This window comes from Rhinichthys klamathensis, unplaced genomic scaffold, assembly GCF_029890125.1.
Source record: "Rhinichthys klamathensis goyatoka isolate OS25496 unplaced genomic scaffold, OSU_Roscu_1.1 h1tg000232l_1, whole genome shotgun sequence".
In the NCBI taxonomy this organism is placed as follows: Eukaryota; Metazoa; Chordata; class Actinopteri; order Cypriniformes; family Leuciscidae; genus Rhinichthys; species Rhinichthys klamathensis.
In genome coordinates this window covers 2,275,148-2,419,326 of record NW_026606756.1, presented here as the reverse complement: position 1 = coordinate 2,419,326, position 144,179 = coordinate 2,275,148, and the positions used below count along the sequence as shown (strand labels likewise).

The 144,179-nt window shown below is 40.7% G+C and overlaps 4 protein-coding genes and 1 long non-coding RNA gene across 8 annotated transcripts; 3 read left to right on the top strand and 2 right to left on the bottom strand.

Annotated features, from left to right (window-relative positions):
• Positions 1-24,178: 24,178 nt before the first annotated feature.
• mmp2 (matrix metallopeptidase 2) lies at positions 24,179-51,086 on the top strand. Its single transcript, XM_056265364.1, has 13 exons — positions 24,179-24,582; positions 24,930-25,156; positions 27,362-27,510; positions 28,203-28,331; positions 28,420-28,593; positions 28,782-28,955; positions 30,349-30,522; positions 30,749-30,904; positions 31,086-31,212; positions 40,954-41,090; positions 47,898-48,057; positions 48,935-49,044; positions 50,692-51,086. Exons 1-13 carry the CDS (start codon positions 24,430-24,432, stop codon positions 50,793-50,795), a joined length of 1,974 nt encoding a protein of 657 aa, XP_056121339.1. The 5' UTR covers positions 24,179-24,429; the 3' UTR covers positions 50,796-51,086.
• Positions 51,087-52,781: 1,695 nt separating this feature from the next.
• Positions 52,782-64,819, top strand: lpcat2 (lysophosphatidylcholine acyltransferase 2). The gene is made up of 14 exons (XM_056265376.1): positions 52,782-52,995; positions 54,057-54,199; positions 54,890-55,107; positions 56,736-56,848; positions 57,255-57,315; positions 59,667-59,725; positions 60,109-60,143; positions 60,565-60,619; positions 60,811-60,893; positions 61,024-61,149; positions 61,602-61,755; positions 61,987-62,085; positions 62,417-62,558; positions 63,799-64,819. The coding sequence occupies exons 1-14, from the start codon at positions 52,885-52,887 to the stop codon at positions 63,984-63,986; spliced, it is 1,587 nt and encodes a 528-aa protein (XP_056121351.1). The 5' UTR covers positions 52,782-52,884; the 3' UTR covers positions 63,987-64,819.
• Positions 64,820-72,933: 8,114 nt separating this feature from the next.
• LOC130099667 (uncharacterized) lies at positions 72,934-82,941 on the bottom strand. 3 transcript variants are annotated; one of them, XR_008808431.1, is made up of 8 exons: positions 80,568-82,941; positions 80,152-80,341; positions 79,969-80,080; positions 78,865-79,121; positions 78,550-78,749; positions 77,944-78,103; positions 74,428-74,568; positions 72,934-73,020 (listed from the first exon to the last, which is right to left on the bottom strand). XR_008808431.1 is itself a non-coding variant. In XM_056265458.1 (8 exons), exons 2-8 carry the CDS (start codon positions 80,336-80,338, stop codon positions 72,962-72,964), a joined length of 1,116 nt encoding a protein of 371 aa, XP_056121433.1. In that variant the 5' UTR covers positions 80,339-80,341; positions 80,568-82,936; the 3' UTR covers positions 72,934-72,961. The 3 variants fall into 3 exon arrangements, 2 of the variants coding, with proteins under 2 accessions (XP_056121433.1, XP_056121434.1); XM_056265458.1 differs by having other exon boundaries at positions 80,568-82,936; XM_056265459.1 differs by lacking the exon at positions 80,568-82,941 and having other exon boundaries at positions 80,152-80,413.
• Positions 82,942-89,938: 6,997 nt separating this feature from the next.
• On the top strand, positions 89,939-107,763 carry slc6a2 (solute carrier family 6 member 2). Of its 2 annotated transcripts, none has more exons than XM_056265340.1 (15): positions 89,939-90,172; positions 90,446-90,925; positions 92,675-92,806; positions 93,164-93,401; positions 101,219-101,357; positions 101,546-101,680; positions 101,812-101,915; positions 103,229-103,353; positions 103,564-103,676; positions 103,941-104,069; positions 104,528-104,627; positions 105,881-105,981; positions 106,428-106,595; positions 107,281-107,352; positions 107,488-107,763. In XM_056265340.1, exons 2-15 carry the CDS (start codon positions 90,628-90,630, stop codon positions 107,509-107,511), a joined length of 1,878 nt encoding a protein of 625 aa, XP_056121315.1. In that variant the 5' UTR covers positions 89,939-90,172; positions 90,446-90,627; the 3' UTR covers positions 107,512-107,763. The 2 variants fall into 2 exon arrangements, with proteins under 2 accessions (XP_056121315.1, XP_056121316.1); XM_056265341.1 differs by having other exon boundaries at positions 89,939-90,251.
• Positions 107,764-129,777: 22,014 nt separating this feature from the next.
• On the bottom strand, positions 129,778-130,202 carry LOC130099609 (uncharacterized). Its single transcript, XR_008808420.1, has 2 exons — positions 130,156-130,202; positions 129,778-129,877 (listed from the first exon to the last, which is right to left on the bottom strand). It is a non-coding gene; the product is annotated as an uncharacterized LOC130099609 (long non-coding RNA).
• Positions 130,203-144,179: the final 13,977 nt, after the last annotated feature.

Genomic DNA, 144,179 nt, shown 5'->3' with positions numbered 1-144,179 from the left:
CCAGAAACACAGGAATGAGAAGTTGCAGAATGTGGAAGCTCACAAAGAGCTGTGCAAAGAAGAGAGAATCAACAGAGATGAGTACAAGCTCAACAACAGTCAACATCAACCAAATTTCCTAAAATCCCTTGAATAGATTTAGTAGCAACTTAATAATAACCCCGCCAGAACAAAAAAATGATTGAAGAGAAAAATATATGATAATGACAAATTAAGAAAAGAAACTAAAATAATGATAACGATTAATTTAAGAAATTGATATAGCATAGTGAGAATTAAGACAAGTCATGAAGGAAAATTAAATTAGAACTAAAAAGAACTTTTAATATAAATCTTAATGGGTACTCAGATGCAATTGGGCAATACAAGGGTATACAAAATTAATTTAAGGCTACAGTTGAAATTGAAGCAAGTATTAACATTGGGTATTAACAAATATAAGATTTTAATTAATAAGATTATGAACTGATTCAATATGCTATTGACTAATTATAAAAGTTATATCAAGTAGTGTTTATAGAAAGTTTATAGACTTACAGGAAGTTATTGAAACAATAACAAACAAGCCCTTCTGAACAATCTATATGGTACCAGAGGGGGGTCAAAAATAGATATTTGGCATTCACATGAAGCATAGATTGTTGAACCAACAATACTTTTGATTATTCACAATCCAGATGCACATGGTATTAAAAAAAACCATGCGCAAGGGGGGAATAAGGGAAGGCTTAAGAATAAACAAAATTATAAAAAATAATAAGTTAAAATTAAAGGCATTTTTAATTAAAAGGAAATTTTTGCAAAGTTTTGTGAAATTTGTGGCAAATATAGGCCATATGTCAGTATCAGAATGACTATTAAAACATTTGGTAAGGAGTATGTGGACATGATATAGATGGGTAAAAGCAATGAAATCAACAGAGGAGGGGCAGGAACAGAAATTAAGTCTCTAACAGAGAAGTAATCCTTAGATTAGAAGTCTATCAGAAATAAGGTCAGATAATGGGTCAGCCAAACAGAAGTATTGAAGATTAAAAATAAGTTGCATACGAACACAAGGAAGTTTAATAAGGAAGTTATGATGCTAATGGTTTAAATGGTTGATATAAAAACTTTTAGATTGTTAGATATACAGAAAAAGAAATGTACATATAAGGAATATGTAAGAGGGCAAAAAGTTGTTCTCTAGAGTTATTTTTCTAATTGTCTAAAGAGCTTATTGAATGACTGTTTTCGGCTAAATGTAACATTTCTTAAATAGAGTGATTACATGAGACATTATTAGTTTATTCATAATGGTTTATTTAGAAATTAGTAGAAAAGAAGAAAAGGTATTCAGTTAAGGTAGTCTTGAACTGAGAAGCTACAATACGGGAGATTAAAAAAGTCAAAGAGTATTTATTGTTTAAATTTGGAAATAAAATTGACAGAATGTGAAATGTAAAACTTTATAACAACTATTAAAGCGTATTGCGATTAATTAAATAGAAGATTCACTAAAGTGTTCTGTTCGTTCATCAGCTAAAAATGACTGACTAAAAAGATTGATTCTTCGAATTTAAGAATTGATATTCCTTCATAAAAATAAGAAGCGATTAAAAAAAAAAATAGGAAAGAGGTATTTTTACCCAGCCATATTTTGATCTCATATTAATATAGATCATGAGAAACAAAAATGCAGAATTAATCAATTAGACAACTATAATAAGCAGAGATTTAGTATAATGCTTTGTCTGCATTAGGAGAAAAACAATTACATGAAAAAAGTAGAATGACTTATGTTAGGAGATCAGTGTTGCACTTTTACTAAATAATACTGCGCAGGGAAAATTTAGCGAATACATCAAGTAAAAAATAAATAAATAAAAACTTAAGAGCAGAAGTTAAGGAAAACGTGATTTAAACTTTGGAGAATTATGAGCATGTTTTGCTAAATCAGGAATATTTTTGGATTTGCAATATTGAGAGTGGGTTATTATTCTGTTGTGTACTTTGCATATTAAGATCACTAGTTGGAAAACCACGGTTAAACGAATGGAAACTAACGAATGGAAACTAAATGAAAACTAATTTGTGAGGGCAACCAAATTGATATTTACAACCCCTGGATGTTGATTCAAGTACCTCAAACGAGGACGACGAAGATGATTGATGAGCCAGAGGAGACCTTCTACAATGCACAAAGTGTCTGGGTCGAAGAAAAAGTCTACACCGCAGAAAAAGTCTACACCGCAAGAAAACTTTTAATAGTATAATGTATTTTTATGTTTGACATATTTTACATAACTGTGACAATAACAGACAATGCTGAACCAATTTCATCCTCACACTTGTAACAATGTTTAATTTTTGTTTGATTAGGGAGCAGAGAATCTTTTACTTTCTCCATTGAAAGAAAATCAAAACAACTAAAAGAAAGAATAAAATATGGAGAAAGATGTTTGGTTCTTGCGCTCCACCGGAGTATGGTGTCATAATTCAGTCATTGTAAAGGATGGGTGACGTGATTGAGTCACTAGGTAGCATAACTGAGGGGGCTGGATTTTGAAACTACACTCTGGAAAAGGATAGTGAATGTGGGGCTTAGATAAGCCCCAGAGGAGGGAATGTTGAAGATTTTATTATTCAGAAAACAAGTAATTTAGCCATATAAGAATACACAATTATTTCTCTGTCTAGGCAACTTTGAAAGCTGCAAGACCTTCTGTAAAAAGACCCTGAATGTCAATTCTATTCTGAGAAGTCACATGGTACAAGACCTTCACCCAAAAATATCTATAAGTGTATGACCATCTTTGGAAAAGGATGTATGGATATATGTGAGAAGCTGGGCACTGAGAGGGGGTGATCGCCTGCAGGAGGAAGGGATCTCCTGCTGGAGGGAGTGATCGCCTGCAGGAGATGCTCGGCTTTGTTTGTTAATAAAGTCTAATATTTCTGGCATCAAAGATCTATGCGAAGTTATTTTACAGAACAATTGAAACCACTTCATGGCCCGTCTCAATATCAGTTGGCCACATGTCCATGCTATTTCTTTGGCCTACCAGGTGCGCAATTTGCCTTCACCTTTGGCCGTGAGGGCTCATTCAACCAGAGGCATGGCGTCCTCTAGAGGCCTCCTCTCGGGGCCCCAGCAGGCTGGGCCACCCCCCTAGCCACCCCCCTAGCCACCGCCCCCCCCCCCCCCCCACACACCTTGTGCTCTCGTCCTAAGTGTGCCTGCAAGCAGCTTCACACTAGGAGAGGCAGGGCGCGTTGTGGCATAGTGGGTACTCGTTCCCCCAAAGTGTCATTCGACGCAGTTCGAGTTCCCTCAAAAGGGAACGTCTCGGGTTACGTCTGTAGCCTTTCCTGAGAAAGGGAACGAGAACTGCGTCCCTTCGCCACGCCTTACCCTGCCTGCGAGCGCTTGCTTAATCACAGAAGCTAAAACTGTTGTGTGCCGGCGTCTCTTTGTAGCTTCCGCTTATGCCGTCACACATTACGGCATGACCCAACACCAATCAGGATTGGTCTAGTTTCATTCATGCTTCAGAGGTGCTACGCTGAGGGGCGTTCCCCCAAAGTGTCATTCGACGCAGTTCGAGTTCCCTCAAAAGGGAACGTCTCGGGTTACGTCTGTAGCCTTTCCTGAGAAAGGGAACGAGAACTGCGTCCCTTCGCCACGCCTTACCCTGCCTGCGAGCGCTTGCTTAATCACAGAAGCTAAAACTGTTGTGTGCCGGCGTCTCTTTGTAGCTTCCGCTTATGCCGTCACACATTACGGCATGACCCAACACCAATCAGGATTGGTCTAGTTTCATTCATGCTTCAGAGGTGCTACGCTGAGGGGCGTTCCCCCAAAGTGTCATTCGACGCAGTTCTCGTTCCCTTTCTCAGGGAACAAGGATTACAGACGTAACCCGAGACGTTTTTTTTAGTTAGCTTACATAGTAGCATAGCATACAGCTATCCGAAATGATTACAGATAACGTTTTTTTTTTTTTACAATCTACAATATTTTTGCACACTGTTTGTCAATCTAAAGGGCAATTTCTACAGCATCTGCACGATTTAATATTTTTAGATTGAGATTTAAATCACAAGTTCACAAGCAGTGCATTTGCAATTTCGTTCTCCAATCATGATCATAACAAATATGATACTAGCATAGTTATGTTTAAGAACTAATTATGACATATGACATGCTTGTAATAAAACAAGCAATATGCCTTATTGCTTAATAACAATTAACAATGTCGCGGACGCGCTCGTCATATATCACAACTATTCAGTGTTTTTAACCACATAATGTTTATTTTAGGTTTCAGACATTTAAATACATATAATTTATAGCAAAACAATACATGTATAGTTTGTAAAATACACAATGGTGTCTATGGAAGCAGCAATAACAATCCATTAAAATATATTTGCCGACGTTTTATTCATATCAGATAAACATTGTGATGTCATTGTCAGCCATCGCGATGGACAATGGCATCATCTATCAGCCCAACCCTAGCACGGACACACCGGCATTGATTTGATATTGTTTCTATGTTGATTCAATGTTAAATAAGTGATTTAATTAAGGTTGAAATAATATTGATTTTATGTCCATCTTGATTGATTTTTCATCGTTGAAATAACATTATTTCAGGGTGCAAACCTGATGAAAAATCAATGTTAAATTTCAACATTGATTCAATGATCTTTTGTTTAATGCATTAACATTGATTCAATGTTGATTCAGTGTTGGCCTGCTATCTGGGTAATTATATAATAAAAAGAAGACTGATTGAACTAGGCTAAATACAGTCTGCGCTTGCAAAGATATGGCTGTATAAGTTTATTTTTTGTTTAATCATAGATATGTCATATCATATATCATATCTTTTATTATAGTAATACTATAGCATAGAAAACGTCCTGTTGCAAAAAAAAAAAAAACGTATGAATAAGATCAACAATGTGTGAGATTAGAATTATATAGCTGTATATTATAATAAAATTAACATTACATTGTTTTAATAGCGCTTTATATATTGATATAACTATAATATTTTGCGCAATCTGTCAAGCCCACTGGAGCCATATCAATAGGGCACGCATGCGCTGTACACCTCTTGAGTAAACTAACCCTGGACCAGGGCTGGACTGGGACAAAAAATCGGCCCGGGCATTTTGGCCCAGACCGGCCCACTACATATGATCATAAACACAACCGAACTTTGCACGCCCTTGAATATGTATACCAACTCCTATTAAAACCAGTAATGCCATGTAATAACTGAATCAGGATTTAGTGAAATCTGTGGTGAGTGCACCTCTGTCCCTCTAGGGGGGTTCGGGGGCATGCTCCCCCGTAAGAAAGTTTGTGCTTTTTAATGTTAAATTCATCAATCTGGTACACTTTGAGAGTTCAAAATAAAGAGCTCCATCCCATATTCAGTGTGCAAATTGAACAAAGAAAACTCAAAACTCTTTTAGTTGTGATATAGTGTCTGTATACATTACACTACTATATAGTTATAATAGTAGTGTAATGTATACATTACACTACTATATAGTTATAATATTAATCCTATGGCAGTAATAGCCATATGTTGTGAAACAAATGCACTGAAAAATAAAAGCAACTTTCATAATTAGTTTCGTACTAATTTCTATACTTGAAAGAGATAAACACATGATCTTTTATTTTGACGGAAACGGCATCAAGCTTTTATTTTGGCGAAAAACATGGTTTACAAACTCGTCTCATTACAATTCTAATAAAATGCGTAATCATCAAATATGCAGATGTGGAAATAATGCGTAACTGGGTAGTGGGTTCCAACAATAGTAGCCTAGTTCTGCTTACCACAGTTCTGCTTACCACAGTTCCACACTCACTTATTTCTCTCCTTATCCTCCTTACTATCCTCATCAGCCACTTGAAGGGCCTTTGAAGTGTCTTTTTTTTTCACGCTATTTCACTGCACATTCCTTGCGTTTCTTCTCCATCGCTCTGACTATTTTGACAGATACACACTGACACTGCTCGCTCACTCGCTCACTCAAAGCTATTTAAAGATGTGATTGGACCAGCCCAGTGTCAATCAAGAAAATAACCAATGGGCCGCTGATCTACGCGTTTCATCATGCGAGGGTCATGGTCTGTTCATCATGGTCTGTGAGAAAAAAAAAAATACCTACGCTGACTTTTTTTGTCCAATGCATTACACCGGCACAAAGATCCCAGAACTGCCAATTAAACAAAACTAAATGCAATAGGCCGCCGATGTACAAGTTTTATGGGCCGTTCAGACAAAAAAATAAAAAAAATAAGTACGAGATGTATCGGCCCACAAAGCACGTCGGCCCACCGGGAAAATGCCCGGTATGCCCGATGGCCAGTCCAGCCTTGCCCTGGACAGAACCTGCTCCGGAGCAGGTTACGTTCAGAGAGTAGGTTGCTATGGCTACTTACCCTGAAAGTTACCTCCGTTTTTGGAACCAAAACTTAAGGTCATACGCTTACTTACTCTTAAACATACCCGGGTATGTCACATAACCTGCTTTCTGGAATACCCCTCAAATGTTGTTTTATATACCACATGACAATGTGTAGCCGCCACGTTGGACAACTGTGTCTTCTGAGGTAGCTGCTGAAACGGAGGAGGCTGGTACGTGCGGCTTTATTCCGTGCTGTCATCTCTCAAAACATGTCTCTGTTATATTGTCATTTGCTGCTCGTCCAGCACTTTACAACAACACAACCTTGTTTCAGCAGTGACTTTCAGCAGGTTTCCTATAACAAAGTCTGACGTTTACGTTTTACGTATCTCAATCTTCCCGTTTCTGAGCCCTGCAGAACAGCGAGTGTGGAAACAGGCCATGGCAACATGTCAATGAATTGTGGCTTGTACTCAATATGACAGGTTCTTAGGCTATGTGTGGCCAGTCACCACAAGATATGGATTCCCCCCCAGAGCGAGGTCATTGTGTGGGGGCGTGTCAGAATGGGCCTACAGAATCGCAATTACTGTGTATTGGTGGAAACCCTGTTGGAGTCAGATGGTGTGGCTGCTGCCCGGACTGTGGCTATAGTTATGGATGGTAAGATCCCTGTCAGATTGTGTAATTTGCATCCTTACAGAGTGTCTAGGCCTGTACCAGAAGCTTGGACAGATGTACGAGATGCCCGACGTGGATATCTATGGCCAAAGAGATCTCGATCTGACTCTGATCAGGGATGGGGTTGTCGATATTTGTGTGGTGGAAGCTGAGAGCTCTGAAAAGGAGGTAACTGCTTTTGGGGTGAGTCCATTAATGCTTGGATCTGATTTAACTGACAACAACGTCAAGCTTTTAATGCACTTTTGAGGAAGTCGGGTGGGGTGTTTGCTAAGAATGAGGATGATTTTGGCTTTACTGAAACTGTCATGGACAGGATTCATACTGGTGATGCCCCCCTGTCCGTGAACGGATTCACCCCCTACCCCCAATAATGTATAAAGAGATGAAACTTCTTTTGGCAGATATGTTGGAAAGAGGAGTAATTTCTGATAGTAATAGCCCATGGGCAGCCCCAGTAGTTATGGTCAAGAAAAAATAGTTTTTTCTGTAGATTTTGCCACCCATCTTCGTCATTTGGAGCAGGTGTTCCAGCGGCTGTCACAGTATGGACTGAAGTTGAGCGGACAAGTGTCAGTTTCTTCAACAACAAGTGAAAATATAGCTGCAAGCAGCCATTACGGGGCCAAGCGCAAAAGCAGACGACAAGACATGCCAACATGGCTGGGAGTTTCAGACCAACAGCAGCAAGGAGCAACTAAAGACATTTAAAGATGAATTTAGGCAAGATGGCTTAAAAATTATATATACAGTAACTTATAAAATGATTGAATGGTTAATCTCTTTCGACCAATAGTTGGCGCAGTTATGAAATCGATGCATTGTGACCAGAGTGAGGTGGCACTGACACATACAAAGTTTGGTGTGAAAATGTGAAGGCATTGCAGAGATAAAGCCTAAATAGTCATTTTGACAACATGCCTCAACTTTGATGCTGTGGTATACGAAAACTGTTTTGTCTATCGTCACAAAATCCATAACTTTTAGTCGGCACGGTCTGGAGATGACACGATTCGATATTGGTCAAAATCGGACCAACGGTCTTGGAGAAGTTCGAAAAAGAAGGTTTTAAAAATAAATAAAGATGGCGGACAGGAAGTCCAAATACGTCAAACTTGGTATCTATGTTCTCGGCATGACCCAAGGAATCTAATAAGACCAGTGTCATTACAATAGGCATATTTATTCAAAAGTTATTAGCCTTTTTGGAAATTTAATTTAACTTTTGACCAACAGGTGGCGCTAACTCGAAATCTTTTGAGTACCTTCAGGGGATGGTGCTGGTGGCAAATTCTGAGTTTCATAATGTTACAGCAATGCATTTGTTAAGTATAGCATTTTACATCAAAAAACTGTATTGAAGTCAATGGGAATTTCACGTTTTGTTCTATTATAGCGCCACCAAGAGGCAAAATCCCACAATTTTTTTCATGTGTCCTCAGAATGAGCCCATACACGTGACTTTGATTGAATTTTACTACCCCTTACTATCAATATTTTGGCATTTGGGCATTAGCATATAGCCAGCGACCTATGTTTCCGATTTTCTGACTGTGGTTTAGTCTCGATCGGACTTGCGGTTTCGAAGATATCAGCAAAAAATTTTTAAGCGCTAAATTACAACGCTGCACAAACCATATGCCGAAACCTGGGAAGTCTGGTATTGTTGGACTCGGCAAGGATTCAGGAGTCTAATGGTATGACTCCCGTAAAAAAAATAGGTCAACCACAGCCCGAGTTATAAGCATTTGAAAAATAAATTTTACCACTAGGTGGCGCTGTTTCGAAACGCAGCATGTAGCCTCAAGTCATGCTTGTGAAGACGTGTACCAAGTTTGGTCTGAATACGATTAAGCGTTGCGGAGATACAGCCTTACGTCTGTTTTCGCAAGCACTACGTAAAATTAGTTTGTGCGTTTATCAAAAACGGTTTGACGAATCAACTTGAATTCCATAACTTTTTGTCGGCACTGCCTGGAGATGATCTGGTGCAATTTTGGTGAGAATCGGACAAACCGTCTAGGACGAGTTCGCAAAAGTAGGTTTTTTAGACAATTCAAAATGGCGGACATATTTTTATGACGGAAAATGACGTCATAGGATGCAATCGAATCTTGTTGATAGGCCTTACGGTTTGAAAGTTATTAGCATAATACAAGTGAAATTTTGGACAGGTGGTGGCGCTAGAGGGAATGAGTTAGAGACACCAAAATTGGTGCAATTACTGTTGGGACTGTCCTCTATCAGAATGTTAAACCGGAACAACTTTCCCAGAAACGGTTCTATGGGCTGCCATAGACCAATGCATTAATAATAAGAATAATAATAAGAACGGGAACAGTTACAATAGGTGCCTCCGCACCTTCGGTGCTTGGCCCCTAATAAGAATCTGAACAGATACAATAGGTGCCTCCGCACCTTCGGTGCTTGGCCCCTAATAAGAACCAGAACAGATACAATAGGTGCCTCCGCACCTTCGGTGCTTGGCCCCTAATTCCAGGGGCATGTAGTGGACAAGACTGGCTTAAGCCCAGATCCAGGTAAAACAGTGGCTGTAAAAGAGTGTCCTGTTCCTACCACTGTTCGAGAGGTGAGGGTATTCCTGGGCCTGGCTGGCTATTATAGACAGTTTATTGCCAATTTTGCCTGAAGCACAGCCATTAAATGTCCTTTTACTAGGAGTTTCAGCCAACAAGAAGTCGGGTAATCGTAGGATTGAGTGGACTGCTGAGTGCCAAGCTGCGTTTGAAAAATGAAAGGCATGCCTCACACAGACTTCTATTTTGGCGTAATTATGCTGATTTTTCCCTGCCTTTTTTCCTTTATACTGATGCTAGCTACCAGGGGTGGGGGCGGTATTATCACAGACCAATGATGGGCAAGAGCGGATGATCGCCTATGCAAGCCGCAGTCTCCATCCTGCAGAACGGAATGACGTCAATTATAGCTCTTTTAAGTTGGAGTTATTGTCCTTAAAATTGGCCATTACAGAGACATTTAAATATAATCTGACTGGAGCTTAATGTACTGTCGTTACAGATAGTAATCTGGTGGCCCACCTCCAAGCAAGACTTGGAACACTGGGTAGCCCAGCTGGCAAATGTCGACTTCACAGTGAAATATTGAGCTGGGCGTGATAATACTAATGCTGATAGTCTGTCTAGGTTCCCAGTAGACCGAATGGCTCCTTTCGAGGTATGACAAGTTGAGGCAACAGAAGATGCATGCCAGACAGCAGGCGACTCCGAGCCGGATCCGTCTCTAAACCGGCAAATCCGCGTTTACAGTCACGTCCGTTTCACTGCTCTAATACGGATCCAGCCCGGGTACGGGTTTTAGTGCGCGGGAACAACAGTCGCAAAGCAGATTCGGGCCGTATCCGTGATACGAGCGCGCGATTTTTCTTTCTGCAGAACGAAGAGGAGGCAGCCACAGTCGGTACTCGGGTATCCTACCTCAAAAACTTCACCAAGGTAAGCCACATAATGTGCTCAAACTGCTATTAATGAATGAATTTCTTGATTATGTTGTGTAGCCTACGATCGTTAACTTAAAAGTTTTTTTTGCTCCTTTGATCGGTTTTGAATAGTATTAGCTGACTCTAATGTTATCAGAGGAGATCATGCTAACATAAAGACGGTCCAGAAGACTGTAATTATATATTGACGAATTTAACTGCTTTTATTTATGAACTACTATACTTTTTTTTTTTTTTTTATGTGCTGCGTTGTGGTAATGTCAGTGATAGGCTTGCGTTACGTTAACATTATGTCAACCCAGCTAGCTAAGGTCTCCCGCAGACCCTCGTTTTAAAAGTGATTTTATAAGTACCTGCCAAACGTTTACATTTTTTAACGTTTTTGAAAGAATGGCAGTTTTTAAGTCTGCTCTCCAAGACTGCATTTGATTACAACAGCAGTCCGTAACTTTTTTTTCCGTAAGAATTTTTTTGTGTTCAAAATGTACAAAATTTAATGAGCGAGTACATCATGAATCCATTTTCCAAACCGTGTTTTTGTCTTATCCTGAATCTCTACGTCTAATAAGTGTTTATATTGGGACTATTTTAGAATAGTTCGTGTCGCAGGACCTGCGTGGTCTCATCATAGTCAGAGAGAAGTAGCTCCGGATACAATGTTCTTCCGCAAGATGCATGCAGTTCTTTATATTAACCACTAGAGGACTGCAGCTTTAATCAAAAATACATATTTTCGGCACCTTAGTTGTATGTGCTAGCCTGACTTCGTCATACTCATATTCTAGTCAGAATGTGAGTCTGATACTGCTTCATAGGGCTTTGATTATGAGGCGTGTCTTAACCGAACCAGAAAAAAAAAAAACTCTGCACTCAATTGGATAGACCTACAACCAATGAGAGCAACGCAGTAAGTCAACTACTTTGCATAGCACAGTTGTCAACTACAGAACTCAACTACACGCAAGCTGGAAGAAGTAAAATAACGAGTGTTGCTTCTTTTACTTGGTCCTCTATGAGTGCTACCAAAGGAGAAACCACAACGACCACAGGGTTTTCATTGCGTCCCATCTTCTTAGTTACCATCGGAGACAGCTGATAAATTAAACTTTTGCCGAATCCCGTAGGAAGGACGGCAAACACATCTTTCCGATCGACAAATGCCTTGATTGCAGTTCTCTGTTCGTCTTTTAAAATGAATGCGCTGTCGATTTCTTTTACAACAGACGCGATAGCGGAATCTCTACATCTCAGTTCTCCAGCGGCAGTCATCTCTGAGGGAAACCAGTTCAAACCAAGCGCTCTTTGATAACGTGATGATTACGTCCCTGCAGATCATCTGTCCATCATCGTATAAAGCCCGCCCTAGCAATTTGATTGGCCCGACGATTTCTGAACCGATCATAATTACTCCTCAATGGAGCGAGTCCAGACCGAACTTCCCGACCAAAAAATGTTGTGGGCGGGGTTCGGGCTGGCATCCAGGCTATGTATGTGCAACTCTGCCTAAGCTTTTTACGGGGGCAGGGTTTTTTGTCTCCACATTATACTACACGTTTTATTTTATTATTATTTTTATTAAGCAAACAATACAATACAGATAAATTGATAAAGAAAGCAACAGCAGAAAACAAATATAGACAAATATAGATGTGGAAAAAACAAGTATCAGACCAATAAACTTGTTGATGACAAACAAAAGAGTGCATAATACAAAAGAAAACAAATGAGAAAACAAATATACAAACAACATAAGACAGAAGGCAATATGGATGAACCTATCTCTACTACATATACTTTACATAATCTCTGATTGTCTACAATGATCAACGTTTTAAAAACATGTCGTCTTCATCGAGCGCTTACACAGCGTTTGAAAGCAGGCGTCTATCAGCGGATCCATCTATCAGTAGTAAGCGCTCGGTGAAGACAACATGTTTTTGAAACGTTGATCATTGTAGCCAATCAGAGACATAATGTTGAGCCTCATAGCAGTCATTTTCATTTAATGGTAATTACATGACATGAGTATCTACTGTTTTCGTCTTAAAGACTAGTTTACAAATAAAAAACAGCAGTGTCATAATATTATATTATTAGCCCAAATACAGACAATACAACTCATATAGGTCCATTTATAGTCAATCAATAGTCTGTCTCTGAACGGTGCTTCAATAGATCTCAACAAAACTAACAGCTTTTTTCTTTGTCTTTTGTTTGGAGATGCCTCATGGGAATTAAACTGCATATGTGAAGGGGTTTGTAGTTCCGTGGCTTTCCTACCCGTTCTGTTTGGTTGATGTATTTGCAGTTCATGATATGAACATTTTTGGGATGCTGTTTTTTGCTGCCTCTTTGCTACTCAAGAAGACCTTGTTTTTTGGGACAAATAAATTCACAAGGCTTATGTTACTACACTGTTTCTGCATTTTGTGTATTCAAATAAATTGAAGATGGATCAAAAGAAAGCCCTTGAATATGTCATTTACTGTGCAATTTTTTTTAATGCATGATTATTGTGAAGTAGTGGCTGTGAATTAGTGCTAACAAAGGTGCATGGTGTTTTAGTGTAAAGTGTACATTTTAGTGTAAACTTCTAAAGCAGTACTTTCAACTTTTTATTGCCTAAGCATTTCATGTTAAAACCTAACAGATAAAATATCAGTGGCATAAGACTATAAGATATTAGATCATGTGAGAAGATTCTTGAAATTCTAGATATGTATACTTCTTAGAGAGAGAGCGAGTGTGTGTACGGTCTACAAAATGCGCTGGCTCTGATCCGGCATGATTCTGGACCAGATCCAAAACAGAGCTGGACCAGATCTGGCCCACATTTGGGCCAAATCGCCATAAAGGAATCCGGAGCTGGCCAAGTTCTGGTCCAGATGAGGAAAAAACGGAACCGTGCCGGTATTAGCCCGTTGTGCCAAAAGACACCGGCCCAGTCCGTTGTGCGGATCTGGCCCAGAACTTACGACGTGTCTGGGCCAGATCTGGGCCAAATGAGTTTTGCTATCTGGGTGTTAGCCAGTGATTTGCACCATAGACATTGATGAGCACCTAGACAACACCACAAGAGGAGAAGGGGTATCTTGGCAGTGACAACAGAAGACTTAACGTGCCGTGCAGAGACAAGTGGCAAAGAGTGCGAATGGGTCGAGGTGCAGTAAACACGACGGCGACCTAGAGTAATCACGTTCACAATGCTGGAATTCAACTAGACTGTGTAGCGGAAACTGCTACCTGGTCATATTTGCTGTGATACTGCACTTTGGTGTATATTGTGTTTTGCATGGGCATTTCTGTGCATGAGTTTGAGTAGCAGTAGGCTTGCTTTTACGCTTGAATTGGACTGGAGATACTGGCGGTTTGTTGCTTATATTTCTCCAGTGAACTACAGTGACAAGATATGTGAAGACCCCAGTTACTGTGGGACTAAACCAAGACTGTTCACTTTTGGCCAGAAAGACATCATAACCATCATAACATCAAACTGTATTTGTGCCTTTGTCACACAGATATTCCGGAAAACGAAAGAGCGGCATGGACACACAAACCGGATCTGAACAATTGCGATACACAGTGTGGACGTCAATAATTTTTGATCAGATTCGAATCGGATACACAAATAATCGGATTTGGTCTGACAGTGTGAACGTAGCCTGAGCATAGCCTTTTACACACTGTTTAGTTTTAGCACCTGACAGAAAAAATACACTATTCAACAGTGATGGCAAACGCATTAACTGAAACTAGTAGACTAAGCCATTTTGGTTTTGCTTTGTATGAATGGATTTACAGCAATTAAATCACTGGAGGTCGTTGTACTGTTTGTTCCTAGCTGCTGCGGTTTCCTACTGTTTCCAATAGTGAGTAGGGGGAGGCTGCAGACTTGGAGCCAGTAGATATATGGCCCAGGCAGTTTTTGTCACGGTTCGTAAATTCATTGGTTCCTTCTTGTCTCGTGTAGTTGTTGTTATGTGTGTGGGCGTGTGTGATTGTGGGCGTGACGGCTCGTTCCACTTGATCAGCGATCAGCTGATCAATCTCCTCTCCAGCTGCATCCAATCTGCTCTCCCATAAATACTCACCGCATTCTTCTCTCCTTGTCAGATCGTTGTTTGATGTCTCGTTCGTGTTTGGTCCTGTTCCAGTCGTCCTTGCTGTGTTGCGGTTTGTTCGTGTCTTGGTCTCGTTTCCTGTTCGTGTTTGGATTACTCACTCTTCATCACTTCAACACTCAGCACTTGGACTCTGACCATCTTGTCCCTGCGTCACCAAACGAACTTGAGACTGTTAATTTATTCTACCACAATAAACGAGTTACTTGCACTTTTGCTTCCGCTTCATTAATCATGACAGAACGATCTGACCATCAGATGGAAACAGCGAGTAGTTCGTCGGCGTTGGAGGACTTTGTCAACACCAGCATTAGACGCATGGACAACCAGGAAAGAGGTCTTAACGACACTACTCGGGCCGTGCAAGCTTTGGTGACGCAGGTGTCCGAGCTCACCCAGCAACTACAACTTCTGCGAGCTCCCACTGCGCCACCCACACCGGCCGTTCCCCCCACACCTCCGGAGAGCGTCCCACAGTCGGAGCCCCGTCTATCTATACCACAGTCATATGCTGGTGAGCCGAATTTTTGCAGAGCATTCTTGAATCGGTGTTCTATGCATTTCTCATTGCAGCCCAGGACCATTGTCAACGAACAGGCTAAGGTAGCCTTTGTGCTCACGATGCTCACGGGGAAGGCAGCGTTATGGGGGACGGCGGTGTGGGAGAATCAAGATCCCTGCTGCACCTCGTTCCAGACACTCGCCGCCGAGATGAAGAGGGTGTTTGACAGAGCCATCGCCGGGAAGGAGGCAGCTTGCATGCTCACCGAACTCAAGCAGGGCGAGAAATCGGTATCGGAGTATTCAATCGAATTTAGAACCCTGGCGGCTGAGTGTCGGTGGAACGAGGAGGCGCAGTGGGACATATTCCTGCATGGGTTGGCTGACCGCGTCCAGAAGGAGATTTATGCCCTGGACCTCCCCACTTCATTGAATGCCCTGGTTGACCTGGCCCTCCGAGTTGATGCACGCCTGACCAGAGTGGAACGGTGGAGACTGCCCAGCCGATCTCTAGAGGGTGCCGAGAGTCAGCGGTCCAGCGGCGGGGACGCGGTCAGCCCCGTCTACGATCACGAGCCCATGCAGGTCGGGCGAGCTCGGCTTTCTCGGGAGGAGAAGGAAAGGCGGAGATCCCAAGGGCTATGCTTATACTGCGGGGCCTCGGGCCATTTCGCCTATAACTGCCCAGTAAAAGGCACAGCCCGGCAGTAAGTATGAGGCTACTGTCGGGTGGGATCTCTGCTGCGAAGACCTCATTCACATCTACGCTCCTCCCGGGAAGACTAAGATGGTCAACTCACGATCACAATTGTCAAGCACTGGTGGACTCGGGAGCCGAAGGTAATTTTATGGACCGTTCGTTTGCACAAAGATTTCAAGTTCCTGTTTTACCACTCACACACAAGATAGCAGTCCACGCACTCAACGGCCAAGATCTACCCACCATTTCTCTCATCACCGGACCCATCACGCTTGTTACATCTGGCAATAATTCGGAAACTATTTCATTTTATGTATTGGACTCCCCTCTGGCACCCATTGTACTCGGACACCCATGGCTAATCAAACACAACCCGAAAATAGACTGGCAGCAGAGAGCAGTATTGGAGTGGAGCAGTAAATGTCATGAGTCCTGTCTTGTGTCTGCTTGTTCGTCTGTTTCTGTCTCTGTCTTTCAGGAGGAGGCAATGGATTTATCTAACGTGCCCACGGAGTATCTAGACCTGAAGGAAGTGTTCAGTAAGTCTCGTGCTGCTTCTCTTCCTCCGCATCGTCCCTATGACTGTGCCATAGATTTACTGTCAGGCAAGTCTCCGCCTAAAGGCAAACTTTATTCGCTCTCTGTCCCAGAGAGGGAGGCTATGGAGAAATATATTTCTGATTCTCTAGCAACAGGGTTCATCCGTCCTTCCTCGTCTCCAGCGGGGGCGGGGTTCTTTTTTGTGAAGAAGAAGCATGGATCCCTGCGACCTTGTATTGATTACCGGGGGCTGAACAACATCACGGTAAAGAATACTTATCCTTTGCCGTTGATGTCTTCAGCCTTCGAGAGGTTGCAGGGAGCATCTGTCTTTACTAAATTGGACTTACGTAACGCTTATCATTTGGTCCGCATCAGGGAGGGGGATGAATGGAAGACTGCTTTTAACACCCGCAGGGGTCATTTTGAATATTTGGTTATGCCGTTCGGGCTGTCCAACTCCCCAGCAGTCTTCCAGGCACTCGTCAACGACGTGCTGCGAGATATGGTTGATCAGTTCATATATGTTTACCTGGATGACATATTGATTTTTTCATCTTCTCTCTAGGAACACGTGCAGCACGTTCGGCGAGTGCTTCAGAGGTTGCTAGAGAATGGGCTTTTTGTCAAGGCGGAGAAATGCGATTTTCATGAACAGTCTGTTCCTTTCCTAGGATACATTGTGTCGACTGAGGGAATACGTATGGATCCTGAGAAGGTTAAGGCTGTGGTGGATTGGCCAAGTCCAGATTCCCGTAAGGCCCTACTGAGGTTTCTGGGGTTTGCCAATTTTTACCGGCGGTTTATTCGCAACTTCAGCCAACTAGCCTCGCCTCTGACCGCTTTGACCTCCCCCAGAACGACGTTCAGGTGGTCAGACGCAGCGGAAGCTGCGTTTGCCAAACTCAAAGGCCGGTTTATTTCAGCCCCCATTCTCGTTTCCCCTGATACTTCACGTCAGTTTGTGGTGGAGGTCGACGCGTCAGAGGTGGGGGTAGGTGCAGTGATTTCCCAGCGTTCTCCCACGGACGACAGAATGCATCCATGCGCGTTTTTGTCCCATCGTTTATCGCCTGCCGAACGCAACTATGACATTGGTAATAGAGAGTTGTTGGCAGTCAAGCTAGCGTTGGAGGAATGGCGTCACTGGTTAGAAGGGTCGGGGGTACCTTTTATCGTTTGGACTAGGGATGTCACGGTACCAAAATTTCAGTAGTCGGTTCCGATACCATTAAAAATTTTACGGTTCTCGGTACCAATTTCGGTACCACAGCAAAATTCAGTTTGAACTATTTTTCCAATTTATTTAATTATTTAAAAAAAAAAATCAATTCAATTAAATGACTTTATTATTTATGACGGTAAATTTATGAAAGCATTGAAGGCTACATGCTGTTTAAACGAAAATATCGATGATATTGATTGAGAAATATTGCTTATAAAAAAATCAAGTGAAAAATAAGCAACCTTCTATGCACACATTATTATTAGTAGTAGTAGTAGTATTTTTAATTGATGGAGACGTAGTTAAATCTATTGTAGAGTAGCCTAATATAATTATTTCTGTCAATTTCTTTAAGTTAAACCAAACTTTTATTTTGACGGGTTGCCGTGAAGACCTTTGAGTTTCTGTGCGTGTATGATATGACAATAGTTTTTCTCAAATGAAAGGTAAAATGCTCATGAAGTGACTCTCGGAGATGAATTGAATCATTAATCATGTCATCATATCGTGAGGCAGCAGAGACTGAAAACAGCGCGAGCGTCACTCGTGCTTCAGTGTGTGTGTGTGTGTGAGGTAACGTTAAATGAAACCGCGCGTCTGGGCCGTTCATTCACACAGAGACAAGCAGAACATGCAGGGTTAATATTTAATTGCAGTTTAATATACACAGACACCACATTAGCAGCACCGCCGGTCGCCATGTCTCAGCGCTTTCATGAAGTGGACGCAACTTCACGCCCTTCGTGCATGCATGCGCATCCAGAACCGGGTTTGACCGGGTACTCGGTACCACCGGTACTTGGTACCGTGACGTTTAAATTTTTTTAGTACCGACTTGGTACCGAAGTACCGAATATTTTGACAACACTAGTTTGGACCGATCACAAGAATCTGGAATACATTAAGACTGCCAAAAGATTGAACTCCAGGCAGGCTCGGTGGGCACTTTTTTTTGGACGTTTTGATTTTACTCTCTCGTACCGCCCAGGTTCCAAAAACGTTAAACCTGATTCTTTGTCACGCATTTTTGAGCATTCCGAACGCCCGTCTACTCCCGAGTGTATTTTACCCGAGACTCTGTTTGTCTCCACTCTTGTTTGGGAGGTCGAATCGAAGGCCAGGAAGGCCTTAGAAGGGGTAACGCCTCCGCCCGGTTGCCCACCGAACCGTTTGTTTGTACCGGAGGGATTACGGTCTGACGTCATTCAGTGGGGGCATTGTTCCAACGTGGCTTGTCATCCAGGAGTCAGTCGAACTAAGTTTTTGGTCAAGCAACGATTCTGGTGGCCCCTTATGGCTCAGGATGTTCATGATTTTGTTTTGGCTTGCTCAGGTTGTGCCATTGGTAAGACTTCCAATCGTCCTCCTGATGGGTTACTTCAACCGCTGCCAGTCCCTTCGAGACCCTGGTCCCACATTGCGCTAGATTTTGTAACCGCCCTCCCACCCTCTCGAGGGAACACGGTAGTTTTGACCGTGGTGGACCGGTTCTCGAAGGCGGCCCATTTCATTCCGTTGCCCAAATTACCCTCAGCCAAGGAGACAGCGTTGACCGTCGTGGATCACGTCTTTCGCTTACATGGCCTCCCGACAGACGTGGTTTCCGACAGGGGACCCCAGTTTGTGTCAAGATTTTGGCGGGAATTTTGTAAGTTATTGGGGGCGACTGTCAGTCTGTCCTCAGGGTTCCATCCCCAGAGCAATGGTCAAACTGAGAGAGCCAACCAAGATTTAGAGAGAACATTACGATGTTTGGTCTCTAAGAATCCTTCCTCGTGGAGCCAACAACTGTCTATGGTGGAGTACGCCCACAATACATTACCAGTGTCATCTACGGGCCTGTCTCCGTTTGAGTGTAGTGTAGGTTACCAGCCACCTATTTTTCCTAGCCTGGAATCCGAAGTCGCGGTCCCCTCCGCCCACGCCTTCGTCCAGAGGTGTCATCACACTTGGACTAGAGCCCGTGAGACTCTACTCCAAGTGGGAGCACGCACCAAGGCCAAAGCCGATCGCCACTGGTCTAGGCCTCCTCGCATACGTCGTTGGTCAAAAAGTGTGGCTTTCTACCAAGAACATTCCTCTCCGATCCGTCTCTAATAAACTTGCTCCCAAATTTATCGGCCCGTTCACTGTCACCAAGATCATTAGTCCGGTGGCAGTCCGCCTCAACCTCCCTCCAGTGTACAGGAGGATACATCCCGTCTTTCATGTGTCCAAAATAAAACTCGTGTTTCGTTCTCATATTAATCCGCCAGTCCCGGTTCCCCCACCGCCGCGACTCGTAGAAGGGGAACCCACATATTCGGTTAATCGTATTCTGGACTCGAGACGGAGGGGACGCGGATTCCAGTATTTGGTGGACTGGGAAGGTTACGGTCCGGAGGAGAGAAGTTGGGTTCCTGCTAGAGACATTTTGGATCACTCTCTTATCGATGATTACAATCGACAGGTAAGGGAGTCTGGGAATCTAGGAGAGGGGGTACTGTCACGGTTCGTAAATTCATTGGTTCCGTCTTGTCTCGTGTAGTTGTTGTTATGTGTGTGGGCGTGTGTGATTGTGGGCGTGATGGCTCGTTCCACTTGATCAGCGATCAGCTGATCAATCTCCTCTCCAGCTGCATCCAATCTGCTCTCCCATAAATACTCACCGCATTCTTCTCTCCTTGTCAGATCGTTGTTTGATGTCTCGTTCGTGTTTGGTCCTGTTCCAGTCGTCCTTGCTGTGTTGCGGTTTGTTCGTGTCTTGGTCTCGTTTCCTGTTCGTGTTTGGATTACTCACTCTTCATCACTTCAACACTCAGCACTTGGACTCTGACCATCTTGTCCCTGCATCACCAAACGAACTTGAGACTGTTCATTTATTCTACCACAATAAACGAGTTACTTGCACTTTTGCTTCCGCTTCATTAATCATGACAGTTTTACGCCCCTGTTGTTCCTAATGTGTCTAGTACGGGGAGTATGTACAGTTAGCGACAAGAATTGAGGTATGTTAAATAATATGCTAAAGTTATTGTTGTTTAGCAATGATGCAACATTTCTTATTTATAAACGATTAACTAAGGGTAGATATCCATTAATTTCTATATGTCGATGGATAGGTCTATAATTTATTTCGAGAGACAAGAAAAAGTACTTGACGGTCAGGACAGGTTGATGTTCTGTCTGGCTCAAACTTAGCTAACCACGTGTAGGTTTACTGTACGTACACACCACCATTGACTTGAGCTGCAAAGAAGCTCTGGCCGCCCTGTCAAAGACGCTTGTCAAAAAGTAAGGGGAAGCTTGTTGACGCTTTGGCCGCTCTGACGTAGCAGCATTCTATGTTCGATCATGGGAGAAGAGATGTGCCACAACATGAAATTTAAACGGAAAAAACAAGCAATATATTGACACTAGAAACCTTTTAATGACAGCATTTTTATAACCGTTTTGGTCACATTTGGTCAGAAAAAAAAAGAATAATTAGCTATTATTATTATTATTTATTTGCATCTAGTGCAATTGGTCAAATCGGTGTTACCGTGAGCAAATTAATTGCATTCCAGCTTAAAATGAGCATTCGTAAATATTTCCAATAAAAGTTGCGCTCATCCTCAAATGTGTTTCACTGGATCATTATGGATCATCGCGAATTTGTTGTGTTTGGTGCTACTGTATTGTATTTGCGGAGAAGACGAATGTTCTCGGAACTAATGTTTTGGTAGTAACGAAAGTTTACATCGTATGTTTCTCTGGAATCAGCCAGCACGAAGGACGTCTATATTCTGATTGGTTGCTGGCGTTTTGCCGCTGCTTTCAAGGGGGTAATCCAGGGTTCACCAATCCCGGTCCTGGAGGGCCGCTGTCCTGCAGAGTTTTGCTCCAACCCCAATTAAACACACCTGAACCAGCTAATCAAGGTCTCATTAGGCATACTAGAAACTTTCAAACAGGTGTGTTGGAGCTGGTTGGAGCTAAACTCTGCAGGACAGCGGCCCTCCAGGACCGAGATTGGTGAACCCTGGGGTAATCCATCAGCCAGAAACTGAAGCTTCCCTTGGGGGCCGCCATTGTAGCAGACCATCACCTGCTGTTAGCATTCCATTGACTCCCATTCATTTGGGCGTCACTTTGACAGCGAATAACTTTACATCTGAGGCGTCCAAAGACTCCATTTATCCATTATTTATTTCTAAAGAAACCTGACAATGTATAAAAGGCTCCATTACTTTGTATCTTACGTTATGGCCCTGTAGAAGCCATTTTTGTAAAAATAGGCTAAGGATTGTGTCATAACCACGCGACTCTCTCGCACAGTAGAGAAATTACCGTATAGACAGGAGGAGAAGCTCGCGGGTAATCGGGGGGACGTGGAGGCATAAAGTCAAGGGAGAAGCCCATAGAGAGTCATAAAGTTGATCCTGCTGCTAGCTCATGAACAGCTCACTCACGCTCTCAGTCTCTGCAAGATTCGGAAGGGAATGATTCAGATTCGTCTAGGCACAGCTACTAGAAGACGCACAACTGTCAGACTGGTTGCTCACGTCACATCTACGTCGTCAAGCTCAGTTTGAGCCTGCGCAGTACGCTCAGCCATCAGGAAGTGAGTGCTTTTAATTGCCTTCACTTTTCTCCGTTGAAGTCTATGGGGTCTCTGTGTCCATTTCTTTTACTGTCTATGGGCGTACCTGAGACCTGCGTCTCTCTGTAGGCGTGGTGAGCTGGTGCCTGCTTACATCACAGGGCACCACAACTTCCAATAGGAAAATTCAACTGCAGTAGCCACCGTTCAACCTGAAGAGGGCAGCACTCAGACGTTTTTACACCATATATTGTCGAATTAAAACACTTTATACCCAAATGTCAAAAAATGTACTCAAATCAATAAACAGCATTAATAAAGCCCCAGTCTTACAGATCATTAACTAAAAAAAGTTGTTTTAGGGTTTAGTTACCCTTTAATGTGGATGTTTAGAGCGTCGATTTAATTATATTATTTCGCCGTATATTCTTCTCCCCTTACTGGACGCATCGGGAACAACAGGGGCGTAAAACTGCCTGTGCCGTAAAACTGCCTGGGCCGTATATCTACTGGCTCCAGGTCTGCATATCTATATCTACTGCCTCCCATAGCTAGCGGTAAATCACTTTCTGTATTCTCATTGTTAGTTCCTCCTGTGTCTTCACCACTCAATTTTGTCACATGCACGATGAGGTCGTGTCTGTTATCGTAAATCGCTAACTCTTGCTACAGACTGTGCGATTTCACCAAACCGATAAGAAGAGGAGGAGAGGAGAATATGGAAGAGGAGAATATGGACGCCGCCATGGCTACTGAAAAGATGCCAACTTGGCAGGGACGTATAGCCATGAATTTAGAAGTGAGGGGGACAGAAAAGTCAGGTGTTTACCCGGTTTTATTTTATCTCATCTTGGTTTTAATTTTGTAAAAAAAAATAATAATAAAAAAAAACCATCAAATACACTGCTGAACAATAACCATTATTATCTATAAAATGTTTTACTATATTTTGACAATTTTATGATTGGTTTGTACTACAAACTCTTGTGCATGAAGTCCTCATAGATTTTATACAATGTAAAAAAAAAAATATCATAGAATAAGGAAGAAAATATACAGAACCTATCAAAAGTTTGGAAACATTACTGTTTTTGAAAGAAGTCTCTTCTGCTCACCAAGACTGCATTTACTTAATCAAAAATACATTAAAAACGTAATATTGTGAAATAGTATTACAATTTAACATAGCTGTTTTCTATATGAATTTATTGTAAAAGGTAATTTATTCTTGTGATGAATTTTCCGCTTCATTAGGCTACTCCAGACTTCAGTTCAGAAATCATTCTAATATATGCTGATTTGCTGCTCGAGAAACATTTGCAGTGTAGTCGTAAGTCGCTTTCGGTATGTGGACGCCCCTTCAGGACAGAGGGTAAATAACATTAAATAGTGTATTATTATTATTATTATTATTATTATTATTATTAAATAAACTATAACTCTTTGTCATTAAGTTTGACCATTTGATTTTAAACACTTCAAATTAGGTTCTTAACCCTGAAATACACCGTTTACATTTAACCTGGGTTAACAATTACCCTTGTTATTCTCAAGAGACACTGTAAGTTTACCGTTCTTATTTACATATTTAAGAGGTCATGTTGGACGTAGTCGCGATGGGCACGCGACCTGTTTTAACCCCTTGAGCCGCAGGGATCACTGGTGATCCCAAATTTTACATTGTTTACATTGATCGCGTGTTTACAATATCATTTTGTCAAGTAATAAGGTTAACCAATACATTGTTTGAAAGATACGACACTGTATATTCGTCTCGTTATAAGCATTATACAATCAAGATAACTTTGCAACCGGTTTTTGTTATTCTTTATCAACATAAACAATGTGATACAACTATGTTAAACCTAAATCTTCAACTTTCAAGCCTCTCTGAGTGTTTCCAGGCTGCGCGCACACACATCTCTGCTCGCTCGCTCCTTCTCGCTGACGTCTCCTATTTCACTGCTCTCCCAAATTCTTGGTTCTGGAGGCTGCGCAGTCCCAGCTCAAGCTCCAGCATCAGAAAAGTGCGTGTGCAAGCAGAACCTATTCCACAGACCACGAAAGCAGGATGTGTCGCTGAGGAAAAGAAAGAAAATTTGCAGTGCAGTCGGAGAAACTTGGAGCTTGGAGAACACGTCGTAAAGTCCTGTTCGCCACCTTATTTTCAACAAAAGGACACAAAGGAACCGGACCAAAATGACGTGCTTTAAGTTTTTTAGCTGTAGGCATGTTGTCCTTAAAGTTTTCCTCGTGCAGTTTCTTGCTTCCCTGCAAACTTTTGCTGCGCCCTCACCCATCATAAAGTTCCCAGGCGATGATACTTCTCACACAGACAAAGAAGTGGCCCTGGTGAGTGTACTTTTGATTTACAATTGAAATATGATATTAATATTTTTTGTTTGTAATTTTCCCTTAGAACTTTACTAATATTAACACAATTTTATTATTTTAAGTATTTGTGCAGCATTTAACTCTTAGCATTTTTTACTGTTGGAATACGTGGAAAATTTAAAACACAAGAAGGTTGACATGGTAGTTGGAAAATGTGGAATGTGGTTAAGTTGACTCTCTCTCTCTCTCTCTCTCTCTCTCTCTCTCTCTCTCTCTCTCTCTCTCTCTCTCTCTCTCTCTCTCTCTCTCTCTCTCTCTCTCTCTCTCTCTCTCTCTCATTGTATCCTCCTTCAACCTTTTCACAGCACTACTTAAATAAGTTCTATGGCTGCCCAAAAGACAGGTGTAATCTGATGGTGTTGAAGGACACACTGAAGAAGATGCAGAAGTTTTTTGCTTTACCAGAGACAGGGGATATTGATCAGAAGACAGTAGAGATCATGAAGAAACCACGATGTGGAGTTCCTGATGTGGCCAATTACAATTTCTTTCACAGGAAGCCCAAGTGGGGACAGAAAAACGTTACTTACAGGTGTGTTTACTTCAGACAGTGCTGAGCGAATGCTCCCCACTGTTTGTCAGTCACTCTAACCCTTTTTAAAAAAATTCACAATTCTTTCAAGACCAGTTATTCAATTTGTATTAGCGTAAGAGTCTAATACAAGAGTGCTTACTAAAAATATTTTAAAAAGAAACCATTTTTGTACAGTAAGGAATATTTTTCAGGAAGGAGTCAGGAAGCCAGTCAAAAATACAGAGATCAAAATTAACAAATCTTTCAAGAATGTTCCCAGTGGGACCTTTGTGGCTATGTTGGTGGTGGAACAACAAATCGAAATTTATTTGGTTATAAAGTTGTGCTGACTACAGGAAATGCGAGAAAAGTTTGGCCTTTGCTTGAATATTTGGATCTTGAGGATATTTACTGGCCTACATGTCCTAACAGTGTTTCTGTTGAATGAGTCATGACCACAACTATGTTGTTTTACCTGCAAAAAAAAGATTGCTGGCCCCGTATGCAGATTTATGGAAGAAAGGGTTCAGATTTAGATTTTCTGCCAGCATCAGCTTTGCTAATTTAACAGATATTTAGATTTAGTATTTTGAGCCTTGTCACCATCTTTAGAGAAATGTATTTAGAGGCTACATTTACTATAAGCAATAATTAATATTAAGCAACACAATTTATGTCAATAATAATTAATAAAAATTGCATCACAGACATTACAATATTGCTTTAATGGTTTGCCGTTCTATACACTATGTGAACCGTTACAACTTACTTACAACCTACTTGTAAACACCGTAATAAACTCTGACTCTGTTACAGTTGGTTTTCAGTTTCCAAACTCTGGATGTTCCCTTCAGTATGTCAGTGTTCAACATGTTATGCTGTATTAAGGTCATGTCTAAATTTCATATCTCATGGTTTCCAGAGTTTTTTTTTTAGTCCACTGAAATTTTTTGGAAGAACATATTTTCAGTGTTTCATCAGCTGAACAGACTGTACTTCTATCCCTTACAGCTTCCTTTTCATTCATGTAAAATTAAACAAGGCCTACTCTGACTAAGGTCCATAACTGCACTATTTTGCCAGTTGCTGTAGTGTCCTTGTAGATTGTGCCGTGGTTTGGCACTAGAAAATAGCATAATTTCAGTACTGAATATGTTTGAGATAATCGCCACGAACACAGTTAGCATTTGCTAGTTGCTTTGATAAGTGTGCACATCCAAAGAACATTAATTGTTTCATGAAGTTTATTTAAATATTCAACCTAGGGTGCCAAACAATGGCAAGAGTTCTGCCTTGATTTTTTTTATATTTTTTTTTTATTTTTATTTTATGAAGGCTGCGTGGAAGATTCCTTGTTGTCATTGTACAATTTAAATGGCTTTCTGTCAGTGCCAGTGTCTTCTAGGGTGGTCAGCATAACTGTTTCGCCCCATGCTGTTCTGGGATTATCGGAGAGCTTTGAAGATTCTCCTACTGATGTTTAGTATAGCCTTTTTAGGTTTTTTTTTTTTGCACTTGCCAGATTTGTTTGATGTTGCTACATTTTTCTGTAGGGACCATTTCAAACTGCCCTGTAATGCCAAAACAGGTTTGGATTTGACAGTCCTGGTTTTGGTTTGAAGCAGAGCTTCCTCCTTAAGAGAGAAACCAGATCATGCTGCAAACCAGCGGGTGATCAGTGTAACCAGCTGTCCCCTGATCGCTGTGTGTGAGTGATCCGTAATAGCTTGATGATTATTGGATTGAGGTGGCTCTAATGGTTGGATCCTCAGCATCCTCATGTTTCTTTGTGATGAAGAAAGAGTTGGTGGCAGACCAATTTTGTCTATTTTATAATGGGGGAAAAAATAAGCGTAGGAAACATTTCTCTCCGTGCATCCAAAGGTTTACCACATATAATACTTACTTGAGTTTGATAATGCCATTGTGGAACACGACATAACTTCTGAGAGTTTTTGTCTGGTCTTGATACATACCTGATACTTGATACTAACCTGATACATTCTTGAGCCACTCTGAGGACAAAAGGCAAATGCAGTACCTGCAGACCTACAATAATAATATGATAATTAGTTCTGTAAATTAATAACTTAGAGATGTTAAAATATTACATAAATGGGCAATGATAAATACATATAGATTATTAAATATAAATGTATTTCTATAAAATATGGAATAATCAATTGGGAGGATAGTTAAAAATATTGTTTTCTTCTTCTACAGGATCTTAGGGCACACCCCTGATCTGGATGAGGAAACAATTGATGATGCTTTCTATCGTGCATTTAAAGTCTGGAGTGATGTCACACCTCTGAACTTCACCAGGATCATGGATGGAGAAGCTGACATCATGATTAACTTTGGCCGAAATGGTATTCCAGAAAGCTTCTGTATAAAAGTTTCTAAAGTACTGTGGTGGGAATTTTCTCCTTAATCACACAGGATTGAAAGCTCTTACATTTTTTAAATACTAAGTCACATACTAACCACAGTCACTCTGGAAAATCTTTAGTATAAAGCTTCTTAGAACGGAGATTGATTTACATTGTGGTCTTTGGAAATGCTGTCATGACTGCACAAGGTAATTACTAAAAAAGACCAGCAGTATGAAAATTGTCACAATGTAAATGTTTTCTGAGCAGGCTGTAAATGACAAATTGTGGACAAAATCTCAAGAAAATTAAACAAGTTTAGAGACCCTTATTACTAACCCTGGTGTATTGGGTTTAAATCGATATTTGAGTTAAAGGGTTAGTTTACCCAAAATGGAAATTCTGTCATCATTTACTCACCCTCATGTTGTTGCAAACCCTAATAATTTCTTTCATCTTCGAAAACAAGATTTCTGTCCCTCCACTGACAGTCTACGCAACTACCACTTTGACACTTCAAAAAGTTCATAAATAGATTGTAAAACTAATCCATATGAATGAATTGAGCAGTGCAGTCCAAATTGTCTGAAGAGACACGATCGCTGTATATGATGAACATATTCAATTTAGGGGTTTTTTTGTGGTGTGTGGGGAGGTGAACTAACCTTTTAAATGTGTTGCATTATCTGTAGAACATGGTGATGGTTACCCATTTGATGGGAAGGATGGTCTGCTGGCTCATGCCTTCGCCCCTGGGCCTGGTATTGGAGGAGATTCTCACTTTGATGATGATGAGCTGTGGACATTAGGAGAAGGACAAGGTATCTCAATTGAAAGTAAATTACTGAATATGTTCCTCAAATGTCATAAGAATAATGAGCTCTTTCCTCTCTCTCCCTCTTCGTGTAGTGGTAAAGGTGAAGTACGGTAATGCTGAGGGGGAGTTTTGTAAGTTTCCATTCTTGTTCATGGATAAAGAGTACACCAGCTGCACATCTCAGGGTCGAGATGATGGGTTCCTTTGGTGCTCTACCACATACAACTTTGATGAAGATGGAAAGTATGGCTTCTGTCCTCATGAGCGTGAGTACGTTTTGTGCTAAGTTTTACGTTACAGTAAAATTTGAGACTGTTCCCATCGAAAGTGGTGCAAAGTTCAGGCAGTTACTGCTCAGATATAATTTGGGGAAGAAATTACACATTTCATTACTGTAATACTGTATGTCACAATCACTGACTCCTTGAGGATTGTGTTCCTTCCTGTGTTGCAGTCTTGTTCACATTGGGTGGAAATGCAGATGGAGCACCTTGTAAGTTCCCATTCACTTTCCAGGGAGATAAATATGATAGTTGCACCACCTCAGGCAGGGATGATGGGTACCGTTGGTGTGCCACCACTGAAGATTATGACCGTGACAAGTCTTATGGATTCTGTCCTGAGACAGGTCAGTCTATAAGTTTCTAAATCCTGAGCGATATTAATTTTCATTTCTTTGAAAAACAAAAATAAATCTAACTTACTCTACCGTTCAAAAGTTTGGGGGTCTGTATGTAAATCCTTTTTTTTTTTTTAAAGAAATTAATACTTTTTCATCACAGAAATAAATAACATTTTATTGCATTAAAAAAATGGTTATTTTAAATTGCGATAATATTTCACAATGTTACTGTTTTTACTGTATGGATGGTCAAATAAATGCAAACTTGGTTCAAAAACATTTTTAAAATCTTACTGAACGGTAGTGTATGTTATGTCAGTAAAGTATGTGACACTATACGTGTGAAGATTTATAGTTGCCCATGTCATATGTTCTAGTCAGGTTGTTTGTTTCTGTTCAATTAAATGTGTAAAGTACAATTCAATTTCGTAATGGATACTCTTCCAAACAGCTTTACAAATAATAGTGCCTTACAAACCTCACAGTAAGCAAGCCAAATGGGACAGTGGCAAGGAAAAACACTGATGTAAAACAACAGATGTTTAGATGTTGCTCAGGATGTTTCACCATTCATCCAAGTTGACACACAATGATATTGCAGAGACTTCAGATCAGTGATGTATCAGTTTATGTATTTGGTTTTTAAGGTTAGTCTCTTTAGTTTCCAGAAGACTAAAAGTTTCTCTTCTTATTACGGGATATTTTCCATTGTGTTACTGATCTGGCATAAGCATGCCAGAAGCACAGAAATCCTCATCTGGTTGTAATTCCCTGGGAATGCAGCCCTCTCTTCCTATTTGTATATGAGTGTGTGCGCTGCATAAAAGAGTCAGAAAAACAAGTCCAGTCTGATGCAAGCCATCACTTTAAATTGGAGCTTTGGACCACAGTCCCATACTTTAGCTGAACTTTAACAAAACACAGCTCTGTTTATGCCATGAAACTGGTGGGACCTTCATTTTGAGTCTGTTAAGTCAGTGTGATTCAGACTGTTGAGTCTGTGTAATTGAGACTGACTCCTCCCTAATGCTTCTCTAAGCTCCAGTCCTGTAATTTTTCTTTAGGTTCAAAAGCCATGATCTAATATGTGAGTTTATTAACACTAGTTGCAGCTTGTGTTATAGCTTGTGACATCATTTTTGAAAAACAGATACATACTTAATGGAAACAGTTATCTGCTTATTTTGCCTCTCTTATTATCTCAGTTATTGTTGTTCAGCACTGTAGTTATTTTATTTATTTATTTAGTTTGTTAGTTAGTTAGTTAGTTAGTTAGTTAGTTAGTTAGTTAGTTAGTTAGTTCTAATCAAGAGCTGTCACAAACTCTGGCCCTTGCTTTAAATCAATTGTTAATCAAACTTTTTAAACCCTCCATTTTGTATTTATTTTAATGACACAGCAATGTCAACAGTCGGAGGAAATTCAGAAGGTGCACCCTGTGTCTTCCCCTTTAAATTTCTGGGCAACACCTACGACTCCTGCACCACGTCAGGACGCAGTGATGGGAAGATGTGGTGCGCCGTGACCAAAAGCTTTGATGACGACCGCAAGTGGGGTTTCTGTCCTGACCAAGGTGGCATTGAGATATTTTTGATCCTTGTGTGTCATTGTTTATATAATGTCTAGCTCGCCAAAAATATTCTGTTCTTGTGATGGCACAAAGAAAAACTTAATTTTTTGCTCTCACACCCAGTCACTTCCTGCCTCTGTCTCTTTCTTTTCGATGTCTTACTTACATCATGTTGTGATGCTATACTTTTTATGGCCAGATTAATAAATCTCTCTTTTTTTTTTCTCAGGCTACAGTCTATTCCTGGTGGCGGCCCATGAGTTTGGTCATGCCCTGGGTTTGGAGCACTCTGAGGACCCTGGAGCTCTCATGGCTCCTATCTACACATTCACCAAAACCTTAAGTTTGTCTGATGATGACGTTAAAGGCATCCAGGAGCTCTATGGTGAGTGGCAAGTGTCAAAGATGATAATCATATGATCAGCTGCAACTAATCATTTGTTTAATGTATTTTATTACTGGCATAATGTTCATAATAATTTTCTTCTGATTTTGTGATAGTTCTAATTGAATTTGAAAGATTATCTTTGTCTTCTTTATTCATCTTAACACTTCTCTCTGTACAGGTGAGCCAACAGACAAACCATTGCCCCCTCACATCCCACCGGTCACGCCAATGGATGTATGTAATGAAAACATCATATTTGATGCTGTAGCCCAGATCAGAGGAGAGATCTTCTTCTTTAAGGACAGGTAATTAATTAAGGACACCCAATTCAAAAAGACTCTTGAATAGAATTTTCACATTAATCTAATAACAGAAAAATAACAAGGAAAGCACATTTTGGAATATTCAGGAAGGATCACAATACTGCTTGTTTTTGGCTTTTTGTCCACAAAACATCCATGCAATAATTTGACCGGTCAAAGAGAACATCATGATTCACAGCAGCAAATACCAGGCACACAACTGTGGGTAGCAGTTATTTCATTTGAGCGTTTCATTTGGCAAGGAATGCTCAATTCATCTGTTTTCAGTGGTTTCAAAATCTTTCTACTTGCATGCACAGGAAATGGCCCCATGGCCATCTGGAGAAAACTTCATGACCCAGTTTATCTGCCTATTAAAAAAACTTCAGCATATCTTTTTATAATCATTATGGATAGGAGTAATTTCTTTATAGTGGTTGGAATAACAGGATGACGATTTAAACAGGAGAATAATCATGCTGATGCTTTAGCCACATTGTTAGTTCAGAATTCAAACAAAGTAAGTGCGGTGGTGGTGAGACTGGATAGAAAAGGGAAAGTCCACAGATCTGATCCCACATCCCAAAATCAAAATACCTCAGCACAAACATTACCATATCGTGGGTCCTACCATATCATCATATCCTAAAATTGCTGACTGCTTTAATGTATTACATGATCATGACAGTTTCCATATTGGTGACTACAGACATATGTACAGACTTTACTTTAATCGTTTTTCTTTAGGAGACTTAAAACTTGACAAGTATTTAACTGTATTTAAACAGCATTTAAACAGCATTTAAGTTTCTTGGGTTAACCCTTTTATTGTGTGGGTGCCTAAGAAACAACCAAAATAAATTCACACACATGTATTACATGCATTTAAGTATAATTTACTGTTTGATTTGCTTTAAAGCTAATTTATAACTTTTCGATTCATTCTTTACACTTACTACTCAGATAATCAGAGGTAAGCATCATAAATTATAACATTTTGGAGGGGTGTCCAAAGCAAATATATGGAGAATATAAAGAGTGCTGTCATAGATTTTCACTAACATGCTCATGGATCAGGACCTCTGGAACGAAAAAGAGCCACCCACTATCCTACACACACCTCCGGTTTTAAAGCTGCCTGCTATGCATTCACAGAGATCACAGGACCACACAAACATAGTATGGGTATAAGTGTATGTCTGTATAGAACTCAGTGGGCTCTTATTGCCTCTAAGTAAGATCCTGAAAAACTAATCCAAAGGATCCAGATCATGTTCATTCCATAAATCTAAATAAATCAGTTTCGTTTGATTAATGATGTTTTATTAACAAAGTTCGGGAGGAGCACGTTCACATAATTAACACGGGTGGAGAGCACTCAGCAATCAATGATAAGAGGTGTATATAGATTCAGCAGTCTCACCTCTCAGCCTCACCCTCCCCCCGGGCAGCAAGCCAAATACGCATTAAACTTTACTCCCTCTAATTGTATGTAAGTGTGAACTCGTGAATTGTAATTCATTAAAGAACCCTTTATGTATCTTCTATGCATAAAACAACATGTATAATATACAGTAATACACTATATACAAATGAGTTTCCGTTATCTTTGCAGTCCTATTTCTTTCTAAGGCAGTAATTGGAGATGCGGAAAAATTTAATGTTCTCAATATTTGTTCCTCATTTCACAATGTTTACATTTATTAATTTTACCAAAGGATTTTATCCAAAAGTATTTTGTTTATTTGTTTGTGTATTTATTTTAAATAAATAGTATCTAAATGTTAGAGTTTGTTGTAATATAAATTATTATTTTAATTTTAAGTCTTCTGGATTTATATAAAAAAAAAATGCTAAATGCTATTAAAAAATGGGAGTTCGACCTAAAAATCAATCTTCCCCAAATTTCTGAACCTCTCTCCATATTTTCGCTGATGAATATGTCTGTACAAGCTAGGAGTCAAACAGTTCAGCAGTGGAAATGTCATTATCATAGAGTTATGATCAAATTAGAGGGTAATTCTGTGAATCTGAGGATCCCTAGCTGGAGCTGAAAGTCTCACTTTACTATGTTGGCAAGATGACTTGAGATCTCAGATATTCACCCAGCTGGATAAATGTGACAGCTGTTTAAGCCATTCAACAGAGAAAGAGGGAGGAAAAGAGAGAAGAGAGTAAGGCCAGAGAGCACACCCCCAAAAGGTTCACTAATGTTTTGTTTATTCAGCTGCACCAGAAAGCCTTTATTTTATCTAATCTTTGGCTTAGATTTATGAGCCACATCTGAGGCATTTGGTAAAATGAATTCTTCGTCTTGTATTGTTTCGTTCATAGGACAGCTTTAAACAAGAGCAGAACTCAACTAGTGTTTTAACTACAAGAGCGTTCTGTTATTACATGTTTAATTGCATAGACAGCGAAGGGAGGGATGTTCAGAAGTTTTCGCAGCTGAAGAAGTGAAGCTTTGGAGAAAAATGTTTGATTACAGTTTAACTCTAACCTAGTGCTGTGATCTTAAAGTTGCACAATGGGCCCTATTTTAACTAAGCGCATGGTAAAGTACAAGGCGCAAGTTCACTTAGGGTGTGTCCGAATACACTTTTGCTAGTTTAACAACTGGAAAAATGGAAAAACATGCGCAGCGCATGGGGTTGTCTCTATTCTCTTAATGAGTGATGGGTCTCTTTCCATCTGTGCGTGTCTCGTCATATCCGTAAATAGAGAAAAGTTGCTCACGGCTACTCTGACGCATATGAGAAAGGTTGACAGGGAACTGCTGAATCTGGAACCCCCTGGAATCACCTGTCTTAAAGTAACAACAGGTAACTTTTCAACCTTCATAATATATTTCCAAGTCTCTTGTGATGGTACATCGACTTACAATAGGTTGAATGACACGTCTGCCATAGCCTGACGGGGTCTGTAGCGTTTTTAATCGTACTTTTAAACTTCGGGTTTCGGGTAGTAACCGGCGAACAAAGAGAACTACAAAATTCGACTGCTTTACGGCATATACGTCACTTCCACCACCACCCCCACTTCCTTAAAATCGGACTTGCGAGCCAAATGTTATAGTCATGGCCGAAGCAGCACAGAAAAACAAGAAAGCAAAGGTTTTATCGGAGCAAAGCAAAAAGAGAAAAAGAGAAAGTGATCGCGTTAAAGGCAGAACGAGGATCAACATTGCAGAGCTGCCAACTCTCACGCATTGGCCGTGAGACACCCGCATTTGATTGGTTTCACACGCTCACACGTACGCCACACCCCCGGTTTCTCACGCTAAATTGTCAACCCAGTCGGTCAAATCCCTGAAAGATGAGTTTATCTATAGATCTACCTGTTGAGCCACTCGTGATCGACAAGTTATACCGCAAATTAGTTCAAATCTCCCGGAATCTAGAGCGAGCGCGCACGCGAGACAGAGACTGTGCTCCAACGCGCGCGGACGGCAGAGAGAGAAAGCGAGCGAGAGACCTTACGTGTGCAGGGAGCATCGAACCCTCCATCGAAAAAAGAATGCCTCTCTCTAACCTCTCTAATTCGCTAGAGTAGTAGCGAATTATCAATCTGGTAGCTAGTAGACGATATTCTAGTTTTTGATGGTTAGCTATCGCTAGTATTCTCGTTCTGATTTGAACTTTGCAATCGATGAAATGCAAATAGCAAATGTTTGACCTAAAAAGTGTAGTCTACTCAACATGTACAAAGAAAGGAGGAAGATTATTAATAAAATCATATTTTAGGAGGATACCTAACATGTCTGTGATATTTGTTTATTTGTCTTGCCTCAAGCTATAATGCAAATCGATTTGTAAAATTTGCAGATTCATTTATGGTAGCTTGATATTATAATATTGACGATATATGGTTATTATCAACCACTCAAACATTGCATTGAAGTATCATATAGATCCAGTAAAACGGTAACCAATAGACTAGGCTACTATAATGACGCTGGCTTGTAAACGTGAGCATCGCGATCATTTGTCGTTAGAAAAAAAATAAAACCCATGAAATTATATTCATATGACATGCTGAAATATATGCCACTGTACCTGGGATGAAGACATTTCACACGCGACGCAAGCAGAACACCTGCATGTGACCTCCTCCTACAGTGTTCAGGGCTATCCTGGTTGTCAACAATTGCACGTGCATGTAGGATGACAGAGTTTACGACAGTAGTAGAGGACAATACTGTTTCCCAACTGTAGGGGGAGCCCGAGAGCAAAAAACTACCTGTTGTTACTTTAAAAAAGGCGAACAGAGGAGAGTCTGTTGGCAAAAGAGAATGCGACAGAGCTCGTAATAAAATGAGAATCAACATTGCATTGGCTTTTCGGAGATGGCGAGACTGGAGGTATTTGTTATGTAAAAGCGACGCACAAGTGAGGAAGGTATTTTATCGAACAGATAAATTGCCATATGTAGGTCTCTAACAGAATTCATTGTAAAGCATTATCTGGGTGATTCTCACGAAAGCTTGGTTTTAAAAATTTCAAACATGAAAATTAAAAAATGCTTGAATTAACAAAAAAACAATTCAGACATTAAAAACAAAGTCTGGAGAATTTGTGAACATTAATTTAAAAATATTTACTTACAATTTAAGACCTTTTTGAGCATAATTTCCAAAACAAGTCCCAAAAAATCTAATTACCGCAACAGTCTGAAAACATCAACACTGTTAGAAAATAAAATAAATTTTCACATTTTTAAAAATGGATTATTAACAGTCATGCACAGTTACTTAAAAATCTGAAATAATATTTATTTTTAAATTAGCATTATTTAAATTTTTTGTTTAATTTCTCTCATTACCGCAACACCTTCCACAATTTACAACCTTTTTTTATATATATTTTAATGAAACCTGACACATTTTCAAAATGATGTGACAAACCTGAAAGAACATAATGTGTAGATACTGTACACACATTTAAAAGCAAACTACAAATTTTATATTAATTAAATTAACATTTAATGATCATCTGTTGCGGTAATGAAACATAGGTTTTGGAAATGAGGTTGATTATTTCGGTAATGATAATAAGTTTACTATGTCTAGATTTAATGTAGAAAAATGTATAATATATGCAAAATCATGGATTCAATTTCAAATCTGTTTTATTTTGTAGTGCTTCAATACATAACATTAGCAACAACAACAACAAAAAATACAAAAATAAATAACTTTAATATTCGTAAAACAATAACTTATAACTTTAATATTTGTCAAAGTGTTTCAGAGAGGGAAAAACCTCTTCATTCTTCAACCTCTTCATAACTAGGTAAATGCCTACTGTTGGAAACATTTGTCAATGTATACACCTGGCTGCACAGAATAGATGATTAGGAGATGAATGAAAGGAAAATATTGCCAAAAAAGAAGATGAGAAAGTATTTACAACATAAAAAGTTAGTTTTTACTGAATCTTTCTTTTTAACGAATGTAGAGGGAATAGTATAGCTGTTCTTAAATACAAATACAAGCATCCACTACATTACATGAGCTTGGCATTTACAATAACTCATTTTGATTTGGTAGGCTAATTGGATAAATAGTCTAATTCTTAGGATAAGGAGAAAAAGAAATGCAAAATCATTGCACAAATGTAATTGTGCCATGTGCACTGTAAAACCTAACAGTAATATGTACTAAATAGAATTGAGTTCACTGCACTCAAATATTACTGAAACTTGAATGACTAAAACAGAACTCAAACTGAATGAGTTATAGAACATTTCTAGATACCAGAATGATAATTGAATAATAATTGTATAATTAAGTGATGATTGAGCATTAGTGATGAACACCTGCTGTTAACAAGCAGAATCACCGAAGAAAAGAGAAAAACAAGAACTACAACTGACTTTCAGCCACAGCCTTAGATGAAATCAACTGAAGATAAAAGATGTTAAACCTCTGAAGATCTCAAAAGAGGAGGATTAAACAACTCCACAAACAGCATTACCAGCTTCACTTATTATTAACCAGTTTGACTTCATTACTGCCATTCGTCTACAGAAGTTCTTATTAGAAATAACAGAGGTTTAGAAGTTGAGGATTTGAGTTTCGTTTAAGGTCACCATGATGGAGATCGGCGTTTGCTTTAGTTGTGCTCTTGTCCCTTGACTTTTGCATACAAGTTTGTCTTTGGCTTCTGTAACAGTGTTTATAAAACAAATATGGCACAAAATTCAAGGGAAAGTATGAATGGGTGTTGATTGTTAAAGATTCATGATGACAATCATCATTTAGTGACGTGATTCACTGATCTCATTCAGAGACTAATCTCTGATTAAAAGGGCAACATTACATTTGTTTTATTCAAAACTGTGATTCTACAAGTAAGTGAGACTGTTGTGACCATCAGATATTATGCAAGACTTTACAAACAGTTTGTGCAGAAAAAGTTTCACAGAAAATGTATTGAATTACCAAGACTCACACAGACATCAAGAATCCGCATATGAATCTCAACAATGGTGACCATTAAAAAAATGACTCATGCTGCAATGCATGCTGGGTACTAGCATTATACAAAACTTATCCATGGCTCCCAGCATGAATTATTCTTCTAATGGTCACCATTGTTGAGAATCATATGATGATTCTTGATGTATGTGTAAGTCAGCATGATACCATGATTATTGAAATCTGATTGTCACAACAATGGACCTTACAGTAGAATCACAGTTCTATTATAATGTATAATACAAGTAATACATCACCTGTTTATTCAGATATTAGGCTATAAAAAAGATCAGGGAATCAAGTCACTAATTGATGATTTTCATCATCAAAACACAACCATCAACACATGATCATATTTCCTTTTGGCTTTTGTGCTATAACAAATGTGTTTTATAAACACTCAGTTTCAGCAGCCAGAGAAAATCTGGTGTTATAAAGTCAAGGGTCAAGAGCCCAACTAAAGCAAACACTGACCACTATCATGGAGTCTTTAAATGAAACAATACATCATCATCATCATCATCATCATCTAAGCCTCTGTTCATTCTCAATTGCAACTTATGTAGATGTCTGACAGAAATAAAGTCAATCTGGTCAGTAATAAGTGAAGCAGGTGATGCTGTTTGTGGAGTTGTTTAATCCTCCTCTGCTGAGATCTTCACAGATGTAATGTCGTCTTTTATCTTCATTTGATTTCCTCTAAGACTGTGTCTGAAGACAGTTGTAGTTCTTGTGTTTCTCTTTCCTTCTGTGATTCTGCTTGTTAACAGCAGGTGTTCATCACTAATGCTCAATAATCACTAAATTAATCACTTAATTCTTGACTGCAATGTATATCTACTTTTAGTGAACTCAACTGAAATAATTTCAGAGTACTCATAACTATTGTTTTCATCAACTTTGAATTGAGGCAATCGGTTTCCTCAAATGAAATGAGTTAGCTTAACTTATTGTATTTTACTTTATGTGTAATATTGTGAGCTACCAGTAACTGCAAGTGCTCTGAGTTCATTTAAAGTTTGTCATTTCACTGTTTTTACTCAATATAGTGAAGTTTCAGCTATATAAAGTATTTAAATGCAGTGTAAAGTTTAATTGTGTATTAAGAAATATAATTGTTTTAGTGGACTCGATTAAAATAAGTTCAGAGTACTCATAACTATTGTTTTTATAAACTTAATTGAATTGAGGCAATCGGTTTCCTCAAATGAAATTAGTTAGCTTAACTTGTTGGGTTTTACAGTGAACAGAAGCACAAATAAATACAATAGAATAAAGATACAACTGAAATAAAGAGTGCTTCAAGTTTTTCAGGTAGATCTAACAGAAGTTTTCAGGAACAGGAATACTATCAACTATAATTATTACAACATTATTACACAATTATTAATTAAAACTATTGAAGTTTTTTAAGTGTTTTATTAATATGAATGACGTACTGCTGCAGATTTATTTATTTATATAGCCCTGTTATAGTAGTGGATAAAAGGCTGTGTGTGTGTGGGTGTACGCTCATGTACATTTCCTAGCCCTGTAGAGTGTTTATTGCTGATTACACCTGCAACATCTCCAAACCTAACCTCTCTCTCTCCTTCCTTCTGTACTCCTCGAGCAGTGGTTGCTGTATAATTTTTCCCTGAACTTTGTCAACATGGCTCAAACTTTTTTTTTCTCACTTGCTGACTGCCAACAATGAAACAAATCATGAAGCAAAATATCAACAGTTAGAAAAAATATTTGAATTCATATTAAATCCATAAGGTATATTTAAAAGTAGTACACAATGATTAAATTCTCATTTCCGAAACAGAAGTTCTCTCTACCGCAACTGGCCTTAAATGGTTGCAGTGTATGAGAATGGTGTTTCGGAGGATGAGGTGCCTTGGTATGTTTCTCTAACAATAGAGAATCTATGATGACTTTGCTAATCTTTTACTCAGTGCATATAATTAGACATTAATGAAGTACAATTTTATAAAAAATTGTAAATCTAACAATTTTCTAAACATAGAAAACTACTTGTTTCGGTAATGATAATCAATATGTCGTGTACACATTCTGACAAGTGAATATTTTACATTTAATTGGAGAAATATAAAGAGATCTTCTTACCTAGTAGCCATCTTAAAGGAACTGGCCCATGTGCTTCTTTATTCAAAATCAAACTTTATTTAAATTCTGAATGTGCGTTTTAACAGTCCTCAAAAAATGTTACGGAGGATGAGAACCGCAGTCATGGACACATCATTTTCCTAGTTTTTTACATTATTATTATACATGAATATTCAGTAAATTATTTTTTCTATCATCTGAAATAATCTAGTAGAACATCCATTTTTTTTTTTTCTGATTTATTTTTATTTTAATTTGTTTAAATTACATCATAACATACATTCAGTTAAGTTGGACGCATTACGGTAATGATAATTTTCGCAGAAAATACAGTAAAATAGAAAATAAAATTATTCCCATGTTGAATTTACACATTGTGCAAGGTAGAGATCAGTATTGTCTTTATTGTGATGCTTTTTTATATTACTAAATAACATGTTTAATATTTAAAATCATTAGTGCCGTGGTGTTTTAATGGTTTCGTGAGAATCACCCATCTATTGTGAAGGGTCATTTCATTATGGTTGTTATAGAGCTCTGCTGGAATTTATTTTCAAGGAAGTAACATGTGAATTAATGAGTATAGCTACTGTAATGTCGCTGATGATCGCTATTTTCATTCGCACAGTCACGCAGAGCCGAATTTTGTTTTTTAACTGCTAGAGGGCCAAAAGTTACATAAGTTTAACATACTGTAAAATAATTGCTGCCAGACAGAGGCTGTGTGCTTCTCTCAGAAGCTTCAATTCACTCTAGTCTATTGAGCTGTAGTCACTGATTCCTGAGTTCTCTATCTTCTCCTCTGGGGCTGAAATGTTTTGGCCTTTTGAAAAATAGGTCAGTGGAAAGAGTTCTGGGTTGGTTGGTATTGTTTTTGTGGTTTATTCTGGGGCAGCAGGCAAGTTTGGACATGTCCAACTGCCTCTTAACTCACTCTTTAAGCATAATAAGAAACATCTGCTCAGTGAATCACCTCATTGTAGCTACTAGAGTGTGGTGCAGGCTCTTCTTTCCATCTTACTTATCTCGTTCTCATCTCTTCTCCCTTCTCTCCCTCATTTGCTCTTTTTACCTTTTTTTGTGTGCACAAATATAGTGTTGCCATTTTCTTTTTCTTTCTCTTCTTTGTCTAACTCTAAACTCTCCTGTTACAGATTCCACTTCAGGTCGGCTGATGTCAGAAGGAAGCCGACAGGCCCCATGCTGGTGGCTACATTCTGGAGTGAACTTCCAGAGAAGATTGATGCAGCTTATGAGAATCCTCTGGAGGAGAAGACTGTCTTCTTTGCAGGTAATGCAGAACATGCACACTTGTTTCCTAAGGGCAGAATAAAAGAACCAGGTGACACATACAGTCATGTGACTTTAAGACTCATCCGCTATATTTATGACTACCAGCAGGGCAAATTAATGGTGGTGAATACAAAAACACACAAACAGAGATACCAAGAAAATTATGTTGATCCACAACGGGTCACAGAAAACATTTGTACAGATTCAAGTTAGCACAGAACCTTCCAAATCTAACATTCACTGACATTTATATGTATTTAATCCACATCTCTGTATAATCGCACACTTTGTAAATTGGCGCTATATTTTGGAGATGGATTGTGGTTTAAATACGGAGTTGCGGAGTAGCACCTCTAGCAACCTTTGTTAATTTACAGTTCTGCAGGCGGCCAATTATGGACAGTGATTCCGGTAAGAGAATCAGGCACGGGAGAAGTATATCCTCTTCAAACTTCTCTTTAATAGCACTTGTCAGGCAGTAAGTGACAAACATTTACAATATCAGGATGGTAGGTAAAGTTATGTGATGTTATCAAGTTCTGTTGTGGTCTGTAGAATATATAAATAAAGCAATACTGTATGAATACAATATTTCTTTACTCAAATTACCTCACAAAGTATCAATAACTGACTAAAAAGGTAATCACAAATGAATTCTCAACTGTAAGATAACAAATAAACATTATATGATAAGATAAACTCTGGTTTATCAACTGGTTTCACAGACGGGGCTTAGATTAAGCCAGGATTAGGCCATAGTACAATTGGGGTATGTAAATAGCTTTTATAAACCTGCCTTAGAATAAAAAAAAACATTACTGGTGTGCATCTTGAGAAAAAACAATGGCACTGACATATTTTAAAGGGGTCATCAGATGCCCATTTTCCACAAGTTGGTATGATTCTTTAGGGTGTTCATGTAAAGGTTGTAATATACTTTGGTTAAAATTCCTCAGTGGTTGTGTGAAACAACACCCTTTTTACCTTCTCAAGAACAGCTTTGTTCACAGTGACCTGTTTCGGTGCATGTCTCTTTAAATGATAATGAGCAACTGCTCACCCCACCCCTCTCTTCCATGGGGGGTGTCGAATGGCTGAGGGCAGCAATATGCTAATACGTGACAGTCCATCATTGGTTGTGGGCGAAGCACGAGCATTATGACAACATAGTGCTCAGAAAATCCAAACGGCCTGATTATTGAGAGTGTTTAGACTTTTTGAGGATAAAAAAAAAGGAGTGAATGGATTTTTTTCATTGTATGGTGGTTGTGTCCACACACTGCAAAGACACATTTATATGCAAACACCATATAAAACGTCTCGGTTACTATTGTAACCCTCGTTCCCTGAAGGGTTTCATTTAATTTTCAACGTGACGACGTAATTGGGATCACTTCAGGGAGCCCTATCAACTTCGAGTATCTACAGAACGAGCCAATGAACGTTGGCGTGCGTGAAACGCATCACGCGCCCCGCCCCGCAGCGCGGGTATAAACAGGAAGCGGGCGCACGCACACACTGTTTTTTGCTGAGGAGCCAAGATTGAGACGGCCGTGCAGCGATGGTCAGCAACCGTGGTGACGGGACGTTACGTCTCCCGTTCCCTCCTTCAGGGAACGAGGGTTACAATAGTAACCGAGACGTTCCGAGACGTTCGACGTGACGGCGTAATTGGGATCCCATGGAAAACGCCACGGTTGCTGCCAAATCCAGCGCCCTATGCAAGACTCTCAGATCCCCAACTGACTGGGGCGGAAGGCCTGCGTAGAGGGAGTTCGAACTGCTGTTCCTTTATAACCCACACAGTGCCTTTCCAGGGGAGAGGGATGCTGCGGAAGCCACATCCTGCCCGAAGGGAGGTAACGTGGAGATACACATATGGACTGGCTGAAAGGGGCAGTGCAACATATGGAATGTCACTGGGGTGGCTCCAGCCTGAGAAGGGGGAGGCTACACCGGACAGTGACGGCAGAGCGGACTCTGCCAAGGGAAAGACATGGGCTCACCGCGGGGAGCTGGTCGTGGAAGAATACGCATATGGGATCGCCGCAGGGATCACCACATATGGAACCCAGCCTAGCTCAAGTTACACAAGCATACGAGCACTAGGCCTGGCGTCAGATGCTCCGCAACGTCTGACTGCCGAAGGGGTGAGGAGGAACTCTACAGGGTTCGCCTAAGTGGGGAACTCGACTGGAGCAGAAAAGCGCACGTATCCGCTCCATGTGGAGGGGAGTGCCGCAGCAAGCCGACACTAGAGCGGAAACTTCGGTGTTACCGGCTGGTTGAAACGAGCACACAGGATGAAACCGGCTCAACACGTATGCTATAAAACCTAGTGAACGTGTTAGGTGTCGCCCAGCCCGCAGCTCTACAGATGTCTGTCAACGAGGCACCGTGTGCCAGCGCCCAAGAAGAAGCGACACTCCTAGTAGAGTGGGCTCTCAACCCGGGCGGGCAAGGCACACCTTGGGCTTCGTAAGCCAAGGCGATGGAATCCACTGTCCAGTGGGCCATCCTCTGCTTGGAGACAGCCTTTCCCTTCTGCTGGCCTCCGTAACAGACGAAGAGCTGATCTGAGGTCCTGAGGCTTTACATTCTGTCCACGTACAGGCGCAGAGTGCGGACGGGACAGAGAAAAGCCAGGGCTGGGTCTGCCTCCTCCGTAGGCAGTGCTTGCAGGTTCACCACCTGGTCCCGGAAGGGAGTGGTAGGAACCTTGGGCACATATCCGGGCCGGTGTCTCAGGATCACGTGAGAGTTAGAGAGTTAAAATTTTATTTATCGCAATTCAGATACATTTGCCCCCAAATGAGTACAGACGCAGCTAAGCTCTATATGCATGCGATGATATTTTCACATCTTAAATACTGGATCACAACTTGGTCTCTATCAACCAACTCTGTGTTACAGCCCCTTCAAAGCTTATATAAACAGGCACTTAAAATTTTAGATAAAAAACCTGTTTCATATCACTACTGTAACATTGTGAAGAAATATAAACTTTTGAGAATTTTGTTTTGTTTTCAGATGTCAATTTAGTATACAAAATTCTTCATGATCTGGCGCCTCAGCCCCTGAGAATGTTTGTGAAATCTTGTGAAGAGGCAGGACTTAGAACAACGCGAGCCTCCTCTAGAGGAGATTGTTATGTCAACTTTAGGTCCTCTACCTTTGGACAGAATTGCTTCTCTGTGAAAGCTGCAGGGATGTGGAATGTGTTGCCATTAACTGTTCATGAGAGTAATACCTTGCAACAGTTTAAACTTAATTTGAAGAATTGGTTGAAAGACGGTCAGATTTGTGAACATTAACACAAAATTGGTTAATTGGGGTATTTTTAAAAATGCAAGAAGGTAATATTAAAAGAAAAGAAAGAAATTAGAATTATACTATAAATATTGCAATTTCATGTGTGTTGAGGTGATCCTTTTGCTGGTGCTGCATCTGTATTTTATATTGTAAATTAATGAATTAGTAAGAATGCTCTTTGTCCACTGTATAAACCTGCTGTCATTTTGCCTCTGCCCAGGGACTGCAGATGACAATTAGCTTAAAGCTATCTCTGTCTTGTGTAACACATTTGTTGTGCAATGTCCCGGTGAAATAAACAAATAAATAAATAAAATAAACCACCCTCGTTCATGTCCATGAGCGCCTGGGCCTGGTGGACCTGCAGGAGCGCCATGGCATGGAGGGCGGAAGCAGCCTGTCCACAGGCCTTATAAGCCTTCGCCGAGAGACCGGACGAAAACTTACAGGCCTTGGACGGGAGGCGTGGATTACCCCGCCAAGAGGAAGCAGATGCTGGACACAGCTGCATCGCAACGGCACACTCCACTGGCGGGATATCCACATACCCCTTAGCTGCTCCACCGTCAAGGGTGGTGAGGAGGGAAGAGCCACTAGGACGGCTTCTGGCACTATACGGTGCCGTCCACGTCCTAGTGAGCTCCTCATGCACGTCCGGAAAGAATGGTACCGGGGCAGGGCGCTGAGAACCAGCACGGCCCGCCCCGAGAAACCAATCGTCCAACCGGGAAGGTTCGGGACATGGTGGAGGGTTCCACGCAAACCCGACCTTCTCGGCGGCCCGGGAAAGCATAGCCGCCCATTCTGGATCGAACTCGGGCAACGCTACACTCCCCGAAGGGGGCAACGCAGCCAAATCGTCATCCCCAGAGGACTGAAGCTCCCCCTTCGATGCTGCGATAGACATCTGGTCATCAGGTGGAGCCCCAAAGGACACAGCTGGCCATCCATGAGAAGGGCCAGCGCGTTCCTTTGGAGGCTCCAACGGCGGCAGCACTTGTGAGGCGTGAGGGACCCACGGAGATTGCCTCAGCGGGGAAGCCCTCAGGGTAATCCTCAGATCACCCTGGGCATGCACTGAAATAGGTCTATTCTGAGGTCCAGAATAGACGCTAGATTGGGGCATAGGCGAGGGGACTGGACCTCCCTTGAGGTAAGTGAGTCTCGATCTCAGCGCTGTCATAGTCATATTCCCGCAATGGAAACATGAGCTATTCACAAAAGCTGCCTCAGCGTGCTGAATGCCCAAACAGGCAACTATTGTGGCCGTCTGCTGGCGCCAAGGGACGACCGCATCCAGAAACACAAAAGCGGAATGACATCCTGAAAAGTACGCAGTATCCCGCTTGTGTTGCTCTTTTAATGAAAATAAAAAACAGAAAATAAAAAAAACTCTTCAGTGCTGAAGCACCCAGGGATAGCCGCGGTGTAATCGGGGTACACACTCAAAGGAGGATCGCCCACCGAGACCGACACACACACACACACACAAGCAATGCTGTGAAAATAGCAGTTGTGAGCTGTAAATGCTCGCGGCCACCGCTGATCGCGCCGTCACACCAGCACTGGAGCACAGAGTTTGTCTTCCTGTCTTCAGTAATGCTCAAATAGCAGCAGTCAAATAGCAGCACCGTAAACTGGCCTGTCAATCATCTTGTCACAGTTAAAATCCTCCACATTTCATTTAATTTTCTACTGTATCAGAGAGAAATGCAGTAGTATGTTGATCTGCCAGTCGCGGGTCTTTCATGCAGAGACTCTCCTCATAATGATGCATTTAAAAGTTAATGGCCAAAAAGATCTTTATACAAGTTCACATTGTTGTTGCAGATGAAATGTAACACGGATAACATTAAACAAATATTTTTTATCAGCTAAAATTGAGTATCAGTCACTCAAACCCCTTTATCTAAACCTCTCTACTTAACCGTCGGTCGCGCACATCTGCCATGTTTTGTATAGTTTTTTGAACACTTTTTACTTGTGTTTGTAGTTCTGAACTGAATCGTCCTCCAAAGCACAATGGGTTGTGGGCAATATTAGCCATAATAGTGTGCACGGATTCACACTTCGAAAATCTACCGAAAACAGTAGGCCATCCGGGGACTTCTGACATACTCTTTTCAACATACTATGCTTTGGGACTCACTCATTTTAATCTCACATACTATTTAGGCTGGATAGTATGGACATTGGGACACAGGGATGGAAACATTAATGTGAACTAAAAACAGACTTGACATATCCATATAGGGGTGGCAGTGGCTCAGTGGTTCATGTAGGTTGTCTACAAACTGGAAGGTTGGTGGTTCAATCCCCGGTTCCACCTGACCAAGTGTCGAGGTGTCCATGAGCAAGACACCTAACCCCAGCTGCTCCCGACGAGCTGGATGGCGCCTTGCATGGCTGACACCGCCGTGAGTGAATGGGTGAATGTGAGGCAATATGTAAAGCGCTTTGGTGTTGGGTCTGTGAAAGCACTATATAAATGCAGTCCATTTTCCATATCCACCTAAGGACGCTCTTACAGAGCATATATATAATAATGCATATTAGTGCTCCCAAATTGTAAATTTGGGAGCTAAATTAACATTAGAATTTATAGCTCTGTAATTTAGCTCTGAACTGCTTGCACAAACTTCCCAACCTGGCACACAACTAAGTTTTGAGGCTCCTGATAATATCTTTCAAGACCTTATGTCCATTGCGATAGACATTTTATGTTGTGTTATACAACTCTGAAAGATGTTTAAAATGAACTTTGAATATTATCACTTAATACTATTAAGATTGTAATAATGTAAGTTAATGTGACCATAAATTAGTTTATAAACTAAAAAAAGAAAGAAAAAGCTTACTGTTCCTCTTGTCTAGTCGGTTAGCCATGCATGTCATTACTAGTGTTATAAAAACATAAAATTGTATTGGTTTAAACCAAAAAAACATGTGATGTCCATTCCAATGGGCACAGGTTTTGAAGGGTTTAACACATTTATTCAGCAAGGATGCATTAAATTGATCAAAAGTGACAAAGACATTCATAATGTTACCAAAAAGTTTATTTCAAATAAATGCTGTTCTTTTGAACTTTTTCTTCATTAAAGAATCCTTAAAAATGTTTCATAGTTACCATAAAAATACATCACAACTGTTTTCAACATTGATAATAATTTAAAATGTTTCTTAGGCACCAAATCAGCATGTTAAAATGATTTCTGAAGGATCATGTGACATTGAAGACTGGAGATACTGACAAATTCTGACTTGACATCAAAATAATTAATAACATTTTAAAATATATTAAAATAGAAAACAAAATATTTCAAATTGTAATAATATTTCACAATATTACATTTTTCACTGTATTTTTTATTTTAAAAAATACATTGATTTTTTTTTTATTGGTGAAAAAATATGGTACATGTGCGTTTTTCATTGTTTGTGTGTCCTCCAAACAAAATCTGTATTAAAAATATTTAAATTATTTCTCTAGATGATGAGATGTGGGTATATTCCGCCAGTACTCTGGAGAGAGACTATCCCAAGAAGATCTCCAGCATGGGTCTTCCTTCAGATTTGCATAGAATTGATGCTGCCTACTCGTTCCACAAGAGCAAGAAGACTTACTTATTTGCTGGCAACAAGTTCTGGAGGTAATCCTTATTTAAATATTCCTCAACATATGTGAGCTTAATAATGTATGTGTTCACTGTGATTAATGACCAAAATACACTTGTTCTTTGAGAACCTAGTAGACGCAGGGAGTTGTTTCCCCTAAATTCTACAAATGTAGAAATTATTGGATAAAAAAGCAGACTTTGGAATAATTTTCCAAAGTTTCAGTGAATATTCCTCATATCAATTTCTTGTGAAGCCTTTGTTTCCCCACTAAAGTATAGCCAAATGATACTGGACATAATAAGGATAAGGTTACAGGGCTTAACTAAACACCTGCGCATTATTTTACTCATTCCTGCAGATTTTGCGTCCTACCCAAAGTGTGCACGCATAAAGCCGCCTTTCAGTACTAAATTGAGGGGGTTTTTTCACAGCTTATTGTGCTTTAACAGTCAGTTACACACAATAATATCAAAATGCCAGTCAGAGTATTCACGTTAACACAGTCAGTTATGTTTTAAGTGAACGTAAACCGTTGAGAAAGAAAATGCATTTGTAACAGTATAATGGATCCATGCGTCAGTTCTTAATCTGCTGCCAAATGTCCAGTGAAAATGGCCAGTAACTTTGGAAAACCACTAGCCACAGTGGCTGGTGAGCAAAAAAGTTAATGTCAAGCCCTGGCAGTATATGTAATGTGTATCTTTGTTCTTATTTTTTAATAACAGAGATTTTTATGTTTGCCACTTTGGCCTAAATGTCTTCCAAAATAGGGAAATTAGTTTGGCAGTCACTTGCAAAATAGTAAATCCAGCATGAAAAAGAATTGTGATAATATCAAAAATTGTGATATATTTTTGCCATATCGCCCACACCTAGTGTAGATGCTCACTTTTTTCCATGACTTCTCAGGTACAATGAAGCCAAGAAAAAGATGGATCCAGGTTTCCCTAAACTTATCGCAGATTCTTGGAGTGCTGTTCCCGATGACATAGATGCTGCCCTCAGCCTTGTTAGTGATGGTAAGAGATTAAAAATTGTTTGGTTTCAGATCCAGCTTTGTCTGTGGTATTCCTCTGCAATGAAGTTAAATGTAACCTTTAACCTGAATTAACCTTTCATCTCAATCCTTTCCTTTCCCCACATTCTGTTAGCCCTCACATGCATCTGATTTGTTTTCATAACCTTTTGCAGTGTAGTCTGTGTGTGTGTGTGTGTGTGTGTGTGTGTGTGTGTGTGTGTGTGTGTGTGTGTGTGTGTGTGTGTGTGTGTGTGTGTGTGTGTGTGTGTGTGTGTGTGTGTGTGTGTGTGTGTGTGTGTGTGTGTGTGTGTGTGCGTGTGTGCGTGTGTGTGTAGAGCCTGGTAGAGAATTATTGCCAGTTAACTCCAACCCAATTACTGCTGGCATTAGGCCTTCAACAACAACAAAAAAACCATGGTTGCCCCCTGCTCAAGATTACGAGCTTTTTCCAGTAACAGCCACTGTCTGAACTAAATACAAACTCTAAATGAGAGAAAAGCTTAAAAAAGAGAGGGGTAAAGGATCTGTAATGGTTTTACGCAAGGTGCTCTGGTTTCGTTTAGATTTACTGGAATTTACTTAGCATATACATGCTTTTTCAACCACCCAACTCTTTCCTCCGCTGTCACTAACACACATTTACACTCATACAGGTATACAAAAAAAACCACATGTACACACTTCATAAAGCTGGCCTGTGTGGTGTCTGAAAGGTTCCTCTGTGTGTGTGTGTGTGTGTGTGTGTGTGTGTGTGTGTGTGTGTGTGTGTGTGTGTGTGTGTGTGTGTGTGTGTGTGTGTGTGTGTGTGTGTGTGTGTGTGTGTGTGTGTGTGTGTGTGTGTGTGTGTGTGTGTGTGTGTGTGTGTGTGTGTGTGTGTGTGTGTGTTTGTAATTAGACTGTTTGGAGCTGAGTTAAGCAAAAACAACTTCTCTAGGTTGTGAATTAGACCACAGACTCCAACATTTTACAGATAAATGGATCACTTGCATAGAGCCATTGGTTAACCAAGCTGTATTAAATAGACACAATTTAATTTAAATCAGTTATAATGTCTTATGCTTTTAAGTCACTAAGTCACTTAAGTCACTAAGAATTTCCATTTTTTTAAGAAATTAATACTTTTATTCAGCAAGGACACATTCAAGTGGTCAAAAGTGACAGTAAAGTACTTTATGTTGTAAAAAAAATCTATAGGCTAAATCTATTTCAAATAAATGCTGTTCTTTTGACTTTTTTAGTCATCAACAAATCCTTAGCAAATAATGTATCATGGCTTCCACAAAAATATTAAGAAGCAGTAAATCAGCATATTAGAATGATTTCCAAATGATCATGTGATACTGAAGACTGGATAATATGCTGCTGAAAATTCAGCTTTGCAACCACAAGAATTAATTAAAATGTTAAACTAAATAGAAACAGTTATTTTAACTTGTAATATTTTACAATATTACAGTTTTACTGCATTTTTTATCAAATAAATGCAGCCTTGATGAGCATAAGATAGATCTTTTAAAAAATATTACAAGCCCCAAAACTTTAAACGGTTTGTTTGTTTGTTTGTTTGTTTTAGAGAAATTTGTAAATTTGCATTTAACTTCAATTGTTAATTTTTCATTTGGCATTTACACTTATTAAATGTTTTCAGGTCACAGCTACTTCTTCAAAGACTCCCACTATCTCAAAATGGATGACAGCACTCTGAAAATTGTCAAAGTTGGGGAGGTCAAAAAGGACTGGCTACGCTGCTGAACTGATGCACAATATTCAGCCCCTGGCACTCTGGGATGACCTTCATCACTAGATAAACAAGGCCAGCGTTATCGTGCCAAACGACAGCACTCAAATTTACCATTCTGCCCCTCTTGGTTAGTCCGAGGCTCTTTGATTATAACCCATCCTTAGCTAACCAGAGAGGCCTGGTAAGCTTCACTGCCTGGACCATTTCTGCATGCCAGACATAGGCAAACAAGACCGCAATTTTTGCTGTTTTGTCATAACGTGTGATATTTCTTGTTTATTTTTAATCATGAAAGGGTTTAATGCAGCTCCTACCCCTTAATATAACCTACACGTATATCATCAGAGGACTTCTAACATTTCCCATTTACATATAAATGTGGCAGTGGTGTCAGTTAGATGTACCTCCTTTAAAAAATGTTTTTTTTTTTAAATGCACAAAATAAATCCATCCAGGCAGTATGTAAAAAGCACAAATGTAATATTTTGCTAGTACTGATATGCAAAGATTAAGGACTTAATTCATGTTTTATTTTGTAGTAAATACTATCCAATAAAAATTCCTGCTTTAATAAAAGGACACATTTTATACATGATAATTGTGTACAAACACAGAGACCAAACAACTGTCAACACACATCATTTTTTTGTTAGTCGTTGTAGTTGTTTTTTTTTTGGGGGGGGGGGGGGGGGGGGGTTGTCTCATGGTACAGGGAGATTCACGCACGGGTTGCCTGAAGACTGTATAGGGTGTGTTGCATGATGGACTCATGTCAAGCGAGTATCATGAGAATACTGATTATCATTTGTACTCTTTATTTTTTTGTAGTTTTTGAATTGACGTATGCAATCTGTTTATATTTGTAATGGTTTATTTTTTATTATTTTCTATGCTTTGTGCACTTTGTCACTGTCTCAAAATAAATATGAATTACCCTATCCTTTAAATGGATTTTATCATTCAACTTTTCGATTTTAACATTAGATTTTGGAAAGCATTTGATTTGACTGCATCCTAGTGATTATGCTTTTGATTTCTTTTATCAGAAAACAATATCTATGGTTCACAGACTTCACACACATTAGGCTAGTACTCCTATTTTACAAAATTACTCGGATCTCACATAGCTAGACAGACAGCGACATCTAGCAGTTACATTGTATAAAGCGCATCTCTATCTCTATTTATGTGCCTTCCTTGTATTTAACTTGTATATAAGTAATATCCTTGAGTAAAACATATTAATGTAATTGTAATTCTTTTACTTTTTTTAGCGTTTTAATACTTTTTTTGGTTGGAAAATGTTACGGGAGTGCAGAGTCTTAAAGCTTCACGGGTTGAACTCAAGAAAAATATAGAATGCCGTTTTCGTTTTGTTTTCACCGGATTGTAGGTAAATGTACTTCAGTTAAACGTAATTTTGGTTCTTAAATAGGCCTAGCCTGTTACTGTTGTGCTGAGTGAAGAACCACTTCAAACGATTCAGTGTATGTCCGAACTGTTCACAACACAGAACAACAAGAATCGACTCAAATGACTGATTCCTTCTCGAGTCGAACAATCTCTGATTCTGATTCCAGACCGCCGGAAGAAATACTGCTGGACACACGAATTCGCTGAAATATGGTCAGAGAAAATGTTTCTCAGCTCGGTACACTCCCTCGCAATGATTTATCAGGAAGATTTTATTAGGACGTGTGTCATGTCCGGTAAAAAGAGTCGCCACTTGTTCAAACGGTTTTCCTGTAGAGAAAAACAGCGAGGGCACCTTTAGCCCTAGTGGCTACAAGTCTGAATAGGATTATGTCCATAAGAGGTGGGGATTGTCTCTAAACCAACCAACTATGACCATTTAGGACATTATGCATATTTTGGGTCAGCTGCTCGAACAGAAACTCTGCTCTGACTCCAAACTCGTCTGAAATGCACAAACTTGCCGTTAGTTATGATTTATCTCATCTGATTGTGAAACACATCCGCTGTCCGCTAGGGCTCGAGTGTCAAGGTGGCGCGCGCTTGTGAAAATGAGGAAGGAGCGCGTCGTACGTTCAGAGGTTTGACACATGAAGACTCTGTTGTTGTGATGACTGATGAGTGAAGATGTCTACGCAGAGAGTGTTCGCGCTGCCCAGACAGCATTCCCTGCTGCTGCCCGCCGTCATCAACCCATTCGTGCACGACCTTAAGTTAACTAAAGCCGATAAAATCAAAGTGAGTCTACAATCTCAATTTATGACTTGTCTGTCAATATTCTTCTTCACTGAGGTCATTAAGCTCTTCATTCTTTTAATGTGTCAACAACTTATTTGATTTGCTTGTTTCCCTCTAAGCTACGTATTGGATGAGCTCTCTTATTTTAAGTCTTGCAATAACTTGGGGAACAGGGCTGGCAAATGCTGTCAACAATTTGTGTGAAAATTGAGAAAACGTTTATTACTAAATAAATGAAAATAGTTAATTTTCCTGTGCTGTAGAAAGGGTCTAAATTATGTTACATTTTGTTACAGTTTTTGTAACGACGGAAAATCATGCTGTAACAAGAGCACAGCATCTGGTATTGAAGAGAGAGTATTTACACTTATGAATTTATTACAGTCATTAAAATGTGTTTATAAAAAAATGTTTTTACTACAATGCATTTGAATATCAATACAATAGATCGATAGATCTATTGAATAGATTATGTGAAAAAATATGGTATTGTATGGTTTGGTAATTGTTGAATACAACCAAGAAGGTCAAGACATTTGACACTGATGTTTTTAAAAGTAGCTTGTTTACTTGCTATGTCAGTTGTCCCCTTGACCTGAAGACCCTTTGTTGTCCAACACAATATTCAAAGCGCCCCACCCCACCCCTTTTATGATACTAGATTTTTGGTATTTCTGCTGTAACTATGACAAATATGCTTTTTTCAATGTATGTTTAGAAACAGAAATTAGCAGTATTTTAAATGAATTAACAGTAGTACTGTATAACTCTAATAGCTATTTGAGGAGGGTGGGGGAGTATAATTTCAGTTTACGTCTTGATTTTGTGTTTTATTTAGCATTGTAAGTTATTTTAGAGTTTGTTTCATACATTAATTCCTTTCCCCCTCAAACCGATCACATCACAGTATTAAAAGGTCCCCATAGAAGCATCTGTGAGGTTGAATCGCTGCTCCCATGTTAGCAGATGCCTTGAATAGAAACATAGAAAGTCATTTGTGTAGATTTCTTTGACATTTATTGTGTGATTGTGTCTATTTTTCCTCTTATGTCTGTGTGTAGTGTTTTCTTCTAGGAATCATCCTTGTGCCGCTCCGTGCCATTTTCTTGCTTCTTGTTCTAATGGTCATGTGGCCAGTTTCTGTCATGATAACATTCAGACAGTCTCTGTCTGGAGCGGTGGAGCCCATGACTGGCTGGAGAAGGTACATACTACTCCTTCCTTGTACACCCACGTTACACACAGATACTCCACCTCCTACATTTCAACACAAGATTAAAATAGACCTTTTTTTATGTTACAGCTTGTTTAAACCATTTTAAAACACTTCTGGCTTGCTAACTAAACCTGACAGCACAGCACCTTTAACATTAATCTTACAGATAATACTACCTCTTACAATTTACTGATTTGTTAGGGCTTGTGTGCATGGGAGTCCATTTCTGTGTGTGTTTGCTTCCCCTGCATCAATAATAGAAGTGTGAGTTGGTAATGTAAAATTTGTGGTTTGCATATCAGCTGTTGCAAATATGTTGTTCATTTTAGATGCCTTCCATTCTGTTTAATTCATGCTTCTCTGTCAAACAGACCACGTGGTTTCTTGAGAAATTGCTCATTTTGCTGTATCTCGTTTCTACTTGGACTGACCACACTGATCAGATTAATTAAGTCTTAGCGTAGGAGGCAGCACGGCTGTTGGAGGGATGTGGTTATTCTCTTGAATGATGCAACAACCTGCTGATATGACACCTGATGAGCACACCGTGTCAAAGCCGTTAAAGCAAGCTTTTTGTACTTATGTGTGTGTGGATGTGTCAGTATTTTTGAATAATCAAAGTCATTACCCACTATGATTCCTGATGTTTGGTGTGCTTGTATATATGTTTGTGGGCAGGTTCTTGCACAAAAAAGTGATGACCTTTCTAGGCCAGATGTATTTCTTCGGGATGGGTTTCAGGGTGGTGGTGAAGGGGAAGAAGGTCAGCAGTGCAGAGGCCCCCATTCTAGCTGTGGCCCCTCACTCTTCTTTCTTTGATGCCATCGCCTGTATTGAAGCTGGTCTGCCTTCTTCTGTATCCCGCTCCGAGTCCCTGGAAGCACCAATCTTTGGCAGTAAGCAGTGTGGTTATTTACATCAATATTGGTCTATACAAAAAGGAACACAAAAAGCAAATGCAATGCCAAAAAAAATTGATAATGTTTTCGCTTTTGAATATATTCACATTGTTGATCAGTTTCAGTGTTGCCAGATTGTGCGGGTTACTGCACAGTTGGAGGGTTGTCAACTCTCACTCATTTGGCGTGCGACACACGCCATAAGGCTCTGTCTCATTCTCTCACGACTCACGCTGCCCAAGTAAATCTCACGCCAAATTAAAAAAAGTCAATATGCTGTGCAGACCATTTGACGTATGACATCAAGAATCGCCAGAACGATTGGAAAGCTGTGCCAATCACATTTTCCCCACACCGTGAATGGTGAAACGGCATTGTGAAACATAGTATTTGAGCACACAAAGCAGATTCACACGTCTAAGATAACTATTATTAATTTGAGTTGTTAATTTTAACCTTTAATAATAATACTAGCTAACAGGGCTCCCTGTATGTTTACAGCATTAGTTGAGAGATTTTTTTCCTTGAGAACAATTAACATGTACAGTAGTTACTGTACATGATATTTGTCCAAATGAATCAATATCGTTATAGTATCTCAAGCTTATGAATTGACATTGTTAAATTTGTGTCAAGCACTAATAAAAACAGTAGCCTACCCTTCTCACTCCAAGGTAAACTCAAAAGTGAGCAAACCTTTGAGAATTGGATTGTACTGGTAAAAAATGTTTTGGTCGGGAGACAAAATTTGAGCTGGTTTGGGGTCAATGTGTCAGATTTCATCAAAAATATCTTCATTTGTGTTCCGAAAATGAACGAAGGTCTTACGGGTTTGGAACGACATGAGGGTGAGAAATTAATGACAGAAATGTTCTTTTTGGGTGAACTAAGTCTTTAACAGTGTCTATCTGTTTGGGTAAAACATTTTTGTCATCTGCTAATTTTCTTTTACTGTATTTGCCATGTTTTGGTCCGTTTCCCTGTTGTATTTTTCTCCTGGCAGGAGAATTAATTAATTTTTATAATTTAATTTTGTCATCATTCTTTCATTTTAAGGAGGTAAATGGTACTTACCGTATACACCTTTGTTGTCATGACAATAGTTTTTGAGAGCTTTTGGGCTGGAAATCGTCGACCTGATCTGGCAACACTGATCAGTTTTGGTATTACTCCAAAATTGTGAAATACTGCAAATACCCCAGTCAGCACAAAGAAACAAATCAGAAAAGCAGACGTAAATGTGTCATTGAGTGGCCACCACTGCTACGTATCCTACTTAATGTGGAATTTCTCAGCCAAAGAAAAAAAAACTTGTTGTTAAATTTCCGTTATTGATGTCGGTGGTGATGGCGCAGTGGATAAGACACATGCCTTTGGTGTGAGAGACCCGGGTTTGAATCCACTGAGAGACACCATTGTGTCCCTGAGCAAGACACTTAACCCCTAGTTGCTCCAGAGGCGTGCGACCTCTGACATATATAGCAATTGTAAGTCGCTTTGGATAAAAGCGTCAGCTAAATAGATAAATGTAAAAAATGTAAATGTAAAATGTCAGTTTTGCATGTGTTATTATTATTGCTATTATTATTACTTTAAAAATTGTTTTATTATTGTATGTTCCCCAGGGTTTTTGCGCTGTGTGCAGCCAGTGCTTGTTTCACGCAAAGATCCAGACTCTCGTAGAAACACTATACTTGAGATTGAGCGGAGAGCAAAGTCAGGGGGACACTGGCCACAGGTGAGTGCCTCCACTATTTTAGTTTAGTTTAGTTTATTTTATTTTATCATATGTGACTTTAAAATGGTCAAAAATAAAACAAAGGTTAAAACCGTTTAAACTTGAATTTCACAAAGTGAAGCCAAATGATGTGTGTTCCAGCTTTTGAAAGCAGGAAATTACTCTTAGACCCATACTTCCTCAGCTTGAATACAGGATGTCCTGTTCCTAAACAATGTCCAGTTTCAACATTGTGGATGTTTAATTAGTTTTACCAATTTTATTATTGAGAAGTCCTCTTTTTATCTAACAAACTGTGTATTTGAAACTGTATGTTAGTTAATATCTTAGTATTTGCATCCAAATTGAGCCACCATAATAGCTACAGTACCACTGAAAATAATACGGGTGTTATTTTCTTTTTTAGGTGCTCGTTTTTCCTGAAGGAACATGTACAAACAGATCATGTCTCATTACCTTCAAACAAGGTTAGCAGATTGTGTTTATTTTTGTTTGTTTGTAATATAGAAATGTTAATCATGATATTGGACAACATAATAACGTAGATTAAATATTAAGATCCAGTTAAGATGTTACAGATACAGTATACTGTAGCAAATGTCCATAACTCAGTAGATAATGAAAGTTGTGTATGAACTGCACCATATGAAAATCTTGTTGTCTGTTATCAGATAACTAACTTCCCTAATGCAAATGTATACAAGTGAAGGGGAAGATAAACTTTCACGGAATTCAGGGTTTCCAATGCCGACGGTTTGTTTTGGTGTACTAAAGAAACTAGAATGGGGTCTGCTGAGGCCAGCAAAACCAGCAGCACATTAAAGAGAGTGAGAGTTGTGTTTATGAGTAGGTATTATCCACACACCACTAAGACTTTATCCCTTTGAGTGACATTTATTTAAATATATTTCAAAAACGAAATCTTTTTGTAGTAGGCTTAATTAATTTAGCCGACAAGAGGCATATTTATTGTTGTATTATGTAAGACCTATAGATTTTTTTCTACATTCAGGTCATATCATTTGTGTAGTGTTTGCTTCATTGATAATCATCGATTGTCCAATTGAGAACCAGTCAAATAGCTGTAACCTGATATGTAGGGTATGGTGTGATCAATGGAGTGCCAGACAGGGATTTAACTTCATTCTGAAATATACAGTATATACAGTATCTCACGAAACTGAGTACACCCCTCACATTTCAGCAAACATTTTAGTATATCTTCTCAAGGGACAATACTATAGAAATGAAACTTGGATAGATTTTAGAGTAGTCATTGTGCTGCTTGTATAGCAGTTTATATTTATTGTCCTCTGAAAATAACTCAACATACAGCCATTAAATAATACAGCCATGGAGTTCACCAGAGCTGCACAGGTTGTTGCTGGGATCCTCTTCCACTCCTCCATAATGACATCACGGAGCTGATGGTTGTTAGACACATGGCGCTTCTCCACCTTCCGCTTGAAGACGCCCCACAGGTGCTCAATAGGGTTCAGGTCTGGAGACATACTTGGCCACTCCATCACCTTCACCTTCAGCTTCCTCAGCAAGGCATTTGTCATCTTGGCGGTGTGTTTGGGGTCGTTATCATGCCTTTCGGCCCAGTTTCTGAAGGGAGCGCGATTCATGTTCTTCTTCAGAATGTCGCAGTACATGTTGGAAATTGGAATCCATATTTTCCTCAATGAAGTGCAGCTCCCCAGTACCAGCAGCACTCATGCAGCCCCAGACCATGATGCTACCACCACCATGCTTGACTGTAGGCAAGACACAATTTTCTTGGTACTCCTTACCAGGGCTTCGCCACACATGCTGGACAACATCTGAGCCACACAAGTTTATCTTAGTGTCATCAGCCCACAGGACATGGTTCCAGTAAATCATGCTCTTGGACAGGTTGCTTTCAGCAAACTGTTTGCGGTCTTTCTTGTGAGCCAGCTTCAGAAGAGGCTTCCTTCTGGGATGACGGCCATGCAAACCGACTTGTTGCAGTGTGCGGCGTATGGTCTGAGCACTGACAAGCTGACCTTCTGCTTCTGCAACCTCTAAAGCAATGCTGGCAGCACTCATGCGTCTGTTTTTTGAAGCCAGCTTCTGCACCTGACGCACAGCACGAGGACTCAACTTCTTTGATTGACCCTTGCGAGGCCTGTTACGAGTGGAACCCGTCTTGGAAAACCTCTGTATGACCCTGGCCAGTACTGTAACTCACTTTCAGTGTGTTACCAATCTTCTTATTGCCTAGCTCAACTTTGTGGTGAGCAACAATTCTAATTCTCAAATCCTTAGAGAGTCATTTGCCATGAGGTGCCATGTTGAACATCCAGTGGTCAGTATGAGAGAATTGTACTCAAAGCACAAATTTTAACTACTCTAATACAAGATACAACAATTTGTATGGTCCTGTCAAGCAGACAAAAACATGAACATGATGAATAGGACATGTGGCTTTGCATGGTTAAACGACCTACAGCTATCACTCAGGGTGTACTCACTTTTGTTGCCAGCTATTTTGACAATAATGGCTGTATGTTGAGTTATTTTCAGAGGACAGTAAATAAATACTGCTATACAAGCAGCACATTGACTACTCTAAAATATATCCAAGTTTCATTTCTATAGTATTGTCCCTTGAGAAGATATACTAAAATGTTTGCTAAAATGTGAGGGGTGTACTCACTTTTGTGAGATACTGTATGTCTCCATAAGCAAAACAGGTGGTGGTGCTGAGCAGTTTTTTAGGAGGTATGAATGTAGCTAAAAGAACAGAAGATGAATGAAAAGTGCTTATTTGCTACTCTTTTTACCTCCATAGGTGCCTTTGTCCCAGGGGTCCCAGTACAGCCTGTTCTTATCAGATATCCAAATAAGTTGGTCAGTATAAATTCAATAGAAGTCTTGTATTATTTCATGATGCCTTGGTTTCTGGTGATAAACTTATCTGACAAACACAATGGAGTATCACAAAAAATATAAATAGAATATTATGTAAAATACAAATCCATAAATAACCATAATAGCCAAGTAGAGAGGACTGGAGTAAATCAACCATAAAATAGCATGCATTTGAATTAGGCCACCTGGCTAAATTACACACAGCATTTAAAGGCCTGTCAGTTAAAAGGCCACCGTTAAAAGTCTTGTCAGTCGAGCTCGAGCTGTGAATAACTCAGGGTTCAAGCCTTTTAAATATATATATATATATATATATATATTAAAATAGAAGAATTTTTACTAAACTTTTTTTGCTCTTACAGGACACAGTCACATGGACATGGCAGGGTCCAAAATCGTAAGTAATATTAAACATAAACAAAAAGCATTTACACAACTGACAAAATGCTTCTGCAATTAGGTCTTTTCCAATCACCGTTACAACAAAAAAACTCATCAGAATTCAAATTCAAATGCCAGAATAATGTATATAATGCTACAAGAAACACTGGTAAGCCAAAAAGGTTGTTTCATTGGTTTATTGGCTTTTAAGATAAGAAAAATGGAGCTAAATTTTATAATCAAATAAAGGATGAGAGCCTGCTGTCTGAGTAAATTGTCATCTTCATCCTCTCTGCATATCTGCATGTGCAGTCTTGTAGATCACTTTCTTAGATAAGCTTGGTCTTCAGACCCTTTTACACAGTCATGCATATATAGAGAGCAATGCTTCCTGAAATGCTGCTGGTTTGGAACCTCACCACCAGTTCCTGTTTTAGGGCCAGACTACTGCTGCTCACACTCTGTCAGCTCTATACTACAGTGGAAGTTGAGGTTTGTAAGAATGATTTGCTTAATTCATGTTAATATTCACTGCTTTTTGCACGTTTGATGTATACACACGTCAAAAGAGCATCAAGAAGCTGTGATGTTAAAACAAATGACCAACTTAATCTCACATATTGCTAATCTTCAGGAATCAGCAAATGATTTGTACGATTCTATTTATTGTGTCTGTGTTTTAGTTTCTGCCCCCTCAAGTACCCACTGAGATGGAGAAAAAGTGTCCTATCAAGTTTGCTCAGTCAGTGAGATCTGTCATGGCTGTGTAAGCATGTCATGTTTTTTTTATTCTTCCATGTCTTTATAAGATTCTATATGGTGGACATTTACAATGTGTGCACAGTACAATATTTCAGTCTTAAGAATTGTATCACAATTCCGGACTCTGTTACTAGATCTCTGGGCCTGCCGGTCACAGATCACACTTATGAAGATTGCCGTCTGATGATTGCAGCTGGAGAACTGACCCTGCCTATGGAGGCGGGTCTCGTGGAGTTTACCAAGATCAGCAGGAAATTGAAGTATGACTGTTATTAAAAAAAATAGTTAAAAAAATGCATAACCTTGTGTATCACCATAATATTGTGATACTCATAGCCCACATAATTACACCAAATAAAAAAATAATTATAGTAGTTTAAAGTCACCATTTTTTTTAATGGAATATTGCAGTATTTATTTTAAATTATTCAGATATCAAATATCCTTTATCATAATAACTTCCCCTCCCTCTTGCTACGACATGTCTTTTCTTCTTTGATGACGTGTTTACTGCTGCGAGAGCGGGATAACCTGTCACTCAAATGAGATCACAGCCATAGCAAACCACAACGATCCATCCATCCAATCAAGTCGCTTTCAAGCCGTTTCACTTGGATATACAGTACATCAAAATAGGGAAGAAAAGACTATCGTAACTTTTGTTTCATGTTAACTTCAAGCTCGAAATCTCTGTTTTTCTGTTTAAATTCAGATTAAAATGGGACAATGTGAAGAAGGAATTGGAGAGTTTTGCCAACATAGCCTGTTCTTGCAAAGGTGGGAGAATCACAGTTGAGGAGTTTGCCAGTTTCCTCAAACTACCCCTCAGCCCAGCTCTACAGGAGCTTTTCGCTCTGTTTGACAGGGTGAGTGTGTTCACAACTAACCACGTGGAATAAGATATGGATAGGAGTCCCACTAAGATACAGAAAACAAGTTGAATGTATGAAATACTCTCAGATATCTGCTTTAAAAATCTGCTTTACTTTCAGCCCACAACCAATATCAATCTCTGGGACTGGATGAATCAAATAGCATTTCTATTTTATTCGCAGTGTGGCTTATTTAAAGCATATGTTTTCTGTGTGTCTTTGAAGGATGGGGATGGCACCATTGATTTCAGAGAGTATGTCATTGGTGTCACAGTTCTGTGCCGACCAGCTAATAATGAGGAAGTCATTCAGACTGCTTTTAAGGTAATGATATTACAGATTGCAGTGATGATATTATGAGAAGACAAATGCAATCCATAAATTGTCAAACTACTGAAGTTTTAATCTGGTAAAGAAGTGTTAAAGAAGATGTTGTGATGTGGTTATGAAGATAAACCATACAAGTACTGATATGTCAGTGGTTGTTAGCACCTTGTGGTGGCTTTCAAAAATCACTACTGTTGAAAAGTATTTTTGTCATGTAGTTAGAGCATATGGATGGATTACTCTCGTGTGCTTTGTTGTCAAAATTGGTTTATGTATATGTTTAAAATGAGGTAGATTGTCTAGTTGTGTCTGTGAACTCTTTTTGCAGCTGTTTGACATTGATGAGGACAACTGTATCACACAAGATGAGTTTAGCTGTTTGATACGTTCTGCTCTTGGAGTGTGTGATCTTGACGTCAACAGCCTCTTCACAGAAATTGATGCAGATGGATCAGGACACATAACTTATGGTCTGTATGCCAACTGTATAGCAACTACTACAGTGAGATAAGACTGTCAGGCATATTAGAAATTATATTATTTATTTTTATTTTATTTTTCAAACATGAATTGTATGTTATTTAGCTAACAAAACAACACACCATTTATAATTGCACTCTTAACCAAGGGTTCTGTGGGCTGTCAAGCTATTTATATTTTTGGTTATATATTCTGTGAGAAAACATGTATTTTCATAATCATATTCTGTAGACACTCAAATCACAGGAACTGTGACAGTGGTTGTGTAGTTTGGCGAATTAGATTAGGAGATTAGATTGGTTTTGATTTCCTGAAAGTTGTAAAACCCTATGCTTATAAGTCTGAACTGAACTTCACACGCAGATATAACACTGGCAACATTAACTTTGGGTGCCAGTTTAGGGTGTGTTAAGCTGAATGCTCAATTCTGAATTGCATTGCATTAACATCATCTTTATTACACTTTTTGAATTTATTGAGGCATAATTCTTCCAAATAACATTTAAATATCTGATCAATGAGTACTTCATAATTCAAGTAATATTTTCCCATGAAGCTGCTTTTAATTATACTATACCAATCCAAGGTTTATCACCGTCCAGTGATCTTTTCTTTAACTTATCTAAAGTGAAACTTGACTTTGTTGTATTTGTTCCATGCATTCAGCAAGCAAGAACTAGCAAATTACTGAATGCTGTGATATTGCAATAAATGTTTAATAGTCCAACAAAAGTTCCCACTTTGATTTAAGGTAATTAAAGAGCAATCGCCCAGAGGCCCAGGCTTTTTTCTGCACTTGAATGCATCACAGTCAGCAGCACATGATTCCATGCTGTGTATGTGAACGCCTTGAAAAATATCTGTGTGTGCAGTCATGAACACTTTCAAGTGCAGGCTTGTGGTTATTTGTGTAATCTATCAGTCACGGTTGAATGTTTTTATCCTATGTTTAATGACATTTGAAAGGTGGAGTCATTTTTGTAATACTTGCAGGAAATTGATTTCAGGCCATCAGTTGCATATTTTGGATAGTAACCTACTTGAGTGTCCAAAATAAAATTAATAAGGCTTTAAGGCTTGTTTTTACACAGCGCCTGATGTAAATGTGCTATTTACCATGGCATATTTACATAATTTCAGTAATGCCCGTCAGTTACCTCGCTTGATTAGTTTGGTTTCCGTTTGAGTAACACATTTGTAGTTACTTTCCCATCTCGTTTTCTCTCTCAGATGAGTTTCGTTCCTTCGCTCTCACACACCCAGAGTATGCCAAACTCTTCACCACCTACATCGAGCTACAGCGTTACCAGGGTCTCCAGGGGGAGGACCCAGACTGTGACGCCACTTTGCCTTACTTCTGTACGGCTTCTCATGACGACCAACAAGAAGACAGTACCTCTGACAAGAAAGATGATTGACTCAGTTGAAGAATATGAACCATGCAGCCATGAGGTTTTTACTCTGCCATACCATTTGAGCACTTGCCTTTAGCTCGGGTGGAGTGCTTTTATACACAACCAAATGCCCTATCAGCAAATTTGGTTTTCTGTTTACACCACCAAGTATTTCAAACTATTCAATAATTTATTTAAAGGCTTTCAGAACAATGTTTACAAAATGTATAAGCTTGCTAAAACACTTATTCTGTTACAGCTGATTGAAAAAGTTGATTTTATTATTCTACACCCCTCAGCTTCTAGGCATGAAGCTTGTACTCCCACCTCAGTTTTTCAGTCTTTTTATTTTATGAAGTCTAAAATATTATTTGCTTAAATCTAATTGAGGAATAAATTCATGGAGATCATGTACTTATACACAGGTCTCCCTTTATGGAAAATTTCTATTTTTTTTTTAGAATGAATATATTACAGAAGAGTTTCTTATACAAATACAAACTTTCTTTTGTTTTGTTTTTTGTGCCCAGGGACTTTGGCACAGAAAGTGAGTTTTAATCAAAGGTTTTGCTTTGCATCTTGTTTTTATTTGCATTCCCATTGAGGGGAAATGTTGCTGAGTTAGCGTTTTGTCCCTGCTGCTTGTTCAGACTAATACTCTGCTGCATCCACTGAAAATAGGCCAATTTGTGAGCAAACAGGCAACACAACACGCCCACAGTAGCTCGCACCAGAGGGCATGGTTCCAAATTATCCCACTGCAGTGGTATTTATTTAGCAATGCAGGTTGTAATTATGATTTTGTTAACACAGCAAAGTCAGCTTTTTTGCCATTAAAAAAATCCTTTGAATTTTAACTAGCATTTGTTGTCCCTTTTATGTTTGAGTGCATGAACACTTGTTTGAAGAGTTGTACACTCTTGTGAATTAGAAGGAGATATGGAAGAAAAACCTGCTGATTAACAAATACTTTTTTATACTGAAAATATCCACTAGGTGACAGCAACTCCCAGTATATAAGCAGATCGTCCGCATAAACCGTTCCTAAAGAAATCAATCCAAATCTTCAGTGAACAACACTGTTAATGTGCATCCATAATAGTGGATATACAGTAGTCCTGCTTTTATGCCAATGAGAGTGTGGATACGAGTTTCTGGGATGCATGTGTGCAAAATATTAAATTATAAATCCCCTTTGTCACTTCTCTATGGTCACAAGAGATTATAAAATATAATTTTACATTGAGGTCAAAAATCATGTTTCACTTTCTGTGCTCTTAGTTTACCCTGTTCCTAATAGCGGCATACACCCTTGCAGTCTTAGTTCACAGTTGTTTGTTTGTTTGACTTTATTGTCTGTTCAGATTTACTGGACAGAAATTCATCTTTAACACTGACATAAAAAATCACTGGTTTGGTGACGTAATGCCACATTGACTGTTAGGTAGAAGTCCGATGTGGAGTCAGAATCCGTGCAGGCTCAGCGAAAGTGTGTATTGGCTGTATGCTGAACATCACATGAAGAAACAGGAAAACAGGTTTCATCACATCTACTCGTTGGAGAAAGTGTTAACAGCTGTATGAACTGACAGCAATATATATGGACAAGTAATCAGCTAAACAAGCAAGTTATTTTAATTGGTGACATTTTAATCAATTTTAATATCTGAATTTTAATGAGAATTTGAAAAAACTTTTAGATTTCAATCTGCATATGTGATGGATATCGGGTAATATTCATCCTTAGAAGCTCCTCTAAAGACACATTGAGTAAAACAGCTCTATATCAAAGTCCTTTTAGGCAAGTCATGCCACTTGGCCGCCATCTTGGCAACGCCTCCGGGCAGCTATTTCGGACTAACAAGACCAGGCTCCTATCTAAATGAATGTAAATGAAAATAAAAACTGCATGTTGTATAGAAACAGCAGTAAAATATGATAAAAATCGCTGAAAAAGTTTGATGACTTTGCCCCAAAATAAGGTTTAAAACGCCTTTTTCCCCACAGGTTATACTTTTACTACTCATGCGGAAGGTTTCACGACACCAATTTCATTTACGTCTCTATCCGGAATGCCGGTGTTGTGCTCTACAGCACATACTTAGAATGTAAGGTAACATATTTGTGGTCGATATAAAATGCTTTAACCTTGGTAGTCCGGTGCCTTCGCGTTGTTATCACCCTCTTCCATGTGGATTCCATCTGATCTTGCACACAACACAACTCACTGTCGCCAAATCGTCTCCGCTGTCGCAAACCTCAACTGTGCGCATGCATCAGTGGAACCAGACGATAGGCTTAAATGTTTCCCAAATTGACTGTTAAGAGGATTGGCTTTCCAGCGGGAGGGGCGGGACATGTGCATACAACTGCCATCTTTGGCGTTATGGGTTTTCCCTATATAGTTGTATTGAGGAAGTGGCATATCTCTATATAAATTGTCTCTGTCTATATTAACAAAGCACATACAAAAGACCTGGACCAGAAATGATGCAACCACTTTATTGCGCATAACCCATATTTAGGGAGCATAGTGGCCATAAAGCAGAGCTACTAAACTCAGTTCCTAGAAGGCCACTGACAGTCCTGCAGAGAGAACTACAGGTATGTGTGTTGGAGCCGGGTTGGAACTAAACTCTGCAGGACTGTGGCCCCCCTGGAGCACCCTTGCCATAAAGGGTCTATTTGCCATTTCAAATGTTCATCAAAATGACAAGTCAGACACCCTGGCTGCACCAAAAGCTTCGGCTGCTGACTTGTTGCCTCTCTGCCCTATTGGGCAATGACTTCACAGGCGGTGTTTGAGCATGAAGGTACCACCTGAAACTAATTTCAGACAGGCTTCTGAGGCAGCAAATGATCTACAACAAAACAGAGCTTTGCTGATATCTAAGTGACCGCCACAACTTTTAGGCACCTTTTTTTTTTTTTAGCTCAACTGTCATGGAGTTCAATGCACTGGAAAGTGGGATATCATAGGCAGTGAAGAATACATCTATTCTGCCTTCAAATATTGATCAGATGAATGTATCTCAGTGGACAATGTGACACGATCATAGAATTTGGACATCCAACTCCTAACTGCCTGTGGATGCAGCATTTTTCAGCTATTGGACACAGCCATTTACATTTATACATTTAGCAGACGCATTCATCGAAAGTGACTTTAGTTGGCGGGAAGGATCATACACATGTAGGGACCTAATGGACTTCATGGGCACATGTATGTGATGGCCATTGCAAGTCTGTCAGACCGTCATTTCGAACAGGGCCTGATGGAGTACTGGTTCGTCCTAATGCAAAAACACAGCAAATCAAACATAACATATGCAATGCCTCTCGTCAGCATAGGATAAAATATATGTCCTTTTTTAATATTATGAAGAGGATTGTTAAAGGATAAAGTTCAGCATTAAGTGGTTTCTATACTTTACCTCTGTTGTGCTGAGCTGCAGTATATCAAAACCAAGTCAGTAAACGCACTCAGCAAGTGACTTACAGAGTGCTTTTGTCAATATAATATCATCAGAGGGAAGATCAGGGACAATGATGTCTTATGAGAAGCTAATGTTCTCTCTCTTTCTCTCTCTTGTCTGATACAGCAGGATGAAGGATGGAATTGCACTCACTTCATTAAAGTCCTGCTGTTCGGCACACTGTGATAACCAGCTGTGATTTCCACTGTCAATTTGTTTTAACCTTTTCAAACATGAGGGGGCATTTCATTTTAATCACAATTGATGAGATTGCATGGAATCAATTAAGTCACAATTTTGTTACTGTTTCTTTTTCTCACTCTCTCTTTCATGCTCTCCCTCTCTCCTTTGCTTTGCCCACAATATTGCAGCATTCATTTTTATTTCAGCCTGAGGTGAGTTTTGCCTAGCCAAATTGTGGACAATCAACCCAAGTAATCGGGTTTTATTTGCACTACACCAAACAAGAGTTAGCTGTTAGGGCTTTGGCTGGAACAGATGAGGGGGCTGATCAGGGGCTCGCCTGAAAAGGTCAGTGCCGACAGGCAACACTGCTCATTGACGGGTTTCAAAAATAGCTGCAAATCACAAGCCCTTCATTCCCAATGCATGTGTAGACAATGTATACAGCAAATAATTTTCCCTTAGAAGGCATACTTCAATTTCTCTTTTCTTCTCTCTCCCCTAGACCCTAACTTCAATTTTCCTTTTCAGAATATGGCTTTAAATCATTGTGTTTTATCGTTTTAATTTCTCTCTCTCTCTCTCTCTCTCTCTCTCTCTCTCTCTCTCTCTCTCTCTCTCTCTCTCTCTCTCTCTCTCTCTCTCTCTCTCTCTCTCTCTCTCTCTCTCTCTCTCTCTCTCTCTCTCTCTCTCTCTCTCTCTCTCTCTCTTTCTCAAAGCAGGAGGGCCTGACCTTGGCAAGGCACATCTTAAAGTTCCTCTTAGTGAGTGCACATAGAAACCATGCATTATCCTTGTGCAAACCGCTGGATGAATTCATGCTAATGTTCTCAACTCTCAGTCAGGGCAAGCAAAGCACAACATTCAATTTCATGCATATCATCACCACACCTGCTCTTGCTCTTGTTTTTGTTTTTTGGATGTGTTGTTCAGAAAACGATGATGTAATGTAGTGCCCGTAGATGCCTTGTGACTGGTTGACATTGAGTCATTAATTTGTTAATACGTTTAAAAAAGAAGTAGGCCTATCTTATGTTCACCAAGGCTGCATTCATCACACATAGAGTAAAAACAGTAATATTGTGATTTTATGGTATATTGTCATAGTGTATTATTGATAGTTTTTTTATGCTGATTGAAAACAGTTGTGCTGCTTAATATTTTTGTGGAAACTGCTATTTCTTTTCCACAACTCTTTGATAAACAGAAGAACAGCAAAAATATTTTAGACTGCACTATGTGTCAACTTTATTGCTGATATGCTGCAAATTTAATTTCAATTCAGTTTTGATGATGAGGAAATTAGAAGGATGTTCTTTACTTGTACAACTAATGACAGTTGTGACGTATAGATCAATTAATATTGATGTTTAGTTAAATCGAAAGCTACATGCTGCTGGGTTTTGTAGGCTTTGTGTTCACTGTTCATTCTGCCCGAAACTCTTACTGAAAAAATTATTACGAGTCATGCTGAAAAGTTGTGTCCAAACAACTGTCAACAAGTCTGGAAGCTGATAAACTTGTGTAATTATAGACTTGTAATGAGAAGGAATGTACAGTACATCAACATTGGGATCAACATTGATCTCCTGCTGATATACACAGAAGAGTGATGTTGAGTCAGGGTCGATTTAGCCAACATTAGGTGATGGAGTGATGGTTTCCTGGTGATGTAGGAATTCTTTGTCTAACTCTAAGGCTGCATTAATGGCATGCATAACACTCTAATGTATGGGATTTAAAAATAAGGACTTAATGTATCTGTTTAACACACTGTAACAAACCTTAATTTTAATCTGGTTAAATGATTGGTAAGGATTAGAATGACTCCTTTTAAATCATATTATGTATTTCCTTATCAAAATCAAAATTACTAAAACCTTCTAGACATGATCAATGTTTCTATATTTCCAATTGATAAACTATTCTCTCTCAGTTAATGTGAATGTTAATATGCGTTTAATGGTTTATATATGCTTTGCAAAACACTGCAGATTAAGTCTATTGATGCAAGATTATATCCAAAGTACATGGAAATAAAATCATTAGATAACAAAAAGGGAAAAACTGATCCTATCTCATCAGTCTTGACCTGAATGACACACATGACTCCATATTTGTGATATTGGTCTGTCACAGACCCGGAAACCGCATATTTAGGGGAATTAAAGAATACTAATGTCTTGACATCGAGGTCCTTATCTGGTGCAATACGTGAGATTTTGCTGTGAGCCCTGGCAATGTCTACTGGAAACAATTGGTTTGGGTTTTATCTAAATACATTGAACCCAGAACTGCAAGCTTTTCTATACAAAATCCATTCTAGAAATTTAGTGGGTCTAAATATTAGATAACAGTGAATGTAATTCGTGTCCTGAAGTTTTAGTCTATGTGAGACTGACAGGTCAAAGGTCAAGGATTGGTTTATAATATGATTGACTTGTTATACGATGCCCTGAGATTATGGTAGTGGCTCATATATCTGATAATACCAGTGCTTACTCCTGTCAAATGGAGACTAATTGCAATATTGATGCATGTTATGCAAATATCCATCATGCTTCAGGGAAAGGTTGCTTTGCTCTAAAGGTGACCTTCTTTAGCATCACCCTTTCCCACATGTATGGCAACATCCTGAAAAAGAAATGAGAGGTTCCAGCTCCTTTGGAAGACGAATGTGTGTTAAGGAAAAAATAAGTTAGCCTCTAAAACCCTGTTTCTTACTTTTATTATCTAATCTGAAACAGAATATGTACAAAACTGCAGAAAAACAGGCCTCTAAAGGTCTCATAAAAGAAACGCTGGAGAGCTTTAAGGGGACATTCATTGACTTTAATGGGATGAACTGATTGCCCATATCTAATAGAAATCGTCGCCTTTGGCTAAAGCGGGTGTGGAATTAGATTACATGTGGAACACAATGCTTTTACTGCTTCTTAGAAAACAACTAACCCAGATAGCAAAATTGTTGTGGCCCAGATCCGGCCCACAGTTGACACTTTCATCTGGCCCACATACCGCGTGGAATGATGGCACTTGGGCGGTCCGCTCCTGTTTGCCAGATTTGGGCCACAATTAAGCCATAGCAATGCCGCATGTCAGCCGTAAACAAAACAAATGAAGCAGAACTGGCCCACATCTGGCCCAGACACCAAAATTGCTGTGGCCCAATTCCGGCCCACACTTGACACTTTCATCTGGCCCACATACCGCGTGGAATGATGGCACTTGGGCGGTCCGCTCCTGTTTGCCAGATTTGGGCCACAATTAAGCCATAGCAATGCCGCATGTCAGCCATAAACAAAACAAATGAAGCAGAACTGGCCCACATCTAGCCCACAGTTTAAAGTTCAAAGGGTATGTGGGCCAGATGAAAGTGTCAACTGTTGGCCGGATCTGGGCCACAGCAATTTTGGTGTCTGGGCCAGATGTGGGCCAGTTCTGCTTCATTTGTTTTGTTTACGGCTGACATGCGGCATTACTATGGCTTAATTGTGGCCCAAATCTGGCAAACAGGAGCGGACCGCCCAAGTGCCATCATTCCACGCGGTATGTGGGCCAGATGAAAGTGTCAAGTGTGGGCCGGAATTGGGCCACAGCAATTTTGGTGTCTGGGCCAGATGTGGGCCAGTTCTGCTTCATTTGTTTTGTTTACGGCTGACATGCGGCATTGCTATGGCTTAATTGTGGCCCAAATCTGGCAAACAGGAGCGGACCGCCCAAGTGCCATCATTCCACGCGGTATGTGGGCCAGATGAAAGTGTCAAGTGTGGGCCAGATCTGGGCCACAGCAATTTTGGTGTCTGGGCCAGATGTGGGCCAGTTCTGCTTCATTTGTTTTGTTTACGGCTGACATGCGGCATTACTATGGCTTAATTGTGGCCCAAATCTGGCAAACAGGAGCGGACCGCCCAAGTGCCATCATTCCACGTGGTATGTGGGCCAGATGAAAGTGTCAAGTGTGGGCCAGATCTGGGCCACAGCAATTTTGGTGTCTGGGCCAGATGTGGGCCAGTTCTGCTTCATTTGTTTTGTTTACGGCTGACATGCGGCATTACTATGGCTTAATTGTGGCCCAAATCTGGCAAACAGGAGCGGACCGCCCAAGTGCCATCATTCCACGTGGTATGTGGGCCAGATGAAAGTGTCAAGTGTGGGCCAGATCTGGGCCACAGCAATTTTGGTGTCTGGGCCAGATGTGGGCCAGTTCTGCTTCATTTGTTTTGTTTATGGCTGACATGCGGCATTGCTATGGCTTAATTGTGGCCCAAATCTGGCAAACAGGAGCGGACCGCCCAAGTGCCATCATTCCACGCGGTATGTGGGCCAGATGAAAGTGTCAAGTGTGGGCCAGATCTGGGCCACAGCAATTTTGGTGTCTGGGCCAGATGTGGGCCAGTTCTGCTTCATTTGTTTTGTTTACGGCTGACATGCGGCATTGCTATGGCTTAATTGTGGCCCAAATCTGGCAAACAGGAGCAGACCGCCCAAGTGCCATAATTCCATGCGGTATGTGGGCCAGATGAAAGTGTCAAGTGTGGGCCACAGCAATTTTGGTGTCTGGGCCAGATGTGGGCCAGTTCTGCTTCATTTGTTTTGTTTATGGCTGACATGCGGCATTGCTTTGGGCTAATTGTGGTCCAAATCTGGCAAACAGGAACGGACCGTTCAAGTGCCATCATTTCACGCGGTATGTGGGCCAGATGCAAATTATGGCACTTAAGGCAGTCCCCTCCTGTTTGCCAGATTTGGGCCACAATTAAGCCATAGCAATGCCACATGTAACCCAAACACAAACCAAATAAACCACACCTGGCCACAGTTGATTTTTATACAAACCCTGGTCTTTCCCAACATTCCTCATGCAGAATGGAATGGTGGCACTTTTGCAATTCACTCCGGTTTGCCAGATCTGGTCCACAAGCAGGCCATTTGTTCAGCCACATGTGTGTCAAGAATTACATAAATAAACCATAACTGTGTGTTTTTGTGTGTGCATGCTGTGCCTGACACTAAGAGAAATATACACTAAAGAGAAATTTAAAAATGCCCCCTTTCTATGTTAAAAAAAGTTACAACAGATGATTTAAACACATTTCTGAAAACATTTGCATTATTTATTAATATTTTCAAAGAACAACCAAGTGCAAGTTTCAATTTTCAAAACTGGAAAGCAATCTAAAAAAAAATAGTAATAATAAACAAACACAAAATATGTGCATATAAAATATCTTAAAACTAAACAAAAAACAAAATATGTTTCCAGTTGGTCATCCCAAAAAAAAGACAACGCAGAAGTAAACACACTTTTAAAACACTGACAAATGGAGCCATCCAAAATTAAAGAATTTGACCTCCTTGACTGGGCCCATCTGCGTCATCATGGCAATCTTGCAAGCCTTTATTGGATACACAAAAAAACAAAAACTGTTGACTCAGTAACAGAATGCTGATTTTACAATAGTGTTTTACTAGCAATAGCACATTAATACTGAATGGGGAAAAAATGGACTGGACCTACCAGTGCATTAAACAGTTTGGTAACTCTAAAGGCCTATTTATACTTCTGCGTCGAACTCACGCCGTAGCTGCGTCGTAGGCTGTGTGTAGCGCGCGTACCCTTCAGCGTACCCTGACGTGCACCTCTCCAAAAATGTAACAACACGTCAACTCTATGTGGACGCAAGCGCTGTGATTTGTCTGCCAGGACCGCTCCCTAGGGTTTCACATGCTCCCTCTACAAGTGTAATAGCGCGTCAACGCGGACAACGACGCAAAAGTATAAATGAAAACCAACGCGTTGCCTACAGCGTAGAAGCTCCGGCGTAGGTCCGACGCAGAAGTATAATGAGGCCTAAAGGCCTTAATTGTTAACATTAATTAATGTATTAACTAGTATTAACTAACATGAACTGCATTATTTATTAAGCTTTTTTAATTTTTCAGTCATTCACTGTTTGTTCATGTTAGTTCACAACTTTTGATTTAAATAATGCATTTGGGAGAACATTAACTAAGATTTATAAATGCTGTAAAAGAATTGTTCATGCCTCATGTCAACTAAAGTAGTTAAAGGGATAGTTCACCCAAAAATGAAAATTCTGTCAGTAATTACTCTCCCTCATGTTGTTCCAACCCCGTAAGACTTTCGTTCATCTTCGGAACAAAAATTAAGATATTTTTGATTAAATCTGAGAGCTGGATCACTCCTCCATAGGCTTCTAAGGGATTGAAACTTGCCAGCCCAGAAAACGTATTAAAAACATTGTTAAAATAGTCTGAGTGACTACAGTGGCTCAATCTTAAGTTTATCAAGCGACGAGAATACTTTTCGTGCGCAAAAAAACAAACAAAAATAACGACTTTATTCAACTATTCATTTTCGGCTGCTTACCTGGCATAAACTAATATAATTTATTTTACTGGACATTTTAAAGCTCATAACCATATTTTATTGTTACTTGAAGAACTTAGAGTGCAGTGTTATGTTGCATCATGCAGTATTTGTGCAGAAAAGTAAGAGTAAATGTCTGTTACCTCAATAAATGTAAGGTCATTCCTATTTTATTTGTGTACATTTTAATCATTAGCATTACAAGCACACTCTTTTTACGACTAAAATAACAGTAAGGGTAAAAAAAAAAACTGAATTCCCAAACATGGAAATGGAAAAAACGGAATTAGCAAAAATGAAAAAGGAAAAAACGGAATTTGGGAAAAAATAAAACAGATTTTCTAGGGCCATAATCAAGTATTCAGACAGACCATGGTATTATACACATATAGCAAAAACACAACTGACTTACAGGTGTCTTGGGACCTCCTCCGTTTCTCCCTTTCTCTTCTCCCTCCGTCTCGGTCACTTGACAGATGAAGCCATTTTTTAATAAATGTTTCAATTTCTTGATCAGTGGCCGCAGCTGTCAGTCTATTGGTTCTGACCGTTCCTAAAAATATATAACATTGTAAATGCAAGGATGGATTAGACAACTTTTAAAATCTTAGGACACAATTAGCAGGAAGACAAGCATTAGCCAAATGCATACTTTGCCAGTGCCACTCTAAATAACATTTTGGCCACGGACAAGGACACTTTTTGTTTCCGGATGCCCAAAAGGCACAAGTTTAACCTTTTTTTTTAGCAAACAAGGGTGACTAGGAACATGTAATTGTATAGATATGTTTTCTTGTTTCAGAGGAGTTTAAATATGAAGAAACACAAAGGCCAAATTCCCTTAATCATCCATCACTAGGGATGTCAACGATAATACAATTGCCGATAATACATTTAATCGATACAACTTATCGATCATTGATTAAGCAGGTTCATGCGCGTGCGTGCTGCTCAACCGCGAAAGCGTGCCGGAGTTATGTTTGGGACCATTTTACACTTTCATCAAGACTATTAGTTTGTGTGTGCATTCGCAGCCTTTTGTTTTGTGCAAATGTAAGTTGTAATATTGTTTATTTTGTGGATGCCTATCTATATCTGATTTATCTCATATTGGATGCATTTGGTTAAGAATTAACTCTATAGTAAAGCGTCAGCTTCAGCACGTGCAGCTCAAACGGCAGTGCACGACTAATAATGACTATTGGGACTGTAATATTACATAACATTATAAAGAGAACAATATTGTAATAAAACATTGTGAATTATTTGGGTTTACTGCCGTGTCGCGTTGCTCCAGGAAGAGCGCGTCCACAACATGAGTAGTTCTGAATGAATGGCACATAACTTAAAGTTCACTTGTGCATGCGTCATTTTGGGCAGATATAATTTGTAATATTATGTTTATTTTGAATATATATGATTAATCTCATATAGGATGCGTTTCTTGTAGATAAACAACGTGCTAGCAAAGTGCTCCAGTTTAATGGTAGCAGATTCATTCAGCGCGTGCAGTTGTTCCAGGAAGAGCTCGTCCACAACAGTCACACATTCTAAGCGCATATGAGGCGCGTTGGTGACACGTTGTATTAGTAGTTATTTTTGATTATTAAATAATTAATTTAATTATCAACCACATCAAAACATTTTACAATCCTACTAGCCCTTTAATTATATTTAAAACCCTTCTCATTGATTTGGTGAGGAACATAGCGTTTTGAGCAGCATTTGCAGACGCTGTCATGCTGTTGGCCATAGCCACTGCAGTAGATGCATATCGCACTATAAAGGCTAACAGATCAATCAATTAATTGATTGTTAATTTAAATTATGATCGATCATGGGAATTTGTGAAAATTGACATCCCTATCCATCACAATGAGTAAAACCAAAGAATATAATTCTGATGTGCAGCAAAAGATTGTTGAGCATCACAAAATAGAAACTGGCTGTAAGAAAATAGCTAAATTATTTGAAAATAATTCAGAAGTTTCAATCAATTAAAGATGTTACAAAAAATCTGCCAGGAAGAGGACATGTCTATATTTGTCTTAAATTAAGACAATATAGACACGGTGAGGAGGAAAGTTTGTAGGGCTGTCAACTTTAGTCGTTTAGTCGAGTAATCGGTCGATGCCGTCTTGGTCGACTGACATTCTTATTGGTCGACCGGTTTTTTTTTTTTTTTTTTTTTTTTTTTTTTTTTACCAATAGAAAGAAATTTTCAATGATTTACTCCTTGATTTGTATTCCTTTATAAGCAGTTATATATTACTGTATAATATAAATCTAAATATAATTAGCCTATGGTTTATCCCCAACTTTAAATGCTTTAATTTAGGCTATTTTGTAACAGCGCCACAGTTTAGCACACACACATAGAACACTCGGTGGCTGGCTGCGCTGCTGCTTCGTGCTCACTAAGGGATATAGGTAGTTTAGCTGTATTCATTCAGTTAGAACGCTACTTGTTTCGGTTTTATACACTATATGTTTTATCTCGATGCGGCGTGGACGCACTCGAAAAAAAAAAGAGCGCGTCGCACCGCGACCGCGTTGCTTCCATCATGAGCGCGCACACCACGCGCCTACATTTGAAATCGAACTTGAGCGCGCAAAAGACGTGAGCAGTCCCTTTAACGGCTTTATCATGCTGACTCAATAGATTGTGTTTTCTTGATATATTTTTGTTTTTATTTGTACACTTGAAGTATTTGAAAATAGCCTAAATAATGTAACAAAACGAAAATAAACCTATATGCGGTCCTACATTATTATTAGGATTGTTTTTTAGGCTCTCTGGGTTTTTTGTGTGTTTGTTTTAAAACGCCTAGATCGGCTGGACAAAAGTTAACCCATAGCTTTGAAAGTAAAGAAAAATATACAGCCTGTATAAACGAGAGCTTTTGTTAGGATGTTTCATTATGTGGCAGATAGCAGTTATATTTTTTGAGAGAAGGAAAGTGCACGCACGTTGTGGTAGGGATATTGTTAAGGTTTTAATGGTATTACCACTCTTACCGATACTGCTTATCGGTCCGGTACTTTAACAGTATTTTTATCTGTTCTTTTTGTTAACTATCTATAAATTACAGAAACGTTTGTCTGTCTGTTAACCACTTATCTCTTGAACCGTTAGTCCGGTGGATTTCAAACTTGACAGGTGTCTTAATCACACGACCACTAAACAGCGCTGTGAGATCCAGTGAGAAGCGCTTGAATTCAGCGAAGAACACAAATGTTTCAGTGATTTAAACCAGTTTAAAGGCAGATGAAACAGCGCTGACAAACAGGAGAAACACTGTGCGCAACGATACAGTCAGAAGGCTTTTCCGTACAAATTCTCATCATTTACCACGGATTTACTGTAATGTTAGCCTACTAATATTAACTGCACTATGAAATGTGAGATATATATATTTAATTGTATTCAGCAAGTAAACATCTGATCTGATAAACGCTGCGCTGCAGTTTGGACTTTGAGCCGAGCTAATAAATGTTCAGTGTGGCACGATTATCGATTTATCGAACATTATCGAACATTTATCAAACACTTGATATTGTTTTATTGAGAAAATTTATATTGCGATAATTTTCATTATCGTTTTATCGCCCAGACCTAACTGTAAAGTATACTTCTTTTTAGTAAGGGATGCATCAGGTAATATGGATTGCCTGTTGCATCAGTTTCTTATTGTATGAGAGCTCCATGTGTGGAGATGGACAGCTATGTTTGGGATTGTTTCCACAATAAAGCTTTTAGTGACAAACTGCTGGCTGTCATACCCGTGCATAAGTATGCATTTAAGTGTTTACTTTTTTTAATCAACCTTTTTTAATAATTACGTAATTTGAGCAAATATGCATCAAGCATGCAAGCAATAGAGAATGGACTTATTAGACTGAAGATGCAATGTACTGTAACACTTACCAGTAATGACATCTTTCAGCTGCAGTTTGTGGAAAGCTGTTTTGCCATTGATGCCACGCCAGTTAAGTTGTTTGCCAAGGGAGTTGGTAATACAGTGCCCCATAACCCGCCAAACGCTATCCTTAACATCGACTCCTCCAATGAAGCTCAATGCAGTAATCTAAAAAAGATCATTTAAAAAAACAGGGATAAATGTTTTATATAAACACTACTCACAGTTACCCAATTCAGAATAAAATAAAAAATACATAAAATCACTTCACACTTAGTTGGCATTTAGAACAATCTCTTTGTTGGATACTTGCTTTCTTAACCTGTTATCTACTGTAGGACTGTCAATCTATCACTGATGCAGTTCCATATTCAACTGAAAACATGAAGTTGCAGTGTCCTTGAGGTTTAAACACAAGATTTTACACCACAGTAAAACAAAACAAAAATATCAATAAAAAAAAAAAAAAAAAAAAAACGAGTTTAAAATATAAATTTTAGTTTTCCATGGTCTAATAAAGTGGAATATTAATATATTGTCTGATTAAAATTTAGTCAAATTGAATGTATGTTGGAGTAGTTTATGCAATAGTTGTAAGGCAAAGTGTTAGTTACCATTTTTTTTTTGAGGTCAGCCTCTTCCCTCAGACGTTTTTCCACAGCCAGCAGGGAGGTAAGATCTTTCAGCGGCAGTAAGTCTCTGTCGATGGGATCCTGCCCATGAGCAGGTTCGCCCATTTTCTGCATGTTCATCAGGATGACTTTTAGTTGATCCATCATCATTTCCTGATTTGTAAGAATTCTATGCAGAAGAGCTAAAAATAAAAGACAAACATGTGATTTATGCAATTTTGACAGATAATTAATTGTATTCACCTGTGAAAACAAATCTAGAAAGAGACATGAGGACTTATTTAATAAATCACTTACGAGCAAGACCACTTAAAGTAACTGTTCCCGACTGTTGTGCTTCAGAACTTCCCATAGACCGACTGGGTTCGGGGCTTTTTTCAGCACGCCAGGGCTCAGGACTTGTCATCTGCTTTGGGGTTTGAGGCTTATTTTGAACTCTTCTCTTTATTGCAGACTCAATTGCAAAGTTTGGTCCTGTTATCTTTGGGGCTGGAGGCAACGATCCTGTTTGTTTGACCAAATCTTCGTCGTCACTCTCAAAACGAATGTTTGGTCTTGTCAGGGGGCACAGAAAATAAAATCAAAGTTTATTTTAATCAATTTCAAAGATCAGTCTCAGTCTAGTCTGGTAGTGTCTCAAATTTCTGCTGTTCCTGTTCCTCCCTGCCTGCCCTGTTTATCGCTTCTGTCACCACTATCTCCTAGTTGCCCAACTGTTTCCCTTAAGAATCGTCAATGTTTTGTGTTCCTGCCTTTATCTGCCCAGCTGTACCCTTTTTTAGATTTAAGCTTGTATTTAAAGCCAATGTCCAAGGTTTCCCTAAGCATATATTACAAGCATATTACCCCCCAACCAATCTAAACATTTAGCAGAAATGTTAATGCACTAACAAATCTAAGATCTCTTTAAGTAGTGACACGTCATCATGGTCAGAGTTTGAGGCCGAACATGTAATAATGTTAGGAAAATAATCAAAATGTGTGTTTTTGTTTTGTTTTTTACTAATAATGCGATTTAATTGACTATTTTTAAGCTCTTTATCTTCTGTATTATTCAACAAAGACAAGCAATAAATCATTGTATAATATGGCTGGAAACTGGGAATCTTTAGTCACCTCATGATCATGATTAAGTCACCTCAAAAAATGTTTTTGATGGAATTACATACTGTATGTATTTATAAAAACTTTTTTTTTTTTTAAATAATGACACTTTAAAAAATAAGTTTTACACTTTAAATTACACTTTTTAAATGTAGCTTATATAAACGAATATAGCTTCAAAACATAAACATAAAAGCAAGTAAATATTAAATAGGAACAAAAACATATTACAAGCAATAAACATCTTTTTTTTTTATGCCTACAGCAATAGTAGTAGAATGGCACTTTAATACTTACAGCCTTTTTCGCTTTTTCTTCGGAATTTCGTCCACAGCTTCTTCCTCTGCTGTCTGAAGGTCGGTTTGTGTTTCCGCTTGAGGAAGTTTCAGACGAGCAGCTTTGTAGGTTGCTGTAAAGAAATATCATTAGATCTTTTTTTTAACAAGTGAAGCCTATTGGTAAATAATAATATGTCCATACCAGCTTTATATAAAATTCTAACAGAATATGCGTCCCACATGTTTCCAGGTTGCTCCTCACTTCTTATGGCCTTTACTAATTCATCACGTCTGTATTGAGCAGGCCATTGACATATTTCTTCTTCAACCCAAAGTGCTGGTACCACTTCAACTTCTTGGGTTTCTAGAAACTCTACAATGTAAAACATGACCTAGAACAGAAAGAGGCACAAAGTAACTAACATTAAGAGTATGCACTTATAACTTTTGGACTTTTTTAATTTAAACAAATGAACATAATTAGAAACCATTTTTTTTTATGATAATCATAATAAGGGCTTTAAAAGGTGAATGATGATTTAAGTGCACATAAATGTCCTTATTAACACATGTTTCAGAACCAATGCAAGTTATTAGAAGTATAAATATGGTACACACCTACTGAGATAAACCAAGGCAGGCTGGACTCTGTCACTGCTGTCTAATTGTGATGCCAGTCTGCACATAAATTCATTTTGAAAAAGATTGGACTATCTAAAATTCAGCTTTAAAGTCTACCAAAACACCACGCTATGAATGACATTTAGGATGGGTCTGCATGAAGAAGTGGAATGACAACAAATCCAACCTCCACAGGCAACCGGACACACTTCTGCATTTTGGCATCTAATGTTAAGCACATCAGCTTTGGTGACAGATCTGACACAAAACAAATTCCCAAATCAGTGGACACAATGGGATAATCAAAGAACTTTGCAATGTGTCTATATTCTTTGCAGACAATATATTCCTCATTTTCAAAGACAATTATATTCTGAACCAATAGTATCTTATTGTTCATTTTTATACATCTGTCCCTCTCTGATGTGTTGATGACAAACTCATCTATCGACAGTTCCTTAAATTGGGAGACCGCTCCTGTGAATCCTTCTGGAACAGGTCCATCTGAGTGCAGCATTTTCAATTTTTTGTGAGCTTTCTGGGTTTCCTCATCATTTAAACTTGTTGAATCAAGTTCTGAAATTCTGCGTATAACTTGCTGTAGTGGAGAGCTAGGTTTTCTAACCATTCCTTTAATTTTTTTTAAGTAGTTTTCAAAAGGAAACCCTGATATTAAATCTAAGTGGCCATGCACCTTCACATCATCACTGAGATGAGTTAGACCATGTATGTTGTACACTACAAAACAGTGACCATAGAGTTCACCAAAATGCTTAACAAATGATCTAAGTAGTGTGTTTGCAAAGTCATTTAACAGCAAACAATATGTTGGACTTGCCAAGATATATATGCCCACAGACAACAACATAAAATTTTGGTAAACCTCAGTAGTCAGCACATCCCTCAAAACTACTGGACCAGTGTAAAGTAAGAACTGCCTAAGTTCTGTTGCTTTCCATCGTAACCTTTCATCAAGTGCCCTTGGTCTTCTAGCAAATTCAGAGGGTATGTAACTCTTGAGAGCAAGCAGTTTGCCAGAAATGATAGACACTTGCCTGGATGAAATACGGTAACTCAACTTGCCGCGAGTTCCCATCCACAAATCAAGCAGACGACGCACCACGCCTAAGCACACTAAATGCATATAGTCATGTGGAAATCCACTAACCATGGGAACAGATGTTTCACAAAATGGGGAATGTTGTACATGGTGGTCTTCATCCTCTGCATTTGAAAATGAAACATTGGTTCTTACCCTAGAATTAAGTTCTGGGAATGTCATGCGATTATTAATGTAAATGCCAGACTGTACACATTTATCGCAGCCACTGTATCCATTGTGTGACTTAATACCCTTAATAAAAGCCCTTGCAGGAGCATCACAGATTACCGAGCACACATTCAAGAAGAAGGTCTTTCCATTAACAACAAAACCAGTGCTCAAGGATTTCAACTCACAGACCAGATCCTTCAGATATTCTGACAATGACTGAGGCTTCGAGTTCCCACAGTAAAGAGCAATCAGCACAGGTTTCCTAGTGTAAGCCTGGAGCATTCCTAAAATTGGCCAGAACTGTACACCTGAACTTTTAAAAATTGGAAGACCATCCATGTTTAATTGTAATTTGAAGCTGTGATGATTCCGGACAACTAATGTAAGCTTCTGAAATATGTGGCTGAACATTTTCTGTATACCAAAGTAATGGAATGATCCACTCGCCAAGGAAACAACACTATAATGAGTCTGTGTTTTGAGTAATGTTCTTGCATCTTTTGGCAAAGATGGGTGATGGACTTTCAGTATCGACAAAAGGGCAGACAAAGCAATCAATGAAATGCGAAAATGTGTTGCCCAGTCTCTCAAACATCCTACTAGATCTTCTTTAGTAATATCAAGGCTATCCTCGTCACTTGCTGATTCACTTTCCCCATCACTTTCTGATCCACAGATTGGTGGCAAAACAAAGCTTGAAGTAACTACTTCATTTTCAACACTATGCTCTTCATTAGTACAATCCATACTATCCTCATCATTCAAAGATTTCATAAACTGGGTGACTCTTTTAACAGCCCTTTTCCTTAAATTGCTGCGAGTGATATTCCACTTTTCTCTCTCCATGACACAGTAATTACACCTACAATTACACGAAGTGCAGTCATTAATGAGGTACGCTGAAAAAAGAAAAGAAAAAAAAAAACATTTTTTACATTGATACTTTTTTATTTTGTACCACATGAAATGTATCAGCAGCTTACCTTAATGGTGACAGTGAATTCTAAACTGTAGGCTTTTATTCCCACCAGCAGTTTTCTGTAGCAAATCACATTGACATGTGTTATTAAGGTGAAAAACATCCTGACTCAAAACAGTAAATAAAAAAATAAAACAAAGCAGACAAACTAATTTTAAAATGACTAGGGTATACTAAAAATGTGAAATACAGAATACCTGAACCAACTTGCTCAATAATATCTATTAGGCTATTATTACTTTGTAATCATCTCATAAAAGCTTTTATTGTAATAAAAAGCATGTAGTAATTTGTGCATTATTGTAGTTAACGAAAAATGCTTTCACAAAGTAATACAACTAGTGCAGTTACTGCAGTATTACTGTATGCCCAATGTAAACATGCATGAAATATTACACTAGGCTATATACATTTTTCATCGTTGTGCCAAAATAAGCAAGAGTTAAATACTTTCACCGTGCAGAACCGACTGAAGATTGGCAAGATGAGCAAATATAAATATATTGGCGCGCCCGTTCAATCGATTCATTTCGCATTCGAGAACCATACTAGATCTAGCTTAGAGTTATACTGCCAAAATTATGTTACTTCGAAATTAGAAGTTATTCCATTAACTCACACAACATGGATATAACGAAGCAATCGCCTAGAAAATATAAATGTATCGATTATATCTTACCTTGATTGTTTGCAGATTTCGTCCTCCCTCCAACTGACAATCCTCTGGCCTTTTGGTTTCGAGCTCCTTTTTCGCGCTTTACAGCTACGTTTAAATTTAAAGGCCCGAATCGTCGGTTTGATTTTTTTCAACCTCTAACTGACTTTGGTTTCGAGCGCCTTTTTCACGCTTTACAGCTACGTTTAAATTTAAAGGCCCGAATCGTCCGTTTGATTTTTTTTTTTCAAAGACAACTTCACATGCAGTAAATATTTTGTTATAATAAGTAAGCTGAAACAAAAAAAAATGAAAAAGTTAATTATCAAAATAATAATATTTTCTCACAAGAGCTTCACTAATTTGTCGTTCATTTAATTATATTTCATAAATTATAATGTTAAAATTATATATTTTTTTATCTTTAAGAAAGATAATGTATAGCCTAAAATGACAGTTGCATAAATGTTAATTATATTAAGCCAAAAATGTAATAAAATTAAATGTTTATTTATTTATTTAAAATGTTTATTTAAAATATTACAATATTTTTTTATATTTTCAATATTTTCAATATTTTAATTTTTTCATTTGATTATAGCTATTTTAAATATTTGAATATTTTAAGGGGGTTTCAAATATTACCCTTTGTGGGGTCACACGAACAGTGAATCACAACCTTTTTGACCTATTCTCCACTACAAATCCAGTGCGTTTGTTATAAAAATAGCCAAAGTAGGCTACAACATGTTCCTGGCTCAACATCTTTCTTGATCCAACAGCATTCATATCGACAAATTAGAATTGAAGTTTGAAGTTATGCGAAGTTAAGGCTTTCAACCATGCTTCTATCAGTGTTATTATAATGTCCCTCTGATTGTAGGGTTAGGGTTAGGGTTAGAGTTAGGACTATTTTTATGAACCGGAATGATGTTCCTAGATCAACAAAAATATGTTGATACAGGGACATGTACTTGGCAAAATCATTGTGCCCCTAGCTTTGCACAAATAGCAACTAAATATCTTCTTGCACATCCCAAAACCATAAAAAAACCTCTTCATAAGTTTGAACTTAGACACTTGAACTTTTCTAAACACTCTACCTACAAAACATATGTGAGCACAATGTCATAACATGTGGCCTCACATCCAGCCTTAGGCCATGTGTCTACCAAAGCGTTTTTAGCCAGCTGAAAATGCTATGGCAATCTGAAAAGGCCTAGCTGTGAGCGATTGTGTTTTGGCAGTGCAGCGTTTTTGTTGTTGTTGTTGTTGTTGTTTTGTTGAGATGCTTTGTTGCTATACAGAATATCTGTGGCACAGTTTACTTGTAACTGATTTCCCTGATAATTTGTATAATACTAAAAATGTTTGTATAGTACGGATGTCATATAGACACGTATGTTCGGAGACCAGAAATATTATTTTTCCATCTACTCTATTTGATGTTGTACAGAAAGAATGTTGTGACAGTTGGTCAGTGTGGTATGTGTGGTCCATTGTGATTGGACGGTCTGGTAGAAAGTGACAGTGATGAGCGTTTTAACCAAAGTTTAACATTCTTTAACTCTCGCCGATCTGTAAAAAATGCTGAGTGGTCAGCGCTTTATAGCCAGATAAATTTTTTTTAAAAACGCTCAGCACCTCGTCACACTCATGGCGTTTTAAAAACGCGGCACTCCCATTGAAAACAATTGAATAAACACACCAGTCACGTGAAAAAAAAATGCATTGGTGTACACGAGACACAGCCTGTGTCTGCTGCATCTATACCAAAAAATATTGTTAAATGTTGTTAAAAAAAATTTCAAGGCATTTTCAAAGTCTGTCCTTTTAAGCTAAATTAGTCATTGTCAGAAGTGTTGATAAGCCAGACTTGTCACGTAGGTTTACATTTTTGGGGGGCATATTTTGATTCGAATGTGGGCCAAGTTAGACTTACACCCTGATTAGCCAATGCTGACTGTGCCATATATTTTCTAAATGTGGTACAAATTGTTATGAATTATATGGGCCATATTTGCCATGTCATATGGGTGGCACTTTCGGCTCACACCCAGATGAGGCAGTGCCACTGTACCATATCTTTGCCAAAACTGGCCCAAATACATTTTAAGATAACTGGGCCTCATTTGCAGCATTATATGTGGGCCACTTTTGGCTCACATCTAGATGACCCAGTGCCACTGTGCCATATATTTGCCAAACCTGGCCCAAATATGTTTTAAGATAACTGGGCCACATTTGCAACATTATATGTGGGCCACTTTTGGCTCACATCCAGATGAGCCAGTGCTCGATGAGCTATATCTTTGCCAAACGTGGCCCAGATGTGTTATAAGATAACTGGGCCACATTTTCAACATTATATGAGGGCCACTTTTGGCTCACATCCAGATGAGCCAGTGGTCACTGAGCCATATCTTTGTCAAACCTGGCCCAGATGTGTTATAAGATAATTGGGTCACATTTGCCACATTATATGTGGGCCACTTTTGGCTCACATCCAGATGAGCCAGTGGTCACTCAGCCATATATTTGCCAAACCTGGCCCAGATATGTTTTGAGATAACTGGGCCACATTTGCAACATTATATGTGGGCCACTTTTGGCTTACATCCAGATGAGCCAGTACTCGATGAGCCATTTCTTTGTCAAACGTGGCCCAGATGTGTTATAAGATAACTGAGCCACATTTTCAACATTATATGTGGGCCACTTTTGGCTCACATCCAGATGGCCCAGTGGTCACTGAGCCATATCTTTGCCAAACCTAGCCCAGATGTGTTATAAGATAATTGGGTCACATTTGCCACATTATATGTGGGCCACTTTTGGCTCACATCCAGATGAGCCAGTGGTCACTCGGCCATATATTTGCCAAACCTGGCCCAGATATGTTTTGAGATAACTGGGCCACATTTGCAACATTATATGTGGGCCACTTTTGGCTTACATCCAGATGAGCCAGTACTCGATGAGCCATATCTTTGTCAAACGTGGCCCAGATGTGTTATAAGATAACTGAGCCACATTTTCAAAATTATATGTGGGCCACTTTTGGCTCACATCCAGATGAGCCATTGGTCACTGAGCCATATATTTGCCAAACCTGGCCCAGATGTGTTATAAGATATCTGGGCCACATTTGCAACATTATATGTGGGCCACTTTTGGCTCACTTCAAGATGAGCCAGTGGTTACTGAGCCATATATTTTCCAAACCTGGCCCAGATGTGTTATAAGATAACTGGGCCACACTTGCAACATTATATATGGGCCACTTTTGGCTCACTTCGAGGTGAGCCAGTGCCACTGTGCCAAATCTTTGCCAAAACTGGCCCAGATGTGTTATAAGATAACTGGGCCACATTTGCAACATTATATGTGGGCCACTTTTGGCTCACATCCAGATGAGCCAGTGGTCACTGAGCCATATCTTTGCCAAACCTGGCCCAGATGTGTTATAAGATAACTGGGCCACATTTTAAGGATTATTTGTCGGCCACTTTTGGCTCACATCCAGATGAGCCAATGGTCACTTAGCCATATCTTTGCCAAACCTGGCCCAGATGTGTTATAAGATAATTGGGCCACATTTTCCACATTATATGTGGGCCACTTTTGGCTCACATCCAGATGAGCCAGTGGTCACTTAGCCATATCTTTGCCAAACCTGGCCCAGATGTGTTATAAGATAACTGGGCCACATTTGCAGCATTATATGTGGGCCACTTTTGGCTCACATCCAGATGAGCCAATGGTCACTTAGCCATATCTTTGCCAAACCTGGCCCAGATGTGTTATAAGATAATTGGGCCACATTTTCCACATTATATGTGGGCCACTTTTGGCTCACATCCAGATGAGCCAGTGGTCACTTAGCCATATCTTTGCCAAACCTGGCCCAGATGTGTTATAAGATAACTGGGCCACATTTGCAGCATTATATGTGGGCCACTTTTGGCTCACATCCAGATGAGCCAGTGGTCACTTAGCCATATCTTTGCCAAACCTGGCCCAGATGTTTTATAAGATAACTGGGCCACATTTGCAGCATTATATGTGGGACACTTTTGTTTCACATCCAGATGAGCTAGTGCTCACTGAGCCATATATTTGCCAAACCTGGCCCAGATGTGTTATAAGATAATTGGGCCACATTTGCAACATTATATGTGGGCCACTTTTGGCTCACATCCAGATGAGCCAGTAGTCCCTGAGCCATATCTTTGCCAAACCTGGCCCAGATGTGTTATAAGATAACTGGGCCACATTTTTAGGATTATATGTGGGCCACTTTTGGCTCACATCAAGATGAGCCAGTGCCACTGTGCCATATCTTTGCCAAAACTGGCCCAGATATGTTTTAAGATAACTGGGCCACATTTTTAGGATTATATGTGGGCCACTTTTGGCTCACATCCAGATGAGCCAGTGCCACTGTGCCATATCTTTGCCAAAACTGGCCCAGATATGTTTTAAATAACTGGGCCACATTTGCAACATTATATGTGGGCCACTTTTGGCTCACATATAGATGATTCAGTGACACTGAGCCATATCTTTGCCAAACCTGGCCCATATATGTTTTAAGATAAGTGGGCCACATTTGCTGAAACATATGTGGGCCATATTTGGTTTACATACAGATTAGTCATTGTCAATTGTGCCACGTTTTTGCCATAGGTGGCCCATATTTGGTTTGTCATATTTGGGCCATATTTGTTATCTATCACATGGGCCACTTTAGGCTAAGATTCAGATTACACATTGCCATGAGTGCCGCATCTTTGCCTAAAATGGCCCACATGTGATTTACATTTTTTGGCCCATATTTGCCATTTTACATGTGGGCCACTTTAGGCTCAGACACATTTGGTCCGGGCCATAAGAAGGCCACCAGTGCCGAATCATTGCCTGAAGTGGCCCACATCCGTCTGCTATCTGGGTAATTGAATCTATGTAGAAGAAGAGAGAAGAAACAGGCAACTCAAGGGTGGAATAAAAACATACTAAAACTGTAGTAGTGATGGGTTGTAATTCATTTTTTATATATATATCTTCTTGACAAATTACTCAGGTGTGAAGTAAGAGAGGGATTTGACCTTACTATGGGGGAAGTAATATTTTCTGAAAATATGTTTAAAGGCATGCATGCGCACATACATTTGATTAATAGAACATAAAGCTGTTTTATTTTACATGGAGCAGATCGCCACATGGGGGCTCAACATGTAGTATACATGCTGCTTGATTTTGAGGCATTTTCCAGGTTCCACATAATGTGATGTGACATTCAACTTTGAAGCTTGTGCCAAAAAAAGTTCAATGTTCAAACTCCTCCACTCTTTTGACCGTTGTGCCGTGTCTTACTGTTTTGTTTTAACGTCTTGTGCATGAGCGCCGTGTTTTTAAAACGTACCAAATTAAAAGGGGTTCAACTTAAAACTTGTCTCGATACCCTGCCTTTTGTATTAATTAGTGCTGTGGCTCTGCAGTTGGAAAATATTGGATGGAAATGCGTTTTAGTAAAAGTTTTTTTTTAAGTTTTTTTTAAAGTCGACTGTTAGTTATAAAGGTGCTGGGGTGTCATGGTATGATTTGCATGCTAATTTTATATTTATTTACTAACTTAAAAAAAAAATTATACTGCGCTCTTGGCTTCATTAAAAAAACCCTCTAAATTATAAGCAAAGCTTTAATCACCATATATCCTCCTGTAAAACCAGAAAAAAAGGTTTTTTGAATTTAGTATTTTTTCATGACATTAGCCTACATTGAAATATGTCATAAACTTTGTATAAAGATAATTCTCCACTGTTATATAACATAATTAGGCTAATTGATTTACCATTTCACTTTATATGCAATATGTGGGTAAAATGGCCATAAATGGGAAGTCCTATTCAATACAATGGCTCTATACACTGTATCTAATTTGCATATTAATGTGTTCTTGGGGCAACATGTAATAAAATAAGATGTGTAATAATAGGAGTAATAATTGGCAACATTTTCGTAATAATATCTAATATTTCATAGGAATATTGATATATATTTTTTTCCCTTCACTTGTTGTGTCACCCAAAATGCCTGATAAACATGTTTTAAGTCCTGGTGTCCTCTACATATTTTGATTAGAAACCACATTTTCCTGAGATGTTGCATTATGAAAAACAATTTGAAAATTAGTCATTTAAATGCTAATTATAAAATATTATAATTTCCCATACATTTGGCCTCCAAACATTTGGTATCTCTAAAAGAAACTGTGACATATGATGCCAGAGAAATTCACTAAAATATAATGTCCAATACAGTGGACAAAAGTCTTTTCCTGGAGGATATGTTTTCAAACTCCTATAGAAGACTATAGAAAAAATAATAATAAATCTCGCAAGGTGCTTATTCCTTATTAAGTCCAGCGGTGGCGCACCGCATTTTTGTAGATGAGTGTGGTATTCGGGGTGGAGGGGAAGCTTCAAAAATACTAACAATTTGACGACGGTGATGATGATCATACAGAAAATGATCACGTGTGGAAAAACTGGATGTTTGTTTAAATGATCGCAATTTATAGCCTCCAACTGGAAGGGAGGGGAGAGTAAAAACTTCCATGAAAAGCAGCAGTCTCTTATTTTCTGGATCAAGCAGGAGGGACGGATCATGGAGGGACCCCCTCATGTTGACAAGTACATAGTCATCTTTAAGTATTCCAGACTCCACAAGAGACACTTTATGCAGACATATACAGTTATTCCATGAAGTGTGGTGCGTCCAACAGGAAATGTCGAGTGTTTGTCACTGTAAAGTTTTCTTTTCTTCCTTAACCGTGACACAACCCGTTCGAACATTCATTGATTGTAAATCGTTTTGCGCGCTCGGTTGTTTAACAGTGTTGATGGTGCATGGAATGCTTTAATGTCTCACAGTAACAGTGAACTTTAATTTCTCCTATCTTTCAGCTGGTGAAAGCTGGGCAAGAATCTCTACCTCACCGGGAGAGCAACTGCTGTAGCGTTTCCTATTCATCATCATCCTCCTCAGCAGCAGCAGCATCATCATCAGCATCATCATCGTCAGTGCGAGCGGCACGCATCTCACTTGCTCCACATCCTCGGGGCCACGAGAGCGCCAGGGCGCAAAGATGAACATCCAAGTCCTGCCTGAGCACAAACTGTCCTCAGTGGCCCCGTTGAAACAGTTTAACGTGGAGAAAAAGGAAGTGGAGCTGATCCTGGTGAAGGAGCAGAACGGGGTCCAGTACACGAACTCCTCTGTCGTGGCCTCTCCGAGCTCCCACGGCTGCACCCCCGGCTCCGGTGAGGATGTGGAAAGGGAGACATGGGGCAAGAAACTGGACTTTCTACTCTCAGTCATAGGCTTTGCTGTGGACTTGGCCAATGTCTGGAGGTTCCCCTACCTGTGTTACAAAAATGGAGGAGGTAAGATTTAGCCTATTTATTTTGAGGGTCACCCTTTACTTTGCTTTTACACACGGGCTAATTATGCGTTATACGTAATAAACTACAATTTCGTGGAGCAGCTTTCAAACTCTTAGCTATTGCCTTTGAAATTCATTCGAATTGCAGATTTGTAGAACAGACACACTGTGTCTCAAACTGTTTCTAAAACACATGTGTTTCAGAAATAGATTTGAGTTAAATAAATGTATTGCTGTTCTGATGAGTAAGAGGATCTTAAAATAAATGAAAAATGCTATTAAAATGCTTGTCAAATCTGTCCATTTGTTAACTGTTGTCTTAACATGTTTTTTTAAAAGATTAAACCTTTTACTTTTGAAAGTTTTTACATTTTCAGAAAAAGTATGAATCACCCCAAAATTTATGGAGAATATCTTTTACATATTTTTATTGTATTTACATTTAACAAAGCAATACATATACTTTTAAACTATAAATGTTAGGTTGGTATATCAACATAATATTATTTAATTACACATTAATAACATATGCAGTCACCGAAATATCGTCCTAGAATGCTTGTAACAGCATCTCTGAAATTTTAAGGTGAAGTTAACTACAGCTGCCATCTTTTACTGTGAATGTAACCTTTTTTTTAAGTGAAACAAATAAAAAAGAAGCGTTTTTTTTTTTAGTGTTTGTTGTTAAGACGTGAAAAAAACTTGCTAGGCACAAGAGGTTTTGACCAATGATACTTGAAAAAAGCTAATTTCATGATGCCAATCTATTCCAATCATTATTACTAAAAATCATTCGGGATTATGAACCAGTTGTTTCTCTGAACAACCTGCCAGCACTTTGTGCTGGAACTAGATGTCTCAATGTCAGCAAACTCATTAACTACTAGTGGGCTATTGTTTAACAGTTTTGTTATCTTTTATAATTTATGAGTAACTAATTATATTTTCTCACTCTTTAGGCATGTAGGTACTAGGTAAGGTTTGAGACTTTTGCAAAAGTGTATTCATTTAAATGCATCATGACAATCACTGGCCTTTTAGTAAAATAAACAAAATATTTCCTTGTGTGTGATAAACAAAGCACCAATTATAATATTAAATCTATAATGAACTGTAAAAGGTTCAACCAGGCAAAGTTGTAAAATCCGTGATAGGTGCTCTTGGGGTAGGGAAAAGATCCAAAGAAACGAAAAGCAGGTCCCAGGCACTCAATCAAGTTTTCAATGAGGAGAAGGATACAGTTAAAAAGCCTTTATTTAGTATGGCTTAAATAATTTTAAAAGTACACGAGCCAACATGTTTCGACCAACAAGTGGTCTTCTTCAGGGCAAAGTAACACAAAATATGAGAATGACTTAATGATTAAAACTATCATTTTGAAACCGGCTTCAGCAAAGACAAATAGAGCAGGGTAGATTGCTAACATCTCTGATTTTGAAAACATCATGGGTCAGGGGTCAGACAGCTTCATGGGAAGGTAATTTGTGACATGATACAATTCACCTCTAATGTAATGGCCACACCATGAATCATTTTTCCCATCTGAATATATATTATAATAGCCTACAAACTACGCAAAGTCAGAGTTAAGAACTGATTATATCAAACTGGCTCTAAATCCACTGTAGATTGACCATTCACTACATAAGCAGCTATGACAAATGTCTATTGTTCAGTTGTCATTTATTCTTTGGCCATCTGTGGAATTCTGTCAGCAATCAAATGTTAAATTCGATAATGTGTCCCCCAGGTGCCTTTTTGATCCCATACATTCTGTTCCTGTTTATTGCTGGGATGCCTCTGTTTTACATGGAACTTGCCCTTGGCCAGTATAACAGAGAGGGAGCAGCCACTGTTTGGAAGATCTGCCCTGTATTTAAAGGTACGTTGAAAATTTGTAAACAAAAGATGTTGAGATGAAATGTACCATGTTCTCAAAACACTGTGAGTTGCAACACATATAGCTCCTTCACTACCCAATAAACGGCAAAACAAATGTTCTAAAATAGTTTTTTGGATGTTTCATTTTCACACTGACCTGGCGGGTTAACTCACTGATCCAACAAAAGCCAACAACTGTTTGTTGGGTCAGTGAACTAGATTATGAAGTGGCTCTGATGTGACTAATGTCAATGCACACACTTTAAACTTAATGTATTTAAGCAAACAGAGGCCTGAAACAGATAAAGCAAAACTTTAGCCCATATACTAACAAAATATTTGTGACTTTCCTCCTCAGGCGTGGGCTACACTGTGATCGTCATAGCATTGTATGTGGGCTTTTACTACAACGTCATCATAGCCTGGTCTCTGTATTACTTATTTGCTTCATTGACGAGTGAGCTGCCCTGGCTCAATTGTGATAACCCGTGGAACAGCCCCAACTGCACAAATCTAAAGCTGCTCAATGCCACCTTCTTGGGTAATGGAACCTCCTATGCCAAGTACAAGAACACACCGGCTGCAGAGTTCTACGAGTGAGTCCAAAAATCTTTTGCTCTGTAGCTTTGCAGTTGTAATTTAGTTGTGTATTATTGCACAAGCTTATTTACAGTAGCATGAAAGCAAACAAAGTTTTAGGTGTGAAGCAATGTCAGTTAAAAGAATTTAGGCAGACAGTTGATAGGCTCACTGTTTAAACGACAGCAGTCAGCTTGAGATTTGTTCAAAAGTACGAGTACCATGCTTATTAAACAACTCTTTTATTTTGTTTTGTCAGGTGTTCCAAACATATTAAAACAAGTACATGAAACATCTTCACTAACAAAATCAGTTATGAGTGATATACCTGTTTCACTAGTCAGGTGTTTCCTTATGCTTCACAATATCTGTGATGTTTTCCGACATTGTTCCAATTTGTCATGATGTACCAGTTGCTTGCCGCTTCCTATGGAGTCTTGCTGATAAAGCTTGTAATGGAGCTATAACTCACCAATTGGCTATCGCTGTTCGGGATTTATTTTCTATCCATTCTTTCATTCCGTTAAGCATGTAATGTTTTGCAGGGCTGGCACAAGCATGACACATATGCACAGTATTGGCTGCGTAGCTGTGTGCGTGTCTGGTGAGATCATGAAAACATTCTTATAGATATGGATGATATCTTTTAGATCGGACAGGAAAAGATGAAAAACACATTTCAAACCTGTGCTGTGTCTGTGTCTCTGTCTCTGTCAGGCTGTGTTGAAGGGTTTTGGGCTGTAATTAATCATTACTGCTAGTCAGGGCCTGATTTACCTCATATTGTGGCATAGGCAAAATACATTTTGGGCCACTATATTCCAAGTTGATATTGTGGCTTTATATTTAGTCAAACACTTGCATGTGTTATTATATTATAAACATTTAACCAAAATCAAGCTTAAATGTTTCAAAGTCTCAAAGAGTTTTAAAGTTTTTGATCAACGAATGTTTTGTCCATCATTAGAAGTTCCGCACCTGAGGCAATAAGTGCATCGCATTACGTTTTCATCAACTTACAACTTAATAATTTGTATGTACTATGTACTTATTCAAAGAATCAGTTCTTTACCCTTGCATTGCAAACAAGCAGAGACGGTTCAAACTGCGTGCAGCACTTCATTCACGATATAGGTCGGGTGGAGTTATGAGTTTTCATTGACAGTTTGAGGATCCAAGGGGATATGAGGTTTAGTCTGAAGCTCTTTTTAATACTTTTCATTGGTTAATTTTTTTCAAAATCTACAGACAGACGTAAAATATGACCAATAGTAATGATTTAGGCAACAACAAAAAAATGACGAAATATGGAGATACAAGGTTTCTGCCCGATATTTAAAATTATCTAGATGTTGTCTTATAGAGTCTCCACATAGTCATATGCCTAGAAGGCATAAATCCGGCCCTTCTACTATGTAGTTGAATGAGGAGTCAGCTATGAAAGAGACTAAACCGGTGAGGTGTATTAGAAGACAGGTTGATTTCCGGCCATTCTAGCAGCTATCATAATTTTTTGGCTAGATGAGAATTCTTATCCTTGCTGATGGAAATTTTTTAAGCAGTTGTTATAATTTCTTCTAGAACAGTGAAGCTACAAAACCTGTTTTGTTTTTTTCTCAGACATGAGATGCATATGTATCAGAGGGCAGCCATTTGGAAAAGTTTGTTGCTTTAGTGATCATGGAGGAATGCAAAGATAAATGTTTTCAGTCTGCATTTATTCAGTAATATTGCCACATTTCAGAGTTATTTCAACTTAGAAAGCCTTTGAGGAAATAAATCTGGGAACTGAGCATTCATGAGATCTTTCATCTTTAAATGGAAAGTTCAACTACAAATGAAAATTGTCATCATTTACTCACTCTCATTACAAACCTGTATGACTTATGATCATCCAGGTATATTGAACCTTGTTGCTGCTCATGAGTAGAACACAGGCACAATAGTCTGATCGGATGTGAAAACTCTGGCCTAAAAGTGCTCAAAATTAGGTCAGTATCACTGAAACTTTTATGCAGCGCTCGAAACTCTGAAAATCCTGTCTACAATCTATGACATGTACAGGGCTATAACACTCTTGATGTAGACTGAAAGAAAGGCAGGCACTTGCACTTCAAAGAAAAGCAGTCCTTTTCCGTGTCTAAGGGAGAATTTGGCTCCTTGTGTTAGGGGAAACCAGAAGAATGCATGGAACAATGAAGAACCCACATCACTCGCACAAAATCAAAGACACGTCATCAGATTCTAGTGAGGGTCACTGTGTGTTCATTCCTTCAATTAAAATCTGATGCATGTTTGTATATTCATTAATTCTTAACAGGTAGACTGTCTCTGATGCACATTAAGTGTGAAAATTAGGTTTCATTTAAATTAGCTTAAAATGTTTTGCTATTTTATAATGTTTTCCAGAAAGTATCCTGGATAAGGATAACAAATTTGATTTGGCCTGATATGACACTGCTTCATAGTGTGGATGTTCATCTACTGTACTGTATATATATATATATATATATATACATATATTTTAATATATAATTTATTGTAATTCTTCGAACCCTCAACTTGTTTCCTCCTTGTTTCTTCTACTTCTTTTCCTGTCTTTCCTGGTGATCTACCACTTCTTGTACTTATTGCTCGTCTTGTTCTCAGTCTGTTTTTCTCACTTTCTCCTGCTCCTGTGCTCTTACCCTCTTTTGGACTGGTTTCCCACCCAGCAGTGCTTTGAAGTGTCATTTCCCCAGCTGTCTTCTGCATGTGAGGGGATGTGGAAAGCTGTCATTTCCTCCGCTCTTCCCCCTCATGCCGCTCCATTATAATAGTTTTTGGCCACCAGTAATCCTGCCATCATGGAACAGCACACAGGGCACTAGAGAATATTCATTACCGTCACAGATACAGCAGACTCACATGCTCAGCAGGTGTGCCATAAACTAAATATTAGATTAAGCAGTGTTTTGCTCAGAATAGCTACAAACCAATCACAGAAAAAGCTGTTGAACCAGTAGCTATCAATCCGGACGCCCCAGATAAAACCCAGTCAAATTCATTGGTCTTACACAAACCCTCATGCTACACATCTTTCTAAAACAACCGACAACCAGACAAAAGCAAAATATGACAAGCTCAACAAAGCGAATTTCAGCATCTTGTGCGCCACCCACATATCCTTTCACTATGCTGTCTCTGCCGATCTTGACATGTTCGAGTCAATCACTGTTTGTTGAGAATAATGAACCGTTACTGCTCCATTGTATTGTTTTACACAGCGGGTGTCCTAAATCTAATTATTCCGTCATTACTGAAATCTTGTCTTATCACACACAGTCTCAGATTTAACACCCGACTGATGTCATGAAGACAGAAATGTGGATTTTGAGGAAAACATATAATCATTTGGAAAGCCAAGACAGAGATTTGTAAAATACTTATTGTGCCTTTAAATAAGAATCAATAAAAATAAATAAAATAATAAGCAAGCTCATAATAATGAACTTTTAGAATATAGGTTCATTATGATGTGCTTGTTTGATTTTTTTATCGTGAAATTTAAACAAATGCCATGGGGTTGTTTCAGTAAATACTCTTTTACATGTGATATGAAGGTTATTGTCTCAAAAATGCTATGTATTTGCAATGCTTGATTTAATTATTTACAAAAATAAAAAGGAAGGAAATATAATACAAATATATAAACAGCCCTGAACTCTTGTCAGCCCGAGGGGTCCATAACCACAACGAATGTGCAGTTTCACAAGCACATCTTAGGACATTCTGTTGCCTGTTATGAAAACAAATATAATTTGCTCCAGAGTTAAGCAAGCTGTGATGAGACCCCACATGCCATCAGAAAGCTCTTCTGTGGCCATTTTCTGGCTTAGAGTACATAGCTGAGGATATGTTGAAATCGTAGGTGTTTGGATTTAGCTTGGCAAGGACAGGACATCAGATGAATGAAGAGCTCTAGAGGGAACGCTTGCCAAGATACTCACCAATCTAATGTAATTATTAAATTAGGGGAGGTTCACATCTGTCGTGCGTCTGACCAAACCGCTGTCACACAGACTGATCTGAAGCTCCAGATCTGCTGCCACAAAATAAAAAAGTGCTCTGTTTTTATATTTATAATAAGATTATTCAGGACGGTTTTTCTGTTTGTGTGTTCTTTCTTGGACTATAAATTATGACAGTTGCTTTTTGTCATAGTGCAACACAATGATTTGTCATTGTCATTTGCTATAAATAACTAATCATGGGATCCTTTAAAAGGCAGCGTAAAAGTGAATGCGAAAGTCCAAGGTCAAAGAATGAACAAAAGGTGACCATGATGATTTAGCCTAATTACTGTCTTTTTTTTTTTTGCTTGTGCTTGTTGAAAAGTTAATTATATACACTGATGTCACATGCAATGTTTTGTTATACACTTAAAATTTTTAGTGTAAAATTACAGTATATTCCAGGTTAATAATTGCATTTAATAATTGACGTTCACAGTAATTCCATAGTAGGACTTCTCTTGTATCTAACTCTTGGAATATCATACTGTATTCTGAAGGTATCCAGCATGCAGTGCAGCATGAATAGATTATGCTGTGTAGTTTCTGGATTCTTGTTGGTTTTATCTGTGCTGCTAAACTTATTTTTGTTTCACTTTTAGCAGTTTGTGTTGTTAGTTTATTTTGTAATGTTCAGAATTTATCTTTTTTATTATTATTATTTGTTGAGTGTCACATTGTTGTGTTTTGTATGTCAGTATTGATGTCTGTGCATCATTAGGTGATTTGAAAAACAAAATCTTGTGTTGCATGATGTCACACCTTTCAAAGATAAATATCAGCAGCTGCTTTACTATTGTGAAATATCCATTTACAAACAATTATGAATTTGAAATTAGGTATAAGTAAATCTTTATGCTGATAATAATAGTATAGTTTGACTAACTTAAAATCAGCCAATTAGCTTATTTTATATTCTAGCTTGTTGTTGTTTTAACAAATGTTTTCATTTGTCACACTTCTGACTTGGCTAGAACAGAAATGTGAATATCAATATACAAGGTCCCAAGCAAATGAAACATGAATCACCATGTTGGTGACTTCAAAACAATTACAGTCCTAAACAATATAATTTCTTACAGTGGCATGGTTAAAGACAACTTTATAATGTGAATTCACAGTAAAACAAAAGTAAATTACTGGGATGTCAGCATCATTTTGCTGTTGATTAACAATAATGTGTTAGAAAATGACCCAGCATGCATTCATTTAGCTGTTAATTTTTTGACTACAGTAATTTATTGTAAAATAATACTCTGTAAATTCCTGGCAATTTGTTACAGTGTACCTGGAGTCAAGTCTTGTCTGCTTTAGTTGTGTATTTTTTTTTTGCAGCTTTGCATAAAATAGTGCCTTAATACCCCTGGTGAGCAAGCCAAAAAACAAAAACAAAAAAAACTTGGAAACTCCCTAATGCAATGTAACCTAACGTGCACTCTCGGCATGTCTGTAATTGGTTCTTTGGATAAAGGGAAACTTTTTTCAATGTTTTTCGATGTTCTAATAGATTTCATTAGAAAATTATTTACTAAAGGGTTGGTGAAAAAAATCCATCCATAGAATGCATAATCTTGCATAAAATGTGAGTGAGCTCATTTGTGAAAGTATTTATTGTCATGACAGACTGATCTAATCAAATAGATTTGTATAGGGTGTAAGTATGTTAAAGATCCAGGGGTCAAATGAAATGTCACAGAGAGTGGATTGAAGGTCAAGCTGTAGCAGGACAGGCGGATTGACAAATTCTAGTGTGATGTTATTGGCAATGATGACGCAAATTGGAAACTTCAAACACTTTTGAACGAGTGGAGATGGATTGGACCGTCTCCTTTCTCTTGAGCCTTGACGGTTTGTCTGGCTTTCCTTTTCCTCATTAACTCAGCCTTGATGGCTTCATCATCTGTGTTTCTGTAGACATCACTCTCATGTTTATCCCCTTATTCCCAGTGCATGACCAAATTAAACTTAAAGTTTAAAGTGTTGCTCTTAAAGACAACCTTGCCACTTGACAACTGTCCTAAGGCTAATATTCAGAGTTTTCCAAGTTTTAAAGGTAAACTAGAGATGGATCAAGTCTGCTTCCTTTCGTATCATGGCTACTAACGTTGGAACTCATAAACAAAGTGTATTCAAACAGGGCAGAATTTTTTTTTCCTCTACAAGATACCTCTTTCAGAAGGAAAAGCTACAGAAATGTTCTAGCAGTGCTATAGGGGTTTGTTTATAATATAAGAACAATGGCTTGTACTGTTTCTCCTCTTTGAACCTCACTGGGAGGTGCAGCACAGGAATCATTCAGATCACATTCTACAGAGACTCTTTTTATGGAGTGTATCCAGATATTTTTTTCTAGAAACCAGCAATAATATTCATTTTTAATATTTTTTATTTTATTTATGCAGACATAAAAATGTTAGAAAAATAGTTCATCCCTCTTGGGGAGCTAGAACCTGAGGGAAAAAGGGGTGTATGGGTAATTTATGATCTGGAAAAACCTTTGAGACGATTGACGCAACACAGTGTGTGACATAGACTGAAAATGCGTGTGTTTGTACTAGTCTGGCTATATTAATTGTAATGGTTGTATGTCTGAGTGTTTTTGTTGTGTGGACTTTTAGTTTGTAGTTCTACCTGGTTTCTTGTCTCCTCTTGTTATTCCCTGATTGTTCTTACCTGTTTCTTGTTACCAATTAGCCCTTCTGTATATACTGTAAGCCTTTGCGTTGCCAGTGTTCTTTGTCAGGTCTCACGGGTGTATTGTTTGATGAGCTTAATTCTGTTTCTCTGTTCCTTCTATATTATATAATTTCAGACACTGCATTTGGATCCAGTGCTACATATTTTCTGAGATATCATTGTTGCTCTAGTGAGAGACAATTTAAAAAAAATATATATAATTGAAAGGCTCATAATTTGGCTAAATCATGTTTTTCATAAAATCTATAAAAGCTTCTGTGAAGATTAGGTTGATGTTAGTATAAAATAAACATCAGGACTGTCTTGAGGAAACTGCCATAAAACGTGAGTGAAAGTAAGCATAACATAAAGCACATAAAAGGGTGTAAGAATGTGCTATAAAAACAAGACATAGTTCCCTAGACAGAGTTGACGTGGACTAAATTCTTTGTAGTTGTAGATTCTTTATAGGTTATTCAGTTATCAGGACAAGGTTTTATCATACATTAACTTGGGAGAACATCCCTTTCTATTTTATACATTCAACAGGGAAACTTAAAACCCCCTTTTCCAAGTATGATAAGAGCAGTGACGTCAAGTAACAAGCTACTCCTACATCCTCCCAGAATTTCAGTGGTTTGTAACTGAGTGAGGCCCCCCCCCCCCCCCCACAACCCTGTGTGGAGGGCGTTCCTTACACAATTGGACCTGTACAGTATATTTTCAAAACCAATTTTTGTGTGAAGATGAACATTTTTACCCTATTCTCTTGGAGCATGACTTGAAATAGAGCACGTTATAATAATGGATGTTTTATTTGTTGGAGATACATTGATAAGATTTATCCTTAATTTGATGAGGAAAACAATCAAAAGGATTCAAAAGGATTGTGGCCCAGGACACTTCCTTTACTACTGGAGAGCCTTTGAACAAGGCGCACAACACTACATTTCTCTAGAAAGAATGTTATATTATTCCAAAATATTTTTTTATTTAAAATATAAAAAAATAAAAATAAAAAAAACATATACAGTAAAAATCCTTATTGCAAAATATCAAATTAGGACAGTACTTTTCCATTTTTCATACCATTTCTCATCCTCCAGGCGCGGAGTGCTGCACATTCATGAGAGTAAAGGCATCGATGACCTAGGTCTTCCTCGCTGGGAGCTCTGCCTCTGCCTTATTGTGGTCGTCTTTATCCTCTACTTCAGCCTGTGGAAGGGAGTCAAATCCTCTGGAAAGGTGCAAAAACTCTCAAATGATAATAGCAGTATATAGCTGTTTGATTTAGTCCGTTCCTGTCAGTCATGTGTCTAATACTTTTCTCTCTCTGTAATAGTAACATTTTCAATTTATATAGCACTGTTCATTGTAAAGTGATCTCATTTCAATGGGCAAAAATGGACAGAGCTTTATTTGTTTGTGTTTAGGTGGTGTATATTACAGCTACTATGCCCTACATAGTGTTGTTGGTGTTGCTGATTCGAGGCATAACTCTCCCTGGTGCAATGAATGGAATTAGGGCATATCTCCACATTGACTTAAAGAAGCTCAATAACCCTCAAGTAAGTTCATGCCAATGGCTCAACTTAATTGATGAACTATCCAGATATACTGTATATCACGGACCTAAAAAAAATAGTCACAACGACATACTTCTCTTAGATGGATTGTCACTCATTTTTGTTTGCTGCAGGTATGGATTGATGCAGCTACTCAGATTTTCTATTCTCTAGGAGCTGGGTTTGGAGTCCTTATTGCCTTCGCTAGCTACAATAAATTCGACAATAACTGCTACAGGTACGACAAGTCTTTGATACAAGTGGTAAGGTCTCTAAAAATAATTTCTCTTCAGAATTACAGAATTTCCAAATTCTTCCTTAGTGATCGCTAAAACAGGTTCCAATGTAAGCAAAATATTCTTACATAAAGGCTTATGTTGATTTATTGCTTGATCTTTTAGCCCATGTCCATTTCACACTGCAGCCCAACAATGGTAGTCCACTGAGACTGTGAAGCTCTGGCTTTGCTTGCTTATGGATTGAAGTTCTCACGGAAAACCAGCATGCTGTTTCCAGAGACAAAACTTAGGAAAAGTTGTTGGTGGGGCCAGCAGGTGGCAATCACCTTGTAGGCTTTGTGGATAACAATCTGTTAAGATTATCAGGAGGTCAAGATGTTTCACCACTGAATCGGTTGTGCACTGAGGATTTAACCTCATAATACTCCATTACATCACAAGACTAATTCATTTTAGAGTTTTTATTGCAGAGGTGGAAATTACAATTACAAGAGGTGATAATTGTCTGGGTAAGGATGAAAGAATGGTGTTGTAAATAAGTTTGTCAGTTAATAATCAATTTGTAAATTGGCAAACAGTTTAATTGGTCATAAACGGCTTGTGGATGAGGTGATTCATTCCATGAATGAAGTGTTTTGAAAGTGTGAAGAGGCAAAACAGATTAATTGATTTATTCATTTAAAAGTAAGTGCCCACTTTGGTTAGCTTCTGTTAAATTGCTTGAAATCATGCTTTTGATGCCTAGTCAATGCATACATCTGAAGAATGTTAATGACTTACAGTAAGCAGTATTGATTTCACATCCCAATATGTTGATGTTCCAAAAGATATTTGCTCTCCAGGGCATAGATGTTTTACTAAGACCCAAAATCTACAGTTATTTCAAAATAGGACATAATGTTGCAAGCAGATGGCTGCTCAGATTTATGTGCTTCTTCACAGACTACACTAAATGGTTCCACCCTAGTTCACACACTTTGAAATGTTTAAAATCAGACATGATTTGTTACAATCCTCCTTCTTGGACCTTTTGTTTGGTTATGAATTGGGCTATTGTAATGTCTAGTCATTGCAACTGGCAGAAATTGTGGGAACATGGAAACAAGGTTTTAAAATAAAATGGCAAACCTGAAACTTCACAGTTTGTGCTTTGCACAGGAACCATCTAAATGCGTCTTGATAGAGATTTGAGTGGATCCACAATGGGGTTTAACCACAGCTTTGGCATCGCCTCAAAGTGTTTATGTCATAGATCCTTCTCAGCAAGTTTTGAGACTTAAGATGTAAACTTTCATTTTGTGCTTTGTTGCAGGGATGCTCTTCTGACCAGCACAATAAACTGCATAACCAGTTTCTTCTCAGGATTTGCCATCTTCTCAGTACTGGGGTATATGGCTGACCAGCATGGTGTCAACATAAAGGATGTGGCCACTGAGGGTCTGTTACTCCCACATCTTCACTGTCCTGTCTTTTTTATGAATTGCTCAACCTTTTCATGTTTCTCAGTTTTATACTGTGTACTTTTCTTTCTTCTTTTAGGGGTTACCCAGAGTGTGACCCTAAACAAACTTTTTTTTTTTTAGGGGGGGGGGTAGTGCTGTGTCCTTCTGCTGATCTGTGTTTTTAATTGTTTATATCTGTGTGCAGGAGCTGGACTGGTGTTTATTATCTATCCAGAAGCGATTTCAACTCTACCTGGATCTACATTCTTCGCGATAGTCTTTTTCATTATGCTTCTGACTCTTGGGATTGACAGCTCTGTGAGTACAAATGAATCTTGTTATTGTCTAGGTTCAGATGATTTTGTATTTGTATGGTAAAGAGCATGCTAAGAGTTCTTTTTGTTAAACACACCTTTTTACTTGCCAGCGCCATCTCACATGAAATTGAATAGACAAAAAAATAAATAAACACAAATACACTAATAATTAATACTACAACTAAAAAAAGTGTTGCTTTAAAACATATTGCCTATCTTTAAGAGTAAAATATATTCCTTTTATTTGATGTAATGTACTGTTTAGATGGGTGGCATGGAAGCAGTAATCACTGGGCTCTCAGATGACTTCAAAATCCTCAAGAGGAATAGAAAGATATTTACGTTTGCTACAGCATTTGGGACATTCCTAGTAGCCCTTCTGTGCGTCACAAATGTAAGTCTGTTGGGTCTGTGTCATTTAATTTTGAGTCTAACAATTGCTTTAGTCAATTGCCAAGTGTTTGGGCAGTATCACAATATGAAAATACTCTTGTTGATATTTGTTTTTTTGTCACATTATAAATATCAAATTTCCAAAATTGTACATTTGGATTGTACATATTGTGCTGTTTTTACTGCATAATATTTATTCATTGTCTTTAGATTCAGTGATGTCATCCATGTGATTGCATCAATTGATGGCTTACAGTCAAAATAAGAAATTAGCATAGTGTTTTTGTGAATAAATTTGAATGTGATTATTTACATCATGAGCAGGAAAAACATTTATATGATTACATCATGAGCAGGGAAAATACACAATATAAAATTACATGCAAACAATATGATGATGAATTCATCAATAAAAGTCCTTTATTCAGCAGCATTTGTCTTGTATCTCTGTCATGACAGGGAGGGATCTATGTGTTGACCTTGTTGGACAAGTATGCAGCAGGGACATCCATTCTATTTGGGGTGCTGATTGAGGCCATTGGAGTATCTTGGTTCTATGGTGAGCAGATACATTCATACATTAATGTTTATAGACCATCTTCCACTACTGACCCAAACTAATTCACATTTACATGGATGTTGCATAAACCATATAATGATGATCCTTCCATGTAATCTGTAATCTGTATGTTCATTACTGTTTTCCATCTAGTAAATTTTACATCTAGTAAAATTATTGTGGTTTGCAGTCTGTTTTACAGCACACTGGTGTTGTGTGCTATAGCCTTCCTATCTGTTTCTCAGTCTTACTCCCAGGGATTCCTCAGCATCATACATTTTAGATTTTGGCAGTTTAGCTAGATGGCTGGTTCAGGATTCTGGGGGCATCTTTCTCCACAGACAACCATTCAAAAGTAGCTGTATATGTAGACAAATATATCCACTATTATTTTTCTTTGCAGTTATTTACAACCACAAAAGTTGATTAATTGCATGTATTTTAAAGCCTTGCCGGTTAAACATTTTATTCGCACACTGTTCTGACATGTGCTTTTCTGAGTGCGTACACCGGAAGCGCACACTAAAAGCCTGACAACCAGCTTGAGTACAAAACTAAGTTATCTTTTGTGTCTTATTGTGCTTAAACTGTCAAATACAAAGAAGGTTTACATAAACAGTGAAGTTTACATAAACATAAATCGTGATAAAATCGTGAATCGAGTTTTCCACAAAATAATATTTTTTCCATATCACCCACCCCTAGTCTGCCCCCAGATGAGTGTAGTTTTTTCATCTTCCAGCAGGATTGAGAAACACAAGCATTTATCTCATCAATGTGTATATATATACAGTATATTATTATTATTCCAAAGCATATGTAGTTCTAGTTGCGGCAGACAACCCATGTAAGAAATGGGAGGACATTTATTATAGTCCTACTATGTTTGTTTACTTTCGGATGCATTATCTGTAAAATTATTTTGACAATAACTCTTGAAAGATCCTTGGCTACTTCATAAATATAAGGATCAGTAACTCCCCCCAGAGCAAACATGTACAAATAGTTCAAAGCCTCAGGATTAAAAAATGTCAAGATTATCGGCACTGCCTTCCGTGACATTGCTTCCTGACATCGAACGCTTCTCATATATAACTTTTGAACACAGTTCTGTCTAAGATTACAGTACAGAGAGTTCAGATCATCATTGATATTGTAAGAAGAGAAGCCACAATTCAGAGAAAGTTCTCAGGTTCTTTTATCTTAAAATGATGTCCAGATGCTGCTAATTTCTTTGTGTGTTTGCCTCTTAGGTGTGGACAGATTTAGTGAGGACATTGAACGCATGATGGGCTTCAAACCAGGAATCTACTGGAGGCTCTGTTGGAAGTTTGTCAGTCCAGCATTCTTATTGGTGAGTGAAAAAGAACGAACATAAGACCTGATGTGAATTTTAGGGATATAATGTCCTATCTCTGCCCCCTGTTAGATTACACTTTAAACCAGTTTTGTCAGATAACCTAAAAATGTACTTTATGTGGTATCATCAATTATGTGGTTTTACACAAGTAAAGCGAATAATACTACATGAACTTGCCATTTCTTAGGTGCATGTCTGTAATATTTTCTGATATGAGTAGAGGTGATGTATTCATTCTGGGATGTACCCTAACCTACCAAAGCAGTTCTTACAGGCTAGATGGGAACATTTGGACTTGAAATATAGCTGATGCAATCAAATAGTTTCAATCAAAAATAACTTGATTTATTTTCTTATGCTGACAAATCTGATTCTTTTGTACTGAATAGTGAATTACTTTTTAATGTTTCTGTACTTCCTAACTTCTATTTTCTGTGCAGTTTGTGGTGATCGCCAGCATTGTTACCTCCGGCGACCTGAAATATGATGATTATACTTTCCCTTACTGGTCCAATATTGTGGGCTGGTCCATAGCCTTGTCCTCTATGCTGTTTGTACCCATCTACGCCATCTACAAATTCCTTAGTGTGCCAGGCACATTAAAAGAGGTAAGCAAACACATACACTCATGTTTACATAGCTATCTAAATGGGGACATAAACTTCGATTGTTTTTGCATACAGCAAGTTCTAGAACCCACATCCTAATCATAACAGAAAACTTTATACATTCTTACAATTGTAAAAGTTATGTAAACACACAGACACACACACACACACACACACACACACACACACACACACACACACACACACACACACACACACACATCAAATCAGATTACAGTAGGTTTTACATTAGTACACCCCTTTATTTTCACTCACTAGTAAGAACGCTGGATAGACGAACTTCCAGCAGAGCCTCCAGTAGATTCCTTGTTTGATTCTCATCATGTGTTCAATGTCCTCAATAAAATATGTCCTTGACTTACATCTGCTTCATGACTTTGTGTGGTCCTAGAACTGTGAGATATTTTCATCTGTAAATGTGTCACTTCCCAAAGCCACAAACATGCTACTGGCATCTGGCACAGTGCTTTCACACTCATATTTTCCACAAGCGGCTTTCTACCTTAAATGGTTTCAGAGATCATCTAACACATGAAGAATAAAATGCCACATTGCCATATGTTTCGAAGCAGATAATTGAGTTTTTGTTTAGATTTGTGGTTCATTATTGCTGTGTGTTTATGCCTGCTAGTTCACTTTGTGCTTTGAATGTCTTCCATTGCAGAGGATAGCGTACTGCATTACTCCAGAACATGAACATCACATGGTGGCTGAGGGTAATGTCAGACAGTTCAAGGTAAGACCTGGGCACAATGCTAAAGGTACCATTTACAATGAACAGTTTACCAATATTTAGCAAAGAGAGCCTAGCCCTTTTGCAAGACAAACATCCTTAAATGTTTCTGTTGTCCTTTTTGTCTTGTTTTTCCAGCTCAGACATTGGTTATCCATCTGATGAAGGGGTCAGGTGGGAGTTCCCTCTCAAATGCTACTTGAATGCTGGAGAAGAAATGGTGTGTGTGAGAAAGAAAGGTTTCTGCAAAGGTCTCTTACTGAATGAAAAGTGTCGCCTGAGAAAAGGACAGAATGAAGCGATGGCTTTGTGCGTTTCCCATCCAGTACAGTTACTGTCCAGTCTACTCCATTTGTGTTCAGTGGTTGACTTGGCTTTTTTATATTGTCAGGCAAAATAAATGTTGTGCCTGTACTTTTTTTTTTTTTAAATCATACCCTTATGTTTTATTCCGAACACCTCTCAAAAGACCTCAAAAACCTTCAAAACAGTTCATTTTTTTTGTTTCAAAACATTTTAAGATGTTTTTATTTTTATAAATCATTTTTTGGTTCTAGAATTGCATTTCTGTGATGGTTATAGGTCAATTTTGGTGAAAATGTAAAACACACTGAAGCTATATTATCCTCTATGCCTGGGCAGTTGAATGTGTGTTTATATGGAATAAGTGGGGTGTGACAGGTTAATGTACACCCCAGATTTAAGGTTTACTGTAGGTGACACTGAGAAAAGGAAACCTCCTTGATATTCCAGGAAATCTTTCACGCGGTATAACAGGCTTGGATCGTTCTGAGTCATTGCTACAGTACAGTATATGTTAGCATGCAGTTGTGAGTTTCTCACATTTTACCTTGTTTCCCAAGAATGGTTTGGTTTTGCAACAGCTGGCTTACATCAAGGGTCCACCTAGAATTATCTCAAGCACATCTTTTCCCTTTTCGACACACCTCTCAAAGCAGACATACACCACTGTGTCAGTGCCTTATCTAGCCATAAACTTCCTGTCATTAAGCCTCTCATCCTTGTGAAGAGAGTGCCGGGACGTTCTTTATAACTAAAACATCTCATTGAGAAAGAGTCTCGATTAACGCCATGCCAAGGGAAATTTATAATTGTAGTTTTCAACTGAGATCCAATGATATGCCTCAAGTAGAGGTCTTTTTTTGTTATATTTATATATAAAGGAAAGGGGATTTTTAGTTTTTTGGATCAATATTTTAAGCTTTAATTATGGCCTTGGATTAGAGCAACAATTATCATTAGGACCAATTAGCTAACTTATTGTATGTCAAGAACTTTTTTGAAACATATAACAAAAAACACATAGACAACATTTTGAACTTAAGGACTTGTTGAAGTCCAGCTGACCATGTAAAGCTTACTAGTGTTTGGATACGCTTGGCAGTGGTTTAGCTCATTTAGTTCGAATTGTGTTTGATTTAACAAAAGTTTCATTGAAAATCTATTAACACTGGCAATTCTATTAATTGAGCTCTTGTGGTACAGTACCATTATCAAGTGGTCCCTTTGAACATTTCAAGCATTTATGGGTTGTGTGTGTGTGTCCGTGTGCGAGTTATAGATAACAGATTAGGTTTCTTAGGTTTTCAATGTTTTAACATTTTTAAGTGCCGAAATTAACTCCCGTCATGTTTGTTTGTGTTTTATTTATTTGTGTAGGATAATTTTGCATACCAAAAAAAAAAAAAAGACAGAAAACATGATCTCTGGTAGGAAGCAAGCAACATATGTGGATTATGAAATATAAAGAGATAAAAATATATTCTTTTGTCATATATCTAATATTGTATGTATCAAATTCTTTATAAAATGTGAATGTTAAACATTTTAAGCAAAGTGTCTACTGTTATATCATGCTGTGTGATGTCGGTAAAGATATAAATATTCAGAAATGTATTATTCCGTGTAACTGGGGGTGACGTAGCCACGTGAATGTAAACGGAGCAGCTCTGGCATTTCTGAGTGATGCTTACAGAATAATGTGTACAACTACAAACTTGTCCTTTTTTTTGTGATTGACAAATATATATGAAGAAGTCAAAATATGCACATTATAACAATAAAGTCCTTTCCAGTACACAAATAAAGTACAAATATGTGTTTTGTCTTCTTAATGGAGCATTTCCTGTTGTTGTTTTGTTTTTACTACACACACTTGACAGTGCTCATCTTTTTGTGGCCCTTGGTTATATTGATGAGAGACTACACCAGTGTTATGTCCTGCTGAGCACAGACTTACAGTGCTGTTTTCTGTCTCTCAATAGCATTCTACTTTTTGTGTGTGTTCTGTTTACCCGTCTTTTGCCGGATGTAAGCCGAACCTCAGCTAGACAGAGGCGGAGCGTGTGCCACACATTGCCCCTGGTGCCTCTAATTCATAACCTGGAAGATTCTCCTCTTCAATGAAGGTTAGTGCCAGATGGATTGACTGATCCATTGTGGTACTCATAATATCCACTGAACAGTGTAACAGTCCAGTCAAACTGTTTTGAACAATTATTTTTTGCAATACATACACTAAACCAAGTATTTTTATGAACTAATAAAAACGTACTCGGTTACTAACGAAACCTCTGTTCTCTCTAGAAGAGGGAACGAGTACTGCGTAATATCTTACGCTAGGGGAAAACCTATTTTCCACGAGATATTGAAGCCAAAAATTATCCTTGATTTTGTATGAATGTAAAACGCGTTGCAGCAGCATGCAGACATAGGCAAGGCGGCTTGCGTGCCTATTGGCTGTCCTGCGGCAATTGCAGCAGCCTATCGAGAGAGGCCCTTTGGTGACGGTCCAATGGGGCGCTTCGCGCCCACTGCGTCACCTTCCCGCCGAAGTAGGCGTGGCCTAGCTCTATAAATATAGCTCGATAGGCTGATATCACTGGTTTTTCATCGCCGAAGCGAACCAGAGCGTGTTGCAGGCACGGCAAGATACGCAGTACTCGTTCCCTCTTCTAGAGAGAACCGAGGTTACGTTAGTAACCGAGTACCTTCTCTTACGAGAGGTTCTCTCGTACTGCGTAACATCTTACGCTAGGGCAACACAATGTAAAACACCATGCGTGCTGGGATCCAACACCAAAGTCCCAAGGGCAGGTGCCCGGGGCTCATATAGTGCACAATCACCAAGGACTCATAGAGAGTCTGAGAAGAGAGGCTAACAGCGTCATTCCCAATAAGTTAGCATCCAAAGGAACTAATCACATCAACAGTGTTCCACACAGTCAGGGTGAAAACATTCGACCTGAACTGTGTAACAGTATGGGTCTTACTTTTTGCCCATGGGGTAATTTTATCGGTCAGCGAGCGGTGCTCAAGCGATTTTAGTATTCTGCGCCAAAGCAGGGGGGCAGACAGTACTTGATTTTATACCGATAGTAGTTTAGCCTGTAAGGCGGGAACCTCTAGGTTATAAAACCTTATAAATGTAGACGGGGAGGCCCAGCCTGCTGCCATACAGATATCTTGTAAGGTAATCCCGCTAGACCAAGCCCACGACGAGGCCATGCCTCTTGTGGAGTGCGCTCTAACACCTAAAGGGCATTTAAAGCCCTTTGACGTGTATGCCAGCGCTATGGCGTCAACTATCCATCTGGATAGGCTCTGTTTCGACGCGGCTAGTCCCTTAGCACAACCGCTGAACGAAATGAAGAGCTGCTCAGTCTGTCTGAAAACGGACGAGCGAGACAAATAAGCTCGTAATCCCCTGACTGGGCAAAGGAAGCTCGCGTCCATCTCCTCGTTATAAACCGGCAGGGCGGACAGGGAAATAACCTGGGCCCTGAAGGGTGTGTTGAGGGATTTAGGCACATATCCGTGTCTTGGTTTGAGTATGACTTTCGAGTCATTTGGCCCAAATTCCAAACACGTCGCGCTCACCAAGAGCGCTTGCAAATCCCCTATGCGCTTTACTGAAGCGAGAGCCATAAGAAACGCTGTCTTGAACGACAGATGGATCGGCTCAAACAGGGCACCTTTCATGGCTTCCAGAACCGTGGAAAGGTCCCACATGGGGATTGAGGGGGGTCCGGGAAGATTTAGGCTCTTAGCTCCTTTTAGGAAGCGGATGACCAGATCATTTTTTCCCAGTGACTGGCCAGTCGCGGGTTTTATAAACGCAGCTATGGCCGCCACATAAACTTTGAGCGTGGATGGGGTTCTGCCCTTATCCAGCAGCTCTTGAAGGAAGGAAAGCATTTCCGTAACCCCGCAGTCTGGAGGTGAAAAGCCTCGGCCTTTGCCCCAGCCAGCAAACACTGACCATTCCGAGGCATTGAGTTGTCTAGTAGACGGCGCTCTAGCCTGTGCGATCGTGTTTAACACTCCCTCTGGGAGGTTTGCGGGTACCCGTTAATGGCCCATGCGTGCAGGGACCACAGCTCCGGGCGAGGATGCCAAATCGAGCCCTTGGCCTGAGAGAGGAGGTCTTTCCTCATCGGTATTGGCCATGGGGCAGTGCTCGTCAGCTGCATCAGGACTGGGAACCAAGCTTGGTTCGTCCAGAGCGGAGCCACAAGGAGCACTAAGCATCTGTTTTCCCTGATTCGTTCTAGCACCTGAGGCAGGAGCGAAACTGGGGGAAAAGCATAGAGCGGGCAGCGGGGCCAGACGTGGGCCAGCGCATCCCTGCTCTTGGAGAAAAAGCTGTTTGCGGCGGTGGCCAGCAGAGCTAGAGCGTGGTCTCGGATCCCGGGCCTGGCGGTGCTGTGAGCGGTGGCGAGCGGAGGCTGCGGCTGAGAGCTTCAAGCAGACGGCTGTTTAGGGCGGCGGAGCTAGAGCGCTTCGGGAGGAAGTGCTTCAGAGCCTGTGACGTCTTTTGAACCTCGACGAATCTTTCCGCTAAATCTTTGACGGAAGACCAGAAGAGGCCAGTCGGGGAGATGGGCGCGTCGAGGAACACAGAGCGCTCCGTGTCCGGCATCTCCGACAGCGTCAGCCATAGATGTCTCTCAGCGACGGTGAGAGAAGCCATGGTCCGCCCAATGGCCTGTGCAGCAGATTTCGCGGCGCGAAGAGCCTGGTCTGTAGCGCTCCGTAAATCCAGCACGTTGATAGCTCCCGGGCCTTCCTCGTCCAGTTTTCGGAGAAGGTCGGCCTGGAGTATCTGCAGTATGGCCATCGAGTGAAGTGCCGACACAGCCTGCCCAGTGGCGTTGTAAGCGCGGGAATGCATGGCTGAAGTAGTGCGGCAAGCCTTAGATGGTAGCGCCGTCTTAGCTCGCCGTCCAGCAGAGGGCGGGCAAAGATGGGCCACTACGGCTTCTTCCACGGGGGGAAGCGAGAGGTAACCTCTGTCTTTTACAACGTCCACCACGGAGAATGCTGCAGAGACAGAGGAACGCACTCGGGCTGAGAAGGGGGCGTTCCAGGATTTCGCGACCTCTTCGTGAAGCTCAGGAAGAAAGGGCGCGGGTCTGGAAGGCGGTGGGGCGCGGTCCCTTTGAAGGAATGAACACACACTTAGCAGAGTGTAAAGGGTATGTATACGCCGGATAGCGTAGCAGGAACGGCGACTGAAGGCGGCGAGGTGAAGGCCAGCGGCTTCAGATGCTGAGGCTCGTCCCGCAGAAGGCTTTTCCAACGGCGCGGCTTCTCACTCCTGATCCAGCGATGCGTGAGCTTCGCTGAAGAGATGAAAAATCAGTGATATCAGCCCATCGAGCTATATTTATAGGGCTAGGCCACGCCTACTTCAGTGGGAAGGTGACGCAGTGGGCGCAAAGCGCCCCCATTGGACCGTCACCAAAGGGCCTCTCTCGATAGGCTGCTGCAGTTACGCGCAGGACAGCCAATAGGCACGCAAGCCGCCTTGCCTATGTCTGCATGCTGCCGCAACGCGTTTTACATTAATACAAAATTAAGGATAATTTTTGGCTTCAATATCTCGTGGAAAAGAGGTTTTCCCCTAGCGTAAGATATTACGCAGTACGAGAGAACCTCTCGTAAGAGAACTACAGAGCTTTGATCATAAAACTAAGAATTTAAATATAATCTTACTAAGAAATATTACTCAGATATTATGCATTTTATGTAAGTAATCTGCTGAAGATCTCATTGATTTACATTATATCAGAATGTCATCTTCATTTTTCGCCATAAAAATATCAGCAACTGCACCAAATTGCTGATTTGGGCCTTGAAATAAAACTGAGGTGTTTTTTCCTCGAATATGAGCTCCATATTATCCTATATCATAGGAGCCATAAAAGCCTGATGCATGATGCTCAAAAAAAATATATATATATTTGCAAACTAAAAATATATATATGTCAGGGTTACATCATCATCCAGATCACCATCTCCGCCCACTCGTTCCCTTTCACCCAACCAGACTTTTCCCCGTTCATTATCCCCTGAGTACTAATCACCGTCACCTGTGTCCCATCAACCATATGGACTATAAAACACTCACCTTCACTGCAGTCACTTGTCTGGTCTCGTCATTCCATGGCTCACAGACTTCCCGATCACTTACCTTCTACTTACCGTCGCTTCACTCATCTTGGATCAACCCATCCGTTCCAGCCATCGCCACGCCACCTGCAAGAGAGGGAAAGAAGGAGAGAGACTTTAAACCACAGCTAAGCTTCATTGAACTTTCTATGTTACTTCTTCTCACCTGTTATCTCCGACCGCAATCCTTCTGCAAAATAAACACTGATAACTTACCATCTTGTCTGATTCCTCTGTGATCCGTGACAGAAGACCAGACCACAGAAAGGAGGAATTATGCAGAATCAGTCGGATTTAGAAGAGGATTCCTCAGCGGCTAATCCTCCGGTCGCCGCGGCACTCATTCCACAACCTCCACTTCCGCAACCTCCCGCTGCTTCGTTCACTGCCTCTGCGAGTCCCATGGCCCGGCCAGCGCCCTACTCTGGTGAGGCGGAGAACTGCAGTGGGTTTCTTCTCCAGGTATCCTTGTATATCTCCATGAATGAGCATCAGTTCCGTAGTGATACCGCCCGGGTGGCTTTCATTATCTCACTGTTATCTGGTCAAGCACTTCGATGGGCACAGTCATTGTGGGATTCAGATGCTCCGGTGGTCAAATCCTTCTCAAGTTTTAAACAACACTTTAAAGAGGTTTTTGGGCAAACAATATCAGAACTGTCCATTCACGACCAACTCTATAAACTCCGTCAAGGAAATTCTTCAGTGAGTTCGTATACGCTTCAGTTCCGCACTCTAGCCGCAGCTAGCGGCTGGAATGAAACCGCCCTGATCACCACCTTTCGTCATGGTTTGAATTCCAACGTCCGCCAGCTGTTGGTGGTGTACGAGGACAGCATGGGGTTAGAGAATCTGATCCAGCAGACAATCCGTACAGCCCAGCGTCTCACCGCTTGTGATAGGTTTGTACCCACTGTAAGTTCTCCGCCTCCGGCGCCTTCAGTCACTCCTCCAGCACCAGTTCCAATGGAAGTAGACTCCACCCACCTTTCTACAGCTGAACGCCAGCGCAGATTTCAACATTCCCTCTGTCTATACTGTGCCTCCGACAAACATCTCCTCAGTTCTTGCCCTGTACGACCTCCGCGACAGGCGGTAAGTGCCATTCAACTCTCCCCGAAGATTGAGCCTCTCACACGTACCAGAGTACATGTATTAACCTCCTGTGTTTGTCTCCCAGCGCAAGCCCTCATTGACTCCGGGTCTGCGGGGAACTTCATATCCACCCAGTTTCTCCAAAAGTTGAATATTCGGCGACGCCGTCTGTGCCGAGATCTTCCCGTCCAAACCATACAAGGCAAGCCATTAGGTCGTGGTCGAATTCGCCATTATACACCCACTCTAACTCTTCGTATCGGCTGTTTACACTCTGAGGAAATCTCTCTTATGGTGCTGGAGGAGTCCACCGCGGATATCATCCTGGGACGTCCCTGGTTAGTACAACATCAGCCGGTACTCCACTGGGGAACTGGGGAGGTACTCCGTTGGGGTGAAGATTGCCATAGATCCTGCCTCAGTTCCATCCAGAAGGTTCATTCTTCGTCCCGTTCCAAGTCACCTGCGGGGGAAACTAGAGTTCCTGTCTGTTCTACTTCGGTGGAAAGCCCTGAAGTCCAAGTTCAAGGCGAAATCCCAGTGGAGTACCAGGCGTTCCAGGACGTATTCAGTAAGGAACTGGCAACCAAACTACCTCCACACCGGCCATGGGACTGCGCCATCGACTTGCTACCCGGAGCCACCCTTCGCAAAGGTCGTATATATCCTCTGTCCATCCCGGAACAGAAGGCCATGGAGGAGTATGTGAAGGAAGCTTTACATCAGCAGTTTATTCGACCATCTACCTCCCCTGCCGCTTCGAGCTTCTTCTTTGTGGCCAAAAAGGACGGAGGCTTGCGGCCCTGTATCGATTACCGTCATCTTAACTCTCAGACTGTCAAATTCAGCTATCCCCTTCCTCTGGTACCTGCCGCCCTGGAACAGCTGCGTGGTGCACGCATTTTCTCCAAATTGGACCTTGGAAGTGCGTATAATCTGATCCGAATCCGGCATGGAGATGAGTGGAAAACTGCCTTTGTGACCCCCTCGGGCCACTACGAGTATCAGGTCATGCCTTTCGGACTGTCCAACGCTCCTGCCGTCTTCCAAGGTCATATGAATGAAGTCCTTCGAGAGTTCCTCAACCGTTTTGTAATCGTCTACATTGATGATATACTCATATACTCGTCTTCTATGTCTGAGCACCATCAACATGTCATCCAGGTCCTCGAGAAGCTGAGAGCACACAGGTTATATCTGAAGCTGGAGAAGTGCGAATTTCACACCTCTACCGTTCACTTCCTGGGTTATGTCATCAACCAACAGGGCATCCAAATGGACCAGAGGAAGGTGGAAACTATCCAGAACTGGCCACAACCCTCCTCCGTAAAGGAACTGCAACGATTCCTGGGGTTCGCGAACTTCTATAGACGATTCACCCGGAACTACAGTCATATCAGTGCTCCTCTCACTTCTTCCCTCAAGGGATGGCCCAAGTCTCTGTCCCTATCTCCCACCGCAGTACAGGCCTTCCAGCGTTTAAAGGAAACATTCATCACTGCTCCCATCCTCATTCATCCAAACCCGGACCTTCCGTTTGTGGTAGAGGTGGATGCCTCATCTACTGGAGTAGGAGCAGTTCTCTCTCAGCGGCAGGGTGAGCCACCCAAACTCCTTCCATGCGCCTTCTTCTCCAAGAAATTAGCCCCGGCGGAGCGGAACTATGACGTCGGTAACCGAGAGCTGCTGGCCATCAAACTGGCCCTTGAGGAGTGGAGGCACTGGCTGGAGGGAGCTAACCATCAATTCACAGTAATCACCGATCATCGCAACTTGGAGTACTTAAGGGAGGCTAAAAGACTGAACCCTAGACAAGCCCGCTGGGCTCTATTCTTCACACGCTTCAACTTTGTGGTATCATATCGTCCCGGGAGTAAGAATTGCAAGGCTGATGCACTTTCACGACTCCATCACACCTCTGTTGAAGATCTTCATCCCGAACCTATCCTCCCTCCAGCCGTAATCCTCAGTCCAATCGTCTGGGAGGTTGACCAACAGATCGCCCAGGAACTGACACGTCAACCCGCTCTGCCGGGAGGTCCAGAAGGGCGTATTTTCGTACCTCCACATCTACGTACTCCCCTTCTGTACTCCGCTCACTCCGTTCCGGGCTCTGGACATCCGGGTAGCAAGCGTACCCTCTCGCTCCTCAGTCAACGGTACTGGTGGCCGTCCATCTCCAGAGATGTCTCCAGGTTCATCCGCGGTTGTTCAGTCTGTGCCATCACCAACACCCCGAGGAGAGTCCCAGAAGGCAAACTCGTGCCGTTACCTCTTCCCAGGCGACCATGGTCACACATTGGTGTCGATTTCATGACTGATCTACCCAATTCAGAAGGCTTTACCTGCGTATTCGTTGTTGTGGACAGGTTCTCTAAAGGTTGTAAGCTGATTCCCTTACCTGGTCTTCCCACTGCGTTACAAGCAGCTGAAGCTCTATTCCACAACGTCTTTAGGAACTTCGGCCTCCCAGAGGATATCGTCTCGGATCGGGGACCTCAGTTCATCTCAAGAGTATGGCAAGCCTTCTTCAAACTCCTCGGGGTCACCATCAGCCTTTCCTCAGGCTACCATCCGCAGACTAACGGCCAGACTGAGCGGAAGATTCAGGAGATTGGACGTTACCTGCGGACGTACTGCCATCAGTACCAGGACAGCTGGAACCGTTACCTCCCATGGGCAGAGTATGCCCAAAACTCTCTGCGGCAGAACACCACCGGGCTCACCCCCTTCCAGTGTATCCTTGGTTACCAGCCTCCACTCTTTCCTTGGTCGGGTGAGCCCTCGGAGGTTCCAGCTGTCGACTTCTGGTTCCATCAGAGCGAGGGGGTATGGGACTCAGCTCATGTGCATCTACAGCAGGCAGTACGGAGACACAAGGAACAAGCGGACCGTCACCGACTCGACACCCCTCAGTATCAGCCAGGTCAAAAGGTGTGGTTGTCGACTCGAGACATCCGTCTCCGTCTACCTTGCCGTAAGCTGAGTCCTCGATTCATCGGACCATTCACCATCCAGAGGCAGTTGAACGAAGTGACCTACAGGCTCAATCTTCCCCCTCATTTCAGGTGTGCTCCTTCATTCCATGTTTCCTTGCTTAAACCCTTCACTGACCCTGTCACCCCTGTTCCCTCAGATAACCTTCCCACTGACGTACCTCCTCCCGTTCCCGTTGAAGAGGAGCCCATTTATCGAGTCCGCTCTATCTTGGATTCTCGGCGGCGAGGTCCTCGGCTGGAGTACCTGGTGGACTGGGAGGACTACGGACCAGAGGAACGTTCCTGGGTCCTGCGAGATGACATCTTGGATCCAACGCTACTCACCCAGTTCCACAGTGATCATCCGGATCGTCCGGCTCCCAGGGGTCGTGGTCGACCTCGCCGCCGGCAGCGCCCGTCTCAGGCGTCAAGAGCCGCCTCGGGAGGGGGGGGGTACTGTCAGGGTTACATCATCATCCAGATCACCATCTCCGCCCACTCGTTCCCTTTCACCCAACCAGACTTTTCCCCGTTCATTATCCCCTGAGTACTAATCACCGTCACCTGTGTCCCATCAACCATATGGACTATAAAACACTCACCTTCACTGCAGTCACTTGTCTGGTCTCGTCATTCCATGGCTCACAGACTTCCCGATCACTTACCTTCTACTTACCGTCGCTTCACTCATCTTGGATCAACCCATCCGTACCAGCCATCGCCACGCCACCTGCAAGAGAGGGAAAGAAGGAGAGAGACTTTAAACCACAGCTAAGCTTCATTGAACTTTCAATGTTACTTCTTCTCACCTGTTATCTCCGACCGCAATCCTTCTGCAAAATAAACACTGATAACTTACCATCTTGTCTGATTCCTCTGTGATCCGTGACAATATATATATATATTATATTTTATCTAAAGGTTCAATTAACGGTTCCATTTTTTTCCCCACGGTTCCCCATCATTTAAAAGAAGATTTTTCTGACTGTGACTGACTTAGGCTTTACAGGGTTATCTACATTCTGGAATACATAAAAAATAAAACAAAAATAAAAAAAAAGAATCCCCACAAACTGTATCTGATTATTGAGATCAGAAATAAACATGCACACAGCCATTTTAGTATTTTAAATGACAACAAAAAAGATAACAAGAAAACTAAATTTCATCTAGTTTCTATTTTCACCATGACATTTGGGATACACTGTGCAAAATGTATGTTAGGGAGGTTTAGGAAGCAGAGTTTCTAGAATGACTGAATGGTCCTGATTCTTTCTCTCTTTTCTCAGACACTCATGCACACAGTATGTAATCTTACAGGACAAATGAAACAATGTCCCCCTTGACCTTGTATTGAGAAATTACAAGGTTTTAACGATTTGCTTATAAAGAAAAAAAAAGTGGGAACGACACCAATTAGTCTGAAAGACAAACAGACATGAGCAGGAGACAGCAGGAATTAAGTGCCTGAAAGGAGATTAGAGGCTTTATTCTGCTTCAGTTTGTCTAATCTTGGGACAGAAAATAATGAATGAAGGAGAGAAAATGACAAGCTTCTGCAACTGAGAGATGAACACAGACTGGAAGAGACAGGGAGAACATTGAATAAAGAAAAACATGAAGAAAACTCAAAGACAACCAACATGAGAGGGTCCGGTTGTGCATGCAAGAATGTGTTTAAAGTAGAAACTCCAGCATGTTCTATTACTAATACAAATGAACTGTAAACTACTGAAATGCCACAAATCAGCGAGCCTGGGGGGGAAAGATCTCTCCATCTCTGCTTACAGTAAATGTGTCCTCACCAAGCAAAGGTAATGGGTCACCAATGCTTTAACTCTCCCCTGCAGAGTGTCTGTGTGCGTAAACGAGGCGCTGGAGTCAGATTACTGTATAATTGCTTTTCAAGATAGATTTTCAAATTTAGGCAAACAGCAGCAAGACTTACACTGATTTATAATTTAAACTGTGTGAGTCAGAATTGCATAAGTGGAGCAGTAATTGAAAATGTACGTGGTAATTGCAAAAAAAGATTAACATTTCTAGTTAAGAATTGCTGCAACATGCTGGCTTTGAGAAAAGTTGTATATCTTCTTAAGGTTATTGACTTTTGGGCTAAATACATTTAGGGCCTATTATTAATTATTATTTGTCTTTAATAATTAAATCCTCTTAATTAACAATCACTTTGAATTTGTTTGCTATGAGCACAATCAGGCCTTTTTTTGTTGCATTTTTAGAAAGTAATTAATTGTTTGAATTGCATTAATTGTCAGTATTTCTGAAAAATAAAATAAAGCCTGCATCTTTCCCTGTACATTTTTTAGGATTATGCTGATGGTTGAAGGAGACGTGAATGGTGAGACCAAACAGCAAACAAATGTTTTTGATGAACTCTGTAAACTATAATTCATTTGAATAAAGCTGTTTAAAGAAACTTTAATAGTAGAGACTAGATAGCCAATCGCAGATCTTTAGAATGTCTCGTGTTTCCCAGGATAAGGCTATTTAAACTGAGGATGAATTATATGAATTCAGCTGCAGGATATCTTATATTTTATTTTATTTGTGTTTTGGACATCCTCCTAAACTCAGTTATTCCAGTCTGTGTATCATCCACTGATGAGAGGGAGATGACCTGTTCTGAATTTCCGCACTCTGTTCTCCCAGCGCTCCTGATACAGATAGATATTCAGTGCTGATAACACTTTCTCCTGCCTCTTTCCTTATGCTTATGTCTTTCTCTCTCTTCTCTGCCCCACTCTTATTCATCTTATCTGTTGTGGTCTGCCCTGTGTTCTTGCTTAATGCACCAAAAAGGTCAAAACCACAAACTTTCATCAGATTTGCTTAGCCAATAAAAGTCAAGCCGGCTCTCCACAGACAGCCGGCTAATTGCAGACTCTCTGCAGCAGTAATGCAATTAAAGAGGTTTTTTGGTTGTCTTCATATTGAGGGCCTTGTTCTCTCCTTGTAATCCAATTGCTGAAGATTAATCAATGTGACCGCATTGATAAAATCTATACTTTCTGTCGACAGCCAGAGAAGACCTAAATCCGCCAAATGAGACAGAGAGTGTGTTGTTGTCCGGAGAAGATTAATTCAACATTTAGCAAAAGCCAAAATGAAAAACCCTGCTGACAAGAAACGTTCCATAGCGGTAAATCATCTCCTGATAATTCCTCTCATTATTTTTAATTACACAGATTCTAATTTCCCACAAATTTCCGATTTAAGCACCACTAACAAATGATCACCTTAACATGCAGCACTCAGAATCGATACCCTCTGAATGGGTAAACAATATGGCATCGAGTATGAGCATCTGACACTGCAAGAAACAGGTTTATTAAATGTAATTAAAAATAAAAAAAATTAAATAATAAGATGCTATATGATAATACAGGTTCACCTTACTGATTATTGATATATTTTTTCCTTCATTTCTACCATCATAGGCCACAGGTTTAGGTGAGTTTAGTATTAGCACAGTCTACTTTGCACATCCTGATTTTGGCGAGCTAGACGCTTTCCTTGGTCAAAATATTTAGTTAATTCTGGAACAACATTCCTGTCTGAAAATTTAATCCTATTTCAGAGGGAACCCCTAAACGTAACACTAACCCTGTCCAGAGGGAACTGATAGGTAAATAACACAGATGTGGACACACCTAACCCTGGTTGTAAGCCTAAACTTGACATAATCTGTAAACATGTCCCTCAAATCTGATTGGTTGATTGGAATGTTGCTCTAGGGTCAACAAAAATGTTGATCCAGGAACATGTTACACTTGGTGAAATAAGGTTCTCTGTCCACTTCCATTACCGTTTGGTTTTCCCTATGGAATGACATCTGCCAATGCTATGGCCTTTCGTAAGAGGGCTGCATCTAAGTTAGAAAACAGGGTCACTGTAGGGCATTTCCTCCCTTAAAGGGGACTATTTTGGTGTAACAGAGGAAGCCAGGAATCAATGGTCTTCTTCAGTAGAGTAAATAATTCCAGTGGTTATTTTTGTTAGGCTGTGCCAGAAAGTAAAAGTACGGACCCAAAGTACTGAGGTGGATCAGTCAGTTACCTTTGCAAGGTTGAGTGCAGATAACTGATTTTGGCAAACATGAGGGATATGGAATTTTGTTTCCCGTTAGATGTTAATATTCCATTTAGTTTCCAGTGAGGTGGGCCAAACAGCATGTGTAGCAGTACTGCTGCTCCCAGATAAGCCACGTTGTTGTCTGGAGAAATTCAAAACAATGGATGCACTATTACTTTTTCCATGAAGCCTACATTTAAAAAAAAAGAGAAAAAAACAAGAAAAAGTGACAAAGCACTTTACAGTCCGAATGTGATTCATTTTGACTCCTGGAAAATTGTAAATTCATACAATAATTCAGCTTTCAGTACTAAAGATTACTAACTTTTATGCCAGGGGTTGATTTTTATCAATACACATGTTGAAGATGATTTTAAATTAGTATTAGTATTAGTATTATTAAATAGATTTACTAATAAAATAAAAATATTGTATTAATAATAATTAATCAAAATCAAAATAATGTTATTTTTTATTAATAAAACTATTTAAAACAAATTATTAAAATCACTTATTTATTTGGGATACATAAAATGCTGCTCAGACTTTAATAAATATTGTATGGTTCATTTCAGTGATTCAGATATGCTTGAGAGCCTTAGCATTACATCTGATTGTTGAAAATGACCTGCTAATGCAGGGCTGATGGGTCTTCAGCTGGCCAGAAGAAAACATTCTGACTGGATCAGCACATGCTGTGGCTGCTGCGCACTGAGGAATTTACAGTAATAGCGATTGTGGCCACTGAGGGTGCTTTTAATTACCAACCATTCCTTTCTGCCTTGATTCTGTTCCGCTCTCTTGAACAAAGATTGGTGGTGATGTTCAACTGTGTTTCCTGTTTACTCCCTCAAACACCATAACTTTTGTGACTTCAGACAGTTATCCCGGGAAGTGCTCAAACTTCCAGTGAAAGGTCATCAGTGTGGTTTTAGGTTCTTTTTGTGCTATATTTTCCTTATATGCATTTTGCACATCATAAAATAATAATAATAATATTACACAATTGGAGGTTTTTATTGTTTAAGAAAGTTCTGTAAAGGAGATAGGCATTCAGTTAGCATACAAACAAATCATCTGCTTCATTCACTGCCAGCTATAGCTTAGTCTCAGATGGCACCCCCATAGACCATGTAGACTTCATTGATCGCCCAATGCCTATTTCTCACCAAGCAAACAGGAGATACCCATAGTGTGTTTGAGGCACTTATAAGTAAACTATATACAAGTAGAACTGTATATTCTGAATTATTTTCTATGTCTGATAACCTAAACAATCAAATTAAATAAATACATTTTTGATGGACAGAAATTATAATTATCAACTCTACACACAATTGACAATTGTTTTACTGTACAATTATTTGAAAAATATTATTTCCACGTACTAGGTCTATTCTTAAGTTATGGAATCATAATTCCCTTTCGTTGTCACTCCGAGTTACGTCGGATGACGACAAATGGGGTTTCGCTTAGAAAGCCTATCAACTTCGAGTATCACAAAACGAGCCAATGGGTCTGCGGAATTTGCATGGCGCAACTCACCTCATGGGCATAAAAGGAGGACGCCGGCAACATGCAGATATATTTTTGCTTCGGAGCCAAGTTAATCCTTCACTGCACAGCCATCTCTGAACTGTCAGCTTCTACGAGACGAGCGAGATACTGTTGTTGGTGTGACGCGATTCCCAGCGAGTGCACACTTCCTGCTTATCTGTGCAGTGGTTTGCCAGTGAGTGTGTTTCTCCCTGGGCGCTTCAACACTTGAGTTTCCTCTCACAAAAGAGCTTGCACGCTGCACGTCTTTTTAAAGATGCCTCGCCCGTGCACTTCTGGTTGCGGTAGACACGTGTCTGACTCTGATTGGCACGAGCGCTGTCTAGTGTGTTTGGGCATTGATCACGCTAGAGCAGCACTCGTGGATGACTCATGTTCTCTCTGTGGGAACATGACCATTGCGACACTACGGTCGAGACTTAGTGATCTCGCAAGAGTGAGAGTCCCCTCATCCACACCCCGATCTAATGTCTCCCCGAGAGGCACTACTTCGCCTGGTGGCCAGGGTGACCTGAGGGTGACGGTGTGGAGCAAGGCGCCGACTATTCGTCCGTGCCCCACGCCCCTCTCTCAAGTGTTGCAACCCGCGAGTGTTCAGGGGATTTCCACGGGACCATCTTCGGATGCCCCGCGGGTTTCCTTTGGCGCTCCAGAGGAAGACGCGATGTCTATTGCTGCATCACAAGGTGGGCAGGATTCATCTGGAAGTGAGGACTCGTCACAGCTGCCACCTTCCGGTGTGCATACGGCTGTGCCTGAGTCTGATCCAGAGATGACGGCCATGCTTTCTCGGGCGGCCACGAGCATCGGGTTAGAGTGGAACCCTCCACCATGTCCCGAGCGCTCGCGTCCGCGGCCAACCCCAATACCTTTCTTCCCGGATGTGCATGATGAGATCTCGAAGTCCTGGAAGAACCCCATGTCTTCCTGGGACCGCTCGCTGGTCTCATCCGCCTTTCCTCCCCTCGAGGGGGCAGCTGTCCGTGGGTACACTGGGCTCCCCCGGTTGAATGCTCTGTTGCGATGCAACTGTGTCCTCAGAGTGCTTCTTCTCGTGGCGAGCCTAAGCACCCATCCAAAGCCTGTAGATTTTCGTCTACGTTAGTGGCAAAGTCTTACAGAGCGGCGGGACAGGCAGCTGCTTCTCTGAATGCTATGGCCACTCTGCAGGTCTACCAGGCCCAGATGCTCAGAGACATGCACAAGGGTAGGACAGACCCAGGGCTCTTTGATGAGCTGCGAGCCGCCACCGACCTCGCTCTCCGGGCGACGAAGGTGACCGCGCGCTCCCTGGGTTTGGTGATGTCCACAGCCGTGGTCCAGGAGAGACATCTCTTGCTGAACCTGGCTGACATGTGGGATGCCGAGCGGTCCCGTCTGCTCGACACCCCCATGTCCCAGGCCGGCCTTTTCGGCGGTGCAGTCGAGGCCTTTGCCCAACAGTTCTCGACTGCTCAGAAACAGACTGAGGCCATCAAACACATTCTGCCCTGTCGGCCCTGCTGCTGCTTCCACCCAGTCGACTGGGCAGACTACTCGGTCTGTTCGCCACCGAGGGCGCCCTCCTGCGGCTCCCACCCCTCCCGCCCGGCCCAAGCAGCAGCCTTCACCCAGGCCCGGTCGTGGAGGAAGCCACAAGAAGGCACCCCAGCCCTCTCCAGCCCCGCCCCCGCTAAACGCCGGGCCAAGCGGCGCTCCTGAGACGGGCTGCTCAGGGATGACTGTCACTTCTCAGGAGATGGTAGCAGGACCACTCCTTCCCCCGGTATAGGGCCGGGGGAGAATCTTTTGTTCTCCACTCCCTGCTGCTCACCCTCGGGTGGGCAGCACCCTAATGTGGTTAAAGAAAGAAGTGACACTATTGAGGAATGTAAGGTTTGAATATAGGTAGGTGAATGCTCATCCACTACGGGGCTCCGGTAAGAAGCGTGACAGGAGACAGGGAACAGTTAAACTCTTTATAGGTTTGAATATTCAAACACAATGACATCATCCAGCTGTACTGAGTTTCGATTATATGTACAAGGTATTGAATGTGGTTTTTCTAGAATAAACAGAATACAAAGATACATCAGTGTATGTCTAATAACTTTAAGTTACATAAACATAAACTCACTACTGACACGTTATTTATATATATAAACCAACGTCACATAGGATTACAGCTGCAAAAATGGCTTGCTGTTGAGAATGCCCTCTACTTCAATCAGTACTGTACGCAGTACTTCCTCTGGAACCGACTGGCTCCCGATAACTACACGCAGGGCAGACTTTACTGATCTAATCTCCCTTTCCCATGCGCCTCCGAAGTGTGGTGCGGCGGGAGGATTCATTTTAAAGTTGATCTTGCAGTTTAGGTTCCATTACTTTGAATGCTTCCCTTAGCTCGGTCTCAGCTCCTCGGAAATTGGTCCCCTGATCCGAGAGGATTTCGGATGGGGTCCCTCTGCGGGCTATAAATCGTCTGAGTGCCAACAAAAATGCATCCGCATCAATGCTGTTAAGGAGGTCGAGGTGAATGCATCTGGTCGTCAAGCACTTGAAGATGACTCCCCATCGCTTTTTAGTGCGACGGCCAATCTTCACAATGAACATTAGAAGCCCACTGTCTTATTTCAAAGCCCCCTAAGGCTAGAAGAGGTCTCATCTTGTCGATCAGTTGCTTAGCTTCCGTAGCAGTGGGAAGACTTTGTAGACAATTGTCAACGTAAAAGCTTCGCTCTATAGACTGCAGTACTTCTTCGTTTCCGGGCTGCTGGCTGCGAACATGTGTCTGTAAAGCAAAGGTAGCGCAGCAGGGACTGCAGGTCGTCCCAAAAGGCAAGACTTGCCACTCGTAGACGTCAGGTGGATCCTCTTTTCGCATGTTTCTCCAAATAAACCTTAGCAGGGGTTTGTCTTTGGGTAGAAGTCTCACGTGGTGAAACATGCCGCGTATGTCACCACTAATGGCAACCGGATACTGCCGAAACCGAAGGAGAACTCCCATCAATGAGGCACCGAGGCTAGGACCAGGAAGCAGCTGCTGATTAAGGGAGATACCCAGATGCATGAAGGAGCAGTTAAAAACCAGCCGGTCCTTGCCATTATGGTGCACAAGGTGGTGTGGTATGAACCATGACTCCTCATCGGACAGCAGATTCTCCGGTGGTACCTTAACAACATACCCTGAATCGAGGAGTTTCTGTATTTCAGCTTCATACACCTGAGCTTTCTCTGTGTCTTTGCTGAGATGCTTCTCAGTGTTCCTGAGGCGGGACAAGACTGATTCCTTTGTTCCTCTCAAAGGTGGGCCATCCCGTGCACGAAGGAGTGGAGTAGCGTAACGCCAGATGCCATTAACTTCTACCCGTTGTGTTCTAGTCTCCAGCATATTCACAGCCACTTGATCCTATTTTGACCGTGTTATCAGCTTTTCACTGCGGTATGGGAGGACGTCCAATTGCCACAATCGCTCAACATGTTGGTAAACAGGATCTCGAATTGGAGTAAGGGAAGTGAATAAGCATTGTGATGACGGTACCTGATGTGGGAGAAGTCCATCTGGTCCCTGGAGAACCCAACCGAGCTGTGTACGTACAGCTGCCGGTCCACCAACTGGTCCTAGTCTGATGGGCTCCTTAGCTGTTATCAGGTTCGGATAGTCAGACCCAATTAGGAGAAGGGGCTGCACCTTATCAAAGGATGGAAGATGAATTCCTCTGAGGTGGTAATAGCATCGCTGAAGCCTCTTAATGGGATAGGTTTGCTCAGTTAACGTAAGGAGAGGAGCTGTAAACACATTTGTAAGGCTGTACTTCTCATTTGGACTTGACTGTGTGGAAATCAGCAGATCAATTGACTGTCCCTTCAAATCTGTGACATCATGTCGGATGGTGCGAAGGGCCATAATCTCTTCCCTGGTCGCAAGTCCTAGCTGCTGAACTGCTGCTGGAAGAACAATACTCCGTTGGGCCCCATCATCTAGGATAGCATATGTTGGTACAGACCTTTTGCCTTTCCACAGCAGTACTGGGACGACTTTCAGGTACACACGTCCTGTGGAGCTAGGGGAAGTCAGATATGCTCGATCGGCAGACATCGTAAGTAACACAAGGTTGGGACCCTCTTTAGCGATAGAATGCAGGACACTGAGGTGTACATTTCCACATTCTCTACAAGGTTTCTTTAGCGTGCATTCCTCACATTTATGACTGGTGGGACCACATTTCCAACATCTCTTGCCGTCCTTTATCCACTTGAGAATCTGTTCAGTTGAGCGCTCAGTGATCTGACTGCACTGTGACAAGTAGTGCTCTTGACTTTTACAGAACAGACACAGACGTTTCAGTTTCTTGACTAATTGCTGACCATGTGTGGGCTCTGGATGGGCAAAATGTACTGTACTGACCTCTTTGGCTTGGTCGCTGCCATGATAAACTGCAGTGAGTCGAGTTTGGGGCTTCGGAATGGGTTGACGTTCTCTATGGGGGGCTTGAACTCTCTCCGTCTGGTAGCGCTGTACCATTTTAGATGACAGACGCTGAGCCTCTGCCTTCACTTTCAACCAGTCAGCGAGGTCATGGAGGTTATACGGATTGAGGCTGTCAGTGCTCAGTCGGCCTCGTAACTGGAGGTGCTCAATGAAACTATCTCTGTAGTGCTTGGGTAGCTTACTGAGTAGTCTGTCAACATGGCCCGTGCAAGTGAGTTCTCGTCCCTGTGGCCCCTCAATGGACATCAACATGCCTACTAACAAATCAACATTGAGTGCAAAACTCTGGAAAGCCTTTGCATCCCCAGCTCTAATATCAGGCGAATTTAACAGAGATGCAATTTCACTTTGTGCCAGCTGATGAGGTTGGCCATACTGTCGTTGCAATGCTGTCATAGCTGCTGCATAGGGCGCAGGATAATGTCGGCATGATTGGGCTATTAGCCTTGCTTCCTCCAGAACTAACTGTTCCATTAGCACCCTGTATTTATAATGTTCAGTAAGCTCAGTGTGAGGATTGAGGAGATTGTCCAAAGCCATCTTCAGATCCGTAAACTCTCTCTCACTATCATTCACAAGCTTCGGTAATTTTGGGATTGGAACTGGCTGGAGTGGAAGTGCTGCAGGCATTGGCCGATGAACAGGAGTTGGAGGTGGTGGCGGGTACGTAGCTGGAGAGTCATACCAGGTCTGTCCTGGAATATGTGTAGAAGGCTGAGTGACATAATACCCTGGGAACGATGATGGAGGTCGATTAGGGTCTGGCATGGTGAATGACTGCCGTGGTGGTTGGCCTGGCACAACAGTCTGTAACTGATAGGCTGGTGGCACACCAGTTGTGTAGGCTGCTGTAACTAGAGGCAGCTTCACCGATGTAACAGTACGTGGCAATGATGAGGTAAGCTGATATGAAGGACGGAAATCTGGTGTACTGAATAATGTTTGCTGATGGAGAGTTACATGTGGTGCCGGTAAATGTGAGACACCAAAGTTTGACGGAGTCGTACCATATGTAGCCATTGTCGTAGTTTGTGTCATGTGCCATGGGGCTGACTGTTGAGAAATGTCTCTGGTGGCCATAGCAGCTGGGAATGACTGGCTTGCATCCTGAATTGGGATAGATGGCGCTGCAGTAGCTTTCAGTCTGACCACAAGCGGTGACATAGCTCTAGCCTGTTCTTCATCTCGAAGTGAAGGCGAAACAGAACCACTGCTGAGTAATTCACATGCGGATGGACTGTGATATTCTCTTTGGGCTACCGGTGGACTAGAATGAATAAAGGATCTCTCAGCATCTAACTGTCTAGCAGAAACACCAGATCCATTATCAACGCTGCCCATATGACATGTAACTGGACCTGCTGCTCCATACTGCACCAGAGATAACTCACTAATAGAAAGCTGATCCACAGTCGAGACTGGCTCGGCCAGTCCACTGAGGTTTAGCTGTGCTGTTTGGTGATCCATCCTTGGCTGGTGGTATGAAGTGTCATACAGGCAATGGTCAGGTATGAGAGATTTAGGTAATGTAATGTCATAAGCTTGCAGACGTGTTGAGAGTTGACGCGCTCTGGCCTGTGGTCGTACAGGATGTGTGGTATCAGGAGAGTTATGTTGACTCTGTTGCTCCATGTCACCGTAATGAGTGTAGCTATCCGGCTTGAAGGACCAAATATTGAGGAATGTAAGGTTTGAATATAGGTAGGTGAATGCTCATCCACTACGGGGCTCCGGTAAGAAGCGTGACAGGAGACAGGGAACCGTTAAACTCTTTATAGGTTTGAATATTCAAACACAATGACATCATCCAGCTGTACTGAGTTTCGATTATATGTACAAGGTATTGAATGTGGTTTTTCTAGAATAAACAGAATACAAATATACATCAGTGTATGTCTAATAACTTTAAGTTACATAAACATAAACATAAACTCACTACTGACACGTTATTTATATATATAAACCAACGTCACATAGGATTACAGCTGCAAACATATACACGTGAATCACTGTATATAACTCTCGTATTATCATGTTATGCACAATGTAAAGTTCGGTTACACTAGCTAAATATTTGAATACAACAATGTAACAAACATACATCAACTTATAACTGTGAATAAATGAATAACTTACATTCAATCACGCACATTAACACCTGAGGAAATGTCAGAGAAAACGGCTGCTGAAAGTGAAAGTAAACACAATAGCGGAGTGCCGGAAACTAACGCTACCTAACAGCGCAGCGTATACAGTAATCATTCATAATAAAAGTCCTTCTCGTACTCTTATATAGGGAATTTAGAACAGACACCCTCACCCCTGAGCACACAGAGCTCTCGGACGACACGGTGCACCGCCCTCGGGCCGTGCACCCCTCATCCTCCTCTATCTCAGAGTCGGATGACAGTGCGTGCCGTCCCCGGACCATACCGCTCTCATCCCCCTCTGTCGCCAGAACGCTGGTCCTTCCCTGGCCTCCTCTGTCAGGGTGCGGTTGATGACCGTGCCCCCACACCGGGCCACTATGCTGTCCACGCCCTGGCCGGTCACTCCGCTTCGCTGCCCCACCCAGGGGACGTCTGTGGTTCGTATGACCCCGCTGGTGCAGTTCTTGGGAGCCTGGCTAGAGCTTCCCCATATGTCCCGCTGGGTCGCACGAACTATCAGGCTCGGCTATGCGATTCAGTTCGCGCGGTCTCCTCCCTGCTTCAGGGGAGTCCGCTTCACTATGGTCGGTGACAATGCCCCTGTCATGAGAGCGGAGGTTGCTACCCTACTAGCGAAGGGTGCGATCGAGACTGTCCCTCCAGCCGAAATGAGGTCCAGCTTCTACAGCCCCTACTTCATTGTCCTGAAGAAATCCGGTGGGTTACGGCCAATCCTGGAACTGCGAGTTCTGAACCGCTCCCTTCACAGGCTGCCGTTAACCCTCTGGGGTCTCAGGTGTTTTTGGGGTCCTTGAGATGTTTTGACATGCCCTGACATTTGTGCTTTTTTCAGTTGCTTATAAACATATTAATGGCACAGGTGAAATTAAACTCTATGTAGCACAAACAGGGCTACCATAATATGTGAGCAACATGTATGTACATGTTTGTATTTTTGAGAGAATATTGTTTATGCATGGTTATTGTAAAAACTAAAAATGTAAGTTTCTGAAATAAGGCCAAAAAACACATACTAAATATGTGCCCAGAAGACGTTTGACTAATGGATGTTGTCGCCTAGAGTTTTTGCTTTAAAATGATCTGAAAATCATCCTGCCTAATCATTCACATAAAACAATAGATTGTTTTAAATTGTGAAAAAAAAAATTGTTTGGAAAGGCAATATGCGAATGGGCGTGAACGGCCCAACCCCCCCCATGAATAATTACGTGGTTCTCACCTGAGATGACAAAGACCCGCATAATGAGCCTTTCGTTCAGGTGTGTCACACAAGAAAGAATGCAAGGACAATATATATATATATATATATATATATATATATATATATATATATATATATACATACATACACACACAAACACATATATATATATATATATATATATATATATATATATAAAATCAAAATATAAATTAAAGTCAAAAGCACATTTTTAGTCATACCTGGAAACAAATCCTGTTCAAATAGGTTATATGGGCCATTCTATAGAATTGGTTCAAAGTTAGAGTTGGAAACATCTTCCATAAATCTCTTATAAAGTTTTTTTTTTTTTTTTTTAAGTAGGCCAATACATTTTATCATACATATTTCAAAGTTAAGGATTCATTATTTTGATATAGCCTAGCTTGCATTGGAACAAACACTATAACAGTTGATTAGTTTATTTTTGACAAAACATACTATATATTTAACAGCAGAAACTGTCTAACAAAAGCTTATTTGATGACTATTTTAGAGTAAAAACTTTAAAATCTATCCAAAACTCGTCAACGAAATGTTGTCATTACAGACACTATTCTATATCGCGATTAGAACAAATCTCAGTAGGCTATAGCAATATAGTTTGGATGTGTTCATGTAAAAATAACGTTTACTAATGTAGGAGCGAGCGTGAATGAATGCACAGATGCAATGTACATCTGTAGTAAACAACATAGCTCGTCTTAGGTCATGTTCCAAAAATATTCAAGCTGGCAGTTATAAAACCTCTTATTAAGAAACCGCAATTAGATCAAAATAACTTAGCAAATTACAGACCCATTTCAAATCTTTCATTTATGTCTAAAATACTAGAAAAAATTGTGTCCGCTCAATTGTGCTCTTTCTTGCAAGAAAATGAGATATATGAAAAATTTCAGTCAGGATTCAGACCGCATCATAGCACAGAAACTGCGCTAGTTAAAATTACAAATGATTTACTTTTAGCTTCTGACCAAGGCTGTATCTCAATACTAGTTCTACTCGATCTTAGCGCTGCGTTCGACACTATAGATCACAAAATACTCTTGGATCGACTACAAAACATGGAATTAATTTCCACTGCTATGCTGATGACACTCAATTATATATTTCATCACGACCAGATGAAAACACTAACTTATCTAAATTGACAGAATGTCTTAAAGATATAAAATACTGGATGACGTGTAATTTCCTGCAATTAAATCCAGATAAAACGGAGGTATTACTTATTGGTCCAAAAAACTACCCACAAAATCTCTTACAATACAACTTTAATTTAGAAGGATGTCCTGTTACCTTATCCACTACAGTAAAAGACCTGGGTGTTATACTAGACCGAAACTTGTCTTTCGAAAATCATATTTCATATGTTACAAGAACTGCCTTTTTCCACCTTAGAAACATTGCTAAATTACGTAACATGCTATCTGTTTCTGATGCAGAAAAGTTAGTTCATGCATTCATGACCTCGAGACTAGATTACTGTAATGCTTTATTAGCTGGTTGTCCTGCATCTTCAATAAACAAGCTACAGTTAGTGCAAAATGCAGCCGCTAGAGTTCTTACTAGGTCAAGAAAATATGATCATATAACACCGATTTTATCATCTCTGCACTGGTTACCAATTAAGTTCCGTATCAATTACAAAGTACTACTACTGACCTATAAAGCCCTAAATGGTTTAGCTCCTGTGTATTTAATGGACCTTCTATCGCCCTACAATCCATCGCGTTCTTTAAGATCCCTAAATTCGAGGCTTCTGGTCATTCCTAGGATATCTAAGTCCACTAAAGGAGGGAGGGCGTTCTCACATTTAGCTCCTAAACTCTGGAATGGCCTTCCTGATACTGTTCGTTGCTCAGACTCGCTCTCCCAGTTCAAAACTAGATTAAAGACGCATCTCTTCAGCCAAGCATTCACATAATGCTTACCTTCTATTGTTGAATCAGATCGAATGCATTAATATTATGAACAGCAGCTACGCTAATTATTTCCCATCTGCTTTTCTGCTGTTATCTCGGGACGCTAGTCCCGAGGTAAATAGCGTTCGTCAGCTCCAGTTTGTATCCAGCCTCTCACGAAGACTTCTGATGCCCCAACGCCTGCGATGAGACGACTCGACGCCTGCGAAGAGACGACTCAACGCCGGCGATATGTTATGCCCTAAATTAATACATGATGATTAACTAACTATATTCTTCTATGTACTTTCTGAAATGCACTTTCTGTAAAGCTGCTTTGAAACAATATGTATTGTGAAAAGCGCTATACAAATAAATTTGAATTGAATTGAATTGAACATAGCGCGTGCATCTGTGCCATTCATTCATTCACACAGACACGCAATTCATATTTAAACAGTCTTTGTGCAGTTTACAGACACTATTCAATAACGCGATTAGAACAAAGCACTTAAGAATAAATGCCTTTCTACATCAGCTGAATCCGCTCCTTGAAATGAAACTACCAGCACTGAGGTAACTTTTCCAGGATTATTACGACAGTATTATTCCTCACAGCGCAGCAAGAGTAGGTAAAGTACAAGATTCTTATTAAACTGGATGTTTTATCCAGCTGATGTGGGCGTTTGCATGGCTTGCCTCAACATTTGCATTTGAATAGTGCGCGCTCTCCATGGGCGTATCACATTAACACTTAATAAGCTAAAATTAGCTGAAAGGAAAAAGACTGACATCTCTCTCTTTTCATACAGATTACATAAACTGAGAATATTTGTTTTTTATATAAATTACTTCATTTAAAAGAAGAGAATTTCAGCTTCATAACGAAAACTCTTTCGTCCCTGTGTGACAAGTATTTACTTAGTTACAGTACAGAGAGAAGGCAAAATTCGCATCATGTTTATTTTTCTTTATTTGACAAAAAGCAGAACACTTTTTATTGAGAGTATCCACAAAAAAATAGACACTTGACGGGATCTAATGATGTACAACACTTATATGCAAGATCAAAATCAACAGAGTAATTTGAGTCTCTTTTGCACTGATAAGGAAAAAAGTGAGCTCGTCGCGCCGGCGCGATAGCCGACCCCAGCGGGTTAGAGATGCTCACAGCCAAACACATTTTCGAATGTGTGCGGCCCCAGGATTGGTTTGCAATGATCGACCTGAAGGACGCCTACTTCCATGTCTCCATTCTCCCTCGACACAGACCGTTCCTACGGTTTGCTTTCGAGGGGCAGGCATACCAGTACGCGGTTCTCCCTTTCGGGCTAGCGCTGTCTCCTCGCGTCTTTTCGAAGGTCATCGAGGCAGACCTTGTCCCCCTTCGGAAACACGGGGTTCGCATCCTGAACTATCTCGACGACTGGCTGATACTAGCTCACTCTCGAGACCAGGTTTGCGAACACAGGGACCTAGTGCTCCGGCACCTAGCTCGTCTGGGCCTTCGGGTCAACTGGGAGAAGAGCAAACTCTGCCCCATGCAGAGGATCTCTTTTCTCGGTATGGAAATCGACTCGGTCGCCATGTCCGCGCAGCTTACGAGTGAGCGTGCGCAGTCACTGCTGACTTGCCTGAGACAATTCGAGGGCAAGAGTGCGGTTCCACTGAAACTATTTCAGAGGCTCCTGGGGCATATGGCATCTGCAGCCGCGGTAAAGCCACTCGGATTGCTTCATATGAGACCGCTTAAGCTCTGGCTTCGCGACCGAGTCCCGAGGTGGGCATGGCAACACGGCACCCTCCGAGTACCAGTTACTCTGACCAGCTATCAGACCTTCTCCCTGTGGTCGAACCTCAGTTTTCTACGGGCTGGAGTGCCCCTGGAACGAGCTTCCCGGCATGTTGTTGTCTCAACAGATGCCTCCACCACGGGTTGGGGCGCCATGTGCAATGGACATGCTGCCGCGGGCTCCTGGACAGGACCCCAGCGCCTATGGCACGTCAATTGTATTTATTTACAATTTATATTCAATTGTATACATTTATATTCCCTGAGCCCTGAACTGTGCAGCCGACGAGCTCTCACGGCTTCAGCCCCTCCCTGGAGAATGGCGACTCCATCCCCAGTCGGTTTAGCTGATTTGGGACCAGCTCGGAGACGCACAGATAGATCTGTTTGCCTCTCACGACTCGACCCATTGCGCCCTGTATTATTCCCTGACCGAGGGCACGCTCGGCACGGATGTACTGGCGCACAGCTGGCCGTGGGGCCGTAAGTATGCGTTTCCCTCAGTGAGCCTTCTTGCGTAGACCCTGCGCAAGGTCAGGGAGGACGAGGAGCAGGTCATTCTGGTCGCGCCGCACTGGCCCACCCGGACCTGGTTCTCCGAACTCATACTCCTCGCAACAGCACCTCCCTGGCCAATTCCTCTGAGGAAGGACCTCCTTTCTCAGGGACAGGGCACCCTATGGCACCCTCATCCCGATTTTTGGAACCTCCAAGTGTGACTCCTGGACGGGACGAGGCAGGTTTGAGTACCCTACCACCAGCGATGCTGGCTACCATCACTTCCGCTAGAGCGTCCCCAGGAGGTGTTCGATCAGTGTCGTGCTTTCCTTCCTTCAAGATGGATTGGAGCGAAGGCTGTCTCCCTCCACCCTCAAAGTATACGTTGCCGCTATTGCCGCTTACCATGATACAGTGGAGGGTAAGTCCGTAGGGAAGCACGACCTGATCGTCAGGTTCCTGAGAGGAGCGAGGAGACTGAATCCTCCTCGCCCTCCTCTTGTTCCCTCTTGGGACCTCTCAGTGGTTCTAACAGAGGGCTCCCTTTGAGCCTCTAGAATCAGTGTAGATTAATTTCCTGTCTATGGTACTGGTTGCACTGGCCTCCATCAAGAGGGTAGGGGACCTGCACACATTCTCCGTTGACGAAGCGTGCCTGGAGTTCGGGCTGGCTAACTCTCACGTGATCCTGAGACCCCAGCTTGGATATGTGCCCAAGGTTCCCACCACTCCCTTCCGGGACCAGGTGGTGAACCTGCAAGCGCTGCCCCTGGAGGAGGGAGACCCAGCCTTGGCACTGCTCTGTTCAGTACGTGCTCTCCGCACCTATGTAGACAGAACGCAGTGTTTCAGGACCTCAGACCAGCTCTTTGTCTGTTATGGTGGGAAGCTGAAGGGAAAGGCTCTCTCCAAGCAAAGGCTGTCTTACTGGATAGTGGACGCCATTGCTTTGGCTTACCAGCAGCAAGGTCGACCGTGCCCCCTTGGTGTGACTGCCCACTTTATATTCAATTGTATACATTTATATTCCCTGAGCCCTGAACTGTGCAGCCGACGAGCTCTCACGGCTTCAGCCCCTCCCTGGAGAATGGCGACTCCATCCCCAGTCGGTTAAGCTGATTTGGGACCAGTTCGGGGACGCACAGATAGATCTGTTTGCCTCTCACGACTCGACCCATTGCGCCCTGTATTATTCCCTGACCGAGGGCACGCTCGGCACGGATGCACTGGCGCACAGCTGGCCGTGGGGCCGTAAGTATGCGTTTCCCTCAGTGAGCCTTCTTGCGTAGACCCTGCGCAAGGTCAGGGAGGACGAGGAGCAGGTCATTCTGGTCGCGCCGCACTGGCCCACCCGGACCTGGTTCTCCGAACTCATACTCCTCGCAACAGCACCTCCCTGGCCAGTTCCTCTGAGGACGGACGTCCTTTCTCAGGGTCAGGGCACCCTATGGCACCCTCGTCCCGATCTTTGGAACCTCCAAGTGTGGCTCCTGGACGGGACGAGGCAGGTTTGAGTACCCTACCACCAGCGGTGCTGGCTACCATCACTTCCGCTAGAGCGTCCCCAGGAGGTGTTCGATCAGTGTCGTGCTTTCCTTCCTTCAAGATGGATTGGAGCGAAGGCTGTCTCCCTCCACCCTCAAAGTATACGTTGCCGCTATTGCCGCTTACCATGATACAGTGGAGGGTAAGTCCGTAGGGAAGCACGACCTGATCGTCAGGTTCCTGAGAGGAGCGAGGAGACTGAATCCTCCTCGCCCTCCTCTTGTTCCCTCTTGGGACCTCTCAGTGGTTCTAACAGAGTGCTCCCTTTGAGCCTGTAGAATCAGTGTAGATTAATTTCCTGTCTATGGTACTGGTTGCACTGGCCTCCATCAAGAGGGTAGGGGACCTGCACGCATTCTCCGTTGACGAAGCGTGCCTGGAGTTCGGGCTGGCTAACTCTCACGTGATCCTGAGACCCCGGCTTGGATATGTGCCCAAGGTTCCCACCACTCCCTTCCGGGACCAGGTGGTGAACCTGCAAGCGCTGCCCCTGGAGGAGGGAGACCCAGCCTTGGCACTGCTCTGTTCAGTACGTGCTCTCCGCACCTATGTAGACAGAACGCAGTGTTTCAGGACCTCAGACCAGCTCTTTGTCTGTTATGGTGGGAAGCTGAAGGGAAAGGCTCTCTCCAAGCAAAGGCTGTCTTACTGGATAGTGGACGCCATTGCTTTGGCTTACCAGCAGCAAGGTCGACCGTGCCCCCTTGGTGTGACTGCCCACTTTATATTCAATTGTATACATTTATATTCCCTGAGCCCTGAACTGTGCAGCCGATGAGCTCTCACGGCTGCAGCCCCTCCCTGGAGAATGGCGACTCCATCCCCAGTCGGTTCAGCTGATTTGGGACCAGTTCGGGGACGCACAGATAGATCTGTTTGCCTCTCACGACTCGACCCATTGCGCCCTGTATTATTCCCTGACCGAGGGCACGCTCGGCACGGATGCACTGGCGCACAGCTGGCCGTGGGGCCGTAAGTATGCGTTTCCCTCAGTGAGCCTTCTTGTGTAGACCCTGCGCAAGGTCAGGGAGGACGAGGAGCAGGTCATTCTGGTCGCGCCGCACTGGCCCACCCGGACCTGGTTCTCCGAACTCATACTCCTCGCAACAGCACCTCCCTGGCCAGTTCCTCTGAGGAAGGACCTCCTTTCTCAGGGACAGGGCACCATATGGCACCCTCGTCCCGATCTTTGGAACCTCCAAGTGTGGCTCCTGGACGGGACGAGGCAGGTTTGAGTACCCTACCACCAGCGGTGCTGGCTACCATCACTTCCGCTAGAGCGTCCCCAGGAGGTGTTCGATCAGTGTCGTGCTTTCCTTCCTTCAAGATGGATTGGAGCGAAGGCTGTCTCCCTCCACCCTCAAAGTATACGTTGCCGCTATTGCCGCTTACCATGATACAGTGGAGGGTAAGTCCGTAGGGAAGCACGACCTGATCGTCAGGTTCCTGAGAGGAGCGAGGAGACTGAATCCTCCTCGCCCTCCTCTTGTTCCCTCTTGGGACCTCTCAGTGGTTCTAACAGAGTGCTCCCTTTGAGCCTGTAGAATCAGTGTAGATTAATTTCCTGTCTATGGTACTGGTTGCACTGGCCTCCATCAAGAGGGTAGGGGACCTGCACGCATTCTCCGTTGACGAAGCGTGCCTGGAGTTCGGGCTGGCTAACTCTCACGTGATCCTGAGACCCCGGCTTGGATATGTGCCCAAGGTTCCCACCACTCCCTTCCGGGACCAGGTGGTGAACCTGCAAGCGCTGCCCCTGGAGGAGGGAGACCCAGCCTTGGCACTGCTCTGTTCAGTACGTGCTCTCCGCACCTATGTAGACAGAACGCAGTGTTTCAGGACCTCAGACCAGCTCTTTGTCTGTTATGGTGGGAAGCTGAAGGGAAAGGCTCTCTCCAAGCAAAGGCTGTCTCACTGGATAGTGGACGCCATTGCTTTGGCTTACCAGCAGCAAGGTCGACCGTGCCCCCTTGGTGTGACTGCCCACTCCACCCGGAGTGTGGCGTCCTCTTGGGCTCTAGTGCATGGCGCCTCGCTAACAGACATCTGCAGAGCTGCAGGCTGGCCGACACCCAACACATTGGCCAGATTCTACAATCTCAGAGTGGAGCCTGTGTCCTCTCATGTACTCGCTTCAACCAGCTAGTACCAGACCCGCGCAGGTGTCTTCGCTTGCTCGCCATTCCACTCCACGGACTGGATACGTGCGATATTTTCCTCAGGTGAGCTTCCTCCTCAAGCCCTGAGTTCCTCCAGCACTGCTGACGTCGACGCCAGTGTCCATTGCCTGCGCATTGACTAGGTGCATCCGTGTGCATGGTCCCCCCTCTGGGCGACCCCCACATGTGTATTTCCATTGTAAGCCTCTCTGAGCATGTGTCTTTCCCTTGGCAAGCCACCTTGCCACCCCTGGGGTTGAAATATTCCAACTGCAGCTGGACACCCCAGTGTTCTCCATATGCTTCCTTCTGGGTCATATGTGTATTTTCTAAGTGGCATTTCTTTGCCATTGGCTCGTTTTGTAATACTAGAAGTTGATAGGCTTTCTAAGCGAAACCCCATTCGTCATCATCCGACGTAACGTCTCCGTTCCCTACTCAGGGAACGAGGGTTACATACGTAACCAAGACGTTTCAGATAATCCTTAAATGACATGTAAAAAGAAAATAAATTGTGATTGGTCTCTATCCATGCAAATGTTGAAGCCATGCAGTTGTGGGCATTTCATGGCTAGAGTAAGCTGTTATGTGGACCATATTTATGTTTCAAGTGTGAAAATCAGTTTCCTTTCGAGTGGAACTCGATGCGAACTCGATGCTGCATCATGGCGTTGACACTATGGGAACGCTTCCGTGTAAGCCGGTGTCTGAAGCACGTGTCTAAATGTGACATTCTGATTGGATGAACGTATGGGTGAGGATGTAATGTAGACCGAAATGCGCATAGACAGCTTTTTTTGTCTTCAGAAGCCCTATGTCTGTTAAGCACGTTTGTCTTGTTTGTTTGTGAAAAATAAGTCAGGAATTATATCTGTCAACATGTCAGGGTCAAGATTTAAGTTGTGCGTCACCTTGTCCCCGCTATATTACCACAGATGACTCTCCCTGATGTGTGCAATGTATATGGGAGAGGAGCATGCTAGGTTAGTCCTCGATTGGGCTGGCTGTCAGAATTGTAAAAGATTTAATATTCATAAGCTCCAATCCCACTTGGTCCTCTTCTCGAGGGATAAGGGTCGAGCCCCTGCACCCTGTGGTTCGGGTCCCACAGCTGCTGAGGTAGCATGGCAACTTAGTCATAGTCATAGTCTTTGGTCACTACGACTTTGGTCATAACGCAGGTTGAGTTAGTGGAGGCCTGATGATCCGACGGTTGCTGATCGCATCTCAGCCTGCCTGACAGACATTTCTGGCTGGATGAAGGACCACCACCTTCAACTAAACCTTGATAAGACAGAGCTGCTTGTGGTCCCGGCCAACTTAACACTTCATCACAACTTCTCCATTCAGCTAGGATCGTCATCCATAACCCCATCAAGGTCAGCCAGGAACCTAGGAGTTGTAATTAATGATCAATTGAATCTCACAGACTACATTGCTAGAACTGCCCGGTCGTGCAGATTTGCCTTATACAACATTAGGAGGATCAGGCCCTTCCTATCAGAGCATGCTACAAAATCAGGGTTTCTGCAGGTATCTTCAAATAAAATGTAATGCTTTTTAATGCCTTTTTTAATGCCACACACGACCCATGACTAACCACAGATATTATATATATTAGTGCTGTCAATCGATAAAAAAAAAAAAAAACTTGATTAATCACACATTTTTTCTGTGATTAATCGCAATTAAAAACACTTAAATTTGTATAGGTTTACATTAGTTTATATATTTTATAATGTAATAATTTCAGTCAATCTACAAATGAATGCAGAGACAACATAAAGGCCAGTATCACTGATACTGTTACTTGTATAAATTGTATCTTCATTTTAATCAATGTTTCATCAACAAATTTGCCTGGATTAATAAATAAGAAGCAAATATAGTGGACTATATATAGTGGACTATAGTAGGCTAATCAGGACACAGAGGCGCCGGCGCGTTCACACTTCATATGAAGTGTGCATTTCTCTCTATAGGCGCGTTCACTACAGCAAAGATGGCGAGTCTGCATCGATTTATGAACTTTATCAACCATTCAAATGTTTCATGCATAATCATCATTACTTTCGCCGGTTCTTTGCATAGACAGTAAAAGAAAGGTTCTTTGTGGCAAGCTTTATTTAAGGTGTTGCGTGATATCTCTCCGTCCCCTGTGTTGACGCTTCACACTCCTGTCCAGTTGGTGGCGGTAAATGCACCTTTTAGCTGGTTTGCCAACCGCCATAAAACTCCAAAAGAAGAATAAGAATAAATGACTTCCTTTTACACTGAAATGACTTCCTTTTACACTGAAAAGTTCACGCACATCCACATATGAAATCACTCGCATATACAGGTCCTTCTCAAAAAATTAGCATATTGTGATAAAGTTCATTATTTTCCATAATGTAATGAAAAAAATTAAACTTTCATATATTTTAGATTCATTGCACACCAACTGAAATATTTCAGGTCTTTTATTGTTTTAATACTGATGATTTTGGCATACAGCTCATGAAAACCCCAAATTCCTGTCTCAAAAAATTAGCATATTTCATCTGACCAATAAAAGAAGTGTTTTTAATTAAAAAAAAAGTCAACCTTCAAATAATTATTAAACTTAAGTTTGATTTAACTCCTACGTGGCGCCTCATACATATATATATATATATATATATATATATATATATATATATATACAGTATATATATATAGTGTACAGTATTCTATCTATCTATCTATCTATCTATCTATCTATATATATATATATATATATATATATATATATAGATAGATACATAGAATACTTAAACTATATATATATATATAATATATATATATATATATATATATAGTTTAAGCCACATACACCATTCAGACAATTAACCCACGTAGCCAACACAGACAATTATACCACTCAAGTCAGTCAAAAGAGAGTGATGTGACAAAACATTGCATGTCAACAAATCATCTGCACAAAAAGACAAAGTGAGTTTTAACAGCAGATGTCAAGATGATGAGGGAAAGTTACTACACATAGTTAATTGCTGTCTGCCTTTTACCGTCGATTTCTGGCTGTCAGACTGCATTTGAGATTTTATGGCGTTGATTGATTGTAGCAACCCAACTTAAATACATTTTTACAAACGCTGCAAAATCCTTCTTTATTTTGACCACCAACGGGCTGCAACCATGTCCTAAATTGTTTGTCTTCCAGCCACATCTGCTGGAATTCGCACTTTCCCATTTTTCTGGTCTATAGTTTTATTCCTGTTGTTCCTGCTGTTCAAAATTACCCGCGTCACCTCCGCATCAGGCAATTTTGCTCTGGCCGGAAGCAATTACCAAACTGGTTCAAACTGGTTTATCACACTAACGTACATATTTTACGACAGCAAATAAAAATTATTAATTATGAAGGCTATATTCAAATAAATTTATAATATAAAATTTTCTTCAAAACTATCTACATTTTTAATGCCTGGATTAAAATGTAATGCTTTTTAATGCCATTTAAGGCCTTAATTTTAGCAAAATCCATTTAATGACTTTTAATGCTTTTTAATGCCCCGCGGAAACCCTGACAACTCCTTGTCCAAGCGCTTGTTCTATCCAGACTGGACTATTGTAATGCTCTCCTGGCTGGTCTTCCAGCTTGCACTGTCAAACCTTTGCAACTGATCCAAAATGCTGCAGCTAGAGTGGTCTTTAATGAGCCGAAGAGAGCACACGTCATTCCTCTCCTCACAAAATTGCACTGGTTGCCAGTTGCCGCTCGCATCAAATTCAAGTCACTGACGTTTGCCTACAGAACAACCACTGGCTCTGCTCCCTTTTACCTAAACTCATTACTTCCGACTTATGTGCCATCCAGAAACTTGCGCCCTGCAAGTGAACATCGTCTTGTGGTGCCATCGCAAAGAGGCACAAAATCTCTTTCTCGGACCTTTACCTTAACTGTTCCCTGCTGGTGGAATGATCTGCCTAACTTAGTCCGTAGCCATTTTTAAGAAACTGCTGAAGACGCATCTTTTTCGGCAGCACTTGATCCATTAATACTAACACTTTCTCTTCTATTCTATATCTATTCATAAAAAATAAAAATAAATAAAATGACATGTAGCCTACTGCGTTAGATTAAACTGAGAAGAGTCATAGCACTTGCATATTGTTGTCCTACTGTTAGTTTAACTGCTTCTATTGTTCTCATTTGTAAGTCGCTTTGGATAAAAGCGTCTGCTAAATGAATAAATTTAAATGGAGGCAGAGTTTGAGACAGATGAGACTCTCCGCTGACTCAGAGGACCTCATTCTGGATCCTGAAGCTAGCTCTGTGAATTCTTCGGACCAGAATGAGGGACTCTGAGGGGTTGGATCCAGATAAGCAGACGGGTGCTTCGGCAGAGCAGGTTCCAGATATAGCTACCAGATAGTATTCTCTCCAGATCCTTCAGATTCAGAGGGCCATGCTTGTGGACTCTTTTCTTCAGCTAATCCCAGAGTTTTTTATGGGGTTAGGGTCAGGGGTCTGCTATGTCCATGGCAAAACCTTCATTCTGTGGTCAGTGAACAACTCTGTTGTTTATTTTTAGATTTGCTTTGGATCATTGTCTTTCTAGAAGATCCAGCTATGGCCAGTTTAAGCTTCCTGACAGGGTCAGTCAGGTGTTGATTTAATATCTGCTGGTACTTGATTGAGTTTATGTACAGTGTATCCCAACAAATTGCCCAGGGTCTTTGGAAGACAATTAGCCCCACAGCCTTAAATACCCACCACCATACTTCACAGCAGGGATGAGTTACTTTTCTACATTGCCATGTTTCTGTCTACCTCTGATGTTTTTTGTAGGTGCATGAGATTTTTAT

Coding starts and splice junctions, on each gene's coding strand:
- mmp2 (XM_056265364.1), top strand. CDS start 24,430: ATGACGTGCTTTAAGTTTTTTAGCTGTAGGCATGTTGTCCTTAAAGTT. Junction 41,091..47,897: donor GAAGACTGTCTTCTTTGCAG/GTAATGCAGAAC, acceptor TTATTTCTCTAG/ATGATGAGATGTGGGTATAT. Junction 49,045..50,691: donor CCTCAGCCTTGTTAGTGATG/GTAAGAGATTAA, acceptor AAATGTTTTCAG/GTCACAGCTACTTCTTCAAA.
- lpcat2 (XM_056265376.1), top strand. CDS start 52,885: ATGTCTACGCAGAGAGTGTTCGCGCTGCCCAGACAGCATTCCCTGCTG. Junction 56,849..57,254: donor CAGGGGGACACTGGCCACAG/GTGAGTGCCTCC, acceptor TTTCTTTTTTAG/GTGCTCGTTTTTCCTGAAGG. Junction 57,316..59,666: donor TCTCATTACCTTCAAACAAG/GTTAGCAGATTG, acceptor TTACCTCCATAG/GTGCCTTTGTCCCAGGGGTC.
- LOC130099667 (XM_056265458.1), bottom strand. CDS start 80,338: ATGTTTTACATTGTAGAGTTTCTAGAAACCCAAGAAGTTGAAGTGGTA. Junction 80,081..80,151: donor TAGAATTTTATATAAAGCTG/GTATGGACATAT, acceptor ATTTCTTTACAG/CAACCTACAAAGCTGCTCGT. Junction 78,750..78,864: donor TACTTTAAGTGGTCTTGCTC/GTAAGTGATTTA, acceptor TTTTATTTTTAG/CTCTTCTGCATAGAATTCTT.
- slc6a2 (XM_056265340.1), top strand. CDS start 90,628: ATGAACATCCAAGTCCTGCCTGAGCACAAACTGTCCTCAGTGGCCCCG. Junction 104,070..104,527: donor CCCTTCTGTGCGTCACAAAT/GTAAGTCTGTTG, acceptor CTGTCATGACAG/GGAGGGATCTATGTGTTGAC. Junction 106,596..107,280: donor TGCCAGGCACATTAAAAGAG/GTAAGCAAACAC, acceptor CTTCCATTGCAG/AGGATAGCGTACTGCATTAC.